The sequence below is a fragment of the Acinonyx jubatus genome, chromosome D3 (genome assembly GCF_027475565.1).
Source record: "Acinonyx jubatus isolate Ajub_Pintada_27869175 chromosome D3, VMU_Ajub_asm_v1.0, whole genome shotgun sequence".
NCBI lineage: Eukaryota > Metazoa > Chordata > Mammalia > Carnivora > Felidae > Acinonyx > Acinonyx jubatus.
Genome location: NC_069392.1, coordinates 38178910 through 38323088, shown reverse-complemented (window position 1 = coordinate 38323088; position 144179 = coordinate 38178910).

The window sequence follows — 144179 nt, the reverse complement described above, 5'->3', positions numbered from 1 at the left end:
ATTAGCCAGAGCCAAAAAATGTCTTTACAATTGTTCATACCCAATGAGCAGCATCCAATCAATACAATTATTCATGCACAATGAGCCACATTCAATCAAACATTACAAGATATACCAGGGAATAAGACCAAATGATCAAAAAAGGGGAGGGAGGAAGAAGGAGGGAGGGAGGGAGGGAGGGAGGGAGGGAGAGAAATAGATCTACGGAAGATCCAGACCTTATAGTTATCAAAAACAGACTTATCATTTTCAGTGACATAAATATCCTAAGTGTAATTAGTATGTGTAATTAGTATATTCAGAAATTAGATAAGATGGGGATTTTAGAAGAGAACAAGAAACCATAAAAAGGAATCAAATGTAATTTTTAGAACTCAAAAAACAAAAATTGGCCATAAAAATTCAGCTATTGTGTTCGGTAGCATATTAGATGCAGTTGAATAAAGAATTAGAAGAATGGAAAATATGCCAGAATAACATATCCAGAGTTTATATGAGAGTTGTGTAACACGACAAAAAGTCCTAATACAGGTGTAGTTGGATTCCACAAAATGAGGCAAAGAATGGAACAGAAGTAGATAATGAAGAGACGACAGGTCAGCATTTCCCAAAACTGATAAAAGGCATCAAGTTGCATCTTAAAAATTTTAAATGTATCCTAAGCATGATAAAAACAAAGAAAATGACACTAACTACAGAGTTATACCATTGAAAACCAAAGATAAAGAAAAATCTTAAAAACAAGAGGTTAAAAATATTTTGCCTTCAAAGGAGCAAAAATTAGACCAATAACTGATCCATCAACTAAAAAAACGGAGACCAGAAAACAACAGAATTCCAGCTTCAAATGCTGAAACACAAATAACAACCTGCCAATTTAAAATTTAACACAGTAAAATCACCATGAAAAATGCAGGAAAAATAAAGACATTTTCAGACAAAGGAAAGCTGCAAGAACGCATTACCTGCAGACCCACTATAAGGAAATATATAGATATTCTTCTTTAAGTTGGAAGGAAAATGACCCCAGATGCAAGTATGGGGATCAAAGAATGAATAAATATCAATGGAAAGAATAACTACATGGATAAATAAAAACAACCGTGTTGGCAAAAACATGGAGAAATTAGAATACTTGTGCAATGTTGGTGGGCATTTAAAATGGTATATCCATTTGCAAAACAGTACGAAGTTTCCTCAGAAATGTAAAATAGAGCATCCACATGATCCAGCAATACCACTTCTGGTTATGTACCCAGAGGAATTGAAATGCGAATCTTAAAGAGGTATCTGTACGCTCATGTTCACTGCAACATTATTCACAATAGCCAAGAGACAGAAACAACCCAAATGTCCATAGAAAGATAAATTAACAAAATGTGTTACATACATAAGATGGAATATTACACAGTCTTTAAAAACAAGGGGATCTTAACATTTGCAATAACGTGGATGAACCTTGAAGATCTTATCCTAAGTGAAGTGAGCCAGTCAATATGATTCCACTTATAAGAGGTACCTATAATATGCTTATAGAAACAGAGAATAGAATGGTAATTTCTATTACCTGAGGAGAGGGGGACCTGAGGAGAGGGGGAAATGGGGAGCTGTTTAGTGGTATAAAGTCTCCATATTTAACATGAATAAGTACTAGAAATCCATTGTACAACACAGTGCCTACAGTTAACAACATAGTATGATATACTTAAAAATTTGTTAGGAGAGGGGATCTTATGTTTAAGTGCTCTTATCTCCTTCCCCACACATACTCATGAAAGAGTGAAAAAACAACTTTTGGAAGTGATGGGTATGTTTATTCCTTTGCTTTTGTGATAGTATCACAAGTGTATTGATATATCTAAACTTAATAAATTGTATACATCAAATGTGTGCAGTTTTTGTATATCATCTATACCTCAGCAAAGCTGTTAAAAGTCATCCCTCACACTCTTTTGAACTCCTACTTTAATGTCTTCTTCAGAAATTGCCACTGAAATGAGATGTTAGTATTGAACTAAACAGCAAAAGAATAAAGCTTCTAGAAGATAACATAGGAGAATATCTTTGCAACCAAGGCATAATCAAAGCTTTCTGTAACAGGACACGAAAATCACTGACTGTAAGAGAAAAGGTTGATAATTTGTACTGATCTAAAATCAGATGTAATCAAAAGAGAACATAAAAATGACAAGCCAAGACGCTGAGTGGGAGAAGATATTTGATATATGTAAAACCTCCAAAAGACTTGTACCTTGAAAACTCAAAGAACTTCTAAAAACCAATAAAATAAATTGAGATGATGAAAAACACTGGGGGAAACCTAAATAGTGATTCACAAAGGAATATATCCAAATAGCCAATAAACATGGAGAGCTCGGAAACTTCATTAGTCATTAGGGAATTGCTAATTTGAGCCACAAGAGCTGACCTGGAAAAGAATGACGACACCAGCACATCCTGGGGCAAAAGAGCTAGCTATAAAACAATATCTTCTATTTGTACAAATTTCCAAGGCTGCATGACATTGGAAGTCAGGTTAGTTGTTACATTTGGGAAGGATATAGGGAGATGTATTTGGAAGAGGACACAAAAGAAACCTCAAAAGAGAGTTGTTCTATTTCTGGACCTGTTGGTGGTTACACTGCTATTTTTACTTTGTTATATAATTCATCAACTTTTACACATACCACTTGGGCTTTTTCGGTGGGCAATATATATTTCAATAAAACTTTTTTGAAGTTTTATTTATTCACTTATTTTGAGAGACGGAGAGAGCACAAGCAAGGGAGGGGCAGAGAGGGGGAGAGAGAGAATCCCAAGCAGGCTCCGCTCTGGCAGCGCAGAGCCTGATGTGGGGCTGGAACCCACAAACTGTGAGATCATGACTTAAGCTGAAACCAAGAGTCAGATGCTCAACTTACTGAGCCACCCAGGCATCCCTTTAATAAAAATGTGTTAAAAAGAAACGATTAGTTTCTATATAAATACAAATTTACTCAGGCTAAGGAACAGAGTACTTGAAAAAAAAAACACAATTTTTATAAGGTGTAGAATGTGTGACTCAACTCTTTCCTAACTGGTAAAATGTAACACTAGCCATTACTAGCTGAATTTAAATCATCTGTATTTCCCTGTCATCAGAGATATGAACATTATTCCATGAAGGGAGAAGATAACCTATATCCTACTTCTCTATCCCCTGAAGATTCAGTGGTATTATCCTTATTATTATTTGCATATTCATAATACTTATATTCCATTATTTTTTTGATGTTTATTAATTTTTGAGAGAGAGAGAGAGAGAGAGAGAGAGAGTGAACAGGAGAGGAGCAGAGAGATAGGGAGACAGAATCAGAAGCAAGCTCCGGGCTCTGAGCTATCAGCACAGAGCCTGATGCGGGGCTCAAACTCACAAGCCAGAGATCATGACCTGAGCTGCAGTCGGACACTTAACCGACTGAGCCATCAGGTGCCCCAATTTATTTCCCATTTTTAATCACACTTTCACAGTTGTTAGCCTTTGTTTCATATGAAAAGGATTCAATGCTAACAATCCATCTCTTTATCATGGCTATGCCAGTCAACTTTCGTGTTGATTGGGACTTATTCTCAACAGGTGTTTTGAAGAAGTATATTCATAGATGCTACAAGTTCTTAATTATTGCATATTTGAAAGTATGTGTCTCTTGATTTCATTCTTGAAGGGCAATGTGCTGGGTAAGACTGTCTTTCGCTAGAATTTTAAGTATCTAATTAATAGCTCATCTTTGGATATGACAGTGAAGAAGTATAGGACCAAGCTAATATTGTGTTCAGGTGCCCATATAATCATTTCTTTATCCTTAAAGTCCAGTAGCTTTATATTTTTGTTATCTATTTATCTGTTTAAGCTCATCTTTGAAGTTCATTACTTTAAAGATGCATAAATTTATCTACTTTAAGTTATCTCTGATGTTCATTACTCTATCGCTGAAACTTTTTTTTCTCTCTTCCTCTTTATCAGGGAAGTTTTGCTCTATGTATTGAAAACATACTTATCTTCCTTTTGTTCTAGAATACCAGATGTCAATTATGCTTTGTGCATGGAACCATTTTTTTTTAACTTTTTTAGCATTATGTTCTTTTCCATTCTATTTTGTTTGAATTTCTCAAGTTGATCCTACAGATTTGTTTCCAATGATGTGTAATCTCTTTTTCATTGCTTTTGATGCATTGTTCTTTTCTATAATAATTAAATTTTATCTTTGTTTCTCTTATAAGAGCTCTGCCAACTCATAAAAAATTTATTGAGCAACACATCATACATAACATAACATTTTAACATATAAATGCATAATATAAATAAAAATAATAATGATAATAAAAACAACTGAGTACCAACCATCTTGCTTGAAAAATAGAACCAAACAAAGCTTTAGAGACCCTTGTGTACCTCTTCTTTCTCGTTCCTTTGGTTAAATAACATTGGTAGTAAAACTGTCATGCTTTTGCATTTCGGTTTTAAAGTTTAATGTTTTAAAATGCATCTATTTATTTATTTATTGTTTTTCAATTATTTATTTATTTATATACATTTTGGAATCTTATTTTAGGGCCCCTCTATTGCTCTGAGGTCAGTTAATGCAGTGAAAAAATGCTGTGGTCTGTGGAATATCCAGATTAGGTTTTCCTCAGTCTTTATTGGGACAGAGAGCTGTACTCAGCGAGGCAAGACATAGCCTTGGAACAAGACAATGAATATATATTGTTGTTTATTTCAAGAGAATACAATTTATGATTCTCTTTCTGGTTAAGCTGAAAACAATGAATTTACCAGGTTACTAGCCATGCATGTGTTTCCGAGTCTGCGCTGACCTGTTAAGACATTATGCCTGTACATCTGTGATTAGGGACCCAACTTTGTTAAACTTCTGGTAGTCCAACATTATCCACTATCCACTCACTGCTTTTTCAGGGGCCAGTCTAGTGAATCATATGGAAAGATTGTTTATTTAGTAAAGCATATGACAAAAAGAAAGTAACATATGCTCTATAATATACACAAATGTTAGTTCACTATACATAATAGAGTATATAGATTGTATAAGCTGTGTGCCTAAAATTTATAGAAATATAAATATGTCAATATAGTCTAAATAAATATTCATTTCTCATTTTAATTTTTTAATTAAAATATTTTCATTTTCTTTGAGATATAATTGACATATAACATTGTGTAAGTTTAAGGCAAACACTGTTGATTTGATACACTTTATTGTAACATGGTTCTCACAATGGTGTTAGCTAATACCTCCATCACATCACATAATTACATTTATTTATTTACATTTATTTTTTGTTGTGAGAACACTTAATATCTACTATCTTAACAAGTTTCAAACATATAATACATTACTGGTAAGGATAATCAAAATGTTGTGCCTTAGATACTCACAACTCATTCATCTTCTTTTTTTTTAATTTTAGTTTTTATGTTTTTATTTTATTTTTGTGAGGGAGAGGCAGAGTGCAAGTGGGGGAGAGGCAGAGACAAAGGAAGACACAGAATCTGAAGCAGGCTCCGGGCTCTGAGCTGTCGGCACAGAGCCTGATGCGGGGCTCAAACTCACGGACTGTGAGATCATGACCTGAGCTGAAGTCAGATGCTTAACTGACTGAGCCATCCAGGTGCCCCTAGAACTCATTCATCTTCTAATTAGAAGCATGTACCCTTTAAAAAAATTTTTCCCTATTTCCCCAATCCCCTAGATCCTGGTAATCACCATTCTATTCTCTGTTTCTATGACTTTGGCTTTTTTAGATTCCATATTAAGTGAGATGATGCAGTCTTTGTCTTTTTCTGTCTATTTCACTTAGCATAATACCTCCAAGGTCTTTTGCTGCAAATGGAGAAATTCTTTCTTGTTATTGCTGAAAAATATTGCATTGTGTGCTTGTGTGTGTGTGTGTATGCATATGGACGTACATACATCCTCTTTATCCATTCATCTATTGATGGACACTTAGGTTGTTTCTATGTCTTGACTATTGTGAATAATGGCACAAAAAACATGGGAGTGCAGAATGTCTCTTTGAGAGACATTTCCATTGGATAAATACCAGAAGTGGGATTGCTGCATCATATGGTAGCTCTATTTTCAGTTATTTTGAGAAACTTTCTATAGTAGCGGTGATGAATGGATAAAGAAATTGTGGTTTATATACACAAGGAATACTACGTGGCAATGAGAAAGAATGAAATCTGGCCTTTTGTAGCAACGTGAATGGAACTGGAGAGTGTTATGCTGAGTGAAATAAGGCATACAGAGAAAGACAGATACCATATGTTTTCACTCTTATGTGGATCCTGAGAAACTTAACAGAAGTCCAAGGGGGAGGGGAAGAAAGAAAAAAAAGAGGTTAGAGAGGGAGAGAGCCAAAGCATAAGAGACACTTAAAAATGGAGAACAAACTGAGGGTTGATGGGGGGTGGGAGGGAGGGGCGGGTGGGTAAGGTGTATTGAGGAGGGCACCTGTTGGGATGAGCACTGGGTGTTGTATGGAAACCAATTTGACAATAAATTTCATATTAAAAAATAAATAAAGTGCTTAGAATTGTATTAAATATATAAATCATGATAGAAATATATACAGGGAACATTTCTTCAACTCAGAACTACACATTTCTTTTCATATGTTAGCTTTTCTGAAATCTAGAAGTGTACATGGACTATGTGAATATTTTTCTTCACATAAAACTGCTACCAAGATGTTGGTGCATCTTTCATTTTGCAAATATGACTAGAAGTGTAAAAACTTTTGTCATATTTATGTTGGCATAGGAGTTTTATTTTAAAATATTTTGTTAATGGGGCCCTTAGGTGGCTCAATTGGTTGTGTCCAGCTCTTGCTTCCAGCTCAGGTCATGATCTCATGGTTCATGGCTTCAAGCCCCATGTTGGGCTCTGTGATGACAATGTAAAGCCTTCTTGGGATTCTCTCTGCCTCTCTCTACACCTCCTTGGCGCTCTCTCTCTCTCTCTCTCTCAAAATAAATACACTTAAAAAAAATAGTAGTTTGGGGATGCCTGGGTGGCTGAGTCAGTTGAGCATCCAACTTCCGCTCAGGGCATGATCTCGCAGTCTGTGAGTTTGAGCCCCGCATCCAGCTCTGTGCTGACAGCTCAGAGCCTGGAGCCTGTTTCGGATTCTGTGTCTCCCTCTCTCTCTGCCCCTCCCCTGCTCATGCTCTCTCTCTCTCTCTCAAAAATAAATAAAAACATTAAAAAATTTTTTAAAAATATTAGTTTGTTAAATAATATGTTGCAAAATGAATTCAGATTTTCCATAACTAGGTCTCTTTTGGTTTACATCTGAATACAATGCCATGAAATTAATAGTATCACAAATTTATGTTCAAATAACCTAGTATGCTCTGATATAAAATTGACAAAATGAAAGTTGCATAAGCTTGAAATTAGGTAATATTCAGTACACTTAATGAAAAATAGATAAAATGAAATAATGAAAACATACGTAATCGTTAATTTGCTTATTTGAATGCAATTCTTTTAAAACTTTGCTCATAATAAAGTTTACTTTTAAAAGCTGTGTGTTTAATACAGGATTTCCACTAAAAGTCTCCTAAAAGATCTACATTTAACTCCTTTAAAATATTTTAATAAATGAGAACCAAAGAAATGTGGTAATTGATTTTAACAGTAACCCAGAACTTATTTTACCCTTTAAAGAACATTATGTTTTTGAGTACTGCTTGTTCATTCCTTATTATGTTAGTATGCTATAAACAATTATGACACAGACTTGCATAAATTATTCCCAAGATACTTCTCATATGTTCATTTTTCTCATTTCAACATCACTCCCTAAAAAGTAGTTTAAGTCATTAATTTAGACTAACAATCAGTATTAGTTTTGGTTATAAGAGGAAATTAATATGTTTTAAGCACATTTTGAGTAGCTTTTACGGCCATCACTTTTATGCCTATCAAAATAAACTCTTCATCAATTTTTACATGCAAGGCACTATTCTAAGCACTATGAAACTCACTAAATCATTCCAACGGCTCAACGAGTTTGACACTATTACTATCCCCATTTCACTGTTAAAGAAACTGGCATACTATGATTTAGGAACTTGCTCGTGGGTCAACACTCAGAGCATCAACAGTTGGTCTGCAGATTGCATGTTCTTTTCCACTATATACAACTACTTCTCAGAAGAGAGCTCTCATTGGTATCATAGTAAAAAAAAATAGAAATAGAATTATCAAGTGATGAGACCTCTCAAGCATCCTGCGTACAATACATGAAGCTATAATTCTATTGGGAAGGAAAGCAATTACTGAATTTGGAAGTGTTTTCTATTAGAAGATGTAAATCGTTAGAAGATACAGTGAAGGAGTTAAAGTTAACCAAAGAAGTAGTGACGGAGCTTCAGTTTTCCAGAAAAATTAGTGGAAGGGCTTGTAATAACTTAAAAATACCAAGAGATGCTACTTCAAATTTGTTATTCTGTAATAAAATATAATGAAGATATAAAATTCTATAGGTGTTCAAGCAATGTCAGAAATACTGGGTATACTTTAGTAACTTAGACTTGTTTTCTGAGTAGTTGTTAAAATTATTTCAAAAAAATGTGAACAGAATAAAAAATTTAGTACTCAATTTTTACTGTGGTGGTTACTGTAATGACTCATTATGACATCTGTTGATGAACTAAGTATTTTAACAGCTTTGTCTCCATATGTCTTACGGTGTTTTTGCTTTGAATTTAAAACTTATTTAGACATTTCAAATGATCCATTTCAGCTCTTTTAGGCAAGGATGTGTATATAACATGCATTTGTACTATAGAATGCTAAATATTTCATCAAGTTTTTATAACATGCAACTTTAAAAATCAGTTGTAAGATGTACAAACTAATATATTTAATTCATCAGCGAATTATCCCTTCTGCTTCAGACACAAAGCAGTAACACATACTATATTCAAAGTTGAAACCGAACGACTTACTGGAATGGAAATATCAAAGAATGAGTGCAGCTAAAGAAAGCCCTGGGTCTTCCAGAAGGGGGCAATACAGCCTGGTATAAACTCTAGAACAGAGTTTAAGAGGGGTTAATTAGAAAACTGTACTGGAAAAATCACCCAGAAATGATTGTAAAACAAAAGAAACAAAAGTGAAAGAAAACAACGAAAAAAAAAAAAAAGAAAGAAAGAAAAAAGAAAGAAAAACCACCTAGAAAAGATGGATAAATAGTGAGGCTTCTACATTCATGCAACCAGAAATTCAACAAGAGCAGAATGGAACAACTGTCAGAACAATGAAATTTGAAGAAATAATTGCTTAAAATTTTCCAGATTGAAAGTGTACTCCAAGTACTCAGAGAATGATTTAAATAAATGCATAGACATATAGTGACAAACTTGTAGAACATTAGAATAATAAGAAAATCTTCAAAGGCGTCAGAGAGAAACAACCTATTACCAATCATGGCGTGACCAATTAAAACAAGAGACATCAGCAGTGATAAATGCTAAAAGACAATAGAACAATAAATTGAAAGTGCTGAAGGGAAATAACCTAAAATTTTATACACAGATAAATTATTATTCATGACTAAATGAAAAATAAAGAAGATTCATGCTAACAATTACCAGAAGAATTTACCACCTACACAGGCTCTCATTAAAAGAACTATGAAATATATACCTAAGCAAGAAGAAAACCAAACAAAGAAGGAAGCTGTGGGATTCAACCAAATCTAGGTTCCAAAACTGATTAAATGTTGGGAAATTTCATTAACTATTCACTAGAAATATTAAGTGAAAACTTATACTTTAAAATAAGGATCTCAAGGTAATAGCATGTACAGTTAAAGGCAAGATCAGAGGTATCTTCATTTAGTCACTAAAGAATTGCACCTTTTCTGAAAGACCTGAATGTGAGACAGGAAATCATCAAATTCCTAGAGAACACATGTAGCAACCTCTTTGACCATGGCCGTAGCAACTTCTTACTAGACATGTGTCAGAGGGCAAGAGCAAAATTGAACTATCGGGATTTCATCAAGATAAAAACCTCTTCACAGAGAAGGAAACAATCAACAAAACTAAAAGGCAACCTACAGAATGGGAGAAGATATTTGCAAATGACGTATTGGATAAAGGGCTAGAATCCAATATTGTTAAAGAGCTTATCAAACTTAACAACAACAAATCCAGTGAGGTAATGGGCAGAAGACATGAATAAGACATTTCTCCAAAGAAGACATACAAATGGCTAACAGACACATGAAACGATGCTCAATGTCACTCAACATCAGGGAACTACAAATCAAAACCACAATGAGATACCACCTCATACCTGTCAGAATGGCTAAAATGAACAACTCAGGAAACAACAGATGTTGGCGAGGATGCGGAGAAAGGGGAACCCTCTTACACTGTTGGTGGGAATGCAAACTGTGCAGCCACTTTGGAAAACAGTATGGAGTTTCCTCAAAAAATTAAAGATAGAGCTACTCTACAACCCAACAGTTGCACTACTAGGAATTTATCCAAAAGATACAACAATAGTCATTCAAAGGGGCACATGCACCTCAATGTTTATGGCAACACTATCAACAATAGCTAAATTATGGAAAGAGCCCAAATACCCATCCACTGGTGAATGGATAAAGAAGATGTGTAGATATGTACGTATGTATTTTATGTATATATATGTAATGAAATATTACTCAGCCATCAAAAAGAATAAAATCTTGTCATTTTCAATGACATGGATGGAACTAGAGTACATTATGCTAAGTGAAATAAGTCAGTCAGAGAAAGGCAAATACCATATGATTTCATTCGTATGTGGAATTTAAGAAGCACTAAGGAGGGCACTTGTTATGATGAGCACTGGGTTATATGTAAGTGTAACAAACCTTACAAAGTGCTACTATTGTTTTTGAGAAAACTCCATTTGCATCAGGGAAACATTTTTTCTTTCCTTTTTTTTTTTTTTTTTGTTAATAAAGGAAGTAAAATGTATACTAATATGTGCCCACTGAGATTAGGAAACAACATACATTGCAAAGAGCCTCTTATGTCAATTTGAATTTTAATGTGCTTTATTTAGAGAAAACTTCCACAGTGTGTGAGGCCATTTTTTTCCGCTCCTAGTACAAAAGATGATCGATCTTATAAACTTTGGGCAATCTTATCAGTGAAATGTAATATTTCAAAGTATTTTACTTTGGTGATACTGACTTGTTACATATGTTTCTTGGAGGAATTTATTTATTTCTCCTAAAATGAGTCTATTAATTAATATCCCTGCTATTTTTGTGTTTTATATTCTTACTTATATGGACTTCTTGTATATAAAGAGTATGTATACGAGCATTACTAGCCTTTTACTACATTACTGTCTTACTACTACTTTAACGTGTTTTATGTATTTTCTTTTCCTGTTTTAATTTTGTATGTGTAGCAATTATGGTAATCTTTATTGGGGTGCCTGGATTTTGTTTCATGGTTTTACAGATCTTCACCCCAATATTTTATTCTACTAATAGTTGCAATATATTTTTTACTTATTTGCTTATTATCTATTTAATCTAATCTAGTCTTAATCATCTATCTATATATCTATCTCTATTTATCATCTATCATGTATCTGATCCATCTATGGCTGGCTGTGATCTGTATCCCTTTGCTAAAATAAAACTGCAGTCATGAGTCTGAAGGTGTCTGAAGTGAGGGCAGTCTTGTGGAGGGCAGTACCCTTATCTGTGAAGTTTGGTTTCATTCTAGGCAGCTGAAGTCAAAAGTCAAAGCAGTTGCCAAAAAAAAAAAAAAAAAAAAAAAAAAGGGATAGGGAGATCTCATGCATACTCACCTAGCTTACCCCAATGGCAACATCTTGCATAACTATAGTATACTATCCACACCAGAAAATTAACGCTGGTACAATCCACAAAGCTGATTCAGATTTAGTATGTCTTACACGGACATAACTACATATATAGGTATACAATTCTATGCAATTTTATCACATATGTAACTTTGTGTAAATACCACCACAATCAAGAAACCAGACTCTTCTGCAAGCCTCCCACATACTATTCTTCATGCCCCTTCTCACTCCCCTCTCAATCCATAAACCAAGGGAATGGGTAAGCTGTTCATCATCTCTACAGATGTGTTATTTCAAGAATGTTATGGAAGGTATACTCATACAGTATGTAAACTTTTGAGATAGACTTTTTTCACTGATAACAACCCTTGTGAAATCGACTAATGCTGTTGCATGAATTACTAGGTCACTTTTTTATTGCTGAGTAGTATTTCATAGTATGGATAAACCAGTTAGTTTAACTGATTAATCACTAACAGAAGGGCATTTGACTAATTTCCAGGGTTTTTTTTTTTTGAAGGTATCATGAATAGAGCTGCTATAAACATTGTGCACAGATTTTGCTTGAGCCTAAGTTTTCATTTTTCTGTGATAAATACCCAAGTGCTATCACCGGGTTGTATGGTAAGTACACATTTTTTTTTCTTTTATAGGTGAAAAAACTAAGCTTCAAAGAAGTGGAGTGCCTTGGCTGAGGTCAAACAGCCTGGAAGACCCTCTCCAGGGAGAGTAGAGGAAGTCAAAGATAAGCTCGGTCTCCACATGGGTTTTTTCTTCGGGCTACCTTGACAGGTCTGTCCGGCTGGGGGCAGAGGATGCAGAAAACATTTCTGAACTACCCTGGAGTGTCACTTTAATGGTCTCCTTGGAGTCCTTGCTGACAGAGTTAAAAGAGAACAGGTATTTTAACAAGGTGCACCTTACTAACCTTACCATATGTGGTAATGAGGCCCCTTGGACACAGTCTAGGAGAACTACCTCCCCTGGTACGAATCAGTGTGTTTTTGAGGACCATGGTCAAAAGGACTGTAATGTGTAGGATCTTACCAGAAATGAGAACATGGAAGACTGATAGAACATTAGCTGTATTCTAAGCAGACTTCTAAGCATTTTTTATATTCATTTATTTCTCTGAAGCAATTCTGCTATTATCACCTATTATAGACAAGGAAACTGAGGCACTAAAGCGCTGAGCTGTTTGCCCAAGGTTACATAGGCAGCAAGGGGTAGAACCAAGATTTAAATCCAGGTACATTAGCTCCAGAGTTAATGCTTTGACGTATTTTTCTCTAGGTGTTGACATGTTTTAATATCTACAATGCGATAGTTGTTGGCAAGTCTCTAGTTTTAAAATATCAAAGTAAAAAATAACCACAGCCCATGAAGGCTACCTTGCCATTCACCATGGAAAGTTATTAGGGGCTCCCTGCTTCCCTCAGTGTGACTTACATGAGGTCCTCCAAGCTCTAACTCCTGCCTTTGTCCCCAGCTTGAGCCCACAACTCCCTCCTCCCTCATATGGCAGCATTTCCCTAGTGTATATTTAATTTTAAAAGAAATTGACAAATGATTTTCCAGAATCGCTGAATCATTTTACAGTCCTACTGGTACTGTATGAGTGACCCAGGCACTTTGCATCTTCAAGAGCATTTGGTGTTGCCATTATATTTCATCGTAGCTATTCAAAATGGATAGCTCATTTTGGTTTTTATTTGTATTTCTCTAATAGCTAATAGGGTTGAATGGATTCTCACGTGTTTATGTGCTCTGTGTACATCTTCTTCAGTCAAGTGTTCATTTCTTTTGTCTATTGTCTAACTGGATATTTTTTAAATGTTGAGTTTTAATGGTTCTTAATATATTAAAGACACCCATCCTCTTTTCACCCATTCAGGCTTCTATAACAACATACCATAGGCTGAATGGCTTATAACCAACAGAAATTTAATTCTTACTGTTCTGATGTCTGGAGGTCTAACATTGGGGTGTCAGCATGGTCTGGTTCTAGTGACAGCCCTCTTCTGAGCTGTAGGCTGCCACCTTCTTGATGTGTCCTCATATGGTGGGAAGAGGACTAGAGAGCTTGGTGGAGGTCTCTTTTCTTAGAGCACTAATCCCATTTATGAGGGCTCTAACCTCTTGAACTAATCACCTGCCAAAGTCCTCACCTCCTGGTACCATCACATGGGGGGGTAGGTTTCAACGTATGAATTTTAGGGGGAAACAAACATTGAGACCATAGGAACTTCTTTGTAGGATATTTAGTTTACAGATATTTTTCTCTCAGTCTGTAGTGTTTTTTTTTTCATTCTGTTACCAGAATCTTTAACTTTGATGCAGTCCAATTTATTGATTTTTCCTTTCATAAATTATGATTTTGATGATAACTCTAATAACTGTTCACCCTAATCCAAGGTCCTGAAAATTTCCTCTGATGATTTTTTACATTTTAAAAATAGTTTTATGTTTTATGTTTAAGTCCACAATCTACTTTTAGTTATTTTTTGGTACAAGATTTGATGGTTAGGTCCAGGCTCTTGTTTCGTTTTGTTTTCCTATGGATATCCAAATGTTTCAGTACTGTTTGTTGAAGAAAATTGGCATATTTTTCTGGATCTATTTTTGGGCCCATTTTCTGTTTCATTGATCCATGAGTCTATCCCTACAGCAATACCACAATGTCTTAATTACTTCGGTTACGGAGTACCATTAGGAAGAATAATCCTCCTACTTATTTCTTTCCCAAAATTGTGTTAGCTATTCTAGGTGCTTTGCCTTTTCAAATAAATTTTACAATAAACTTGTCTCAGTCTACAAAAAAACCATGCTGAGATTTTGATAGGAGTTGCATTAAACCAATAGACCAATTTGGGGAGTATTGATATTTTTACTATGTTGAGTCTTTCAGTTCATATACAGAGAAAACCTCTTCAATTATTTAGACATTGTTTGATATGTTTTATCAGCATCTTATAATTTTCAGCATATAGATTCTGTACCCTTTTTTATATTTATACCTCAGTTTTTCATTTACTGTTGAGTGATAATAGATATTATACCTTTAACTTTTAAAATATAATTTATTGTCAAATTGGTTTCCATACAACACCCAGTGCTCATCCCAAGTGCCCTCCTCAATGCTCATCACCCACTTTCTCCTCTCCCCACCCACCATCAACCCTCAGTTTGTTCTCAGGATTTAAAAGACTCTTATGGTTTGCCTCCCTCCCTCTCTGTAACTTTTTCCCCCCTCCTCCTCCCCCATGGTCTTCTGTTAAGATTCTCAAGCTCCACATATGAGTGAAAATATATGGTATCTGTCTTTCTCTGCCTGACTTACTTCTCTTAGCATAATACCCTCCAGTTCCATCCATGTTGCTACAAATGGCCAGATTTCACTCTTTCTCATTGCCATGTAGTATTCCATTGTGTATATAAACCACATCTTATTTATCCATTTGTCAGTTGATGGACATTTAGGCTCTTTCCATAATTTGGCTATTGTTCAAAGTGCTGTTACAAACACTGGAGTACTTGTGCCCCTATGCCTCAGCACTCCTGTATCCTCTGGGAAAATTCCTAGCAGTGCTATTTCTGGGTCATAGGGTAGATCTATTTTCAATTTTTTGAGGAACCTCCACACTGTTCTCCCGAGCGGCTGCACCAGTTTGCATTCCCACCAACAGTACAAGAGGGTTCCTGTTTCTCCACATCCTCACCAGCATCTATAGTCTCCTGATTTGTTCATTTTGGCCACTCTGACTGGCATGAGGTGATATCTGAGTGCGGTTTTGATTTGTGTTTCCCTGATGAGGAGTGACATTGAGCATCTTTTTATGTGTCTATTGGCCATCTGGATGTCTTCTTTGGAAAAGTGTCTATTCATGTCTTCTGCCCATTTCTTCACTGGATTATTTGTTTTTCAGGTGTGGAGTTTGGTGAGTTCTTTATAGATTTTGGATACTAGCCCTTTGTCTGATATGTCATTTGCAAATATCTTTTCCCCTTCCATCAGTTGCCTTTCAGTTTTGTTGTTTCCTTTGCAGTGCAGAAGCTTTTGATCTTCATGAGGTCCCAATAGTTCATTTTTGCTTTTAATTCCCTTGCCTTTGGGGATATGTCAAGCAAGAAATTCCTGCGGCTGAGGTCAGAGGGGTTTTTTTCCTGCTTTCTCCTCTAGGGTTTTGATGGCTTCCTGTCTCACATTTAGGTCCTTCATCCATTTTGAGTTTATTTTTGTGAATGGTGTAAGAAAGTGGTCTAGTTTCATCCTTCTGCATGTTGCTGTCCAGTTCTCCCAGCACCGTTTGTTAAAGAGACTGTCTTTTTTCCATTGGATATTCTTTCCTGCTTTGTCAAAGATTAGTTGACCATACTTTTGTGGGTCTAGTTCTGGGGTTTCTCTTCTATTCCATTGGTCTATGTGTCTGTTTTTGTGCCAATACCATGCTGTGTTGATGATGACAGCTTTGTAGTAGAGGCTAAAGTCTGGGATTGTGATGCCTCTCACTTTGGTCTTCTTCAAAATGACTTTGGCTCTTTGGGGTCTTTTGTGGTTCCATACAAATTTTAGGATTGCTTGTTCTAGCTTCAGGAAGAATGCTGGTGCAATTTTGATTGGGATTTCATGGAATGTGTAGATAGCTTTGGGTAGTATTGACATTTTAACAATATTCTTCCAATCCATGAGCACGGAATGTTTTTCCATTTCTTTATATCTTCTTCAATTTCCCTCATACGCTTTCTATAGTTTTCAGCATACAGATCTTTTATATCTTTGGTTAGGTTTATTCCTAGGTATTTTATGGTTCTTGGTGCAATTGTGAATGGGACCAGTTTCTTTGTCTTTCTGTTGCTTCATTATTAGTGTATAAGAAGGCAACTGATTTCTGTACATTAATTTTGTATCCTGCAACTTTGCTGAATTCATGTATCAGTTCTAGCAGACTTTTGGTGGATCTTTCGGGGTTTCCATGTATAATATCATGTCATCTGCAAAAAGTGGAAGCTTGACTTCATCATTGCCAATTTGATGCCTTTGATTTCCTTTTGTTGTCTGATTGCTGATGCCAGAACTTCCAACACTGTGTTAAACAACAGCGGTGAGAGTGGACATCCCTGTCGTGTTCCTGATCTCAGGGACAAAGCTCTCAGTTTTTCCCCATTGAGGATGATATTAGCTGTGGGCTTTTCATAAATGGCTTTTATGATGTTTAAGTATGTTCCTTCTATCCTGACTTTCTCGAGGGTTTTTACTAAGAAAGGATGCTGAATTTGTCAGATGCTTTTTCTGCCTCGATTGACAGGATCATATGGTTGTTATCTTTTCTTTTATTAATGTGATGTATCACATTGGTTGATTTGCAAATGTTGAACCAGCCCTACAGCCCAGGAATGAATCCCACTTGATCATGGTGAATAATTCTTTTTATATGCTGTTGAATTCGATTTGCTAGTATCTTACTGAGAATTTTTGCATCCATATTCATCACGGATATTGGCCTGTAGTTCTCTTTTGTTGCTGGGTGTCTGACTGGTTTAGGAATCAAAGTAATGTTGGCTTCATAGAATGAGTCTGGAAGTTTTCCTTCCCTTTCTATTTTTTGGAACAGCTTGAGAAGGATAGGTATTATCTCTGCTTTAAATGTCTGGTAGAATTCCCCAGGGAAGCCATCTGGTCCTGGACTCTTATTTGTTGGGAGATTTTTGATAACCAATTCAATTTCTTCACTGGTTATGGGTCTGTTGAAGTTTTCTATTTCTTCCTGTTTGAGTTTTGGAAGTGCATGCATACTTAGGAATTTGTCCATTTCTTCCAGGTTGTCCAGTTTGTTGGCATGTAATTTTTCATAGCATTCCCTGATAATTGCTTGTATGTCTGAGGGAATGGTTGTAATAATTCCATTTTCATTCATGATATTTTCTATTTGGGTCCTCTCCCTTTTCTTTTTGAGAAGCCTGGTTTATCAATTTTGTTTATTTTTTCAAAAAACCAACTCTTGGTTTCATTGATCTGCTCTACAGTTTTTTCAGATTCTATATTGTTTATTTCTGCTCTGATCTTTATTATTTCTCTTCTTCTGCTGGGCTTGGGGTGTCTTTGTTGTTCTGCTTCTATTTCCTTTAGGTGTGCTGTTAGATTTTGTATTGGGGATTTTTCTTGTTTCTTGAGATAGGCCTGGATTGCAATGTATTTTCCTCTCAGGACTGCCTTCGCTGCATCCCAAAGGGTTTGGATTGTTGTATTTTCATTTTCATTTGTTTCCATATATTTATATTTTGGTGATTTTTAAAGTTATACCTTCTGGGTTTCTAATAGTCAATGTCCTTAACTTGCAACCCATATTCAAATTTATTCACTTGAACGAATTACTTAAATTTATCAGAGTTTATCTATAATATCTCTATGACATAAAAAATACATTAGCATAGCCCTTCCCTAATCCTTATAATTTTCATTTTGAATATTTAAAAAATTCTGGATTGGTATAAATGTATTTTGAAAAACCAATTTATCATTTATCAATGATAGATATGAATTTAAGAATTATTGCTATTATTATTGCTTTTAAAAGGATTTTGTTTTTTTTTAATTTTTTAAGATTTCTTTATTTTTAAGTAATCTCTATACCCCACTTGGGCTTGAACTCACAACCCCGAGATCAAGAATCTCATGTTCTACCAACTGAGCCAGCCACGTGCCCCTAAGGATTATTCTTATAATTTCAAATAATTCTGACACAATTATAGAAATATATATAAATTATCATAGAAAACAAATGTCTCAAATAAATATTATTTCAATATTCCAGGTATTTTAATAATCCCAATAGTGATTTTGCATTATTGAATTGTTAAAGGAGCAAATATCTTTTGTTGGGGATTAAAAAAATGGGATAAGTGTGGTTCTTGTTATGTAGATCTTAGGTTAAATGTCACTGCCTCAGCGATATTTTCCCTAACCATCCATCCAACTCTGGCACATATGTCACATCACTGTATTTTAATTATTTCCATAGCACTATCATTATTTAATGTTCTCCTGTTTACTTATTTTTTTTATGGCCTGTCTCCTACTAGTAGAGTGAGAATATAATCTCTATGAAATCAGAAAGAGGACAATAACTGGAGTTCAATACATGTTGACTGAATTAATAGATACACACTTTTAACTTAATTTTAACAGACATGAGTTAAAATTACAACATTGTTATGAACAGTGATCACATGGCATTTGTTATTGTCATGGCAATTATTTTCAAAGAGGTTTTATTTTCTTCTTTCTAAATTTTCTTTCTTCCTTCTAGGAACAGAGGTAGATAAGACATCAGAATCTTTGGTATGGTTAAGAGTGTATAATCTTTAAATATGAGGTTATTTAGATTTACCTATCATGTTTTTCCAGGAAGCTCAGTCTTTCAGGACCAAAATCCAAGACGGTTCAATATAGCTAAATGTGTGAGAATAAGGTGTTGTTTCAGTCTTTGTATGGAAGTGCCCATTCTCAGCTTGTCTGCTCTAAAATGCACTAGTCTGAGTACCACTGTCTGCTTAGTAAGATAACAGTCTCTTATTATGGTGCCTCATCACTCCGTGTGGAAAGTAATTATTCCTACTCATTCATGTCATTAGAAATAGTTTACTAAAATAATCAACTACTCCACTCTTTTTATTACCAGACACATCCTAAAACTCTCAGAAAGTAACAATCAGATGATAAGAAGAACATAGTGGTGATTTTGTACATTCTAAGAAACAAAGTCTCTTTTACTTTTAGGCTTTTCAAAGGCTGAACCCAAGAAAAGCACCCATAAGGAAAACTGGATGAAATTTAAATTTTCATCATAAAATATCCTAAGCCAAATTAAAAGATAAGGAGTGAATCGCTTGGTTATATTTTATCAAATGTGCAAATAACATATGATAATGAAAGATCTATGAATTAAAAACAAATGAATCAATTTTAGACAAATCAGAAATTCACCTGTGGCATAATCGGTAGGGCGTGAAGATAAACGCAAGAGAAGAAATATAAATGATCCAAGGATACGTATAAAAGTCTTTCTTCCAAAAAAAAGAGGTTAGAGTGGGAGAGAGCCAAAGCATAAGAGACTCTTAAAAACGGAAAACAAACAGGGTTGATGGGGGGGTGGGAGGGAGGGGAGGGTGGGGGATGGGTACTGAGGAGGGCACCTTTTGGGATGAGCACTGGGTGTTGTATGGAAACCAATTTGACAATAAACTTCATATATTGAAAAAAATAAATTAATTTAAAAAGTTTTTCTTCCTAATTATAAACACATATAAATCCCAAGAATAGTAAATTTTAATATTTACCTGGCAAATTTGCAAACATTTACAAGCTATCATACTGATGCTTGGCATGTTAGGAAAATGTAGTCTTCTCTACAAATAGTGGGTGAATACCTTGTTTCAGTCCTTCTGGGAGAGAATTTATAGCCACACTTGCCAAGAGAGCAGGCCACGCTGTGCCACACAGGGTTCTAGCTTCATAGTGTCAACCCAAAAGCTTTATCCCTCAGCAGTCCCTACACTGCCAACAAAACAAGCCATCCCCAGTATTCTAACTAACTCTAACACCAACACCATGCCAGAAAATATGCTGACAAAGCTAATTCTATGTATCTCTTGCTCTCTAAAATTTTCAAATGCCACAATCTAAAAATGTCAACAGTCTGGACATCAATAACAAGAAACGCTTGTTCATAATTTGGGTACCTTCTCTTATGAACCCAGCATTTAATAGTTAACTTCTTTAACAGTATTTTCTGATATTGTAGTTATTGATTCCTGCTTTGGTCTTCATATAAGCCCAGAGGTTGTGTGTTGGGGAATTAGACATCCTTTTCTTACCTGCAATGCTCCTTTTTCTTTTTTTTTTTATTTAGAACCATACATCAGTAACTAAAAAAAGCATTAATGGGTAGCATTTGTTCAGAGACTTATCTGCATACTTGCCATGGGCCACAGTGTATATTAATATCCTCTCTTTATTCACACTGATTTTTTCTTATTTTAGATAGTCAGTACTTTGATAGAGGGATTATTAGAATTATAAAAGATAATGTGTAAAAGGAAGAACTACTTGAACAGTATGTTAATTTGAAGAGAAAAAGAAGTCATGGTTATTATAGTATATCATCCAAATAAGTATGATATAGTCTCTTCCATCTAGACTGCCAAACTGAAGTCAATAGCAGCAAAATGTTGTAAGATTTTTTTAGATCACAGGATCTAGTCTTTGAAGCAGTCATTACTGACAGTTTGACATACCAAAACAGCAAGAACATTGGGCTTTTGAGATGTTCTTCCTTGAGCCTGGGACCAGGAATGATTGCCCAAGATCACTTATAGAAAGTAAATAGATGAGGCACATGCATGCAGATAGCATTCACTGTGACATCAGGAGTAGGTTGTTAATAAGAAGGATGATAGGCTAACAAATGTGCTCTAAGCAAAACCTTGTAGGAAAGTGACTAATGATTTACGCTAAGCAGATGTAAGATGGCAGAAAAAAATGTATTTATATTCAATAATTTAGGATCTTCCCAAATTAAGAATAGGTACTGCTTCAGGTTTGTATCCCTCTTAATGGAAGAGTTTAAGACAGGACTTAAAATCTGAATTTTTCTGTCCATCCATTAAGGTCACCATGGGTATAGACGAGTCCAATGCTTATCACACTGCCATTTGAGGATTCTGGAACACAATAGGCTACTAGTGATGTGTGCCAGATTAAAATTGGCATTGAGTAACAATTCTCACCTACCTAAATAAGTTGAAAGAATATTCTTTATTAATAATTTTAAATGGTCTGAAAGAATATGAAGAAAATGCAATTCCAGATAAATGAAATTCCTATCTGAGGATAGCCTTGACCTAGGTACCAGTCACCTGTCACACTGTGTCTTAGGGATAACTCTCAATGGCTAAGAATGTAACTTCATTCTTTTAGTTCTTCGGTTGAAGGTAAGTGTGATCCCTTATTAGGCAAGTATAGCACTTGCTTTCTGCTATATAGAAGCAACCAGCTCTATATCTGTGAGAATGTGGCAACTGCAACAATAAAGTATAGGACATTAGCTCAGAAATAAGAGTAGTATCCATCAGAAGATACGATTTTGTGGAAGATGGTGGAGTAGGAGGACACTAAGCTCACCTAATCACACAGACACAACTAGAAAACAGAACAAACAACCCGGAAAATGATCTGAAGACTGGCAGAACAAACTCCACAACTGAAAATAGAGAAGAGACCATATCAAAGAAAGTAGGCCGGGTGAAGATTTGATTTGGGACTGAAACAGACCATGGTTATCTGTGGTACAGAGGGAGCCAATGGCACTGAGAAGGCCCCCCCCCCCCCGAAAAAAAAGACTACCACCCTGGGGATCTGGCACATGGAAGATGAATCTCCCTATTTGGCTTGGAAAGTGAGATGGGCCAAATTTCATGAATTATTACAACCAACGGAACTTAAAGCCTAGAATTTTAAAAATCAGGGGGTTTGGCTCTAGGACAGCACAGATGGGGCTAGGAAGATGAGTCTTCACCCTTAAAGAGACAGCACAACAAACAGGCAGTGGAAATAAAGCAGAGAAGAAGCAGTTTGTAAAATACCAGCATACATGGGAGGGGACGTGATTTACTTATCTCAGAGGATGGCCCACAAAAGCAGAGATATTAAGAGACCCCTCCAGGGAAAAAGGAACTGGCAGGCACCATTTTCCTCCTCCTCCCCCCTGCCCCCGCCAGCATAAACACACAACCACCTGATGGAACCATCCTAGTGTGGACACGTGCTACCTAACTTGCTTATACCAAGCCCTGACACTCAGCACATGTATGGATCCACCCTTAGTCATGGTTGCCTCAATCTCTGTGCTATGGGCTTCATTCCCTAGAAGACTGGTGTAAACCTCACCAACACTATCTCCCAACCCATGCCTTTTGTGGGGCCTGAGTTGTGGCGGCAGTGGAAGAAAGTCAGATTTCATAAGCAGATCAGTGCACACCTTGCTAAAATGCCCCCCGCCCAGCCAGGGACAAAAACTGCCCACAGAAGGCACAGAGAGCCTTTGCAGGCAACTGGACTCAAATGAAAAGAGGCCAGGACTCAAGAGCAGGGATAGGCAACACAGACAGAAGACACTTCCTAAAGTACCAGGCCCTCGGGAGCAGGGAACACTGCACTGCAGAGCATCACAGGACCTTTTCTTCATAAAGCCAATACCCTCAAAAGCAAGGGATGTAGCTGACTTTAACACACAGAAACAGACACAGAGAGTGATACAAAATGAAGAGACAGAGGAATATGTCCCAAATTAAAGAATAGAAAAAAACCACAGTAAGACACCTAAGCAAAACAGATATCATAATATGCCAGATAGAGAACTTAAAGCAATGATCATAAGGATATTTAGTAGACCTGAGAAAAGAGTAGCAGACATCAGTGAGACCCTTAACAAAGAGATAAATAAGAACCAATGAGAGATGAATACAACAAATGAAATTGAAAATACACTTGATAGAATAAAGAGGCTAGAGGAAGCAAAGGAATGAATTAATGAGCAGGAAGGCAGAGTAATGAAAAGTAATCAAGCTGAGCAAATGAGGGAAAAAAGTATGCAAAATGAGAATAGATTTATGAAACTCAGCATAATAAAGTGTAATAACATTCACCTAATAGGGATCCAGAAGAAGAGATAGAGAAAAGAGAGCATAAAATTTATTTGAAGAAATAGCAGCTAAAAATCTCCCTAACCTGGGGAAGGAAACAAATATCCAGATCCAGGAGGCACAGAGATACCCCCAAAAAATCAACTAAGGAGTTCCACACCAAGGTGCATAATAATTAAAATGGCAATAAAGAAAACATTTAAAAGCAGCAAGAGAAAAGAAAAACAGTTACGTACAATGGAAACTCCATAAGCCTATCAGAGGATTTTTCAGCAGAAACTTTGCAGACCAGAAGGGAGCAGCAAGACATATTCAAAATGCTGAAAGAGGAAAATCTGCAGCCAAGAATATAGTATCTAGCAAAGCTATTGGTCAGAATAGGAGAGATAGTTTCTCAGACAAATAAAAATGAAAGAAGTTCATGACCACTAAATTACCGTACAAAAAAAAAAAAAAATCAAAGGGGAGACTTTGAGCGGAAAAGAAAGACCAGAAGTGAGAGCATGAAAAATAAAAACATAAGAACATTTAAAATAAACATTCTCCTTTTTAAAAAAATAAATATTTTTGTAAAAATAAGTCAAGATTGATTGAGATTAAAGGATGTAATGTATGACATATGTACCTAAAACAGGGGCAGGAGAGGAGTAAAAAATGGACTCAAACTTAAGCAACAATCAACTCAAAATAGACTACCATAGGCAGATGTTATATATGTACCTAATGGTAACTACAAATCAAAACCAGTAGTAGAAAGCAAAGAATAAAGAATGGAACCCTAGTATATCACTAAAGAAAGCCAACACAACATGAAAGAAAGCAAGAGGAAAAGAATGACCAGAGAAAAATTAAAAGCCAAAAACAGGGGCCACTGGGTGGCTTAGTCGGATAAGCATCTGACTCTTGATTTTGGCTCAGGTCATCATCTCATGGTTTGTGAGTTCACGCCCCACATCAGGCTCTGTGTTGACAGCATGGATCCTGCTTGGGATTCTCTCTATCCCTCTCTCTCTCCCTCCCCTGCTTGTGTCCCCTCTCTCTACCTCCGTCTTTCTTTCAAACAAAATAAACATTTTTAAAAAGTAAAAATAAAGAACTAAAATAAAAAAACATAACACAAGTAACAAAATAGCAATAAATACATATCCACCAATAATTACTTAGACTGTAAATGGACTAAATGCTTCAGTCAAAAGATAAAGGGTGACAGAGTAGATAAAAAAAAAAAAAAACAAGACCCATTTATATGCTGCCTATAAGAGACTCATTACAAACCTAAAATCATCTGCAGATTGAAAGAGAGGAGATATAGGGGCGCCTGGGTGGCGCATTCGGTTAAGCGTCTGACTTCAGCCAGGTCACGATCTCGCGGTCTGTGAGTTCGAGCCCCGCGTCAGGCTCTGGGCTGATGGCTCAGAGCCTGGAGCCTGTTTCCGATTCTGTGTCTCCCTCTCTCTCTGCCCCTCCCCCGTTCATGCTGTCTCTCTCTGTCCCAAAAATAAATAAACGTTGAAAAAAAAATTAAAAAAAAAAAAAAGAAAGTGAGGAGATAGAGAAGCACTTATCATGCAAAAAGTTTCCAAAAGAAACATGGGCAATACTTATAGCAATAGCAATACTTATATTGGACAAAATAGATTTTAAAGCAAAGACTGTAATAAGAGACAAAGAAGGACACCATATAATAATAAAGGGGATAATCCAACAAGAATATATAACAATTGTAAATATTTATGTGCCAACATGACAGCACCTAAATACATAAACAGTCAATAATAAACATAAAGGAAATAATCAATTGTAATACAATAATAGTAGGGGACTTCAACACCTCACATCAGATCATCCAAAGGACAAACCATCCAAACAGAAAATCAATAAGGAAACAGTGGCTTTGAACGACACATTGGATCAAATGGATTTAACAGATATATTCAGAACATTGCATCCTAAAACAACCAAATATACATTCTTTTCAAATGCACATGGAACATTCTCCAGAATAGATCACATATGAGCCCACAAAACATTCAAAAAGAACAAAGTCATACCATGCATCTTTTCCAACCACAACACTATGAAACTAGAAATCAACCACAAGAAAAAAATCTGAACGGAGCATAAATAAATGGAGGTTAAATAACACACTACTACACAATGAATGGGTTGACGAAGACATCAAAGATGAAATAAAAGTTACATGGAAAGAAGTAAAAATAAAAACACAATGATCCAAAATCTTTGGGATGCAGCAAAAGTGGTTCTAAAAGGGAAATTTATAGCAATACAGGACTACATCAAAAAAACAAGAAAAATCTCAACTAAATAAGCTAGCCTTCCTCCTAAAGGAGCTAGAAAAAAAAGAACACACAAAGACCAAAACTGGCATAAGGAAGGAAATAATAAATATTATAACAGAAATAAGTGATACAGGGGCACCTGGGTGGCTCACTCAGTCCAGCATCCAACACTTGATCTTGGCTCAGGCCATCATCCCACGTTTCATGAGATCAAGCCCGGCATCAGGTTCTGCACAGCGCAGAGCCTGCTTGGGATTCTCTCTCTCTCCCTCTATCCCTGCCTCTCCCTGGTTTTCTCTCTCCTCCTCACACACAAAAATAAATAAAAATAAACTTAAAAAAAGAAATTATATAGAAGCTAACAAGAATAAAAGAAAACAGATCAATGAAACCAGGAGCTGGTTATTTGAAAAGATCAAAAAACATGAAAAAATCACTAGCCAGACTCAAGAAAAAAAAAGAATCAATAAGCAAAATAAAAAATGAGAGGGAAGAAATAACAACCAACACCACAGAAACAGAAAACATTATAAGAGAATATTATGAAAAACTATATGCCAAAAAATTTGACAACCTAGAAGAAATAGATAAATTCATAGAAATGTATAGTGTACAAAAACTGAAGCAAGGAGAAGTAGAAAATTTGAATAGACTGATCACCAATAATGAAATTGAATTAGTAAAAAATTGAATTAGTAAAAAACTCCCAACACACCTAAGTCTGGGACCACATGGCTTCACAGGTGAATTCTACCAAACATTTAGGAAGAGTTAATAACTATTCTTCTCAAAGTGTTCCAAAAAATAGAAGATAAAGGAAACCTTCCAAATTCATTCTATGAGGCCAGTAATACACTCATACCAAAACCAGATAACGACACCACAAATTATAGGGGCTACAGGCCAGTATTTCTGATGAACATAGATGCAAAATCCTCAACAAAATTTTGTGGCAAACAAAATCCAAAAATACATTTAAAAATAATTCACCAGGATCAAGTGGGATTTATTCCTGGGATGCAGGAGTGGTCAAATATTCGCCAAATAATCAATGTGATACATCACATTAATAAGACAAAGGATAAAAGCATATAATCATTTCAGTAGATGCAGAAAAAGCATTTGACAAAGTACAGCATACATTCATGATAAAAACCCTCAACAAAGCAGGGTTAGAGGGAATGTACCTCAACATAATAAAAGCCTTACATGAAAAAAAAAAAAAAAAAAACCACAGCTGATATCATCCTAAATGGGGGAAAAATGAGAGCTTTTCCCCTAAGGTCAGGAAGGAGACAAGGATGTGTACTCTCACCATTTTTATTCAGTATAGTATTGGAAATCCTACCTACAAGAAAAAGAAGTAAAAGCATCCAAATTGGTGAGGAAGAAGTAAAATTTTCACTATTTGCGGATGACATGATACTATATCTAGAAAACCCCAGACTCTACCAAAAATCTACTAGATCTAATAAATGAATTCAGTAACATCACAGGATACAAAATCAATGCACAGAAACGTGTTGCATTCCTATACACCAAAATGAAGCAACAGAAACTGAAATTAAGAAAACAATCCCATTTATAATTGCACCAAAAACAATAAGATACCTAGAAATAAACGTAACCAAAAAGATAGAATACCTGTATTCTGAAAACTATAAGACACTGGTGAAAGAAACTGAAGATGACACAAAGAAATGGAAAGATATTTCATGCTTATGGGTTGGAAGAGCAAATATTGTTAAAATGTCTCTACTACCCAAAGCAATCTACACAGTTAATGTAACCCTATCAAAATGCCAGGAGTATTTTTCACAGAAATAGGATAAACAATCCTAAAATTTTTATGGAACCACAAAAGACCCTGAGTAGCCAAAGCAATCTTGAAAATTAAAAGCGAAGCTGGAGGCATCACAATTCCAGACTTTAACTCACATTACAAACAGGTAGTGATCTAAATAGTATGATACTGGCACACAATGGATATATAGATGGATGGAACAGGATGAAAACGAGAAATAAACCCACAGGTATCAATTTTTGAAAAATGGAGGAAGAATATATAACAGGGAAAAAAAGCCTCTTCAAAAAATTGTGTTGGTAAACTCATCAGGTGCATGCAAAGGAAGGAAACTGGATGACTTTCTTACACCATACACAAAAATAAACTCAAAATGGTTTAAAGATCTAAACGTGAGACCTAAAATCATGAAAGTCCTAGAAGAGAACACAGTTTGTAATTTCTCTGGCGTCGCCCACAGCCACATTTTGCTTCTAGATGTCTCTTGAGGCAAGGGAAATAAAAACAAAAATAAATGATTAGGACTACATCAAAATAAAAAGCTTCTGCACAGGGAAAGAAAAAAATCAAGAAAGCTAACAGAATGGGAGAAGATACTTGCAAGCAACATATCTAATAAAGGGTTAGTATAAAAATATATTAAAAAACTGGTACAACTCCAGACCCAAAAATCAAATGTCCTAATTAAAAATGGGCAGAAGACATGAACAGACATTTCTCCAAAGAAGACATCCGGATGGCCAAGAGACATGTGAAAAGATACTCAGCATCACTCATCATCAAGGAAATACAAATCAAAACAACAGTGAGATATCACCTCACATATGTCAGAATGGCTAAAATCGAAATCCTATGAAAAAAGTGTTGGTGAAGGTGTGGAGAAAAAGGAATGCTTGTGCACTGCTGGTAGGAATGCAAACTGGTGCAGCCACTGTGAAAAATCACATGCAGTTTCCTCAAAAGTTAGAAATGGAACTATCCTACAATCCACTGAGCACACTACTCAGTATTTACCCCAACAATACAGATTCAAAAGGAAACACACATCATTATTTTTATAGCAGGATTATTTACAATAGCCAAATTTTGGAAGCAGCCCAAGTGTCCATAGTTAGATGAATGGATAAAGAAGATGTGGTATATATATACAATGGAATATTATTCAGTCATAAAAAAGAATGTAAACTTTTTCCCACTTGTGGAAAAAGTTTCCCACTTTTTCCCACATGGGTGGATCTAGAGATTATAATCCTAAGTAAAATAAATCAGTCAGAGAAAGACAAATACCATATGATTTCCCTCATATGTGGAATTTAATTAACATATGGGCAAAGGGAAAAAGAGAGAGAGAGAAAAAGAGAGGAGCCAAGAAAGAAACTTAGAGAACTAATGGTTACCAGAGGGGAGGATTGTGGGAGATGGATGAAGTAGGTGAGGGGATTAAGAGTACACCTAACATGATCACTGAGTAATGTATAGAACTGTTGAATCACTGTATTATACACCTGAAACAAATACGATATGTTTAACTATACTTGAACTATTTTTTTTTAATCTTTAAAAAAAGACTAGCTACTCCTGAAATCATTGCTTCACTATATACTAACTAATTTGGATGTAAATTTTAAAAAATAAAAAAATCAAGTTAAATTATAAAAAAAAGACTAGCACATGATTGAATTTAAAAAAAAAAAATAGAGTAATATCCAAGCATCTTTAAGATAGGCATTAATTGAAACTCTTCATTGTTTTCTGAATGGCCTTTAGCTAAAGCCAGGAAGCCATTAGCAACCTGGATTGCCATCTAAAACTCTGAATTCCAGAGACATGGGAGTTTATAAAGGATTATCTCAAAGTTTTAGCACGCGTTGTTATAGTTGGCTTGCATGCATATGATAAATGAGTTAGCAGAAACCTACTATATATGTATCTGATAAAAACCACCGTGTGTTATGTGCTCTGTACTTGAAGATAGAAAAAGATTAATTCAAAATGTCATCAAATTATACCACTATAATAAATTAAGCCTCTTAGTTTTATTATGGTATTTTATGCTTAAGTAAGGTTTATATGAGGAAAATTTTCAAATACTAATTACGTGTCCCTAAGTCTCTATTTATCATAAAGTTAACTCCCATTTAAATGGATTAGGCTTGTTTTTTCCAGGAATACCATTATAAATTCATATAAAGCATTAAGTTATGCTTTAAAAATAAAAGATAATGTGGGGTGCCTGGTGGTTCAGTTGGTCAAGCCTCTGACCTCAGCTCAGGTCATGATCTCATGGTTCACAGGAGGGAGCCCCATGGTTGGGCTGTGTACTGACAGCTGAAAGCCTGGACCCTGCTTCATGGATTCTGTGTCTCCCTTTCTCCCTGCCCCTCCCCTGTTTATTCTCTCTCTCTTTTTCGTAAACAAATAAAACATTAAAATTTTTTTTAAAAAGTGGAACATAATCTTTACTTAAGGTTTTGCTAAAATGATGATAAAACTAGGAAATTCCCCCCAAATGCTCTAACGATGTCACCCTTTTAATTTTCTGCAGGGAATATAAATATTATTTTGTTGCTTATTTTCTTCTTAAAATATTTACATTCTCACTGACTAATCTTGACAGTCATTAAGTTAACCCAAGGTCCAAAATGTTTTTAACATACATCAGCAAAATAAATGGATTAGCTTTATATAGACGAGGAAATGTTGATGAGGTTAAACATCACGAGACTAAATATGATGAAGTTAAAGAAGTCACTATTTCAAAATTCCAGATCCTAGTCCCATTTCCAACATGGGACAAATGAAATAAAATAATTTATTTTTTCTATCCTACAACATCTAATTTCACACAAAATGGAAATTAAATAAGTACAAAAAACACCAACTTAAAGAAATGTTGAAAGCAGTTGTTTAAATTCAGCTACAGCATTAAATATCTAATTTTACAGATCTATTACACATTATACTGAAGTTCCTACCAAACATAGTAAGAAAAATAAAATTAAATGCATACACACTGGAGGGAAAGAAATACAACCATTGTTATTATTTTCAGATGATGCAAGTGACTGTATAGAAATTCTTCTCAGGATGTATAGATAATTAGAATCACTAAGAGAGTACAGCAAGCTACTGCATACAAGAATATACAATGGTCAATTGTACTTCCATGCATGCAAACAAAAAAATTTATATAAAACTTGAAAATTGATAGCAATTCTAATAGCATCAAAAATATAAATATCTGAGGATAAATCTAACAAAGGATGACCAAGGACAATATGTAGATATTATAAAACTTTATTAAATGATATTATGGACTAATCCATTTCATTAAAAAGAATATTAATATTGTAAACATGCTACTGTTCTTAATGCTGAGCTGAAGCAAGATCTATATATTCATTGCAACTTCAATAATAATACAAAATGTTTTTTAATTTAAAAAGTTGAGTCTAAATTATATAGGAAAAAAATTGTGTAATAAAGAATAAAGCCTCAAGCTCCATAGAAAATGACACTTAGATTGACAATAGCAGCAGCAATGGAGGGAAAATATTATAAAATACTATCTTCAGTAGGCTAAGAAAAAATAACCATCAACTTAGAATTCAATAGCAAGCAAAAATATCTTTCAATACTGAGAGTAAAAAATAAAGACATTTCAAGAAAGCAAAAACTGAGAGAGTTTAATAGCACAACTTCCAGAAAGAAAATTCTAAAGTATATTCTTTAATTGGAACAAAATCAATTCCAGATGGAACAGCCAAGATTCAAGAAATGATGACTCGAACAGTGAAACTATAAAACATTGTTGAAAGACATTCAAAACTGAAAAATTGAAAAATATCCTGTGTTTGTGGATTGGAAGACTTATTTTTGTTAAGGCAACAATATTATCCAGGTTGATCTAGAGATTCAATGCCATCCCTGTCAAAATTTCAACTTCTTTAATTATAGGGACTAAAATCCCTATGAAAATACAGAGAAACTAGAATAGGAAAAATAATCTTGACAAAGAAGAACAAGATTAGAGAACTCACACTTCCTGATATTGGAATCTACTACAAAGCAACAGTCGCCAAAACAGTGTGGAAATGGCACAAATATAGACGTGTACATCAATGGGATAAAGGTAGATCTAGAGATGAACTCAGACAAGGATGCCAAGACCATTCAAGGAGGGAAGACTACTGTTTTCAACAAATGGTGCTGGGATAACTAGATGGTTACATATTAAAGAGTTACGTTTGATCCCCTACCTCACACCATAAACAAACTAATTCAAAAAAGATAAAACACTTTAAATGTAAGTGATAAAGAATATAAAATCTCTAAGAAAACAAATGTGTAAATCTTCATACTTGGCATTAGACAATAATTTCTTAATATGACATCAAAAAGATAACCAAAGAAAAAAATAGAACTTCATCAAAGTTAACAACTTATTACTCAAAGAACGCTATTTAGAAACTGAAAAAACAACCATAGGATGGAGAAAATTTGCATATTATATGCCTGATAAGGGTCTTGTGTCAAAAATGCATAAAGATCTCTTATATCCCAATAATAAAATGACAGATAACCTAATTTGAAAATAGGCAAAATATCTGAACAGATATTTCTCCAAGAGAGTTATATAAATGGCCAACAAGAGACTGAAAAGATGTTCAACATCATTAGTCATGAGGTATATGCAAATTGAAACCAAAATGCAATATTACTTCACACCCACTAGGATCTCCCTAATCAGAAAGAAAAAAACAAAACAGAAAATAACAAGTGTTGATCCGTGTGTGAAGAAAATGGAACCTTCATAGTTTGCTTGTGGAAATTCAAAACAGTGTAGCCTCTATAAAAATCCCTTCGGCATTCACAACAGCATTATTCAAATGACCAGAAAGTGGAAGTAACAAGCAAAGTGTTCATCAAGAGATAAATAGATAAACCAAATGAAATATATAGATACAGTTGAATGTTTTTCAGCCATAAAAAGGAGTGAGGTACTAATAGATACTACAACATGGAGGAAACTTGGAACATTATGCTAGGTGAAAGCAGTCAAACATAAAAGGCCACATATTGTATGATTTATATTAAGTGTCTAGAACAGGTAAATTCAAGAAGTTGCCAGGACCTTGTGGGGGGGGGGGTAGTGGGAATAGGGACGCTAATCCATATGGGCTATTTGGGGGGGTGATGAAAATATTTTAAGACATTGGTGATGTTGCACAACATTGTGAATATACCAAAGGCCATTGAATTCCACATTTTAAAATGGCGAATTTCATCATATGTGAATTGTATCCCAATTAAAAAAGTGATGAGAAAAATGTTGGTAAAAACAATGGTTAATATAGCAATAATCAACTGAATTTTTTCTAACTTCTTAAAGCAAATATAACAATACTTAATTTTTGGTGAGAAAATAAGCCAGACCTAAAATACTAGAAAATAGTAGCATAATGCCATGGACTGAATGTGCTTTTCCCAAGTTCATATGTTGAAGTTCTAATTCCCAATGTGATGGTATTTAGAAGTAAGGCCTTTGGGAGATAATTAGATTTAGATAAGGTCATGAAGATAGAGCCCCGGGATGGAATTAATGCCCTAAAAATATAAGAGACCAGAGCCCTCTCTCCCATCCATGTGAGATAGAGTAAGAAGGCAGGCATCTGCAAACCAGGAAGAGGGTGCTCTCCAGGCACCAGATCTGCTTGCACTTGATCTTGGACTTTTAGCTTCTAGAACCATGAGAAATAAATATCTGTTGCTTAAGCTACTTAGCATATGGCATTTTGTTATAGCAGCCTAAACTGCTATAGCATTATCAAGTTGGAGGAGACAAGAAGAAACAAAGTGTGAAAACATCCTTGAATTGCTTGGGATGAACATAAAGCTATTGATTATTTAAAAAATCTGTGAGGTCAGCATATATGTCCAAATATCTAGGCTATACATTAAAGGAAAATCATAAAGATTATAACTCTTTATAACTTGTTGGAAGCATGATTTCAAGGTCATAGAGCGAAACGTGTGATTTAAAAAGGAAAAGAAATCCCACCAGTTTAAAAAATGCAGAAGAGTACCAAAAGCATCAGAAAAATAGGACAAAAAATTCATGAAAATGCATTTTGCATGTGGGAAGGATACAAATTATTATGACAAAAGGGGGAGATTGTAGCATGTTATATTTTCCTAAAATAGCCACAGCAGCATTTCTAGTCTGATGTGATCTTCCAGAACTTTGGCAATCCGTTACCCACAAGTGGAATCCACTCCCATTTCTCTGGAAGTTGGGTGAGCCTATATGAGTACTGTGAAAAATAGAATGCAGTGGACATGCTGTTGCATGGCTTTTGATACTGAACTGTAGAAAGTGACACTGCTTATCTGGCTTTCTATCTAGGGACACTCGCCCTTGGATCTGATACCATGTCCTTAGGAAACCACATTGAATGGAGATGCTATGTGCGGGTGTTGTGGCTGACATTTCCAGGTAAGGTCCCAGCCTACAGCCAGTATCGAGAACCAGACGTGTGAGTAAATGAGGATTCCAGCTCTTAGTCTTTGAATGGTTCCAGTAGATACCAGAGTGGGCGAGATAAGCTGTCCTCACTGACGCCTGCCCAAGTTACAGATTCATGAGCAAAATAATGTTGTCATTATTTTAAGTTACTAAGTCTCAAGTAGTTGTGCAGTTTAGTCAACCCAAACTATAACTCTTTAGTAGAACAAACCCTAGCTTTGGGGTAGCTGTTTTCTATTATCCAAGAGAAAATATTAGGCTTCTTTTCAAGTGGCTTTATTTATGTATTCAGTGGTTCTCAGTCTTTTGGAGTTTATGACTTGCTTTGAAATCCTAGAAATGCTGGCAGGCGCTTGAAGAAGGTAAATTATTTAAAACAACGTGAAACATATCAGCAATAACTACTGTCCGGTTACTACCGAGTATCACAGTATCTCACAAAATTTCTAGCAGTCCACAGCTGCATTATTCACTTGGTCTCCCTTCAGGGCTGATTATTTGTGTAGAACTACTTTCCACTGTGACCTCCCCCTTTGACATAGAAATGAGTCAATGTACTTATGGCTCCAGTAAATCCATAACCTTCCTTGGTATTGGCTCCTGTTCCTCTGTACTCTGCAGCCAGTCATACCCTACTCTGAAGCAGATGGTACCATGTAGTCAACCCAACGTTCCTTTCGGCAATTGTTCCAAAAATAACTGAACTTATTGATTGAAAGTGGGTGTCACTATTGGGATCTCACCCGCTACTATGATGAGAAATATCATCAAGTCTTAACTCTGTGAGGGCTGCAAAGGTAGGGAATGATTGTAGCTATAGTATATCACCTCTCTAAGGAAATGCACCAGCCCTACAAGAAGACGAAATAAGGTGGGATGGCAAAAAAAAAAAAAGGAAAAACTGGGTGCAGTTGTATCAATTTTGAAGAGTTTACTGCTATAGAAAGGTTCTTATTGATATTAAAAAGATGGATACTTAGAAGGACAGTTTCCTTGGACTGAAAAAAATGTCATTCCTATTTACCCTCTAAGGCAGCTTTTTTTTTTTTCAAGATGCAGATAGTAGACATTAAGTACAATACAACATGTCACCTCCCTTATACCTACTTACAAATTAAAACTGAAAAGATCTCTGAGAGGAGCCCAGGCAAATTAGTGGAGAGAATGAAATGGGGTTTTGTCATAAAGTTACATTTTCCTGGTTTTCTGAGAGGACCCTATTGATAGCTCGAACTTGTCCAGGTGACATAAATAAAACTTATTATTGCCAAGAAGCACATTTTCCATAGGTTATCCTATTTAAAATGGGATGCATTTCTGGCTGCTTACTCCACATATGTTTTTTAGGCACATATGCTCCTCGGAGATGGATATAAGAATATAACTTATATACACATGTAAGTTCTACACATATATTATGTATATATTATATATTATGTATATATATTATGTATGTGTATCTCTATGTATGCATTATATATGCACACACATCAACACAATTTCTATCCTTATAGTGTTCCTAGTCTGTGTGGAGAGAAGCCCACATCCTTAGAAGCCATGGTCTAGTCTCTTAGAATTACTCAATTCCATTTTCTAGCTCACTCCATGGCCACCCATGATTTGTGGAGTTCTAAGACCTCTGCTTCATGCACATCACATTGAATCAACAGTTACTGGTATTGTCAGGAAAATAGGAGTGTTTAAAACATACCAGAAAGTTTTGAAACTCATGGAGGGATAAATTAAGGTTAATAAGTAGGGGTAACCTTACAACAGAGGCGTCCAGGTGGTGCAAATTTTCATAATCACTGTAATGGGGGGGGGGGAACCAGGGAGGAGTTCAGAAGCTTCTATTTGATTCTATAGCTTCCCCCAGTTTCCTAAATATTTAGAGTATTTCTTGAAATATAATAAGAGACAATGTGACTGATGTTTAATGGATATTGTGGGGAAAAAATGAGAACTTTTCATTTTTTTTCCCACCACAAAGCTAAAATTAACTTTAAAACTGAATTACTTTATGATTTTAAAAACTGTTAAATTTAGCACGAGATGATATGGTACTCTTAGCCTGCCCATTTTCCTTTTTGGTCTCTGTTTTCTATGATATTGCAGGCATTTGTATTTGTATGATGAAGGAAGTATTATGTGATTTCCTAAAATATAGTTTCATATGGAGGCCAACTGTTTTTGGGTGCTTCTATAACTTCAAGCACTACAGGGACATGAAATGTGACTTATACAATTCAATCTGTTGCTCTTATTACCATGTGTATTTTGCTCAATATAGAAATAAACGTTACCCAGACTATTTAGCTAAATACATGTATGTATGTTATTTATGTAATCTCTATGTCGCACATGCGACTTGAACTCGTGACCCCAAGATCAATAGTCGCATGTTGCCTTGACGGAGCCAACCAGACACCCCTAATTTACTTAATTTTAAAGATGAGGGGGCACCTGGGTGGCTCAGTCGGTTAAGCTCCGACTTCAGCTCAGGTCATGATCTCTCGGTCCGTGAGTTCGAGCCCCGCGTCAGGCTCTGTGCTGACCGCTCAGAGCCTGGAGCCTGTTTTGGATTCTGTGTCTCCCTCTCTCTCTGACCCTCCTCCATTCATGCTCTGTCTCTCTCTGTCTCAAAAATAAATAAACATTAAAAAAAATTTAAAAAAAATTTTAAAGATGAGTTTTTATTCTCTGTCATAAGTTACTTGCATTCATGGAGTGCAGAATTTCTTAGATTTTGCTAGTTTCATAACGTTAGGTTAAAAACAAAAATGAGGAAAATCTACTAACATTTTTGTAAAACAAAGAAAGTGACTTTGGGGGGGGGGGACGGCAAAGCTTTTATGTTTATTCTGTTTTGTTGTCATTGTTTTCTTTTAACTTCGGACCATAGCGTGCCATTGTTAAACTGATTTTTTTTAATGCCTTTGGAAATTTAACATTTAAAAATGGTTTTCTATATGCTATAATAGAGGTGAGCATAGGGGGTAAGAAAGCACGAAAGTGTGGCATGGTTAGGGCTGGTTTGGGGACAGTGAGAGACAGGCTTTATGCGGAAGTAACACTTGAGTAGGAGTTAGCCAGGTGTGAAGAGAAAGAACATTTCAGAAAGAGAACGGAAACAAAAGCAAAGAGGAAAAGAGTAATGTCTTTGTGCAATTGCTAGTAATTATGTACTCATTTCTGATGAGAGCAAAGGGTACATGTGGAGTGGCTGGAATTGCAGCCAGAGTTGGGGGACCATGTCTGCTGTGCTGCTAAAACACACAGATGGAAAGTCACAGTCCCCAGAAGTCATGGTTTCCTATGAAGAAGAAAGATGCTACGGTCAATTTTAAATGGCATGAATGAGTGGGGGAAGGTATTTTTGTGAGGTAGGTCACATCAGAAAATAAATATGTTTTGGGATGAAGAGAAATGAGTTACGTTTTTGACAGGATCGATTATAAATGTTGCTATGGTACCCAACTAAAGCGATGTACAAGAAGCCTGAAGATATGGTTGTAGATCTCAAGATAAAGTTCCTGGCTGGAAATAATTGCCTTGGGAATCATCAACATGTGCTAAAAGTGGGAGGTGTTCATTAACACACATTACACCACGTGAAAAGTGACTAAGAGGACCAACTAATACCCTGAGAAAATACGATTTCTCATAGGTTCATTTTCAACGTAACAACTACATGTAGTGTTACTCACTCTGAAAATGAGCTGAGCTTGGCAGAGCAGATCTTCCAGAGCTAGAGGCCTAGGCGTAAAGAGAGGGCCCATCAAGAAGGGCAGGAGGGGGAGAGACATAGTAGGAGACCAAACACTTGGCAGGCAGTGATGCACAAGTGGGAGAGATATCACAAGTGTAGAGACCCTCCCTGAGGAGGAAGGGGATCAGATCTCACATTGGGCACCCCTGTCCCATAGGACAACCATTGGGAAGATGAGTGTGTAAAACATCTAGCTTTGAGAGTCAGCAGAGAGGATGGAGTTAAGATGGCAGAGTAGTATGGGGACCCTGAACTTGTCTCATCCCTGAAACACAGCTAGATCAGCATCAAAGCATTTGAACAGCTAGGAAATCGATCTGAGGATTAACACGACAATCTGCATAATTTGAGGGAGAGCACTTGGCAGGTACATGGTGCAGATAGGTGAAATGGGGGAGAGAAAAACCACGAAACAAGAGAGGGTAGGAACCCTTGGCATGGGGAGAGGTCAAATAAAGAGGGAGAATAGAGAACATCAGGGTTGTTCAAGAAAAGCACTCCCCCCAAAAGTACCTGGAGAGAAAGAGTGAAAATGCTCACGGGGGACTGGACAAGACATCTGTTCCCAAAACCATTGATGGGGAGAAAGGAGAGGGTTTCAATACTGCCAGCATTCTATAAACAGTGGCACTCAGAGTCTGAAGTTTTGGGCTCAGTGTGTGGTGAGGAAGTAGGATGAATCCCCAGGAGGAGGCAGCATGGCCTGAAGAGTACATGTGTCACACGAGGGAAAGCAATTCCCCTGTTGGGAGTGCATTTGGTAAGGGCCATCTGGCCTCCTCCCAGGCAAAAGTCCCAGCAGATCCCAGAGAGTTGCCATGTTTACTGATATTGAAACAAAGATGCCAGAGTGCAGCCAAACCCGGTGCTGGCTGTGTGTTGTGATTTGCTGTAAGCTCTGCGTTTCTGCCACTGTGTGATTGTGCAAACGTTTTCTGAGATAAGCTGGCACGTGGCCGTTGCTCATGGAGACTCTTCCCCAGAGAATCAGCATGGGTCCGAGACACACGGGGCTCTGAAGTGTGGGATTTTGAAACACAGCCCCATCTGACATAAAACTCTGGAGGGAAGCGCATCCTGGCAGGCAGACAGCTTGAACACACACAGGGTAAAGTCAGGGATGAATGGAAGCATGAGACAAAAGAGAGGTGTTTGCTCAAGTGTCTGTGAGGGCACGAAATTCCCATACCAGAAACTAGAGGGCTGGGTGAAGCCATTTTCACCTTTAGTGCATGTGTGCATACGTGCGCACTCACACACACACACACACACACACACACACACACACACACAGATTGACCCAGTGAGATAAGCAGCACTACCAAGTGGAGAAAGGAGCCATTACAAGGCCTGCCCACCTGTGCCCTCCAGGCACATCCCCCAGAAGACGACACAAATCCTGTCCACATGCTTAGTCTATGGACTATAGTGTGCTAAAAAGTTTCCAGTTCTAGGGGAAGCTAGATGTAACTTCATTCAGGTTTCATTCTGTTTGCTTGTTCACTTGTTTTCTTTGTTTCTGTTTTTGCTTCTGTTGTTTTCTTTTTCCTTTCTTCTCTTTCTCTTTCTTGAGCAGAGAAAGAGCAACTTTAATTTTTTAATTTTTTATTCTAGTTTATTTTATATTATTATATTATATTATGTTATTATATTATATATATTATATATTATATATATATAATATATATAATATTATATATATTATATATTATATATATATAATATATATTATATTATATATATTATATTATATTATATTATTTATATTATTTTTTTAAATTTTTAATATTTTTAAATTTTTTTCTTTTCTCTTTTTTCTCTTTTCATCAATCTTCCCTTAACAAGCAGACTGAAACACACCTAAGATCTAGGTTCCCCTACTTGACTTTTGTTTTGTTTTTAATTTTTAAAATTTTTAGTTTTGATTTTATTTTCTTTTCCTCCAAAATGACAAGATGGAGGAATTCACCCCAAAGGAAAGAATAGGTGGAAATAATGGCCAGATATTTAATCAACACAGATATAAATAAGATGTCTGAACTAGAATTTAAAACCACAATTATAAGAATACTAGCTGGGGTTGAAAAGAGCATAGTAGACACCAGAGAATCCCTTTAGGCTGAGATAAAAGAACTAAAATCTAGTCAGACGGCAATTAAAAATGGTATAACCAAGATGCAATCTCAAATAGATGCCGTGATGGCAAGGATGGATGAAGCAAAGCAGCGAAACAGCAATAAAGAAAATAAAATTATGGACAATAATGAAGCAGAATAAAGAGGGAAACAAAAGCAAAAGATCACAATATAGGATTTAGAGAACTCAGTAACTTATTAAAGAGGAATAACATTCGCATCATAGTAGTTCCAGAAGATGAAGAGAGAGAAAAAGGGGCAGAAGGTTTATGTAAGCAAATTATAGTTGAAAACTCCTAATCTAGGGAAGAACACTGACATCAAAACCAAGAAGGACAGAGAACTCCCAAGAGATTCAACAAAACCAACCATTACCAAGGCATATCATAGTCAAATTCACAAAATACACAGACCAGTAAAGATTCATGGAAGCAGCAAGGGGAAAAAAGTCCTTGACCTACAAGGGAAGACAAATCAAGTCTGCAGCAGATCTGTCCACAGAAACTTGGCAGGCCAGAAAGGAGTGACAGGATTTACTCAATGTGTTGAATCAGAAAAATATGCAGCCAAGAATTATTTATCCAGCAAGGCTGTCTTTCAAAATAGGAGAGATAGAATTTCCCAGACAAACAAAAACTAAAGGTGTTTGTGGCCCCTAAACCAGTCCTGAAAGAAATTTTAAGGGGGACTCTTTGAGTAGAGACACAAAACAAACAAACAAAAAAATACCAAAAGCAACAAAGACTAGAAAGGACCAGAGAACAACACCAGAAACACCAACTGTACAGGCAACACAATGGCACTAAATTCATGTATTTCAATCATCACTCTAAATGTAAATGGACTAAATGCTCCAATAAAAAGACATAGGGTATCAGAATGAATAAGAAAACAAGACACATCAATATGCTGTTCGCAAGAGACTCATTTTAGACCTAGGATACCTGCAGATTTAAAGTGAGGGGATGGAGAACCATTTATCATGCTAATGGACTTCAAAAGAAAGCCAGAGTAGCCATACTTATATCAGACAAACTTGATTTTAAAGTGAAGACTGTAATAAGAGATGAAGAAGGGCATTATACCATAATTGAGGGGTCAATCCACCAAGAAGATCTAACAATTATAAATATTTATGCCCCTAATTTGAAAGAAACCAAATATATAAATCAATTAATCACAAACAAAAAAGCTCATTGATAATAATACAATAACAGTAGGGGACTTTAACACCCCACTTATAGTAATAAACATATCATCTAAGCAGAAAATCAAAAAGGAAACAATGGCTTTGAATGACACACTGGACCAGATGGACCTAATAGATATATTCAGAACATTTCATCCTAAAGCAGCAGACTACACATTCTTCTTGAGTACACATGCAACATTCTCCAGAATAGATCACATGCTGGGTCACAAATCAACCCTCAACAGTACAAAAAGATCAATATCATACCATGAATATTTTCAGACTACAACACTCTGAACTTGAAATCAACCACAAGAAAAAATTTGGAAAGACCACAAATACTTGGAGATTAAAGAACATCCTACTATAGAATGAATGGGTTAACCAAGAAATTAAAGATGAAATTAAAAAGTACATGGAGGCCAATGAAAATGAAAACATGGCGGTCCAAAGTCTATGGGATCAATAAAGGCAATCCTAAGCAGGAAGTATATAGCAAATTATATATATTATAATATATATTACATAATATATATTATATATTATAATATATATTATGTAATATATATTATAATATATATTATATATATTATATATTATAATATATATTATGTAATATATATTATAATATATAATATATATATAATATATATTTCTTTCTAAAGAAGGAAAAAAATGTCTCAAATACACAACCTAACCTTACACTTAAAGGAGCTGGAAAAAAAAACAACAACAGCAAATAAAACCTAAAACCAACAGAGGAAGGGAAATAATAAAGATCAGAGCAGAAATCAAATGATACTGAAATTAAAAAAAAAAACCAGATCAATGAAACTAGAAGCATGTTATTTGGAAAAATTAACAAAATTTATAACCCCCTGGCAGAATGTATCAAAAAGAAAAAGGAAAGGACCCAAATAAATAAAATCACGAATGAAAGAGGAGAAATCATAACCAATACTGCAGAAATACAGACAATAATAAAAGAATATTATGAGAAATTATATGCCAACAAATTGGGCAATCTGGAACAAATAGATAAAATCACAGAAACATATAAACTTCCAAAACTGAAACAGAAAGAAATAGATAATTTGAACAGACCCATAACCATTAAAGAAATTGAATCAGTAATCAAAAATCTCCCAAGAAATAAGAGTCCAGGGCCAGATGGCTTTCCAGGGGAATTCTACCAAACATTTAAAGAAGAGTTACTACCTATTCTTTTGAACCTGTTCCAAAAAGTATAAATGGAAGGAAAACTTCCAAACTCATTCTACAAAACCAGCATTACCTTGATTCCAAAACCAGACAAATACCTACTGAAAAGGAAAATTACAGACCAATCTCCCTGATGAACGTGGATGCAAAAATTCTCAACAAGATACTACCAAACTGGATCCAACAATACATTAGAAAAATTATTCACCACGATCCAGTGAGATTTATTCCTGGGATGCAGGGCTGGTTCAGTATCTGCAAATCAATCAACATGATACATCACATTAATAAAAGAAAGGATAAGAACCACATGATTCTGTCAATAGATGCAGGAAAAACATTTGACAAAATAAAGCATCATTTCTTAATAAAAACCCTCGAGAAAATACGGTTATAAGGAACATACCTCATAGTTCACGAACATAGTTCATGAAGGCCATATATAAAAGCGCCAAGCTAATATCCCCAACGGGGGAAAATCTGAGAGCTTTCCCCCTAATGTCAGGAACATGTCAGGAATGTCTACTCTCACCACTGTTGTTCAACACAGTGTTCCTCGCCTCTGCAATCAGTCAACAAAAGGAAATAAAAGCCATCCAGATCAGCAAGGAAGAAGTCAAACTTTCACTCTTCATAGACGACATGACACTCTATGTGGAAAACCCCAAACATTCCACAAAAAATTACCATAACTGATACACAAATTCATCAAAGTCGCAGAACATTAAATGAATATACAGAAATCTGTTGCATTTCTATGCACCAATAATGAAGCAGCAGAAAGAGATATCAAGAATTGATCCCATTTACAATTGCACCAAAAATAAGACACCCTAACCAAAGAGGTAAAAGTTCTGCATGCTGAAAACTATAGAAAGCTTATGAAAGAAATCGAATAAGACATAAAGAAATGGAAAAACATTCCATGTTCATGGGTTGGAAGAACAAATATTGTTAAAAATCTATACTACCCAAAGCAATCTACATATTCAATGCAATCGCTATCAAAATAACACCAGCATTCTTCAAAGAGCTAAAACAAACAATTCTAAAATTTGTATGGAACCGCAAAGAATTCATATAGCCAAAGTAATGTTGGAAAAAAAAAAAACAAAGCTGGAGGCATCACACTTCTGGACTTTAAGCTGTATTAAAAAGCTGTTATATGAAGACAGTATGGTTCTGGCACAAAAGCAGACACATAGATCAATGGAACAGAATAGGGAACCCAAACATGGTCCCACAGATGTATGGCCATCTCATCTTTGAAAAAGCAGGAAAGAATATCCAATGGAAAAAATACAGTCTCTTAAGCAAATGGTGTTGGGAAAACTAGACAGCAACATGCAGAGGAATGAAACTGGACCACTTACATCATCCACAAAAATAAACTCAAAAGGTAAGTCTCACCTAAATGTAAGACAGAAAATCATCAAAATCCTAGAGGAAAAATCAGGCAACAACCTCTTTGGCCTTGGCCGCAGCAAGTTCTTACTAGACATGTCTCCAAAGGCAAGGGAAACAAAAGCAAAAATGAACTATTGGGACCTCATCAAGATAAAAACCTTCTGCACAGCAAAGGAAACAATCAACAAAGCTAAAAGGGAACCAACAGAATGGGAGAAAATATTTGCAAATGAATATCGGATAAAGGGTAGTATCCAAAATCTATAAACAACTTCTCAAACTCAACACCCAAAACACATATCATCCAGGGAAGAAAAGAGAAAAAGACATGAACAGACACTTTTTAAAAGCAGACATCCAGATGGCAAACAGACACATGAAAAGATGCTCAACATCGCTTATCCTTAGGGAAATACAAATCAAAACCACGATGAGATATCATCACACACTTGTCAGAATGGCTAAAATGAACAACTCAGGAAACAAAAGAAGTTGGTGAGGATGCTGAGAAAGGAGAACACTTTTGCATTCTTGGTGGGAATGCAAACTGGTGTAGCCACTCTGGAAAACAGTATGGAGGTTCCTCAAAAAGTTAAAAATAGAGGGATGCCTGGGTGGCTCACTTGGTTAAGTGTCCGACTTCGGCTCAGGTGGTGATCTCATGGTCCATGAGTGCAAGCCCTAAGTCAGGCTCTGTGCTAATGCTCAGAGCCTGGAGATTGCTTCAGATTCTGTGTCTCCCTCTCTCTTTCTCTGCCTCTCCCCCACTTGCACTCTGTCTCTCTCTCAAAAATAAACAATAAAATATTTTCATAAAGTTAAAAATAGAGCTACCCTATGATCCAGCAATTGCACTACTAGGTATTTATCCAAAGCACACAAAAATGCTGATTTGGAGGGACACATGAACACCAGTATTAGTAGCAGCACTATAAATAGAACCAAATTATTGAAAGAGCCCAAATGTCCGACTGATGAATGGATAAAGAAGATATAGTGTGTGTGTGTGTGCGCGCGCGCGCGCACACGTGCACGCACACACGCACATTTGAGTGGGGCAGGGGCAGAGAGAGAGGGAGAGAGGGAGAATCCCAAGCAGGTCCAGTGTTGTTAGCACAGAGCTCCACGTGGGGCTCAATTTCATGAACTGCGAGATCATAACCTGAGCCCAAATCAAGAGTAGTTCACTTAACCAGCTGAGCCACCCAAGTGCCCTGGGAACCAGTTCTGATACTCTCTATCTACCTTGCTAATACCAATTCCCCCATCCTCCAGCATTTCCCTAGGAACCAGCCCCATCCAATCCACCCACCCTGGCAGATGGCCATCCAAAGCAGTTCCTGCCCCGCCACATCCAGCAGGCAGCTTCCGTGGGACCAGCAGTCCCCCAGTGCAACTATCACTATACGATACCTGGCTGGCAGCCCCAGCTGTGACTGGTGCCCCTCTAGAGTGACTCCTGCCTTGGGGAGGGGGGTTTCTAGCCCCACCCACCAATGCACCCACAATAGCTACAGCTGGGCTTCTCAGTCAGCTGCAATAGGGGCCAGCCCCACATACCACTGTGCCATAATAGTTGCAGCTCAGCCACAATATGAGGGTGCCCACAACCCACAGAGGGGACACCCGTTGAGCGTTTGGTTCTGGTTCCCAAGGGGGACTGCCCTATGGGTACGAGAGAATACCTTCCTTCTACACAAGGCCATTACTTTCAAGATCAGGAGATGTAGCTGACCTACCCAATACTAGCAGATAGTAAGATGAAATGAGGAGACAGAGGAATATGACCCAAACAAAGGAACAAAACCCCAGAAAAAGAGTTAAGTAAAATGAAGTTAAGTAATCTACTTGATAAAAGAGTTCAAAGTAATGGTCATAAAAATATTCACTGGACTTAAGCAAAGAGTGGATGAACTTGTGAGAACTTCAACAAAGAGATGGAAAATATAGAAAAGAACCAATCAGAACTGAAGAATACCATAACTAAAATTAAAAATACATGAAAAGGAAACAAACGGAGATTACAGGCTATAGAAGAGTGAATCAGCAATCTGAAAAATAGGATAATGTGAAGAAGCTGAATAGCAAAAAGAAAAAGAAAAAAAGAACTTAAAGAATGAGACTAGGTTAAGGGGCTTTTGTGACATTATCAAGTGTAAGAACGTTTGTATTATAAGAGTCCCAGAGGGAGTAGAGAGAGAGAAAGGGGCAGAAACTCTTTAAAGATACACTGGCTGAAAACTTCCCTAACCTGGTGAATGAAACAGACATGCAGGTCCAGGAACCACAGAGAACCTTGAACAAGATGAGCCCAAGGAGGTCCATACAAAGACATATAATAATTAAAATGGCAAAAGCTAAAGATAAAGAAAGAATCTTAAAAGCAGCAAAACAAAGCACAGTTATACACAAGGGAAATCCCATAAGACTATTAGATGATTTTTCAGCAGGAACTTTGTAGGCCAGGAGGGAATAGTATGTTATAGTCAAAGTGTTAAAAGGAAAATAAAAACCTACAACCAAGAATACTTTAATTGGCAAAAAATATCATTCAAAACTGAAGGAGAGATGGAGTTTCTCAGACAAACAAAAGTTTAAAGGAGTTTATCACCACTCAGCCAAACTTACCAGAAGTGTTAAGGGGACCTCTTTAAATGGAAATGAAAAGGCCATACACAAAGTAAGAAAACTATAAAAAGAAAAAATTTCGATGATAAAAACAAACCTACAGTAAAGGTAGAAGTTTAGTCACTTATAAAGCTAGAATGAAGGTTAAAAACCAAAAGCAGTAACATTTATTATGTCTCCAAAATTAGTCAAGGGATATACAAAATAAAAGGATGAAAAATATGACACCATATACATATGTTTTATATACATAAAACATGGAAGGGTGAGTAAAAATATAGTGTTTGAATGTTTTATAGTTTACAATATGCTTGAAGTTAAGCTATTATCAATGTAATATAGACTTCTGTATACATAGGGTGCTATATATGAATTTCATGACAATCACAAACCAAAAATCTATAATACATAAAAACATAAAGAGAAGGGAATCCAATCATAACACTAAAGAAAGTCATTAAATCGCAAGGGAAGCAAATAAGAGAAGAAAGGAACAAAGAACTCCAAAACAACCAGAAAACAATTAACAAAATGGCATTAAGTACATAATTACTTTAGTGACTAATTCCTTTAAATGGAAATGGACAAAATGCTCCAATAAAAAGACATGATGACAGAACGTATAAAAAATCAAGACCCATCTATATGTTGCCCACAAGAGACTCAGTTCAGACCTAAAGACACATACAGACGGACAATGATGGGAAGGAAAAACATACTTTATGCAACTAGAAGCAAAAATAAAAGTTGGGGTAAGTAAACTTTTCTCAGAAAAAATAGACTTTAAAACAAAGATTGTAGCAAGACATAAAGGACAGTACATAACGTAAAAGGAATCAATCCAACAAGAAGATATAACAAAAATCTATGGAAGAAACCTAAGAGTACCTAGAAATATAAAGCAAATATTAACAGACAAAAGGGAAAAAATTGACACTAATACTATAATACTAGGTGGCTTCAGCAACCCATTTACATCAATGAATAAATCATTCAGACAGAAAATCTTTAAGAAAAGAACAGCTGGGAATGACACATTAGGCCAGATATACTTAAGAGATTTACAGAACATTCTATTTTCAAACAGAAGAATACACGTTATTTTCATACACATGTGAAATATTTTCCATGATAGAACACATGTGGCGACATAAATGTCTGAATAAATTTAAAAAGATTGAAATCATATCAAGCATCTGTTTCAACCACAATAATATGACTAGAAATCATTATAGGAGAGAAAAAAAAACAGAAAAACACAAACACATAGAGACTAAACAACATGTTAACAACCAGTGGGTCAATGAAGAAATCAAATAGTAAATAAAAAAAATATCTGGAGACAAATAAAAATAGAAGCACCATGATTCAAAATCTTTGGGATCTAGCAAAAGCAGTTCTAAGAGGAAAGTTTACAGTCATACAGTCTAACTTCAAAAAAACTAGAAAAATCTCAAACAATCTAACATTACACCTACACAAACTAGGAAAAGAAGATGAAACAAAACCCAGAGTTAGTATGAGGAAGGAACTAATAAAAATCAGAGTTGAAATAAAGTAAACAGGGACTAAGAAAAAAATTAAAAAGGTCAATGAAACTAAGAGCTCTTTCTTTGAAAAGAGAAACAAAATTGATAAACCTTTAGCCAGACTAATCAAGAAAAAAAGACCGTGGACTCAAATCAATAAAATCAGAAATTAAAGGAGAGAAGTTACAACTGACACCACAGAAATACAAAGGATTATAAGAGACTACTATGAAAAATTATACATCAAAAATTGGGCAACCTAGAAGAAATGAATAAATTCCTAGAAACACATTATTTTCCAAAGACGGAATCAGAGACAAATTAAAAAATTGAATAGGCTGATTACTAGGCAGGAAATTGAATTGGTAATAAAAAAAAACTAAAAACTCCCAATAAACAAAAACCCAGGACCAGATGGATTCACAGTTAAATTTTACTAAATTTTTAATATAGAGTTAATTCTTATCTTTATCAAAATATTCCAAAATATAGAATAGGAGGACATGCTTCCAAATTTATTCCACAAGACCAGCATTACCCTGATAACAAAACCAAAGATGCTAGAGAAAGAGAGAGAGAGAGAGAGAAGTAAAAAGAAAACTGCAGATGATTATTCCAGTTGAACATAAATATAAAAATTCTCAACAAAACATTAGCAAACCAAATTCAAAAATGCATTCAAAGAATTATTCACCTTGATCAAGTGACATCTATTACAAGGATGGTTCAATACCTGCAAATCAACATAATACACATTACCAAAATGATGGATAAAAATCACATTATCATCTCAATAGATGCAGAAACATCACTAGACAAAATTTAATATCCAGTCATGATTAAAAAAAACTTTCGGGGCGCCTGGGTGGCGCAGTCGGTTAAGCGTCCGACTTCAGCCAGGTCAAGATCTCACGGTCCGTGAGTTCGAGCCCCACGTCAGGCTCTGGGCTGATGGCTCAGAGCCTGGAGCCTGTTTCCGATTCTGTGTTTCCCTCTCTCTCTGCCCCTCCCCCGTTCGTGCTCTGTCTCTCTCTGTCCCAAAAATAAATAAACGTTGAAAAAAAAAATAAAAAATAAATAAAAAATAAATAAAATAAAAACTTTCAACAAACTGGGTACAGAGAGAACATACCTCAACATAATAAAGGCCATATATGATAAACTCATAGTGAACATTGTACTTGATAGTGAAAATTTTAAAGCTTTTCCTCCAAGTTTAGGAAGAGACAAAGATGACTACTGTCACCACTTTAATTCAACGTGGTGTTGGAAGTTCTAACCATAGCAATTAGACAAGAAAAAGAAATAAATGACATGCAAATTAGTAAGAAAGGAGTAAAACTATCACTATTGGCAGAAGAAATAATACATTATATAGAAAATCCTAAAGACTCCACCAAAAAACTATTAGAACTAATAAACGAATTCAGTAAAGTTGCAGGATCGAAAATCAATATACAAAAATCTGTTGTGTTTCTATATAGTAATAATCAAATAGCAGAAAGAGAATTAATTTAAATCCCATTTACAACTGTATCAAAAGAGTAAAATAACTAGGGATAATTTTAACCAAGGAGGTGAAAGACCTGAACTCTGAAAACTATAAGACACTGATGAAAGAAACAGAAGATAACATAAATAAATGGAAATATATATCATTCTCATGGACTGGAAGAACTAATATTATTAAAATATCTGTACTATCCAAAGCAGTCTATAGATTCAATGTAATGGCTATTAAAATACTAATGGTGTTTCTCACTGGATGAGAAAAAATAACTCTAAGAGTTGTGTGAAACCACGTAAGACGCTGAATAGCCAAAGCAATCTTGAGCAAAAAGAACAAAGCTAGAGGTATCATGTTCTCAGATTTCAAACTCTACTACACAGCTATAGTAATCAAGAGAGTATAATACTGGCACAAAAATATACAGTTAGATCAGTCAAACAGAATAGAGGACCCAGAAATAAATCCACAGATATTATTAATCGATGACAAAGGAGGCAAGAACGTACAATGGGGATAAGACATTCTCTTCAATAAATGGTGCTGGGAAAACTGGACATCTACATGCAAAAGAATGAAACTGGATCACCTTTTATTCCCACTCGCAAAAATAAATTTAAAATGGCCGACATGTAAGACCTGAAACCATAAAACTCCTAAAACACAACATAGGCAGTAAACTCTTGGACATTTGCCTTAGCAATATTTCTCTGGATATGTCTCACCAGACAAGGGAAATAAAAGCAAAAATAAACAATTGGGACTACATTCAACTAAAAAGCTTTTGTGCAGTGAAAGAACACAAAAAGGCAACCTACTGAACGGGAGAAGATATTTGGAATGATATACCTCAAAAGGGGTTAATAACCCCCCCCCAATATTCTGACTTATAAATGGTCAGAAGACTTCAATAGACAATTATACATTGAAGATATATAGACGGCCAACACACACATGAAAAGATGCTCAACATAACTAATCATCATGGAAATGCAAGCCAAAACCATAGTAAGAGATCACCTTATACCTGTCAAAACGGCTGGTATCAGAAAGACAAGAAGTAACAAGTGTTGGTGAGGAGGTGGAGGAAAAGGAACCCTTGTGCACAATTGATGGGATTGCAAATTGGTGCACCCACTATGGAAAACAGTATAACCGTTGTTCAAATAATTAGAAATAGAAATATCACATAATCTAGCAATTTCACTTCTGATTATCTACCCAAAGAAAATGAAAACACTACCCCAGAAAGCTGTATGCACCTTGATGTTTATTGCAGCATCATTTACAATAGCCAATGGTTGGAAAACATCCCAAGTGTCCATTGATAAATGAATGAATAAAGAAGATGTGATATATATGCACAACGGAATACAACTACTCAGCTGTACAAAAGAATGAAATCCTGCCATTTGCAACCATGTGGATGGACCTAGAAGGTGTTATGCTAAGTAAAATAAGTCAGACAGAGAAAGAAAAATGCCATATGATTTTACTTACATGTAGAATCTAAAACACAAAGCAAATGAACAAATGAACATATAAAGAAACCAACAAAAAAACAGAAACAGACTCATAAGTATAGAAAACAGACTGGTAGTTGCCAGAGGGAATAGGGATGGAGGTATATGTGAAATAGGTGAAGAGGACTAAGAAGTATAGACTTTCAGTTATAAAATAAATACATCATGGAGATGAAAAACACAGCATAGGAAATATAGTCAGTTATATTGTAATAACTTTGTATGTTGACAGAGGATAACAATAGTGTGGCGAACATTTCATAATACACATAATTGTTTAATCATTATGTTGTATACCTGAAACTAATTTAATATATAAACTATACTTCAAATAAAAATATAGGTGCCTGGGGGTGCCGGGTGGCTCAGTAGGTTAAGCATCTGACACCGGCTCAGGTCATGATCTTGAGGTTTCAAGTTCTAGTACTGCATCTGTGCTGACAGCTCAGAGCCAGGAGCCTGCTTCAGTTTCTGTGTCTCCCTCTCTCTCTCTGTCCTTCCCCTACCTGCACTCTCACTCAAAAATAAATAAACATTAATTTTTTTTTAAATATAGGCACCTGGATGGCTCAGTCCATTAAGCATCTGACTTTGGCTCAGGTCATGATCTCACAGTTCGTGAGTTCAAGTCCTGCATTGGATGAGCTCAAGCCCCACTTGGAGTGAGCTTGAGCCCCACTTCGGTGAGCCCCTTTCTCTCTCTATCTCTCTCTCCCTCCCTCCCTCTCTCTCTGCCCCTTGCTTACTTGCACCCTCTCCCTCAGAAAGAAAGAAAAAGAAAGAAAGAAAGAAAGAGAAAGAAAGAAGAAGAAGAAAGAAAGAAGAAGAAAGAAAGAAGAAGAAAGAAAGAAGAGGAAAGAAAGAAGAGGAAAAAATATATATAGATACTGTTTTAAGTGCAAGGAATACAAAGTTATTAAGGCATATCTTCTATGCTCAAGGAAGTCATTCTCTTGTAAGGAAGGCACATCAAGAAGCAATAACTGTAAAATAATATGATAAGCAGAAAGTATAGAGGATAATTTAACCGGGAGCACAGCAGGAGAAAAGAAATGAGGACATGGAAAAGCACAGTGTTTGTAGAGAAAAGTATTTTTTCAAGTGCCAGAAGCATGAGGCATTCCAAGTCCTAAACATGCAATATGTTTAGTGTGGCTAAATGCAGTAGCTAATCTCGTGTTTCTGCCTTGCAATTTAGCTGAATACTTTTTATCTATAAATTTATTTTTTTGAAAATACCATTTACATTATCAATCTGAATTGCATTCAACTGCATTTACCGGAGTCTGAAAAAAAAAAAAAGGCAGCTTAAACTAGAAAAATAGTTTACTTTTGTCATGCAACAAGGATTTCAATGTTGAAATTCAGATCTGGGGCACCTAGTCAAGGAACCAGGCTCCTCTGTCTTCCTGCTTTACCATCTTTAGAATGTTGCATTTATTTCCTGGTTCCAAAGTGGTGCCCCACCTCCCACCTCTGGACATTGCTTAAAGTTCCTGGCACGGAAAAGCAGAAAGTTCTTTTCTTTTCTTTTTCTTTCTTTTTTTTTTTTTTTTTTAGGAGAGTGAAGGAAACCTCACCCAGGGGAAATCCATTTACACTTCTTTGTCCTTAATGGCATCATTGTGCCACTATACATAATTTTCATGTATATTTTAAAGAGACGTAAAGACTAGTTAGAAAGTATGGGATTGGACTTCCAGTTGTAACATTATGTCTGACTTGATAACATAAAAGTCATCTTTCTGAAAACACCTAGAAATTACATAAAAATCAAATGACACACATTCTGTTATATACAAAGCTACAATCTTGAAGAAGAAAAATATACACCAGATGCTGAACATGAAAATGGACCCAGAAATTGGAGCAGTTAATGTTGATGCTCAGGGGGATGGGAAGGGCATAGGGTTAGTTCAGTCTTCTTACCCTATGGATTTGTGCTTGAGTACCCAAGTGTGCAGAAACCATAGACCTTGGGCTGCCTAAGGCAACATGTGACCAGTGAGAACCTACATTAAAAAAAGGCCCTCAAGTGGTGGTCCTCCCAATAAAAAGATAGCAGGAAAACATCACCCACCTCAGAGACGTGATAAGAAAGCTGCTGTTTCCTTTTGATCTTTCCATGGAAAAAAAGTTTCTCCTGAGAGTCTGATCTGGGCCTTATAAGCATGTAAGTTCCAAATTCTGGTTCAATAAAATCCAAGCCAAGAAATTAACATGAAAATAAGTCTCTGGATGGTGATACACCTGGGATCACAGACAAAGCAAAAGCAAACTGGTCTGAAGTGATACCCCCACAACTCTGGCCAGTGTGGATTCCCACAGGAAACCAGCCTATCTAAAGATGAACTCACAATCATAAAATTGCATAATGCTGAAGCAAATTATTCACTTTGATTGGAAAAAAATATCCCAAGAATTTAAGGAAAGTGTGTAATAATCTCAAAGAAGGATATAAAAAAATAATTTAAAAATAGTTGCAAACATAAAAAAGAGCTGACATTCTATGAAAAAGGAAGCAAAATACTAATAAGACAAGGTACTAAGAAAGAAACATTTGAAAATAACTAAATTGAAATTCAGATGAAGGAAACATCGTCAATTAGATACAGATGAATAGACAAAGCAAAAGTAGGAAATAGTAGGAAATAGGAAAAAGTCATACAGGGTGTAGTCCAGAGAAATGAAGTGTGGGCAAATAGAGAGGGTGAAGGATATGGAGGATAAAAAAAAAAAAAAGCTTTATGCATAACAAAGAGTTCAGATGAAAGAAGAGAATGAATGGGCAAGAAGGTATATTCAAATAGAAGGATAAGGAAAAAAATAATTTCCTAACTAAATATATTATAGTAAAATTTTAGAAAAGCTAAATGCAGAACATCTTGAAATTAAGGAGACAAAGAAAAAAAACATGTTGCTTACAAAGAGACAGTGATTTGTTAGACAACTGATTTAATATTAACCCTTCATGCTAAATTATGAGACTGGGAAATCAGTAGAATTGGGCATTTTTCTGGGGCCATAATTCTAAACAGAATAGTTCTGCAAATGAAAACTCAGTACAAGGCTTTCCATTTGGGTCAGTTACCTATATTTTTCTGAGCAGAACAAATAAGTATTCCAAAGAAGAATTCCGAAGTATATAATAACTTTTTATATAATATGCCATTTGTACATTTAGGAGAAACAAATGACAGTTCTGTCCTCTGGAACTAATCCCATGCCTTTGCGTTTTACATAGGCATAAATAGAAGGAATTATTTTACATCCCAAATAGTTTTATAGCGAATAGAGATTTCAAAACTAATGGAGTCAGGGGTGCCTGTGCGGCTCGGTCAGTTGTGTCTAACTCTTGATTTCAGCTTAGGTCATGATTTCATGGCACATGAGATCGAGTCCTGACTCAGGTTCATGCTGACAGCATGGAGCCTGCTTGGGATTCTCTCTCTCCCTCTCTCTTTCCCTCCCCAGTGCAGTATCTCCCCCCTCCAAAATTAAATAAACTTAACAAAAACGACTCATTGAGTCAAACATCTACCAATATGGAGAGCAGCAGCACTACAAGTACCTTAACGTATTATCAACAAAACATAAATTTAGCTTGAAAAGCTATATGAAGTTCAGAAACAGTTATGAAAAATTTTAATAATCACTTGCCCCTTTGCTACAAGCTTTGAATCAGGATAGTTCTCCACAAGGCCAAGGCACAGTTCTGATTTTCTGGACCTAAAAAATATCTAGCACACATATCTTGTACAAATTACATGTGCTCTAATATATTCAATCGGAATTCTAAAAATCTGTGAGCCCAGCATGATTCTAAAAGGGGGTGGAGTGGTTAGAGATCTTCCTTATGGAAGAATAACAACTAATACATGCAGAAATAATGGTACAGTTAGAAAAGGCATCATATTAGGACCATTATTACAATAAGTGATTCAGGCTAAGATCACGATTTCAATGGTAAAACCAATAGGTTAAAAGCTGCTGGAGAACAGGACATACCCATTCTCACAGTGTTGTTTCACAGATAATCTTTTAGAAAAGGTACAGAGGAGCCTGCATAGTGATGGAATCTTGTGGACACTCTGAGATCAAACTTAATATTACAAAGAATGAGATGTACCCAAAAGAACACAGCGCCAGCTAAGGTAGTATCTGGCTAAGAATTTGGACCTGAATCTAGGACAGAGGAAATCAGACAAGTTCAAACTGAGGAACAATCTGAGAAACAAGTGAGCTAGAATCTTCCAATTGATGGTCATGAAAGATGAGGAAAAAAATGCGGGGGATTTTCTCGATTAAGGAAAACAAAGGAAGGGTGCCTGGGTGGCTCCGTTGAGGGTTGGACTCTTGATCTGGGCTCAGGTCATGATCTCACGGTTTCATGAGTTTGAGCCCCACATTGGGCTCTGCGCTGACAGTGCGGAACCCGAGTTAGATTCTCCCTCTCTTTCTGCCCCTCCCCTGCTCACACTGTCATATTCTCAAAAATAAATAATAATTAAAAAAAAGAAAAAAAAACCAAAAGAAACAGGACAACAAAAAGCAAATAATGATCTCTGATCCTTGTGTTCTGGATCAAAATAAAACTAAAAGTTAAAAACACTATTATTAGGACAATTGGTAAAATATGAATATAAACTATACATTACATAATAGTATATCAGTGTTAAACTTCTTGAATGTGATCCTTATATTGAAAGTACGTAAGAGAACATCCTTGTTTTTAGGAGATTGAGCATATGTATTATAACACGAAAAAGGATGGGGCGCCTGGGTGGCTCAGTCCGTTGAGCACCCAACTCTTGGTTTCAGCTCAGGTCATGGTCCCACAGTCCGTGGGTTTGAGCCCAACAGCGCCATGGCAGTGAGGAGCCTGCTTGGTATTCTCTCTCATTTCCTGTCTCTCTGCTCCTTCCCCACTCTCTCTCTCTCTGTCTCTCAAAATGAATAAACTTAAAAAAAATAAATAAATAAAAAAGGACAGATAGAGCTAATGTGACAAAAAGTGAAGAGTTGGTGAATCTTGGTAAATATATAGTGTTCATTGTACCACCGTGCAAGCTTTGTATGTGTTTGAAATTTAAAAAAGAAAAGTTAGGAAATGGTGATTTTCTTAAGTCTTTTCTATCATTATGCTTAGAAATTCACGATTCCAATTTTTTGGTAAAATTTTTCAGAAATCAAACAAAACTACTGCTTCATGGTTTGTAAGATTTCACCTGTGCTGCATTAAGAATAGTTATTCTTATAACTTATCACTCACTATGCCAGATACCACAATGAGTCCTTTAAATATATTCTCTCATTTGCCTCTTAAAGCATCTAACTTGTTATGACTTTTACAATTCACATGAGAAAACTGGATTTTAGTGACACTACATCAACCTGCCCTAGAGGCTGAAATAAGACTTAAAGGCATCACTATGTTCCTAGAGTCCAAGTTCTCACTTGTACAACCTCCCTAGGAAATGTCCGTACGTAAAGACTGTGCACCTGAACCAGGAGAGGTGCATGATAATAAGACAAACAGCACTGGATTCAGCCGAACTGTGAACTTCCTGACACAGGCAGTTTTACTCGGGAGAAGTGAAATCAATGAAAATGCAGGGTTAAGTACAATGACACGTACAATCACTTTCAGAAATGTTGAATATTATTTTTATTAAGCTGATACTATTTGTCAAAGTACATAAATACATTTTTGTTCCTTGCATTTGTGATAATCTTTTACTGGTTTAGTGCTTACTATGTCCTATTATGATTCAGTTCTGATTCCTCATCAATGTAGATTAATACATGACATGAGAAGAAATCAGACCATCTTAATAACATGTAAGAAGATGAATTCTCTGAGGATTCTTTATTAGTTGATTCACACATTTTCTTTGATGTCATTATTTTTCTGTTCTATGAGGTAACAAGGCATCTTCACATAATGCTTTACAGTTATTTTAATAATTAAGCTGGATAACCTTTAACTTGTTTTGTTAAGATTGTAGGGAACAATCTGTGAATAATATTTCAGCTATTGTATATGGAATCAGCAGAAACATAGCAAAATTGTAGGTACAGCATAGGGCATACAGAGACATTTTTATACAAAGAGTTGGAGAAAAAGCTTTCAAAACACCTATTATAAAGGAGAACTATACCCAAAATGGCAAAGGTCTATTGGTTGTAGAGAATACTTGTTTTTTCATCCCTCCTTACCTAAAAGAACACCCAACGTAAGTCATTTCTTTCAGTCTAAGAGAACATTGTATACTTTATAGAAAATGAGTCACTCAATACAACATCAAAATGTATAAAGTGTATCCATTCATTGATTTATTCATGTAAAAACTTTTACTTGGCTCATGTTATGTGCCAGAAAGTGTGCTAGTCGCTTGAGGGATAAAATATGATCAAGATATGGTGATGATCCCATTGGGTTTCACAAATTGTGGGCAGAAAATTAATCTATTATCTTCAAAAGGATCGGTTCATCAATGCCATTACCCCGTGAGCTAGTCCTGCAGTGCAAGTTCTACTGCACATTAGAAAATTTTAGCCACTGGCGAGAACTGTAGGTCAGAGCCAAAGGGTGTTAAATTCTCCATAAACAATATAGCTAAGTTAATTAAAATACAAGAATCTCTCTCTTTTTTTTTTTTTAAAGCAAAAGAGTAATCAGCCTGATGACTCAGAATGAAACACTGCCATTTTCTAAAAGGTCAAAAATATATGACTTAGAGCTAATTAGCCAACCGATGAAGGCAGTTAAGACTTGTTCCAAACCCAGCACTATTTTCTAATCATTACATGAAAGGTTAAATCCTACCCTCCTTGTTCTCTCTGAGTATACCAAGGTGAACTAAATAGCCAGTGACATCTACAGATCTACAGTCAATGGAAGAGAAAAAACCACCTGAAAGGTTATTCAAGTGAAGGTCAAAAAAATGTATCAACCTTCACTGAAATTAACATAAGCTCATACGTTAACCTTCAAGACAAGATATTGCCGAAGGCAACATAAAAGCTCTACCGGAAAACAAAACAAAAGAAAAAGACCTCCAACAGTTAATTCTAGGGGGGAAACGAAAGAGAACTTAATTCACCGGTGACCTCAGAGTGCTGCCCCGAGGAAAACTGAAACTTATTTGGGAGCAGGATCTGAGAGTAGGCGGAGGCGCTGATCAAGGCCCTGACTTTGTAACAAAGTAACAGGCGAAAGGCATTGAGTGGGAGGAAGGTGGTGATGGGGTGGGCTCTGTGTTTTTACATTTGGTCATTTTCTTTCCTTGATATTCCTTTAATACTTCAAACGTGCTGCCATTAACCTCGCCCATTACCCCATGCATTATTACTAATGCCTCCCTATATGACAGAATAGAATAGCCCCTGGCATAGCCTTTTTGCATTTCCAGTATATACTTTTGAAGATGAAAGAGAGAAAACTCACGAATACACCTAAAAGTCAGACTGAGGATAGAATATTTTTAGTGTCCTTTCAGTGTCCTTTTCTGTTGCAGTGACAGAAGTGGAACACAAACTAGCTTAACAAAAATGGAATTCATCAGATCATTAAACTGAAAAGCCTAAAGCTGGCACTGCCTTTATATACAGCAGGATTCAGGGCTCAGAGGAGGCCATCAAGGCTCTCTTCTTCCCCGCAACGCTGGGCTGTGCTTGTCATCAGACCGCTTCATTCTGCATCTGGCCCTAAGCACAGGGCAGGCCGTCCACATATTAATCCCACAAAATGATTCTGACAGTCTCAACCTGGCTCTCATTACCCCTCTGTCTCAGGACTAGGGGAAGGTACAGTGACTGGAAACTTCATCCCGTGAGGTGGAGAGGCTGGTTTCCCCAAGGAAAGGTTATTCCCCACAATACCCAGTCATTGTTTCTTTTTTTTTTTTATTTTTTTAATATGAAATTTATTGTCAAATTGGTTTCCATACAATACCCAGTGCTCATCCCAACGGGTGCCCTCCTCAAGACCCATTACCCACCCTCCCCTTCCTCCCACTCCCATCAACCCTCAGTTTGTTCTCAGTTTTTAAGAGTCTCTTATGTTTTTGGCTCCCTCCCTCTCTAACCTCTTTCTTTTTTTTCTTCCCCTCCACCATGGTCTTCTGTTAAGTTTCTCAGGATCCACATAAGAGTGAAAACATATGGTATCCGTCTTTCTCTGTATGACTTATTTCACTTAGCATAACATTCTCCAGTTCCATCCACGTTGCTACAAAAGGCCAGATTTCATTCTTTCTCATTGCCACGTAGTATTCCATTGTGTATATAAACCACAATTTCTTTATCCATTCATCAGTTGATGGACATTTAGGCTCTTTCCATAGTTTGGCTATTGTTGAGAGTGCTGCTATAAACATTGGGGTACAAGTGCCCCTATGCATCAGCACTCCTGTATCCCTTGGGTAAATTCCTAGCCGTGCTATTGCTGGGTCATAGGGTAGATCTATTTTTAGTTTTTGAGGAACCTCCACACTGTTTTCCAGAGCGGCTGCACCAGTTTGCATTCCCACCAACTGTGCAAGAGGGTTCCCGTTTCTCCACATCGTCGCCAGCATCTATAGTCTCCCGATTTGTTCATTGTAGCCACTCTGACTGGCGTGAGGTGATATCTGAGTGTGGTTTTGATTTGTATTTCCCTGATGAGGGGCGACGTTGAGCATCTTTTCATGTGCCTGTTGGCCATCCGGATGTCTTCTTTAGAGAAGTGTCTATTCATGTTTTCTGCCCATTTCTTCACTGGGTTATTTGTTTTTCAGGTGTGGAGTTTGGTGAGCTCTTTATAGATTTTGGATACTAGCCCTTTGTCCCATAGGTCATTTGCAAATATCTTTTCCCATTCCGTTGGTTGCCTTTTAGTTTTGTTGATTGTTTCCTTTGCTGTGCAGAAGCTTTTTATCTTGATGAGGTCCCAATAGTTCATTTTTGCTTTTAATTCCCTTGCCTTTGGGGATGTGTCAAGTAAGAAATTGCTGCGGCTGAGGTTAGAGAGGTTTTTTTTCCTCTCTGACCTCAGTCATTGTTTCTTGAATGAATGAATGGAGTCAGTCCATGAGTAAAATCATTTCTAGAATATTAGACCTTTTTTTGAAGTGGTCAAATTTCTCTAACTCCTGCCCCGTACCACACTTCTGGTATTCATTAAAACACTTATAACAACTAGAAATTAAAATGCTGTGGGTCAGAATAAAAAATAGTGGGACAAGTACCTACTGTAAGTAAAATTCTGCAGGTGGAAGTGAAGACTTTAGCAGTGAGGTAGTAAACCTGGGGAGTCTGGCAAAGGTGACCTGACATTTCATGACATTCCTAAAGACAGGGTTGAGAGGTATGGGGAAGAAAGACAAATGCATGGACGATTGAATAGCTATACAACAAAGTAGTAATTCATTTGTTTTATATTTTTAATAAACCTTGATTGGGGAATAATTTTAGATTTACCGGAAAGTTGCAAAGATAGGACAGAGAGTTCCTGTATAGCCTACGTTCAGTTTCTTTTAATAATGATCTCTTTTTCAGCTCTATTAAGGTGTAATTGAGAAATCAAATATATTAAAAGTATACAACGTAGTGATTCTCAAAGCACAGAATATAACTCAAGTAACCGTGGTATTGTTTTTCAAACCATCATCACCGCCCGAGAAAGATTCTGGTATGCCCCAAAAAAGGATACGTACCCAAGGTCTTAATAAACGAAACTGGTTTGACACGTTCTTATGATGAGTGAAAAAAACTGGTTTTGACATGATCCAAAAAATTTGAAGCGATGAGCCCAAGCTAGCAAATTTAAGTTAAACAGATACAGATGTCAAGTTCCATGAGCAGGTTTAAAATGTATAGAAACAGAGCGGAAAAGCTTACAAGATCATTTGGGAGGGGGAACTCAGGATCAGAAAACTCAATTAGGAAGTCATAGTCGGCATCTGTCATTTTTGACAGCTCAAAGTCATGTAATCACTCTCTGCACATTCTGATATTTTCTTTTATTGTCGTCTTACCTTCTCCATGTAAAATTCAGCAAAACCCACATTTCTTAGCTTCCTTGGTTACTAAAGTGCCGGCATGTACCTTATCTTCCACCTCTGGGGTGCATCCACATAAGTCAGGTCAGAATCCAGCTGCCTGAGCGGAGGGCACTGGTATGGGGGTGCGCTGCTGGAACCGCTTTGAGATGTGGTTCTGGGGGTTGTCCCAGTTGGCTTTATGTCCCTGTCCTTACAGAGTTGACCAAGTTTCCGAACGCTAACATTTTGAAAAACAAACATATCAATAAACAAATACGATTTCCCCACTTAAATGGGATTCAGTTGTTTCTCCTTATGAATGCTGATCACAGAGGCCTCTGCTGTTTCTTTGCAAAGCTGAGATAATCACACTTCTGCAAACCTTACCGGAGAATAAAATGAGGTGATTGATATATATAAAACCGCTTGGAAAGGTATTAAGGAATGATACATAGGTAAGATTTTAATGCGGAATAAACCTATTTTCGGATGCTCCAAATGGCAAACCTAAATCATACTGAAGCCGCTGCAAAGAGAGGAATTCTCAACATATTTTCCAAGAAATTAGGGCTGGCTGGTGTTGGGACAGCAGACCGGTAAAGGAGTGAGCTTCTCATACTGAAGATATCAAAGCATAACTGAGTATTTAACAACTATATGATAAGTGGGACTTTTATTTCTGAAAGAGACTTAGACTAGAAGCTACTAAGACATTATTATAATCCTACTATTCCCCGATTTTACTTTGTCAATTTTACATGAAGGGATATTCTGGGCCATTTTCTATGTTTTTTCCATTGATTGTACATTGATGTATAATCAATGTACGTTGACTGTATCACATTTATTTAATTGTATGATAAAACTAGTATCCCTTTAAATGATAAAAACTAAATCTTTTCCATCACTAAATTTATATATATATATATAATACATCAATATATATATATATATATATATAATACATCAAAACACCAAATATATTGGCATATATCTAAGATTAAAATATGTTGATACATATCAATATATCAAGATATAAGGATAAAATTATCTTATAAGATATAAATTAGTATAATGACATTGATTAGGAACATGTATAAGCATGTACAGGGACAATGTATATATTTACAAAATAATCGTCATGATATGGGTTTTTGCTTTTGTTCTTTTCAATTTTTATGAAGAAAGAAAGATGACTTTTTAATCTATATTTCAGTCTGAAATAAATACTTTTTATCTGGGGTAAATTTAGTGTACAGGCACTTCTAGGGCGCTGGGTTTACAAACTCAATCCCCCAGCGTTATGAGGGCAAACACACACTTACATGAGAGGGTGATAACTTGAGGCCTCTCCACCCTGCCCCAAGGGGGCTTTACTTACTCTTCCACTATCACTTAAGTATGTATTCATTTGCCAGTCTACCTAGTCGGATTAGGAGCTCTTTAATGAAAGGTCTCATTAAAATAGCTTCGTGGGCTGCCTGGGTGGCTCAGTAGCTTAAGGGACTTCAGCTCAGGTCATGATCTCACAGTTCATGACTTCGAGCCCAGCGTTGGGCTCTGTGCTGACAGCTCAGAGCCTGGAGCCTGATTTGGATTCTGTGTCTCCCTCTCTCTCTTCTCCTCCCCTGCTCCTGCTCTGTCTCTCTCTCAAAAAGAAACAAACATAAAATAACAGCTTCATTAAGATACAATTCACACATGATAGGATTCACCCGTGTACAGCACATAGTTCAGTGTTTTCTTAGTATGTTCTCAGAATTGTGCAAACATCACCACGATCGAATTTTGAGTATTTTCATTACACCTAAAAGAAACTCTGTAATGTTAGCCATCTCTCCTCTTTTTCCCAGCTCCCCTCTGCCTAGTCCTAGATAACCACTAATTTACTTTTCTGTCTGTGTAGATTTGCCTACTGTGACCATTTCATATGAATGGAATCTTACATTTGTGGCCTCCCGTGGTTGGCTTCTTTTACTCGGCATGTTTTCAAGTTTCCTTCGTGTTATAGCATGTATCCGTACTTCATTCATTTCTATTGCCAAATATTATGCCATTGTCTGGATATACTATATTTTATTTATCCATTCATCAGTGGGAGAACACTTGAGTTGTTTCTCATTCGGGGTTATTATGAAAAGTGCTGGCATTAATGTTCAAATTTGTGTGTGTGTGTGTGTGTGTATAAGTTTTTAATTTTCACAACTATATACCTAAGAATAAAATACTGGGTCATGCGGTAACTTAATGTGTAACCTTTTTTTTTTTTTTAATTTTTTTTTAACGTTTATTTATTTTCGGGACAGAGAGAGACAGAGCATGAACGGGGGAGGGGCAGAGAGAGAGGGAGACACAGAATCGGAAACAGGCCCCAGGCTCTGAGCTGTCAGCACAGAGCCTGACGCAGGGCTCGAACTCACGGACCGCGAGATCGTGACCTGAGCTGAAGTTGGACGCCCAACCGACTGAGCCACCCAGGCGCCCCAATGTGTAACCTTTTAAGAAAGTGCTATAATGTCTTTTAAGAAACTACTAGAGGGGCGCCTATGTAGCTCACTCGGTTAAGCATCCAACTCTTGATTTCAACTCAGATCATGATCTTACAGTTCATGAGTTTGAGCCCCCCGTAGGGCTCTGCAGAGCCTGCTTGGGATTGTCTCTCTTCCTCTCTTTCTCTCTCTCTCTCTTTGCCCCTCCCCTACTCATGCTTTCTCTCTCTCTCTCTCTCTCTCTCTCTCTCTCTCTCTCTCTCAAAATAAACTTAAAAAAAGAAAGAAAATGCTAGAATGTCTTCCAAAGTGGTGACACCACACAATTTCTCTATGTTCCCCTCTGATACTTCTTATCATCTGTCTTTTTATTCTAGCCATCCTAGTGTGGTATGAAGTGATATCTCATTCTGGTTTTGATTTCCATTTCCCTAATGATGATGTTATTAGTCTATATTGAGCACATTTTCATGTGCTTTCATCTACTCCAAAAGAGTAGATCTCTTTTGGAAAAATGCCTATTCATATCATTTGTCCACCCTTTAATTAGGTTATTTGTGTTTTCACTACTGAGCTGTTAGAGTTCTTCATGTACCATAGATACAAGTCTATTACCAGGCATACGACCTGCAAATATTTTGTCACATTCTGGGGGTTGTCTTTTCACTTTCTTGATGGTGTCCTTTGCATACAGAAGTTTTAAATTTTGCTGGTGACTAATTTATCTATGCTTTCTTTTTTCACTTGTGCTTTTGGTGTCATAGCTAAGAAACCAATTGAAAGCCACAGAGGTTTATAATTGTGTTCTCTTCTATGCATTTTATTTGGTTTTAATGCATCCATTTGGGTCTTTGATCCATTTTGAGTTAATTTTTGATAAGATGTGTGATACGATTCAATTTTATTTTTTGCATGTGGACATTCAATTGACTCAGTACATTTTGTTGAAAGATCTTTCTTGTCCATTGACTTGTCTTGGTACCCTTGTCCAATTTTTAATTGACCATATCTATGAGGACTAATTTTTGGACTCTCTATTCTGTTGATCTATGTATCTATCCATATTCATTTTTGTAACTTCTACAACTAGCAATGTGCATGTCCCCTACTCAGTGCAATATATATACATATTTCTAATGAGTGGTAATAAACCAGGAAGATTAGACTTTCCTGCTTACTGTCTTGAGAAAAAGATCTATTCTGCGGTTTTTGGATGAAGTAGTCTGTAGATGTCAATTATATTTCATTGATTGATGGTGTTGCTGAGTTCAACTCTATCCTTATTGATTTCCTGCTTGCTGTCCATTTCTAAGACAGGGGTGATGAGTGTCCAACTAGGGTAGTGGATTCATCTATTTCTCCTTGTAGTTGCATCAGTTTTTGCCTCCTATAGGTTGATGCTCTGTTGTCAGGTGCTCAGACATTAAGAATTGCTGTGTCTTAGGATAAATGACCTTTAACTATTATGTAAGATATTTCTTTATCCCAGATAGCGTTTTACTTTGAAGTCTGCTCTGTCTGAAATTAATATAGCTGCTCTGGCTTTGTTTAATATTAGCACGGTCTATTTTCTCTATCCATTTACTTTCAGTTTATACAGGTCTTTCTATTTAAGTGTATTTTTGTGGACAACATAGAGTTGGGTTGTGTTTTTTGATCCACTGTGACAATCTCTGTCTTTTAACTGATGCATTTAGACCAGAGGCATTAAGAGTGCTTATTGATATTGTCGAAATAATATTTACCATATTCTTATTTATTTTTCTTCTTTGTTCCTATTTCTGTCTTCCATTGTTTTTTTTGCCTTTTATCATTTTAATTGAGCATTTAACATATTCCTATTTTCTTTCCTATCTTAGCATATCCGTTATACTTTATTTTTTACTTCTTTTAGTGGTTGTGCTAGAATTTGCCAATATCCAAGTTCACTTTCAAATAATACTATGTCATTTTACACTATACCTTATATAACAAAACCCCCTAATTCCTTTCTTCCATTCCTTGTGTCATTACTGTCACTCATTTCACTTATATATAAGCATGAATAAGCAAATATATAATCATAATCAAATACATTATTGGTATAATGATTTTGAACAATTATATATTAAATTTTTAAAAATGAAAGTTTTTTTCTTTACTATTTCTTTCGTGTTCTCCCTTACTTTACATAGATATGAGTTTCTGACCTATATTATTTTTCTTCTCCCTAAATAACTTCTTTTAACACTTTTTGCTGGGCAAATCTGTTGGCAACAAATTCTGTCAATTTTTGTATTTCTGAGAAAGTCTTTGTTTTTCCCTTACTTCTGAAGCATAATTTTAAAGAATTCTAGATTGGTGGATTTTTTTTTCTCTAAACACTGTAAATATTTCATCCCACTCTTTTATTACATGGTTTCTGAGGAGAAGTCAAATGTGATTATCTTTGTTCCTTTACAGGCAAGCTGCTTTTTTTTTCCCCTCTGTGTTCCTTCAGGATTTGTCTCTTACCTTTGATTTTCTGTAGTTTGAAAATGATTTGCCAAGTTATAGATTTGTTTGTTTCTGGCATTTATCCTCCCTGGTGTTCTCTGAGCTTCCTGGATCTGTCGTTTGATGTCTGACATTAATTTGGGGAAATTTTCAGTTGTTACTCTTTCAAAAATTTCTTCTGTTCCTTTATCTCCTTCTAGTATCCCCATCATGCATATGCTACCCCTTCTGTAGTTGTCGCAGAGTTCTTGGATATTTTCATGTTTACTTCACTCTTTGCTTTTTGGTTTTCAAGCATTCCATTGGTCTGTCCTTCAGGTCATTTACTTTTTTCTTCAGCCATGTCCAACCTGTCAAATAAGCCCATTACAAGCATGCTTCATTTCTGTTACTGTGTTTTTTTGGACCTTAGGATTTCCACCTCTCCCTCTCCATCACCCATCTGTTCCTGCATGCTACTTGATCCATTAGGGTCCTTAGCATATTAATCACGTTTTTTGTTTGTTTGTTTGTTTGTTTTTTAAATTCTCTGTATGACCATTCCACCGTCACTGCCATGCCTAGTTCTGGTGCTTTTGCTCCACACAGTGTTGCCATTGTTTCCTGATAGCCAGATATGATATACTGAGTGAAAGGAACTACTATAATTCAGCCTTTAGTCCTGTGATGGTGAGTGCAGGGAGAGCGGAAGTGTTCACTAGTCCTGTGATTAGGTTTCAGTCTTTTCATGGGCCTGTGGCCTCTGGACTGTGAACTTCACAAGTATTTCTTAGTTGTGTTTTTCTTGCCGCTTAGATGGGACAAAATGGCTAGAGTGGGCAGGAGCTGGGTATTTTCCTTCCTAGGTCCGTCAGGCTCTGATCGAACCCCAGTAGTTTAGGCTCTGGTTCACCAGTGTCTCCTGTAGGAAGCTTTTGTTAATAAGAACAGAGTGCTCTGTTCAGAATGGTTTCGAATAGTTCCTTTACAGAAGCCCCAGGGGCCTAATGGATAAGGCACTGGCCTCCTAGAACGGTTGCTTTTCCTCTTCCCCTGCCAGGTGCATGGTGGTATTTTACTGCAATATCTACTGTGCCAACCTAATGGAGGTCCTGAAGCTAAGTCTCATTATCCTGTGAGGCCTCCTATGATGACTGAGTTCCACTAGAGTTTTTAACCCTAATAGTTGTCTACAGTGAGGCCCCAGGAATTCATCGAGTATGGTTTGGGTTTTCCTACCCTGGCACTGGTTCTCACAAAGTTTCTGCTGGTGAGTCTCTACTCTGGTGAAATAGTAGTAACTTATACTCGCCCGTCTCTACGATTTGAGGGTCGGTGGTTCGTCCTATGTCTTCCCCTCTCTTAAGAATCCCACGAGAGTTGTTGATGTTTCAGTTTGTTGTCCGATACCTTCCCTTCCCTTAAGAATCTGACAAGAGATGTTGATTTTTCAGATTGTTCAGTTTTTTACTTGTTAGAATGGGGTAGAAACTTCCGAGCTCCTTACATCTGAAACCAGAAACTACAGGTCCTTGCTTACTGTCTTTGCAATTGCACAGCTGTCTGTGGTAGCTTTCTGTACATTTCCAGAAGCAGAGTAGAAAGAAGCATTTCGGCCCTTTAATTCTGCTATGTGTTTAATACAAGAATGTCTAAACTCATGGTAAAAAGGACCTGACTCAATGTCACACAAAAGAAAATAACTCTGTTTTTTGTTACCTGTTTTTCTGTTACGTAACTATTTCTTGCCTGTAACATTCTTCTACGTCCTCGTCAATTCCATTCTTGTACGTCGGTGAGAAAGTTAAATTCACAACAATTGCGACCCTGATTTTGTTAAGCAGAAAAGAGAGTCCATTTTGGTATTTTAGCTCTTACAGTCTTCTGTATTACATACGTCTAAAATCCAGAAAGGCTAAATGAGAATGCTAGCAAGCCACTTAAAGTATATCAGACGTAACATTGTCTATTTTCACTAGTTGCTAGTTAATATATAACCTCACTTTACCTTTACCTCAGCTTTGGAGGTGGATGCCATTAAACTGATTATTCTAAGAAGAGGAACCCAAAGCACCGACGTGTTAAATAACTTAACCGATATGCGGAACCACGGAACACAGACGTTCAGGTCGTGTCTTGCACAAATGTAGAATTATCAGTTACCATGTCGCCAGAACTGCCATTTTTTCCCATGATAGCCCTGCAAATACTTGCAGATTCCTATCATGTGCTCCTTAAAACTCCATATATCCGCTTTTTATTGTTACTCATGTGGTCAGATTCCGATTTTTGATCTAGTTCTCTTCATTTTCAATACAGTTAGATTTGTCACAGCCCTGGGATCCTGGAGACATTAGCAGAGAGTTTTTAAAACACTTTCACAGAAGCTTTCATACAGCCTTTTGGTTGTAACAAAGACATAGAGCCAAGTATCTACCAAGCCACGGCCATGCAGAGTACTTCCCTCTAGAGTCACCAGTAATCCTGGTTTGCCTGGAAATAAGAGTGATTCCTAGTACACAGGCCTTTTGGTTTCAAGTTGGGACAGTCTTGAGCAAACTAACAGGAATAGTGGGTCCCTCCTTCTATCATCTTAAAATCTCCCCTCTGCGATGATTTCATTCATATGTGGAATTTAAGAAACGAAACAATCGAGCATAGGATGAAAAAAAGAGACAGAGGCAAACCAAGAAACAGACTCTTCACTATAGAGAACCCACTGATGGTTACCAGAGGGGTGGACGGGTTAACTAGGTGATGGGGATTAAAAAGTGCACTTGTCGTGATGAGCACCGGGTGACGTACGGAAGCACTGAGTCACTAAATCGTACAACTGCAACTAACATTACACTGTATGTTAACTAACTGGAATTTAAACAGAAACTTAAAAGAAAATTTCCCTTCTGCAGTCTCTCCGCACCCTTCACCAAACCTCGACCCTTGACAACCACCCATCTGTTTGTCATCTCTAGAGTTTTGCTTTTCAGAGAATGCCACGTAAATGGTATCACACCACGTGTATCCTCTGGAGTCTGGCCCTGCTACCTCCGTTCTCTGATAGGCTTCAGAACATTCATTCCTCTGCAGTGTGTCCAGATTTTCTTTTGTTGTAAAGTGGGAGTGTTGCTCTCCACATTCCTAACCCCAAATCACTCATCCACTTTCTGAATAAAGTGGGGGGGGGAACGTCTCCAACAGCGCAGAAACCAAACGGTGGTCTAAATTTATGAATTGCTTACATGTGATAAACAGAATGAACTATATGATAGTTTCATAGGTGTTTTTCAAAAGGTTATGCCAAAGAAGGAGTATGCCAAAACAAAGGGAGGAAACAAAAATGCTCAAAATCGTAGAGAATACAAAGTGCTATTTAGACTGTAGCAAGACAACGGTCCCTTTATGACCATCTAGGGGAAAAAACATACCTTTAAGCAGTTCTCTGCTAGCTGTTATCACCAATTAAAGACCGATGTTTCAAGGAAAAAAGCGATTGGTATCATAACTCTCTTTCCATGCTGCTATAAGGAATACACAGTTGGCAATCACTGTTTCCTAATAGACTCATCTCCTCACAATGATAAAATTATTACTCAGCAACCTTGCAAATGATTACAAATTACTGCAATAAGCAAAAGGTATTCAACCTCATTCTTGCACAATCAAGGCACTTTAATATTAGTCAAAGAAATTAGTAATGAACAAATGAGGCATTTCTTCTTACAAATAGAACGGTATATTTCCGTTTACCCGTCCCCCCTGAAAATCCATTGCAGGTTTGATAAAGTAAATTATGGTCCTTTTTAAAACACTGCCACTCACTATATGACACCCTTCTGAGAGTCACATGTTTAAGCCTCCTTTATTGAGCACAAGAGTAATAATTTTATCTCAATATTTAAAGAAAGAAATTTCACTCTGGGTAACTGATGAGAAAGGGAGAAGGCAAATATTGGATAATGCAGTCCTTCAAATGATTTTCAGAAATCAGAACTGGCAAAAAAATTTCTATTCAAGCCAATAATATCATCAGAAGCATATCAAAGCCTAAGGTCATACTGGTAAAAGCAAGGCAGGACCACCCCTCTCCTCATCTAACACGGAATCTAAGATACGTGTGAGAGAGAACCATAAAAACAGAAAGAAATGCACACATACAAATTAACTGGATAAAACTGGTCCTATGCTAAGAACTACTTTGGTGAGCAAGACAAAATCCCAGTTGCCAGAATTGGCACAAAGTCAGAGCCAAACTACTAACTTGATACCAATTCCAAACGAGTTGGTCATAGATCCTGAAACTGTTTCCAAAATAAAAGCTTCAAAGTTAAGTTGGGCATTTTGGGTAGAATGGTAGACATTAAAAATGGAAAAGTGGCACGGGGCGCCTGGGTGTCTCACTCCGTTATGTGTCAACTCTGGATTTCAGCTCAGGTCACCATCTCAACAGTCCTGAGATCGAGCCATTCATCAGGCTCCAAGCCGAGCCCGGAGCCTGATTAAGATTCTTTCCCTTCCCCCCTCTGCCCCTCCCTTGCTTGTGCACATGCACATTCTTTCTCTGTCAAAAAATAAAAATAGAAAAAAAAAAAAAAGGAAAGTGGCAGAAGTTGCTAACCTAGCATGGCCCAAAACAGCTAATAAAAAAAACACAAGTATAAATAAAATTAAAAAAAGAAACAAACACAAGTATACTTGGTAAATATGTCTATAATGCCTACTCAACCCACTCTTCAAAATTCATCTTGCCTGGAGCCTGGTTCCGATTCTGTGTCTCCCTCTCTCTCTGCCCCTCCCCCATTCATGCTCTGTCTCTCTCTGTCCCAAAAATAAATAAAAAAATAAACGTTGAAAAAAAAATTAAAAAAAAAATTCGTCTCAAAGAGGCTATACTAATATATCAATGCAAGGCTAAATGTTCTCAAGGATTTTAAAGCTACCTTGTGATACAAAGGATACTTGTTGTGTACTAGACCATCCATTTCCTTTTGCTTCTTGGTCATAGACTCCCAAATTTTAGCCAGGGACACAGTGTGCTGGAACCAGAGACCACATTCCCTACCTTACCTCACAGCAATATGTGGCCACGTGATCAAATCCTGGCCAACGAGGGTTCAGCAGACATGGGAGACTTCCAGGACCCTTTAAAGGAGAGGCAGACAGCCTTCCTCCCTTTTGTCCTTTTTGTTTTTGAGAAAACAGAAATCAAGAATGGAGCTCCAGAAGGCTCCTTGGACGGTGAGTTAACCTTGATAATGGAAGAGACCTACTAAAAAGAGTAAAGTAGGAAGGTACGTGAAAAATGGGACCCTAAATCACTGGTGAGACGCAAGAGCCACCATACCAGTCCTGGGTAGTGTATCTCCAGACTGCTTTTATGTTAAAAAGCAATAAAATATCTTTAAAAAAACAACCTAATCCTAACAAATGTGTGACTGGAGTGTGTGTGTGTGTGTGTGTGTGTGCGTGCGTGTGTGCACATGTGTGTGTGGTTGGTTGGTAAAAACATATCTTGTCTATAGGTTTTCAGAGTCACGCACCATTTTTAAAAATTATGGTACATCTATGAATTCATATGTCCCTGTGATGGCCAATTTTATGTGTTGACCAGATGAGGCTTTTATCCCAGTTGTTCAATCAAACACTAATACAGGTGTTGCTGTAAGATATTTTGAAGATAGAGTTGAAGTCTGTAATCAGTCGACTTTAAGTAAGGGAGATTATTTTAGATCGACTGGATAGGTCTGATTCAACCACTTGAAAGGGCTTAAGGGAGACTCAGGCTTTCTGATATAGTAGAAACTCTACCGGTGGATGGTAGTTTCCACTTCTGTCTGTGAATTCCAGCCTGCCTTTCCTCATGCCTTGATATCCTGCCATACAGACTTGTGTTACACTTGTCCAGTCTCTCAAATCACATAAGCCAACTCCACACAATAAATCTAATGCGTATCTCCAACTGGTTCTGATTCTCTGGTTCAACATTGACTGATACAGCCTGAAATGTAAAAGATAAATAAAAATAGAGCAAGAAACCATTGGGACAAAAAGGGGAAAAATATATGAAGCAATTTATGATTTTTACTCTATCACATGTAAGTTTCACATGTTTCTTCATTTCTTTCTTCTTCCGCCAGGCGTTGGGAAATTTGTGATCTTAAGCAAAGTTACTCTGTGCTTTTTAAAAAATTTCTTTAAATATCCTTTCAGATGATTTTATCTTATGACATTTCACTGAATGAATTTTACCCACATTTCCCTATCAAGACCATAGCCAATGGAAATATCCTATTTTGCCTTAGGAAAGAGCATTTGGGATAGTCTATAGACAACAGCCTTGATTCGGCTACTCCATTGCTTTGATTCAGTTTTCCATTTTTTTTTTTTTTAATTTTTTTAACGTTTATTTATTTTTGAGACAGAGAGAGACAGAGCATGAACGGGGGAGGAGCAGAGAGAGAGGGAGACACAGAATCGGAACCAGGCTCCAGGCTCTGGGCCATCAGCCCAGAGCCCGCCGCAGGGCTCGAACTCAAGGACCGTGAGATCGTGACCTGAGCTGAAGTCGGACGCTTAACTGACTGAGCCACCCAGGTGCCCCTCCATTTCTCTTTTAAGGTAGGGTCTGGAAATGGTTTCTAACATTCACAGGTTGGCTCACGGATGGATGATTTTTCATGACTTCCTGCCATCTTTCGAGAAATAATGTCGGGGTCTCTGCTTATGTTCTTTCTTCTAATAGATAAGAGAACAGGATGTGTATTTTGAGCCTTGACAATTGAGACTCTGCATTTTTGTGTATACTAATTAACTCTTGGGTCAGCTGTGGGAGATCACCTATCACAACACTGTACTGGATCCTGAATCACTGTGTTATTTTTAAGTATTTTAATGATGGTACTTAGTCAGTGTCAAGACAATTTGACTTTCTAATCGGGGCCTTTCCCTTGATCTGATTTCTTGAAAGAATGTTTTTAAGAATACATACTGATGGAAGTGATAGTGTGTTTTATACGGAAAAAAAAAAACCCAGAAAGATGTCATAGTTGTTATGGACTGAATGTATGTGTCCCCCCAAACTCATTATGTTGAAATCTAATCCTCAATATGATGGTATTTGGAGGTGGGGTCTTTGGGAGGGAATTCAGTCATAAGGAAGGGTGGAGTCCTCATGAATGGCATTAGTGTTCTAGCTCACAGTCCTGTCTCCACCACGTGAAGATACAACAGAAAATCGGCAGCGTGCAACCTGGAAGAAGGTCCTCCTCAGCACGTGACCCTGCGGGCACCCTGACCTCAGACTTTCAGCCTCCAGAACTGTGAGAAATACATGTCTGATGTTTATAAACCACCCAGTCTCTGGCATGTTGTTCTAGAAGCCAGAACTGATTAAAACAAGAGTCAAGTAATCTCGGGAAACAGTGAGGTAAGCAGAGTTAAAAGATGTATCTACTACAGGATTTTTTTTTAAAGCTTATTTATTGATTTTGAAAGGAGGGAGGGGCAGAGAGAGAAGGGAGACAGAGAATCCCGACCAGGCTCCACACTGCCAATGCAGAGCCCGACATGGGGCTCGAACCCATGAACCGTGAGATCATGACCTGAGCCGACACCAAGAGTCGGATGCTTAACAGACCGAGCCACGCAAGCGTCCCTCTACTGTAGGATTTTTGAAAGCCACTGACGTGCGAATGTGCATCTTCAATTACCCAAAATTGTAATCAGCATATAGCATTTCCTATTCTACAGAATCCAGATTTGAGCCACCTGCCCCAGATACTCTATTTGGTGGATTACATTGCCAAGTGGAATAAGTTTTTTTCTACGAGCTCCTACTAATACCTGAAATATGAGGCAAATTATCTTCTTATAGAGTTACTCCAGGTAACATAATGTAAAATACTATACATTCATTCTTCCACCTAACACTGAGCGCTACACAGTATACAATTTAGAGTTTGACACTGAAAATTCCAGAACCATCACGGATAATAGGTAACTTTTGCCTCATCTACAAAATGAGGTTGAAGAGATCTTGTGACTTCTCCATAGTTTCACTCCTGCTTCCAAACTCCACTGAATTTTTAATTTCAGTCCCCTCCAATACATACTATATATAGGAATTGTCATCGATTTTTTTTACTACCTCCTTCTTGCACAAAGCATTTGTGAAGTCTTTGCAAATGGGCAGAAACCCTGCAGGTTTTAAAATAATGATTCTGCTGGTCTAGTCTGTGTGAGGCTAACATTCATACAGAGATTTGTTTCTGACTTTTAAAATATGATGTTTTGGCATAGCTCCTAAGCAAGCTGGAATTTTTGCCAGATTTCCTTTAGTAGGCCTTAGAAAAATCTGCCTACTTAAAAAATTTGGAAGGGTATTACTGCTCATAGAATTGGATATAGTCTTCGCTCATCTACATGAACTAATGATAAATTGCCCGAATTTAACACGCCTATAGCTTTTGTGTATCTAGTACACATTCCATTTCTTTTCTGTGTTCTATTTTGTGTTCTTAGGCAGCATCTTTAATAATCATCCCTACTTGCTCCGAGGACTAAAAGCCAGAAACCTACATGGAGAACATTATTGGTACACAGACCTTCAAGCATACCAGGACTAGAACAGACACCGTCAACGTCAACGTCTATGTGCTATTACTTTTTCATTGTTGATGTCTGACGTAATGCTGTGGGGAGAGTGAAAAGACATCTAGTTATAGTGAAAAGGGTTTATATTGACTTAGAAAATATTAAGGCAGAACTCAATAACATATAGAAACCTGCCTATGAAAATATGTCCCTTTTCCCCTTCAGTCTTTTCAAAGGTTTCAATATTTGTCAACATTCTTATTTAAAAACATACAAACTTCAACTTGTTTTTAATATCCTAAAGCTAAAATAAATGGGATGTGAATCATACAGATTAATCATTACTGTTAGGAAAATATTAAATTTATTTTAAAACCCTGTAAGTTGACCTTCCATTATTTGGACGTTTCTGTTGTCCTAAAAATAACTCCTTTAAAAAACACACTAAGGCAATGCCACCCTTAAAAATGGTAGAGCCCACCTGTAAAATGTCTTAAATTTTCTACTTTTTAAATATGTTTTCGAGGAAAGAATAACAAGAAATAAATGTATCATTTCTAAAATATAGGAGAAACACCAAAAGAAAAAAACATCGGTTATCATACATCCATCCAGAAATAACAAACAGCATTTGGTCCTTCCCTCCCTCGCTCCTTTTGGAGGGCATCAAATCTTTACAAAGACACTCATTCCAGGTCTATCAGATTTTGTATAAATCCTATAAGGCTGTGACCCACACAGTTTATTCCAAGAGCCCTGCAAAAAAGAACTGAGTGTAGGAAGCCAATGGAAAATATAAATAAATTCCCTAGTGGTTTCCGGCAAATCTTTAATAATACGTTAGAAAATTCACTTTTCCCCTCCTTTCTGTCATGTATCACAATTGCTTCTGAGTCTGTCTCCTCCACAAACTAGAAAGAAACAACCCAAATCTTTCTCCAGGCCATGTTCTCCTCCTTCCCCTTTTCCTTTTCACTTTCTAGCACATTGTTGAGAGGATCTAAGAGGGGAGGATAGTAGTAGACCTAGATTTATTTGAGCAGACACACAAGAGAAATGCCTGGGAAAATCTGAATTGGTGTTATTTTCAACATGCTCTTGTCCAATGCACATGTTCTTGTATATTTATGAAACCTTTGTGAATTGTTTCTACAGTAGCCTCATCTATTGGTCAATCTGGGTGCTTACTCTTTATCTTACTGATTTTTATATGCATTCTAATTTTTAATCAGTTAGATGTATTGTAAAAAATAATTTCCCCCAAGTTTATAATTCACATTTGTGAACTGTCTATATATTTGCTTCATCTGTTCCTCTACTTGGGTCTTAGTTATTTATGTATTTTTTCATTTTAAATGTTTATTTTTTGAGAGAGAGAGAGGGAGAACACTGGTGGGAAAGGAGCAGAGAGAGAGAAAGAGAGAGAGAGAGAGAGAGAGAGAGTATCCCAAGCAGGTTCTGCAACGCAGAACCTGAAACAGGGCTCGATCTCATGAACCATGAGATCATGACCTGAAGTGAAATTAACAGTCAGGCACTAAATGACTAAGCCACTCAAGCACCCCTTTATGTATTTTTTAATGCATTTTCAGTTATATAAATTGTAGTCGTTTTCCCAGCTTCTATTTTCAGGTCATTTATGACGATGTGTCCATACAGAAATATAAACTGTCATGTATTCAAGTCTATTGCCTATTTCTTCTTTGTTAATTATTTTGGGGTATAGGTCCACATCCCACATTTATAACAACATTGCTGTGTATTTCTCCTAGTACTTTTAAGGCATTTAAAAGATTTTGAAACCATTTATTCACTTGAGGTTTATCTCGGTATAGTGTGAGCTAAAGACACCAACTTTAATACCTCTATTTGGTGTATTTCGTCATTAATAAATAAGTTGAGAAGCTTTACTTGGGTTGCTAGGGATTTAAAAATCCTCAATAACTTAAGTACCTTTGCTTAAGTGTTCCAATACATTTACATGTAAGTCAGTTTGGGTTGAGGCCCTGACATTATTTGGGAAAAAATAATTTTATGACTTTCCTCCATGTTTTTGCTCATTGTGGTTTTCTGCACCCCACCCCTTTGACCCTGAGCCTATTATGTATTTTAAAACTGGAAAGGCTTAAATAATCTCAGAAAAGGGAATAATGTTGACATCACAGATGAGTTTTCAAATATATTCTCTAACACTGATGAAGTGTTGAGGTGATGGTGGGGTGGTCCAGAGCCAATGGCCAAGAAAGAATTCTTGAATATGTCTTTAGTGCAAAAAGGTGATTTATTAAAGCACGGACAGGACCCGTGGGCAGGAAGGTTCTTTTTTTTCCTTCTTTACCCATTTGTTTGAGATGTTTGCCTGACCTGGAGTGACCCTTATGATATCACAGGCTGACTTGCTCTCACTCACTGCTCACTCACTCACTGCTTTCTGTCTTCCCTGGCACCGTTCTGCGTATGATCAATCAAGATCTGGCTTTTGCCTTAGGAGATAAGGAGGCCAATGAATTCACTAGCCCAGTCGACGCATATTCTAGCTCAGTGAACCAGAGTTCGGATGAGATTGGGGCCCAAACCTACATGAGTGCCATAATTTTTGTGTGTGTTCCAGTGTCATTATTCTGTTAGGTAACTCCCTTGAGAGCATTTTGAAAAAGAGCTTCTGCTGGATTTGTTTCTAGGTTTCTGGCCCTAATGCCATTCAATACAAATGCAAATTCACCATGTGTTCTCAGAAGCTTTATGTGTAAGGGCTTTAATTGTGAAAGAGCTTCTTGCATTCGAATATGATTTGGATGAAGGCTAAGAGGGATGGAATTGAGAGAATTCGAGAAGAATCTGGTGAAAATGAGGCATAAGGGGCCAAGTGGGTCCAGATTGTGCAGGGCTTCCTTCTAACACCTTGTGAAATACTGGCAATTTTCTCCTAAGGGCAATGGGAAGGCTTTTGAGGGTTTTAAATAGGAAGCAAAATTATTGTAATAATCTTTTAGAAAGATTCTTGATGAAAAGACCCATTCTTGACTTTTCATTGCTTGACAACTAGCTTCTGATTGTTTATCAATTCTATTGTATTCTTATGATTTTATTCAGATCGCTATCATTTTTTAAATTTTCATTTTGCTTATTATTCAAAACTTAAAATGGTATGTTTGAGTCTCTCATTACTGTTGGTTTTGTCTATTCTCCTATTTTTTTACTCCTCTATACCGATGTAATTTATTCAGCACATAAAAGTTCCATGAGAAATACATCTTTATAGTAAAGGAGAATCCTTGTTAAAATGCCAAATGCACACAAATCACAACACAATTAACGTTTACCCATGATTAAATTAACTTTGCAAGGTTTGTGAAATAGATTTCTTTGGTCTGAATCCAGAACATAAAAAGCAAAATTTGAAAGTGACCATGAAAAATACATTAGAATTGGAAGAAGGCGAAAGAAAACCACTAAAATTTTGTCCTCACTTTAGAAGCTTACCTAGCTCTCCAACTCACTGTCATTCTCTTTTAGCTGGTCCCCTAGGGGCCAATAAAAGATGTTCTGGTTGGAAAACTCTAACTACTAGTGCAGAAAAGAATTGTGTTAGGTTTATTTAGTCATGTCATGGAGCCTTAAGGAAGGCAATAAAAATCTCTGATGCTCTCCAGAAAAGGACAAGTTTACCACATGGAAATAAATGTTCTAAAAAGACTCCAGCCTTTGAAGAAAACACTTCAACTCCTTTTTGGTGAAAAGAACGAGAAGCTGTGTATCCACGGAGTATGTAATATTAGATGGAATTAAAAGAACTCTATGGTAAATACAAAGCCAAATCACCCAGCTGAAAAATGGACAAGGGATCTGACGGGACACTTTTCCAAGGAATGAATACAAATGACCAACAAGCACATGGAAAGATCCTCAACATTATTAGTCATTGGGGAAATAGTCACTGCTATTTCATAGCAGCATTATTCATGGTAGTCAAAAATTGGAAAGAACTAAGTGCCTGTCAATTGGTCAAGAAATACACAGAATGTGATCATCCATGTGATGGAACATTTTTTTTTCATAAAAAGGAATAAGGTTTCATAATAAGGAATAAATGCTACAACATGGATGACTCTTGAAAACATGCCAAGCAAAAGAAATCAGCCACAAAAGCCATTCACATGAACTGCCCTGAATAGGGAAGTCTATACAGGTAGACCCTACAGGCATGAAGTTTCTTTTAGAAGGGATGAGATAGTCTAAAATTGATGGTGGTGATGATTGCACATATCTGGAAATATACCAAAAATCACTGAATTTTATACTTTAAGTGGTGAGTTGTATGGGTATGTGAATTGGTCTAAATAATGTGTTTTTTTTAAAACAAGAACTCAAGAAGTTGTGTCATTAGCCAAACTGTAACCCCTGATTGTATTTATCATAGATTTTAATACGGATTCAAAAGCCAAAATGCACCAGTGTAGAATCATACTACAGTCATATTTCATATTATTGTGACACCTAAAAGAGGTAAATACCTTGAGGTATTGCAAAATTCACTGTTCTGAAATATATGCTCCTTTTGGCACAATATTAAGAACCTTAGCAGCGGGCAGATAGTATGTGGGTTACGCTAGCATTCCAAAGACTATTTATTTGGCAGAGAACATAGATCTTATTGAAATAATAAACCACTTGTCCTTATAAATTATGATTCTTTAAAATATACATGAGGTTGAATTCCAACTTTAAAAACAAAGTGATGAGTAACACTTGTATTAATTATAAATCCAGAGCAACTATCTTATCCTTATCTGGGTTTTATGTGGATAGTAGCTTGATACTAGTATAAAAACATGGTAATACCAATTATATACACAGATTTTTCTGGGCCTTCCTCTATTTAAAATTCCAGGAAGAGGGGCGCCTGGGTGGCTCAGTCCGTTAAGCGTCCGACTTCGGCTCAGGTCATGATCTCGCAGTTTGTGAGTTCGAGCCCCGCGTCGGGCTCTGTGCTGACCGCTCGGAGCCTGGAGCCTGTTTCCGATTCTCTCTTCCGATTTCCCTCTCTCTCTCTGACCCTCCCCCGTTCATGCTCTGTCTCTCTCTGTCTCAAGAATAAATAAACGTTAAAAAATAAAATAAAATAAAATAAAATTCCAGTTTTACAGCCCCCACATATTCATGTGTATCAGCTAGCATGTCCAAATTTACCACTTGACAATATAATCATTTTATTTTCATAGAGTCATTGGACGACAGACTTCAGAAATGCAAACTATCACTAACCTACACATGTACATGCATACACACACATAATTGTTTTATATATATATATATATTTATAATTATTATCTATATTTCATACATACATGTGAAATAATCGAGGGAGATTGATAAATTCAAATCGTTTATTTCATTTTAGAAATGTCTCTGAGAAACTCAAATCAAGCGTATTAGGGGTACGTGCCATAATGATATCAAAACGCCATATGCTGGGCTATCACTATGAAACAGAAGTACCATTACTGTGCAAGACAAATAAACCTTTCTCTAAAGTGGAATTCTACCAGCTGGTTTCCTGGAATTCTCCCCCTAATATTCCCTTTGACTCCAGGATGAAGGTGGAAAGCATGCATTCCTAAGCGCCTGCCTAACTGCCATTGTTCTCTGTATTCCACAAAACCTCCTAGTTACTTTAGGCCTTGGCAACCAACTCTTTCCCGAAAGTCTCCATTTCTTAATCTTTTCCCAGGAGATAACTGCTCTCATCCCGTCGAGTGAAATGTACTATGTCAGTGCTATATGCATTTTGGTTATTCAATTCATGCTTGCTAGATTGAACAACCAATTGCCTTTGAACTCCTTCGCTGTTCTCCTCCAAATAGCTGGATGTTATAAAACTACTATCAAAATCTTAAAAGTACTAGTTTGTAATGAGCCAGGTCCTTCCAGGACTCCAACTTTGAGCAGGCTTGGTTAGCTACTTTTAGAAGCTATATTAACTCTTTAAAACCACAAGGGACCTATTTAGTAAATTGCCAGTTCTGGGCTAATTTGCATGGCTGACTTGCTCTAAATTTTAGTTGGGATGGGAACTTGGTAGGGCACAGTGAACGAGCAGTTATTGTGAATGACTTTATGTGAATGAGCCAAACTATATTATAAGTGAACATTAGACATTGGTAAGTTTACAAAATGTTTCCAATAGTTAATAGATAGGATAAGGTGGTGTAACAAAGGCACTCTGAATTATACTGATTCAAAGAAATTTAATAGAAATATTTCTTCGCCACATAATAGTCTACAGGTTATAGGAGAACATGATAGAAAGGTAACATCATATTTTCTCTATCAGCGACCCAAATTGGTGGCAAACTGGTGATGTAACGGTGTTGAGAACAATTCTGCTTCTTGAGATCATCCAGAGACTAAGGATCCTTATATCCTGCTGCCTGGTTGTGTTTTCAGGTGTTGTCTTTGCAGAATGGTTCCGTGGATGGAACCATTGAAACAGTGACAGTGACAGGGCTCATTTGAGCCTCACGGTGATCTAGAGGTTCAATGCTTACTGTTTTCTTACCTTTTACAGAGGATGAAATTAAACCTGAGAAGATGGAAATGGATTTAAATTTGTATCAATTATAACTGAAGCCAACAGATAATTTCTAAAAGAGACAAGTGAAAAATAAATATTAGAAGAATGCCAGAAGAAATGGCCAAAAGAATTAAAAGGGAATATCTCCAGGGAATAGGGCTTGAGGTTTGTGGAAAATGGAAGGAGATGCTTGTTTTCACTTGGTTTAATCTGATTTGCTAAAATCAGATTGCTTTGATGAGAGCTGAAAATTTGAAGAACAAATTTTTAGGGTATATATCCCTAAGTAGAACCACCAGCTATAATTGTAGCAGATTGCCTCCAGTTATCTCTAATGGCCCCTGATAATATCAATTCTATCTCCAAATGTTCTCTAGGAAATGTTAAATTCTAAGTCATAATATTCTTTTGAAAATAGATATGTCAAAAAATTCATCTCATCATACGGATGTCAGTCCTCACCACCTCCACATCAGAAATTCACCCCAGATTTGGGTAGATGGGAAAAAAAAAACCACAGCTGTTATGCTTCATTTGGCTGAACATTTTCCAACACCTCCAATCTCAGTGGGTAATGACCTTCCCCCAGTTCAAGTCCACTTGGCCAACCTAGGCAGTAAGGATTCGAGAAGCAACAGTATCCTTTAGATTACTGCAGGATTAGTCAATACATGCCCTTATATATAACACCTTTGTTACTGAATAGTCATTCAGCATCTTCTGAAACCTTCCAGTGATGGGAGAGCCCACTGGCAGAAAAGTCATTCATCCTATATTTGAAGTATAGTCTATGCTTCTCCTCCACCTCTGTCTATGCCCATGTACTCAGTCTGTATCACTCCTTTACTTGTGCCACACTTTCTTCTTCATAAAACAGATATGTAATTTTTTTTTTGAGAGAGAGAGAGGGAGAGTGAGAGTGAACAGGAGAGGCACAGAGAAAGAAAGAAAGAGAGAATCTTAAGCAGGCTCCGTGCTCAGCATGGAGCCCAGTGCAGGGCTTGATCTCATAATCATGAGATCGTGACCTGAGCTGAAATCAAGAGTCGGATGCTTAACCTACTGAGCCACTCAGGTGCCCCCATGGTGTAATCTTTTTAAAATCACGTATCTTCTCGTATGCCCTAGGCTGGGTTACACACTCTACTACAGGGGTTCAGTAAGATCCTTGTACTTTCCCTAACATGGTGCTCATGACAAGTGTTGTGATTACCTGTTTGTTATTCCTTCTGAAGAGCAAACTTCACGAGGGAGGCAACATTCTGGGCATGATCACTGTTGTATCTTTAGTAACTTACACTGGGACTGGCTCTTGGTAGATTCTGGAATGAATACTTTTGCCCCTGCTTTAATTGCTAGAAACGTTTTTTTCTCTATTTAGTAAAAATATGTTTCCCTCTGAGGCTACACAGAATAAGCCCTGTTCTAAAAGACAACGCTTCACATGTTTAAAAACCACTATTATTCTTTACCTTCATATCACCTATATGCTTGGCTAAATATTAATATATTTAAGTTGTTTTATATTACATGTTTATATGAGTCTAAGGGAGCACAATAGATAATAATGCCCGTGTAACTTTAGACAAATTGAAAAATTTTGTCACGGAAAAAAGTCACATGATGGAAATGCATTAAATATACAGCCTGAATTAGAGTATGTCGCTTGAGTCTGGGATACAAGGGCTTGCTACTGCTTGTACCCAGCCCTTGTGAACCTGGGCATTGGGACAGGTAATCATGAAGAATTTGGTTTTGTAGAGTAGATGCACTTACCCTTAATTGCTATCTTGCAATGACCTACGATGGAGAAGTCATAATGACTTTTCGCACTTAGACATTTATAGAAGTTCGCAGCTCCCCCCCAATTCATGAATTAATGATTGTCACTTACCAGCAAGTTAGGTCATGGGTTAAGAGACAAGTAATGTCACCATGTTGGAGGTCTCTCTTGATACGGAAATATGAAGAAGAAAGGCATTTCCCCTCTGAGCCTGTAGTTAAACCAGACTTTCTCATACTATTTCATGCCATAATTTGCATAACAGGGGCCTTTATTTTTTAACTGTCTAATTTTATTATTTATTTCAGATTATAATTCCAAATTGTCAACTTTGTTCTGTCCACCTGCCACTTAATGTACAGCTGTTTACAGCTTTGTATAAACTATGTCTTTTATAAGTACTTCTATCTTGATTAAAATCATTGGCTATACTTCTCAACAGAATGAGATGAAGTCCTGAAATAGGGCGGTTGAAACTTCTGGCCAGTGTAAAATTGCAGTACGGAAGATTTTGAACCTGGATCTGCTGCTGGTCCCACAACCACTATATGCCCTTGTGTTATTGTATATGGTGGCCTAAAGCAGAAACCATCATTTAAGATGCAAAAAAAAAAAAAAAAAAAAAATCAGCGAATGTTATCTCTCTGCACTCTCACTTTTTGGTCTTATCTGTAAATCAATTTACTTGACTTAGATTTAGTAAATCGAGTTTTCATAGATTGCTTTCAGTGTACAGATAGCCTCTTGGGTGCAGGACTACACAGGAAACAAGGTCAAGTTGAATACTCTTGATTTTCCTATTATGAATAATTTCCTATCACCACGGCAAGCTTATTCTTTCAAGAAAAGTTTGCATTGCGTACTTTACAGTTGCTGGATACATTATACTTGTGGAACTAGTTCAGTTTCTCTCTTCCCTCTCTTTCTTACAGATTTGGCAGCGAGGCAAAGAAATTACCACGTGATTCACTCAAGGTTCATCGCACTTCACGCATCTCACAAGTGAGACTGTCCCACCATAGCTACACAGGTATGGTATGGTATCTACAGCTTTCGTATTTTTGTTACTGAAAAAAACACCCAAACCTTTTGTTTTTGAAAAACAAACATATCGGTCTTGGATTTTCTGTTCATAATATCAAAAAATTGGTTAGCACTTAACAATATGACATTTCAGTAAAATTAATCTATAGAGGTAGGATCTCTTATTAAGTCTGCTTTTGGAAAAAATTATTCAGCCTTCTATATTCATTCCAAGTTAATTTATATGTTTATCACAGATTTCAATTTTGTATTGTGTGTTTAAAATTCATAAAGACCCACTGCCTTATTTTTATTATCTGAGTTACAAAAGGGAATTCTAAGCTCTTTCAAAATAGCCTTTATCCCTGTGATCTATTTTGTGTGTGTGTGTGTGTGTGTGTGTGTGTGTGTGTGTGTGTAGGGAGCTAAAGTACTGAGGACCCAGAGTAAGATGTGGTTCCTGTCCAGCTTGGTGACATCCTACTCAAGTGACCTCAGCCTAATTTATTCATGTCCTACGCTCAGGTTTTTCATCGTGTGGCATGAGAATCGTAAACGCTACCTCACAGTATTGAGAAGGGGATCATATATGAAAATATTCCTGAAAGGTTTTGTAAACTATAAAGTATGTACAACTATTAGATGTGATTTTTAATCCTAAATCATTTTCAGATTGGAGAACATAATATGGGTTAACTTTGCTTCTTGGAAAGAGCCTATAAACATAGAAAATGGTCCTTGTGAACAAATACAGAGGCTCTATCTAAGAATATAAAAATCAACCTCTGAATTGTTTGCTTATGCTTTGGACCAGTGTTCTGGGAGTAAAGAAGAAACTGTTCTGTTCTTTGGCTTTGAGCACAATATCCAGCATATTCTATTATAGTTACTGCAAACAAGACAATTTTGTCGGTGTGAAAGGATGCTTCTACTCAGGTGGTTTTGTGAAAGCAGTATTTCTATAAAGTAAAAATGCCATCTCGTTCATCTGCTGCTAAACACAAAACCCAACAGTTCGCCAACTCCGAGAGGGAAGCCCTAATAAGCATAGGTGTGGTCTGCACAACCGCTGGACTGGTCTTAGGCTGCAGCATCTACCGGGGTGGCCAGGGGAGGACAGCCACCAGCCATCACACCTCTTCACCCCTGAACTGCACGCTGTGTTGGTGTTGTCTCCCCAATTCTGGTCCCACCAGGGCACCCCACTGTTGCCTAGGGGAGTCCCAATTCCCCATTCAAGCTCTGGCTCCAGTTTGCTGAGAAAGCTGTGCCCAGGGTGGCCTGGCCTCTGAGTGGTGCTGGGATCACAGAAACTCAACCCAGAGGTAAGCTCCAATCCCCTGGAATTCTTCAACTGCTTTCGCTTGAACTCCTTTTGGATCTCTCCTCCACGTACGGACACCTTTCACCTGCTTCCGTACTTCTAACAAATTATTCATCTCTGATTCTATACAATACTCTTTTCTATGCCTGCTTCCACAGTCTTTCCTCAAGATTCTACATTGCACGTGTGCGTGCGTGTACACACACACAGACACACATAATCGGTCTGGTCGGGCAGCTCCGTTCCACAAGTGCAGAGAGGGGAAGACACTGAGAGAATCAAGGGGGAAGTCCTCTTTGATGGGACGAAGGAAGGCAGCATTTAAAAGCCTTCTTTAGTTTTTATCCCTTGATGGATCTTTCTAGAGTTACTCTCAGAATAGCCAAGGTAAACTGTAATACTCAGGGAGAATTTATGAAACACCAAGGGGACATATGAAAATAAACACAAAATTCATAAGGAATCACCTTCCTCCTGTAACTCAGGAACACTGCACTGCGTACAAAGGCTGGTAAGAAAAGAGAACCTCATGCTAGATCCAAACCTAATGTGTGGCCTCAAACACTGAGTCCCCTGCTCTTGTCTGTTTCCTTTTTTTTTTTTTTCTTTTTAACCGCAGAATCCCAGAAGCAGTTTTTACTTGCTCCTAAACTCCTTTTTTTGGGTCCAGGAGATACGGTCACCTTTCCCACCCACCCACCCACCCTTTTTTTTAACGATCAAAATAATTTTCTTTCCTGGAATAGAGAGAAAGATCTATGATCGTCAGAGAGGATGGGTTCTTGGTCAGTTCCTCTTGAGGAAAGGTAAGTATGATTTAGTGCAATCGCTTTAAACCTCACTGTGACTCAGCCACCCCTGAAACTTGATAAATGCGCATTCATGGATCCAACATACAAGATTCTGATCCAGTTAGTTTTGTATGAAATTCTGTAAGGTGCAGTTTTCATAAGGACCTCTGTTTTTTTTTTTCTTATGTGGTCCATGAAAAGTAATTTTAGAACCAATGCTATATTGGAAAAGGCATCTGCCTGGAAGCAGGCAAGATGGTGATCAAATTCCAGCCTTGTCGTCTACCGGTTTGGTCACCCGGAAGGAACTGTCTGATTTTCTGAGCCTCAGTTTGTATTGTTCATTTTAAAAATATGAGAAACAACCAGAAGAGTACACAAAAGGCAAATTTTCAGCTTGGCAAGTGATTATAAAACAACAGGTCTGCACCAGAACGTCTGGCCTGAGATGTAAAATAACCATCTCCTCCAGGTGAGGTGGCAACCATCACTCCTTCCTGCCCACAAGCAACAGCCACTCTTCAGAATTTTAAGCGACCCTCCTCCTTGTTTTTCTTCACAGCTGTGTTACGTATGTATTTCTAACATGTAGAGTTGATGTCTACCTTCTTTTTTTTTTAATGTTTATTTTTGAGAGAGAGAGACAGAGAGCAGCAGGGGAGGCACAGAGAGAGAGAGAGAATCCAAAGCAGGCTCCAGGCTCCGAGCTGTCAGCACAGAGCCCGACGCGGGGCTCGAACCCATGAACCGTGAGACCGTGACCTGAGCCGAAGTCGGAGGCTCAACCGACTGAGCCACCCAGGTGCCCCGATGTCTACCTTCTGTTTGAAATTTATACAAATGGGATGATGCAGTGTTCATTCCAATGTGTCTGACTTCTTTTACTCAACATTATGTTTTCAAGATTCGTCCATGCTATTGTGTTTCTGTAGTTCATTTCCAATGCTGTGCAATACCCCATAATTTGAATATACCACACTGTGTTTATCTCTTACATTCTGGATGGGCATTTGCTTCCTGTTTGGGCCTTTTTTGAATATTCCACTCTATATTCTTTTGCATGTATCCTGGTGCATATAAACATACATTTCCCTTTTTTAGGTTTATTTAGTTATTTGGGGGGATGGAGGGAGGGAGGAAGCGAGAGAGAGAGAGAGAGAGAGAGAAAGAGAAACAGAAACAGAGAAGGGGCGGGGAGAGAGAGAGAGAGAGACACGCACGCCCACGTGCTGTCAGCGTGGATTCAGATCCACAGCTCAATCCCACGGACCGGGAGATCATGACCTGAGCTAAAATCGAGTTGGACACTTAACCCACCGAGCCACCCAGAAGCCCCTAAACACACATTTCCAGAGACTGTGAAGCCAGGAACAGAAAAGGGGAGATGTATCCTCAGCTGTAGTCAGGGCTGCCAAATTGTGTTCCAACTGGTTTTATAAACCTACAGTCCCATTAACTGTGAGAATTCTAGTTGCTTCACTTCCTCACCAACATTTGCTGTTGTCAAACATTTCAATTGTTGCCAATCTTGTAGACTCATACTCGTATTATGATAGTTTTAAAATTCATTTTGGTTTTAATTTGTATTTCCCTATAATTAATGAGGTTGAGAGCCTCCTTCTAGGCCTATTAGTCCTGTTGAAACGCTCTTTTGTGAAGTACCTGTTCATATCCCATGCCATTTTTTAAAAATTTGATTCCTTTCCTTTCTCTTATTAATTTTGAAGATATTTACACATTTTGGTGCAAGCCCTTTGTTAATTAATGATGTGCCAAAAAATAGATTTTCACAACGTGGCTTTCCTCTTTATTTTGCCATTCATGGATTTCAAACGTTTTTGTCTTCCTGACTAATGCTGAGTCTTGTTGTTTTAAAAAAATGTTTTTTTTTAATCTGGAGATAATGAAGGTATCCTATATTATATTACTGTCAATATGAACTGATTTTTTTGACAATGAAGTGAGACAGAGTTCTTCTTTTTTTTTCCCTTAAGGATGGATAGCCAAGTGTTCCGGCATCGTTTCTTGAAAAGACCACCTTGCTCTCCCTGTTCCACTGTCTGCTTTCATCATCAATCAAGTGTTCATAGACACCTAGGTCTGTTTCTGTTCTGCTGCACTTGGTGTTTCTATCTCTGACACAGGACCATATAGTTTGGGCTAATTCTTGACTCTTGATGGAGCAGGTCCTCTCCCCTCTGCTTTTCTAGAGTCCTCTGCCATTTTCTGTTCATCATAGTTTCCTCTAAGTTTTCGAGTCAGGCTTTTTTAAGATTCACCAAAAACAAAACAGAAACTTGTTTTAAAGTATTCAGATTGTTATTAGGATTGTATTGAATCTATAAATCATTTAGGGAAGAATTGACCACTCTTGAAATATGGAGACTTCCAATCCGTGAACATGATTTGTATCTCCCTCATCCCCATATTTCTTTCGATGTTTCTCTCATTACAAGTTTATAGTTTTCTTTGTTGCATCTTGCATATCCCTTGGGGGATATGTTTCTAAGTATTTAACAAAGCATCTCTAGAATATTTTGCATTCTCTGTATATCAAGCACAGTAACATCATAACATTTTAATTTCTTCTTTCAAGTTTTAAAGCTTTGTTGCTCTATGTTCTTACTGCCTTGGCCAACACCTCCAGTATAATGATGGACAGAAAAAGACATAGCACATATCTGTTTTTTACTCAATCGCAAGAAAAAACACGTGGATCGAATTATGATGTTTGCTGTAGATTATTTTATAACGTTAAGTAGTAAATAATAAAATTCAACAAGAAAGTTACTAAGATTCCTGTCAATCTCTTACTTCCTCTATCTTTCCTGCCAGCGCCGCTCATCGACTCCAGGTATGAGTATCAGGTACCAAACCATCATTATCTCTTGTCCGAGTTATTTCAAAAGGCTCTAAGAGCTTCACCTGACTGTATCCTTGCCTGCTTTCTCCACGTAACCCTCAGATGGCACATTAGAAGTGAGATTGCGCCTTTGTTCTGCTCATCCACCTTTAGTGACTTCCCATCTTACTTGTGGAGAGCCAAACCCTTATCTGGCCCATGAGACCATCAGTCTGGGCCTGAAATACCCAGATGTCATTCTTTCATGCAGCATGCTCTAGGCACTGCCCCCTCCATGCTGGTGCTCAGTCCAGACTGCTCTTGCCTGAGGCCTTGACCTCAAAGTCCTCACCCTTCTATATCTGCAGGGTTCACCTCCTTGCTTTCTTCAGGTCTCGTCAAAAATATCATATACACCCTGAGAGTGAAGCCTAAGCTATTACTTTGACAATGAGCCCTAAGCATTTATACTCCTTGTTTCGAGGGCCTTATCTTTATCCAAAGACCTTATCGCTGTATTTATTTTACTTATTTTCAGTTTGTAGTCTCCCTCCACTGCAATGCAAGGTAACGACAGCAGGGGTTTTGTTTTTTGCTTTTGGTTTTGTTTTTGTCCACTAATGTATCCACGGCACGCAGAGTAGTGCCTGACAATGACTAGACCCTTCAGTCGTTTTCAAATATTTCAGATGTGTGAAAATAACTTAAGGAATAGCAAACACATAGGTTACATTCTCAAATTTTACAATTTATTTACAGTTTAGAGTTTTGTTCCTAAAGGACCTAGATTTAGAAAAAAAAAAGACAATTTCTATTTTTTCAATTTCAACAATAAAGAGTAACTATATAAACCCTAAGTTGTATATAAAAGTTTTAAAAAGTTGACAGGATACACACACACACACACACACCCAGTGTCTGTGCCACTGGCTTTCTGGACAGATTTGATCCCTTAGTCCACTCTCTGACCAAGGTGTTGGACATTAAGAACAACTCCATACCCACTCCCCATCTCCAAGTTATTCCCAAAGACATAATCCATTAATCAAATGAGTAATGAAAATGTCATAAAATACACCCTGAGTTAAAGACGTTTTATAAAATACAGTACAAGGACAGCTTAAATGATGTCACTAATATTCTCTATTTTGAATTGAGGGCTCATTTTACTAAAACCACTGATGAAAAAGACTACCAGTAGGTTGCAGGTTACTTACTGGGCTCAAAGTAAATGTGTGTTGAATTAATCATTGAACGAATCATCTTGCAACATCTTGGCATACGGTTAACAAGATTTAGAAATAGTAGGAAAACGCTTTTCCTGACTTAGTGAGGAAATTCTAATTATCACCAAAATCATACGAATGCTGGAGGCAGAAGATTGGAGAAATTACCCTATTCTATAAACTATAGCTATTGCCTATTTTACTTTCATATTATGGTGATGTTTACAGTGGCAGATACGAGGAAAAAATCTTACTTACCCTAAAATTGATACTATATCTAGACGATGAGCTGTGAGCTAAGAATTGTACATTTTTGAAATGGTATGAGAAAAGGAAGAAAAAGCCACAAGAGCAGCAGGCGAAGCATCAGTAGAGGCCTTATGTGGTCTGTGAAGCCCAAAACAGTTGCCCCCTTGTCCTTTAAAGAAGAAATTTGTCCATCCCTGGTTAGAAAATGGAATACTAGGTAGTCATTAGTCATGATAATATAAACATTACTTTTAAAATAAACTAATACCATTGTGGGTTGAGCTCAAAAAGCAAGTTAAGGGATTTGGGGAAGATGACCTAGTAGGAAGTACCCAGAATCTGTCTCCTCACTTAGACAAAAATTACTCTGGCACAATCTGTCTGCTGTAACTCTTTTGGAACCCTGGCATCTACTGAATGCTTATAACACCAGGATAGTTTTGGACTGTGAATTATTGATGTTAATTTTGGTCAATTTTAGTTTTTAGCATAGTAGAAACTATCCATTTGTCCCACCCCCAAGATGTGTCAGGCAGCTATGTACATATTCCAAGAGCAACCTGCCCACAGACTGCATGAGCCAGAATTGGCCAAAAGAGACCCTGCCTTCCAAATATCAAGGATCTGTGCTTTGGTCACATTGAAATGCAAAGACGCAAGTGGTGATTGTTGTTGAGCCTCTTCTCATTGTTGCAAGCCTCTGATCCTCTGGTTGAAGTGATTTCCAAGGGACCTAAAGGGCTGGTGTCTATCCCTCTCTCCTTCAGTTTTCTCTTTTTTTCTCTTATGGGGGCAGATATTAATAACTGGACATTGAAAAGCAATTGTATATATGAGGACAACAAGAAAGTGTTTGAAAACAAGAAAACAAGAAACTGTGGATATCTGGGGAAAGCACAGGCTCAACAAGACCTGAGAAGATCTTAGGTTTATACTGTAGGCTGATTCTTAGCACAGAGACAGCCCACAACAACCAAGATCAAAAACAGAAAACAAAACAAACGAAAAACAGCAAGCCCTGGAAGAAAAAGAGAATCTGACTTCCAGAGTTACCATAATATAAGGTTCAAATATCCAGTTTTTCAACAACAAAACAGAAACACACACCCACCCCCCACCCACCCCCACACAAGGCATGTAAACAAAGAGGAAAGTGTGGTCCATTTAAAATGTAAAAAGTTAATCAACAGAAATTATTCCTGAAAAACCCTGATGGTAGATCTACTAGACGAAGAATTTAAAACAACTATCTTACAGATACTCAAAAAAGTAAAGGAAGAGGTAGAGAAAGTCAAGAAAACAATGTCTGAACAAAATAGAAATATCAATAAAGAGATAAATGACCTAAAAAGAAATTATAGAGCTCCTGAATACAACTGAAATGAAAACTTCAAAGTCAGATTTCAGCAGGCAAAAGGGAGAATCAGTGAACTGGAGCTAGAGTAATGGAAATTACTGAGTTTGAGAAAAAAAGATTGAAGAAACATGAACAGAGCCTAAGGGACCTATGAGACATCATTAAATGGATCAATATACACACTGTGGAAGTCCTAGTAGGAGAAGGAAAAGAGAGAAAAAGAGAGAATATGTGAAGAAATATTGTCTGAATACTTACCAAATTTGATGATATAGATGAATATAAACATTCGAGCTCAATGAATTCCAAGTAAGATGAACTCAAAGGGACCCACAATGAGAAACATAGTCAAACTTTTGGAATCCAAAAGCAGCAAGAGAGAAGTAATTTGTCACATATAAAGATCCTCAATAAAATTATCCTCAATAAAAATTATCAGCAGATTCTCATCAGAAGTTTTGGGACCAGAAGTCATGAGCTGTATTCAAACTTCTAAAAGGACAAAAAGCTGTCAACAAAGAATCTTCTATCTGGTTGTCCTTCAAAAATGAAAGGGAAATTAAGACACTCACAAATAAATAAAAGCTGAGTGAATTTATTACCACTAGACCTACCATGCAAGAAATGTTCAAGGATGTCCAGCAGGGTGAGGTGAAAGAACACTAAATATTAACTGGAAATGGAGAAATAAAGATCCTAATAAATGTAAATATATGTGCAATTATAAAGCTAGTATTATTATAACAATTGTTTCCAACTCTACTTTTTGTTTTCTACGTGATTTTAGAGGCTAATGCATTTCTCAAAAAAAAAAAAGATTAGTCTAAAAGCTAGAATTATTGTAACTTTATTTATAACTCAACATTTTGTTTTCTCCATGATTTCAGAGATTAATGTATTTGAAATAGTTATCAGTTTATGTTTTTTTTGGTACACAATGTAGAAAGATGTAGGTTTGTGGCATCAATAATAAAAACAGGTGGGGATAGAGCTGTTAAATAGAGTTTTAGTATTTTATAAACTCAAATTAGAGTGTTATAACTTTAGGATGTTAAATTGAAACCCCATAGCAACCACACACACATACACACACACACACACACACACACACACACACACACGTAACTATAGAATATATACACAAGGAAGTGAGAAACAAATTTAAACATTTTACTACAAAAAATCAACTAAAAAAATTAAGATTGTAATATATGAAATGAGGGTCAAAATCTGTAAGGTATGTAGAAAACAAATAGCAAAATGACAGAAATAAGTCCTTTCTTATCAGTAATTACTTTAAATGTAAATGACCTAAAGTCTCCAATCAAAATGCACAGATTGGCAAAATGGATAAAAACAAATGATCCCAGGGCACTTGAGTGGCTCAGTTTGTTAAGCATCCAACTCTTGACTTTGACTCAGGTCATGATCTCACATTTCATGACCTTGAGGTCCACATTGGGCTCTGTGCTGATAGTACAAAGTCTGCTTGTGATTCTCTCTCTCTTTCTGCCCTGCCCCTCCCCTCCTTTCCCTCCCTCTCTCTCTCTATCAAAATAAACTTTAAACAATACAACTATATACTCGTTTTATACACAAATGGACTGAAAATGAAAAGATGGAAAAAGATATTCCATGAAAACAGTTAACAAAAAAAGGAGTGCCTCTATTAAGATTAGTAAAATAGACTTTAGATAAAAAATGTTTACAAGAGACAAAAGCACATTACATGTGAATACAAGTTTCAGAATAAGAAGATACAACAATCATAGTCATTTGCATACCTAATAACAGACCACCAAAATATATGAAGCAAAAACAGAACTGAAGGGAGAAATAGTCTATAATAATAGTTGAAGATTTCAATACTCCACTCTCAATAATGGACAGAAAAACCAGATAGAAGATAAGTAAGGAAATAGAGATCTTAAACACCACAAAAAAAGAACTAAATCTAACAGACACATATACAACACTCTACCTAACAATAACAACATTCTTCAATAACATTCTTCTGAAGTGCATGTGGGCATTTTCAGGATAGACCATATATTGGAACATGAATTAAGTCTCAGTGGATTTAAATAGATAAATATCATGCAAAGTATCTTTTTCAACCATAAAAGGATAAAGTTTTATCAATATATAACAAAATATCAATCAATAACAGAAGTAAAACTAGAAAACAACCAAAGGATCAAAGAAGAAAAATCACAGAGGAAATCTAAAAGTACTTAGAGACAATTGGAAATGACAGCATAACATACTAAAACTTATAGAATGAAGTGAGTGGGGTGTAAGAAGAAATTTTTAGGTATAAATGCTTACATTAAAACAAGAAAGTCCTCAAATCAACAAACTTGCTGTATAACTTAAATAACAAGCAAAACAAAAGAAAACTAAACTAAACCAAAACCTAGCAGAAGGAAGGAAATAATAAAGATCAGAGCAGAGATAAATGAAGGAGAGAATAAAGATCAGCAAAACTGACAGAACTTTAGCTAGATGGATTATAAAAAAAAAAAATAAGACAAATTGCTAAAATCAGAAATGAAAGTGGGAACATTACTACTGATTACACAGCAATAAAAAAGATTATAAAAGAATACCATGAGCAATTTTATACTTAAAATTGGATAACCTAGGTGAAATGCACAAATTTCTGGAATAACAAAACGTATTAAGACTAAATTGCCACACACGAAAAAAATCAGTAACTAGTAAGGAGATTGAATCAGTAATCAAAAAAAAAAATCTTTATTAAAAAAATCCCTGGACCTGATGACTTTACTGATGAATTCTAACAAACATTACAAAAGAACTAACTTCAATCCTTCTCAAACTTTTCCAAAATAATAAAGAATTGGAAACTCATTTTTCAGGCCAGTATTACTATTAAATGAAAGACATACAAAGACACTACAAAAAAATAAAACTACAGACCAATATCCTTATGGACATTCATGCAAAAATCCTCAAGAAATTACTGGCAAACAATATTCAGAAGCATATTAAAAGTGGGATTTTTTTCCCGGAATGCAAGGATGGTTCAATATACTAAACCCAACCAGTATAACATGCCACATCAACATAATAAGGGGGGAAAAACACATGATTATCTCAACTGATGCAGAACAAGCAACTGACAAAATTCAATAATACCTTTTTAAGATAAAAATACTCAACAAACTAAAAATGGAAGGAAACTGCCCTAACATAATAAAAGCCATTATGAAAAGCCTAGAGCACACATCATGCTCAATGGTGAAATACTGATAGCTTTCCTTCTAAGATGATAAACAAGGCAAAGATGCCAAGTTTTTCCACTTCTATTCAACATAGCATTTGGAGTTGTAGCCAGAGCATTAAGTCAAGAAAAAGAAATAAAAAGTAACCTAACTGGAAAAGAAGAAATAAAATTATCTCTGTTTGCAGATTATTTTCTCATATATAGAATGAGATTCCAGAAAAAAAAACTGTTAGAAATAACAAATGAGTTCAGCAAATAGCAGGATATAAAGTCAACATGCAAAAAATAAGTTGCATTTCTATAAAATAAATGAACACTCTGAAAAGGAAATTATGAAGACAATTCCATTTACAATATCAAAAAGAATACAATACTTAGGCATTAAGTTAGCCAAGGAGGTGGAAGATTTGTACAATGAAAACTATAAAACATTGCTGAAAGAAATGAAAGAAGATGTAAATAAATAGAAACACATCCCATGTTCATGGATTGAATGCCTTAATTATTGAGATGTTAGCACTACTCAAAGCAATCTACAGATGCAACGTAATCCCTATTCAAACCTCAATGACTTTTTTTTCCTACAGAAATTGCAAAAATCCATCCTAAAAATTATGGAATCTCAAGGGACCCTGAATAACCAAAATAGTCTTGAAAAATTAGAATAAATATAGAGGACTCACGTCTGATTTTCAATACTTATTACGAATTATAGTAATCAAAACAGTGTGCCACTGGTATAAAGACAGACAGGAAATAGAGACAGAGAGTCCGGAAATCGACTCTCACATATATGGTCAAATGATTTTTGTTAAGGGTTCAGAGATAATTGAATAGGAAAAGGACAGTCTTTTCAACACATGTTGCTGGGGAAAGTTGCTATCAGTATGAAAAAGTTGGATCATTATTACCATATACAAAAATTAACTCAAAATGACCAAAGACATAAATGTAAGATGTGAAACTATAAAACTCTTAGTAGAAAACATAGGGAAAAACTCAACATTGGATTTGGCATTGATTCTTTGGCTATGACACTAAAAGTTCAGGTAACAACATAAAAAACAGACAAATTGAACTTCTAGTGAAGAATATGAAAAAAAATTATGCATCAAAAGAGACTTGAGCAAACTGGCACCCACAGAATGGGAGAAAATATTTGCAAATCATATATGGGAATATCTCATTTTACTGTGCTTTGCTTTATTGTGCTTCACAGATACTGTTTTACAAAGTGAAGGTCTGTGGCAACCCTGCATGATAGGCCATTTTTCCAGCAGCATTTGCTCATTTGTGTCTTTGTATCCCATTTTGTTAATTTTCACAGTATTATAAACTTTTCCAATATTATTACATTTGTTACAGTGATCTGTGATCTCGGATAGAACTATTGTAATTATTTTGGGGTAGCACCAGTGACACTCATATAAGATGATAAAGTCAACAGATAAATGTCATGAGCGTTCTGTCTGCTTCACTGACCAACTGGCCATTCCCCAGTTTCTCTCCCATTCTTCAGGCCTCCCATCCCCGAGACACAACAATGTTGAAATTAGACCACCTGATAACTCTATGATGGTCCGTAAGTGTGTATGTGAAAGAAAGAGTTGCCCATCTTTCACTTTACATTGAAAGCTAGAAGTGATTAAGCTTAGTGAGGAAGGTATGTTGAAAGCCGAGACAGGCCAAAAGCAAGGCCTCTTGCACCCAACAGTTGGCCATGTTGTGAATGGAAAGCAAAAGTCCTTGATGGAATTAAAAGGGCTATTCCAGGGAGTAGGCAAATCATAAGAGAAACAGCCTTGTTGCCGAGATGGAAAAAGTTTTAGTCGTCTGGATAGAAGATCAAACCGACTACAACATTCCTTTAGGTCAAAGTCTAACTGTAACTCTCTTCAATTCTATGAAGGCTGAGAGAGGTAAGAAAGCTGCAGAAGAAAACCTTGAAACCAGTAGAGGTTGGTTCATAAGGTTGAAGGAAACAATGCATTTACAGAACATAAAACTTCAAGGGGAACCAGCAAGTGCTGTCGTAGAAGCTGCAGCAAGTCATCCAGAAAATGTAGCCGGGATGATTCATGAGGGTAGCTACGCTAAACGGCAGGTCTTCAGTGTAGACAAAACAGCCTTATGTTGGAAAAAGATGCCATATAGAACTTTTATAGCTAGAAAGACATCAAAGCCTCAAAGGACAGGCTGGTTTTCTTGGTTAGGGGCTACTGCAGCTGGTGACTTTAAGTGAAAGCCAGCACTCATTTCCCATTCCTGAAACCCTAAGGCACTTAAAAATTATGCTAAATCCACTCTGCCTGTGGTCTGTCAATGGAACAGCAAAGCCTAGATGACACCCCATCTGTTTACAATGTGGATTATTGAATATTTTAAGCCAATTGTTGAGATCTGCTCAGAAAAAAAAATCATTGCAAAATATTACTGCCCATTAGCGATGTACCCGGTCACCCAAGAGCTCTGATGCAAATGTACAATGAGATGAAATTGGTTTTCATGCCTCCTAACACAACATCCATTCTGCAGCCCATGCCTCGAGAATTAATGTCAACATTCAAGTTTTATTGTTTTAGAAATACAATTCATTATGCTATAGCTGCCATTGGTAGCTTTTGGCGATTCTTCTGATGCATTTGTGCAAAGTCAATTGAAAACCTTCAGCCTGTATGTTAATTAATGAAATAAAAAAAAAGAAAAGAAAGGAAAGGAAAGGGAGGGAAGGAAGGGATGAAAGAAAGGAAAAGGAAAGAAATAAATGAAAGAAAAGAAAGAAAGGAAACCTTAGGAAAGAATTCACCATTCTAAATGCCATTAAAAAACATTCATGATACCATATGTTTTCACTCTTAGGTGGATCCTGAGAAACTTAACAGAAACCCACGGGGGAGGGGAAGGGAAAAAAAAAAGGAGGTTAGAGTGGGAGAGAACCAAAGCATAAGAGACTCTTAAAAACTGAGAACAGGGGCGCCTGGGTGGCTCAGTCGGTTAAGCGTCCGACTTCGGCTCAGGTCATGATCTCACGGTCTGTGAGTTCGAGCCCCGCGTCGGGCTCTGTGCTGACAGCTCAGAGCCTGGAGCCCATTTCAGATTCTGTGTCTCGCTCTCTCTCTGCCCCTCCCCTGTTCATGCTCTGTCTCTCTCTGTCTCAAAAATAAATAAACATTAAAAAAAAAAACTGAGAACAAACTGAGGGTTGATGGGGGGTGGGAGGGAGGGGAAAGTGGGTGATGGGCATTGAGGAGGGCACCTGTTGGGATGAGCACTGGGTGTTGTATGGAAACCAATTTGACAATAAACTTCATATATTGAAAAAAAACATTCATGAATTGGGGCTTCTGGGTAGCTCAGTTAAGTGTCCAACTGTTGATATCAGCTCAGCTCATGGTTGTGGGATTGAGCCCTGCATCAGGCTCCGCACTGAGTGTGGAGCCTGCTTGGGATTTTCTCTCTCCCTCTCTTCTCCCCCTCCCCTACTTGCACTTTCTCTCTCAAAATCAATCAATAAACTTTTTAAAAAAGAGAATAACATTCGTGATTCATAGGAGATGAAACATTCACATTAACAGGAGTTTGGAAGAAGTTATTTTAACCCTCATGGAAGACTTTGAGGGTTCAAAGCTTCAGCAGAGGAACTAACTACAGATGTGGTGGAAATAGCAAGAGAACTAGAACTAGAAGTGGAGCCTGCATGTGCTTCAATCTCATAATAAAACTTGAATGGATGACGAAAGAAAGTGTCTTTTTGGGATGGAGTCTACGTTTGGTGAATATACGGTGAAGATTGTTGAAATGAAGACAAAAAATTTAGAATAGTCCATAAACGTAGCCAACAAAGCAGCAGCAGAGTCTGAGTGGATTAAACGAAATTCTACCATAACCACAATGGTATTAAACAGCATTATGTGCAACACAGAAACTGTTCATGAAAGGAAGAGTCAATTAATGTGGCAAAATTTATTGTTGTCTTAGCCACCCCAACCTTCAGCGACCACCACCCTGATCAGTCAGCAGCCATCAACACCGAGGCAAGATCCTCCACCAGCAAAAAGATTATGACTTTCTGAGAGCTCAAATGATGGTTTGGATTTTTTAGTAATAAAGTATTTTTTAAAATTCAAGTATGTATATTATTTTACAAGACGTAATGCTAGTGCACAGTTAATAAAGTACCACATAGGGCAAACATAACCTTTATATATGCTAGGAAACCAAAAATCCCTTTCACTTGCTTTTTTGCATATTCACTTTATTGCCATGGTCTAGAACTGAAACATCTCCTAGATAGGCCTGTATCTGATGAGAGATTAATACCTAGAATATAGAGAGAACATCTAACCTCAACAACATATAGCCAAACAACCTGATTCAAAATGGGTTTAGGACTTGAATAGCCATTTCTCCAAAGGAGATATACAAATGTTCAATAAACATATGAAAATATTCTCAGCATTATTAATCAGTAGGGAAATGAAACAAAACCGTATCACACCAATTTACATCCATTAGGACGGCTACTATGAAAACAAACAAACAAAATAGCATGTGTTGGTGAAGATGTGGAGAAACTGGAACCCTGTGCGCTACTGGTAGGAACATAAAATGTCGCGATTTGCTGTCGAAAATAATATGTTATTTCTCAGAAAGTTAAAAATAGAACTACCACATCCTCTGGCAGTTCTACTTAGGTATATCTTCAAAAAAGTTGAACGCAGGGTCTCCAAGAGAGAGGTATTTATACACCAGTGTTTGTTTATAGCGGCATTATTTACAATAGCTAAAATAGGGAAGCAATTCAAGAGCCCTTGAATGTATGAATGGATAAGCAAGATGTAATAAATACTACAATGGCATATTATTCAGTCTTAAAAAGGAAAGGACTTTTGATATATGCTACAATGTGGATGAACTTTGAGTATGTTATGCTAAATGAAATAAGCCAGTCACACGCATTGACACACACACACACACACACACACACACACACACACATCCCTGAAAGCAAATATTGTAGGATTCCACTTACATGAGGTGTTTAGAGTACTTAAAATCATAGAGACAGAGAATAGAATCAGAGGGTAGAATGATGGTTGCTGGGGACAGGAGGAGGGGAGAATGGGTAGTTAATATTTTAATGGGTTTCAGATTTATAAGATGAAAAGCATTAGGGAGATGGATGAGGGAGATCGTTGCATACATATAAATGCCATTAATCCCACTTAACCATATACTTAAAATGGTTAAGATAGTCATTTTATGTTATGTGTATTTTACCACAAAAAATTGGAAAAAAGTATGTTAATTATATTTGTAAAGAAAATGTTTATGCACGTGCACGATATACACAGATTATATAGGCACACACACTATATATGGAAAAACCATAATATAGAAAAAGAGTTGTTCAAAATAATTTCCTTTGAATGGTGGAACTATAAAGAATATTAATTTCTTTGCTGATCAAATCTTTAATTTTCGTTTAGTATTTGAAGAATAAGAGATGTTTTTATTGCTACACGAGGTGATGGCTGATAATGTATACAGCTATCACATACATCTCAATAGGGGGAGTGATATTTGAAAAGAAAGGAGGAAAAACTGGTCAGGTAGGCAGTTAAATGCTGTCTACATTGATTTTAAGAATCTGGGGATATCAGGGTCATTGAGTCTCACTGGGACCTTGGTTTGACAGCTGCTCCTGTGCAAAGATGCACAGCTCTCCTCTCCTAAACTCCCTTAACTGCACTGGGCGTTTTTCTAGTGGGTAGAGCCACCCTTATAATTTTGGCTGGACACTGTCTAATAGCAGCAGGAAGCCCAGAAACAAAAGGCTATGATGCAGATGGCCACAGGGTTAAGAGATAGGGTCTGGGCAGTCAACACACCTCCCTTCTAGACCTCCATTCATGCAGTAGAAGTGATGCAAAACCAGCAGCTACTCAATCAGGAGCTCCAAGCATACCAAAGCTTTCTGGAAATCGCAGAATACTGTTGGTGGGGAGTGAATTGCACCAGCAGGTCCTTCATTTTCTGCAACATTGAACCAATGTTCTAAGAGCTTGGTGGCTTGGTGGCTGTCAAAACAATAGGCTGCTCAACAGCATGCTCGGGACAGTGAACCAGAGCACCAAGGGTTAGCATGGCATTTGGGCACAGCCTGGTATGGCTGTCAGAGGAATTGGTGTCACTAGTTACCTACATGTTAGAGAATTCTTTCAAATATAGGCTTCCGATCTCTCATTATTTATTTTATTCTACCTTTCATCAAAAATCAAAGCTGCCATGCCTTCTTGTAGGCACAGTTATGAACTTGACCTTCTTTAAATGTCTCTAGCTCCAGACAGTTATTTTCATCTACTGCCACATGCTTCAACAATGGAAGGATTTAACTTACTATTGTAATTTCTCTTCCCCTTTCTCAATCCTCACTGAAAGCATTGACTTTGTTTCACGGGTTTGCTTCTGAATATGTGAACACAATGGGGAAAAAAAAAGAGATTCCAAGTTTTATCTCTTAAAAAAAAGAGTTGTCTGTTCTATAGCTCCGAGGCTGGTTCCTTAAATGACCCTGGCTCCTGACAGTGCAGAAATCATGTTCTTCAGGCTTCTCTAGCCCTTGAACGTCTGTGAACTTCTAAAGTCATCACAAGGAGAATCAACAAATCACTAATGGATTAAAAAGATGGGATCTCTGGACCATGTTTACAGACAGTTCTGTGTTTTCATACACTTAAATTTGCATGCACCTAAAATTTGTGTAATTCTTAAGTGTTTTATATATAAGGACTTTACGTGATGACCTTTAAAGAGCCACTGTTATATTCTCACAAGAAGGAGGAGGAGGAGGAGAAGAAGGAGAAGGAAAAGAAGAAAAATAAAACAAACTCCCAAACCTAAGCCAAACCCTCAATTTCTGCAGAGCAGCAGCAGACCAACACATTGCTTTTCTTTTCCCCACAGAGTATGACGGAATTATCTTAATCGCACACTGTTGATACAGTTTATCTGCTTAGATCTTATTTGCAAGCTACAGAAATCACTGTTCAACTTGGGATAAGGAAACTTATTGGAAAAATCAGTTAGCCTTGCAGAACTGGCAGAGGAATAGCAGAATCAAAAGGAAATTGGAGGGACTTCTGCTTCCAACCAAGATGGAAGAGTAACAGGGACGAGATTTACTCTCCCACTAGAAATTCTCACATATCAGTAAAAACATAGGAAATCATGGCTTTTAAGACTCTGGACATGAGAAAATGAACAGCGATCCCTGAAAGACAGGAAACAAATGAGGTGAGTCCTATGATTGTTCCAGCTTACAGACTAGAGAGAGTTGCCAGGCAATAGTGCAAGTAACGGGGAACCCAGGCAGACTCTAGCGTAAAGCAAGCCATTGAGGAGGACTCCATAACTCAGACTCTACAACAAGGCAGCTAGAGTTCATAGGACAAAATGGCGGAGAAGAGAGAGATGCCCAGAGACAGAACCTCAGATATCAGATAACTGCAGAGGGTCCTCCTGAGTATCCGAATGGGTAATGATCATGGCCTGCATATAAGGAGACTTTCCAAGGCTGGAAAGATCCATCAGAAGGGATTAGAGATAATAGTACTGAGCCAGGAACGGTACCTCTTCTGACTGAGTGAAACCCATTAGTAGAATCCATACAAGGATTTTGCCTCTGTAGTGGAGAATAATAAGCCCTCGACTGGATTCTGCTCTGGTCCTGCCTGAAAACTCACAAAAGTAAGACTCAAAAGCAGTTATCAGTGAGCTATGGCCTGTGGACCAAATGCAGTTTGTAGCCTATTTTTACATGGTCTGTAAGCTAAGATTTTTTTAATTTTTTAAATTTATTTTTTATACTATTCAACATTATACAAAAAATATATAAATAATATTCAACAAAGATCATGTATGGCTCACAAAGCCTAAAATATATACTATTTGGCTCTTTACAGAAAAAGTTGGCCAACATCTGCTCAAAAGGATCAATCTTTCCAAATAACTTAATACCTCATAGAATGAAGCTCGAGAGGAGTAAATAAATAAATATAAATATTTATAGGAATAAACAAATATAAAAATGAATATCCACACAAACTGTTAAAACATGAAAGGCATTTTTTTAAAAGACTCAAATTGAACTTCTAGATAGAAAAGATAACTGAACATGTTAGATAAAACAAAGTAGTGGGGCGCCTGGATGGCTTAGTTGGTTAAGCATCCCACCTTGGCTCAGGTCATGATCTCACAGTTCAGGAGTTTGAGCCCCACATCAGGTTTTCTGCTGTCAGCACAGAGCTCACTTCAGATACTCTGACTCCCTCTCTCTGCCCCTCTCCTGCTCTCTCTCTTTCTCTCAAAAATAAATAAACATTTAAAAAAACACACAAAGGAACAAGATGATGGATTTAATCCATAATTGTATCAATAATCACATTAAATGTAAAATGGGTTTATCCTAATCATAGCAATAATCACATTAAATATAAATGGGCTAGATATACCAATTAAAAGAAGATATTGTAGGTCTGGAGAAAACAAATAAGACAATATAAAGACACATAAAAGTTTAAAGTAAAAGGATGGAAGAAGATATGACATGTCAAAACTAGTTAAAAGAGAGTTGAATTAGTAATATTAATATCAGACAAAGTAGATTTCAGGCAAAATGTATTACAAAGAATAAAGCAAGCTATTTCATAACGATAGAGGGGTTAATTAATCAAAACTATATAACAACCCTCAATGGTTATATACCTAATAATAGTTTATAAATACATGAAACAAAAATTAAAAATAGATACAAATTAACTTCAAAATAGATCATAGATCCAAACAGAAAACCTAAAAGATACAACTTATAAAGAAATTACAGGACTAAATGTTGGGTTAGGCACAGAGTTGTTGTTGTTTTTTTTAACATTTCATTTATTTTTGAAACAGGGAGAGACAGAGCATGAACAGGGGAGGGTCAGAGAGAGGGAGACACAGAATCTGAAACAGGCTCCAGGCTCTGAGCTGTCAGCACAGAGCCCCACGCGGGGCTCGAACTCATGGACCGGGAGATCATGACCTGAGCCGAAGTTGGCTGCTTAACCGACTGAGCCACCTAGGCGCCCCAAGGCACAGAGTTTTTAAATGTGACACCAAAACCACAAAGTATTATGAGAATATTTGCTAAACTGGGGTTTATCAAAAGTAAAATACTTCCCAATTATATACCTGATTTAAAAAATACTTGTATCCAAAATATACACAGAACTCTCAGAACTATTTTTTTTAGAGGCATAAACAACACAAACGTTGTCTTGCAGCTCTGCAGGTCAAATGTTCAACACAGTTTTTAACTGGGTTAAAAATGAACTGTCAACAAGGCTACAGAAGAACCCTCAGAACTTAATTAGAGAAGAACACAACTCAATAAATAAATAGGTAAATGATTTGAACAGGTACTTCCTGGAGGACGATATATAGAATGAAAGTAAGCACATGAAAGACAATGCGTTATCATTAGTCATGAGGGGCATTCAAATTAAAACCATAACAAGGTAACACTACACATTTAGATTACCTAAAATTAGCGAAGATTGACCATACCAAGTGTTAGTTAACATGTGGAGAGCCTAGAACTCTCACGTATTTCTGGCAGGAATATAAACTGGGAGAATCATTTTGGAATTTATTTTTTTAAACATACATCTATCAAAACCGAAAATAATCTACATTTCCACCAACGGGTGAATAAACAAATCATTGTGTATCTATACAATGGCATGCTACTCAGCAGTAAAAATGAACAAACTATTGATGTGTGCTACAACAATAGATGAATCTCAAAATACTTGTGCTGAGCCAAAGAGGACAATAAAAAAAAATTCATTGATTCTATGAATGCAACATTTCATAAGATGCAAACTAACCAAAAGTGGCAGAGAACGTGTCAAAACTTGTCAAATGCCTAAAGTGTGTACTAAATTGTATGCTTACTATCCTCCAATAAAGATATTAATAAAATGAAAGAAGCTGGCAGAGATTTGGCTTGAAAATGGACAAAAGGAGAAAAAACAGAAAGCAGAGAGAGGTTTCAAAGTCAGCAGACAGGACAAGCCACTGCTGACACAGTTGCGGCTACAGAGCCAGGATCCTAGGAGAGAGAATCTGATTGGCTCAGCTTGTGTCACAGGCCAGGCCTCATTTCCGCCATGGGGGGGGGGGGGGTGCACACCCGTAATGAGCCTCTCTTCCAAACTCACAAACGGAAGGCAAAGGTAACGCCTCACACATAAACTGGGGGGGGGAGGGGGGGAACGTTTGGAGAGAAAATGCCTGCAGAAAAGAAAAACAAATGAAGAAACAATCCCGCTAGGCACGCAGGACTTTGAGGGGTTCTGTTCCTGTTGTTCTAAGTGTGAAGTCCCCACATTATTTGTTTAATAAGATTTTATAGAGAATTTCTGCTACAGTGCAGCACACTTCTATTTGTGTGTGCATGGGCGTGTGTTCACCAGTATCTATCCCCTAAATGAGCTAATATGGATGTTAGAACCAGGTGCTTTGTTGTTCACTGCTTCTTCATAAAGTAAAAACGTTTGTATGTTTGTTCATCCTTTAACTCACCAGCGCTCCCTATTCACCTGGCTTTAATAACAATTTATTGGCACTCACTTTGTACCTGACATTACAACATCTCCATTATCACACCACAAGCTAAAAATGTTTGAGCGCCACACGTTGATGGCACTATGTTACGCTGTTTTTCTTTGTCTCTAAAACAAAGGGACATAATACTCCTGTCTTAGGAATGGTCACCCATAAACTTCCAGTTTTCCGCCAAGAGTACAATGTAGGGCAACTTGTAAGAGGGTGCATAGTTAGCACACTGGATGGGAAGGCACTTCTCGTGGCTTTATTTCTGCTTTTCACGGTTCATTTCACAGAAAATTTACTTTTCTGTGTCTTAATTTCCCCAGCTACAAAGAAAGAAGAAACTATTTTGTGAATATAGGAGTAAAGTTTCAATGACTAGGTTTAATGGGTTAATTTAATTTCCTACCTAGATCTGTTACTAAATACGCTGTAATTTGCCAAAAAAAAAAAGGTGCATAATTTCAAGGATGCCAACCTACATAAATTTGTCTATTAGAACCAACCAGATTGTGCACATTGTCATGACTACAGAAATTCTTATGCATATAATTTGAGAAACATTTTATGGTGCTATGGAAAAGCGGATGAAAATGACCTTAAGTTGACTTTAGCCAGTTATGTTTAAAAGTCACTAGTAAGCAAAAGAGAATATAAATAGAGTTTGTAAGGAACCAACTCAACAATTAACTCATCGAATTCCTCTCTAAAATAATAAATACAGAAAATCAAGTAAATAATTTTCTACTTATCGCCTCTGGATATTGCTGCCGTATAGACATTTGGTAAGATTTTCTCTCCATTTGAAAACTGCTCATATATCTTTGTTTGAAAATCATTGCTTTTCAATCTTCTTGAATTTGTTGAGGCTTGTTTTGTGGGCTAATATTCTTGCTGTTTGCCACGACATGGATAGAGCTAGAGAGTATAATGCCGAGTGAAATAAGTCAGAGAAAGACAAACACCACATGATTTCCCTCATATGTGGAGTTTAAGAAACGAAACATACAAGCAAAGGGAAAAAAATAGGAGAGAGACGTTGAGACCCAAAGCAAGAAACAGACTCGTAATTATTGAGGACTAATGGTTGCCAGAGTGGAGGGGGTGATATAGGGGATGGGGATTAGGGACTGCATCTGTTGTGATGAGCACCGGGTGATGTATGGAACTGTTGAATCACTATATTGCACACCTGAAACAAATATAACACTGTAATGTGCACTCAATGGAATTAAAATAAAAAGTTTAAGAAACACAAAACAAAAGGAAAGAAAACAAAGCATTTCTTTACACATGATAAATGATTTGCAGGGCTAAGAAAATTAGCATAGAGGCATGAGTTGCAATGCTTTGTTCCTAACTGGGTGTCTGCCCTTAGTTCTATGTCTTACCCTTTCTGTGTTGTAACTTCTTTAGCCGCAAAGGAAGGCAAAGAGCAGGCAAGATCTAAGCGTTCTCATGCTCATTGCAAGTGTTGCTCGACAGGCATAAAAAACTCTTTGCTGTTGATCTCACGTATGGCTTTGGAATCCTTTCCCTCACAGGATATTCCCAGATGAGATTTTACCTGTTTATTGAATGCTTTCACTATGCCAGGCACTATTTCCAATGCTTACCTGTGCTAACTGAGTTCATTATGGCACAACTACACAAGGTATGCACAATTCATATCCCTATCTTGGAGATGAGAAAAACGAGGCCCGAAACCTGGCCTCTAGTGAGTGCCAGAGCTTCAAGTCAAGCAGCCTATGTGTTTCCACGCTTCGCTACTTCCCCTTTGGGTTCTCTGGCGTCCATTGAAACACAAACGCCCTGGTTAGGACTGAAAGCAGGCCACAAAACATTTGACGGTGATAAGCATTCCCTGCTCTTCGGGGAATTCGTTCGCAGCTTTATTCCCAGCAGGGAGCACAATGCCTGGCACAATGTCTTGCCTAAAGTGGGCACTTAGTAAGTAATGATTGAATGAATGAATGCTGACCTCTCCCTAGAAGGCATTACAGCACTCTTTTAAATTGCTTAAAAATTATCTTCTTTGGGGCGCCTGGGTGGCTCGGTCGGTTAAACGTCCGACTTCGGCTCAGGTCACGATCTCGCGGTCCGTGAGTTTGAGCCCCGCGTCGGGCTCTGGGCTGATGGCTCGGAGCCTGGTGCCTGCTTCCGATTCTGTGTCTCCCTCTCTCTCTGCCCCTCCCGCGTTCATGCTCTGTCTCTCTCTGTCTCAAAAATAAATAAATGTTAAAAATAAAAAAATAAATAAAGTTATCTTCTTTGTCCGTTATTCGGCAAAGTTTCTATCGATTTTTCAGGCAGAATCCTATTTGGTTTCCTAAGCAAAGCTCTATCGTAGTTCTTCGCCAGTTGAGGGTTTATTCTCATTTTAACAACTTATTTGGACCCCATAAGTAAGAGGTCAGTCGCAGGCCATCCTTAATTGTTGGGACAGGGATGATGCTTTGCACGAGCTGCCTTTTTCCATGCGGGAGAAGCAGCCTGAAAGGAAGGGTGATCGGTGGCCAAATTGGGGAAAGCCTTGACTGACTACAGAACAGACGCTCTTGAGTGTAATTAGTAGAGACTCGCAGTGGCCTAGGTGGTTATTTGCCTAAAAAGGGAAACATAAATGAAACCAAAGTTGGATCATTTTGAGGGGATTTCATGGTGAGTCACCGAACAGAACGTGGTGACATAAAAAGAACAAATTGGTAAGCCAGTGTTTATAATAAAGTACATGGAATTAGAGTCAAGACAACTTAAAACCAATGACATATTTTTTTCTTAATTATTATCCACCAACAGAAGAAACCAGTACCTAATTTACCTGAATTATAAATAACATAAAAGCTACAGATACCCAGGAAGGCACACAAGTGTCGAGCGTGCTTACCAGTGATATTTTCCACCAAGCACTACAAGTACATTCAGGGAGAACACGATCTTACAAAGTTCCTGATGTGTAATGTCTCACAACCATGACGTTTGAGGTCATTCTGTTTCTCCCAAACACCATCTCAAGTCCAGAGATGAAGGCTTTGGGCAACTTCAAACAATAGGAACAAGAGTGTGCTGACATCTACTGCAGGGTATATGAAAAGAACTAGAACAGAACGAGAACAAAGAGCCCCAAAAAGCTGCTGGCAGGAGCTCTAAGAGGATTAAAGGGCAGAGGAGAGCCCAAGGGGAACTCCTAGCTGCTGCTAATTGGGCTGTAGCCACCAGCTGCCTCACTGAGTTCCTTTCTGGCTGGTACAACTCCTCCCAAAGCACAGAGTACCGGTCGCTGTCCTCCAGGGAGAATTCTGCACAGCTCCGAGAGGAAAGCATTCTATGTATGCGCTGAGTGGAGAAAAAGGTGACCACAATAAGATGGAGGCACTGTCATTACAGTTGAAGGGAGAAAGTAGTTATTTTAATTAAACATAACCAACATTGGGAGACAGAGCAGGGTGGAGAAAGAAATTGCCGTGCATCTGCCACTGAAAAGTTGCGACCACAGGCAGGCGTCAGCATAAACAGACAGCGGCAGTTCATACGACATGATGTTCCACGTTAAGAGAAACAGTGGTTTCTAGTCGGTCTAAAATCAAATGGTGAATTTTGCCTACATACTGTCACGCTGCTTTGGCTACTTTCCACCCCCCCCCCTTTTTTTTTTTTTTTTGAAAGAGACAGAAAGAGCATGAATGGGAGAGGGGCAGAGAGAGAGAGAGAAACAGAGAATCCTAAGCTGGCTCCGTTCGGTCGATGCACAAGCCTGATGTGGGCTGCAAACTCAAGAAACTGTGAGATTGTGACCTGAGTGGAAACCAAAAGTCAGACGCTTAACTGGCTGAGCCACCCAAGCGCCCCTACTTTTCCACCCTTTTGGCAGCCCCTGACCCAACTAGCAAACTCACTCCCCTTTGTAATAGTCCAAAGAGCCTCCTTCTCAAGTCTGTCCATTTCTAAAGAGGCCCATTTTCCAAAACTGTTCCTCCCTCCCTGTTATGGATTGAATTATTCCCGCCCAAATTTCACATGTTGAAACTCTAACCTCCCATGGAGGATATTCTGAGTAAGGGTCGTTGGGAGATAATTTGGCTTAAATGAGGTCACGGCAGTGGAGCACTCATGATGGGATCAGTGCCACGTAAGAAGAGACACCAAAACAGCATGGCTTTCACTCTCCTTCTTGCACAGAGAAAAGGCCAAGTGAGGACATAGCAAGATGGCACCATCTGCAACCTAAGGTAAGAACCTCACCCTACCGGCATCGTGAACTCGAACTTCCGTCTCCAGAGCTGTAAGAACTACTTTTCCTTTGTTTTAGCCACCCAGCCTATGTTATTTTGTTACAACAGCACCAGGTGACTAAGAAGTCCCATCTTGCCCATGTCATCCAAAATCACGTTAAAGCATACGCAATGCATGGTGTAAAATGTGGTTTTTTCTCACTTATGGAGTCAAGTGACCCAGGTTCTGCTAAGAGTAAATCACGTAGACCTGGCCAAAATATTCATCTGCCCTTGATGTCACCCACAAAACTGGATGATTCAAAAGACTAGTGTTACCAGCTAGAGCCCAAAACCTGACCTTTACGGCCCATCTGCTTATACTCACCAACCTTTGTCCCACATTTTTCCTTCAACACCTCTTTCCAGCTTCTCTCTTAACTCAGGCAAATGGGAAGCAAAATTGCCCTTCTAGCAATACCAACCACCCTGACAAGACCTCCGGCCAGCCCAGACCCCCCGGGCCAGCTCAACTTTAACCCCTGCCTGGCTTGCTCCTGCATCAATGGACCATGGAGTGACCTCTACAATGACCAACAACTACCTTTACCTCATTATAATACTAAAATCTCCACCCAAGGAGGAGCGCGAGCCTCATTTACATAATATACAATGTGTGGATAGGCATGTTTCCTTAAGACCCATGCACCATACAATGCCAAGACTTTCCTATCTAAATAAGCATCCTAACCCTAAATAAAAGAAACCCATCCACCCTAGCTGAGGAAGTCATGGCTCTGGAAGCCATTCCCCGTGATCTCCTCATTGGCAACAAATAAAGTTTTCTTTGGGCTACATACAGCTCAACCTGGGGCAGCTTCTGACTCACTAAGCAGCAAACTCACAGTGGTTCAGTTGCACTGGTTCTGATCTTTCCCTCCAAGGGCTGCTTATTTGTCAAATGCATGTATTGGGATCGGGTCCACAGGAGGTATCTTGAGAAGGGGAGTTCCCCGTGCTCATTTTTAGGACATGACATTTATCTCCACCATCATGATAGAAAAACAAGGGTTAGCCAATTGACCCTCTGCTTCTGGAGCTGCTGACCCCCAGTAAAGAATGTTAGAACAGACGTAAGCTAGCCCTGGAGACTTGGACTGACGCCGGCAGCAATAACTACAACTTGCTTTGCGGCTGTCACACTATCTTAAGGGCTGCATGGTCTAAGGAAGCCACCATTTCACGTTGTTGCACTCTGAGTCTCCCTTTCTGCTGAGCTGAAGTTCGCAGCGCATCTGCACAGGAAGAGTCAAGAGTCAAGCCCTCCAGTACATACCATGTCCTGTCATTGGGCGCTGCATCTGGTTATGGTTATTATCAGGATGATGCCTTCTGAGGGCTTTCCTTAGGCAAGCAAGTCAATGTTGCCAAACCTGAAAGGCAAGCATCTTTATCTGGTTCCTGTCATCCCAGACTTCCAATGTATCCATAAAGTCCTGTTCCAGGGCATTATGAAAATTACTCCAAGGCATTTCAAAAAAACTGGTTCACACTATTCTGGGATCTCTGCACTCTGTTATTTCAGTCCCTGACTAAAATGCAAATGGTGTATAATAGCAACATTGTACTCAAAGAAAGGAGACTTTTCCTGAGCAGTCGGAAAAGGAAGGCAATTTAGACGTCAATCTTTTTAACTTTTCCTCACCTTTGCCTGTGCAACCTTGCCCTTGTTCATCTAAATTCCAACAGAATGGAGCTAATATTAAAGGAATTCTGAAATAGAAAAATGTGAATGGCTGGGACAGATGAAAGATGTCTTTAAGAGTTATTTGGACTCAAAATAACTTCAGTAATGCTTATAGCTTTCCCAGGAAGCAATGAAAAATTATGTACTCACAATAAGAATAGGACTTTTGCTTTTGAAAAGGACAGCCCTAAAGTACTGGGAATGGGGAAAGTATTCAAAGTGACATCATGTAACAAAGAACACAGTTGGATCTCAGAATATGTCTCACTGTTAAATTTATAAAATCGTTGCTGCACCCATGTACATATTTGATGTGAGGAAAGAAAGGGCAAAGTCTATCCAGAAAATGACCCTTTAAATATTAATTTTTATGTTCCTTAGAAGTCAATCTTAAATGTGTGATACAACCCTGTGTCATACAGAGGTAAGGCAGTGTTTCTCAATTAACATTTGAAAATGTTGTTAGTGTTTTATTTATTTTTTTAAAAGCTTTAATGCTTATTTTTGAGAGAGAGAAAGCGAGAGAGAGAATGAGCAAGCGAGGGGCAGAGAGAGGGAAACACAGAATCCAAAGCAGGTTCCAGGCTCTGAGCGGTCAGCACAGAGCCTGACACGGGGCTCGAACTCACGAACTGTGAGATCATGACCTGAGTCGAAGTCGGAGGCTTAACTGACTAAGCTACGCAAGTGCCCCCAAAATGTTGTTAGCGTTGTTAGTGTTTGCTAGGTGCGCATGCACACAAACAGAACCGCCAAGTAGGAACTTTTTTTCTATTTGCCCAATTGACCGCCACTCAGATGGAGCAGACTTACCCAGAGCCTGAAGACTCGAGGGGAACTAGATAGCACTGTGCTCTAGAATGTGCGGGCCCCCCAAGGAGGGCTCTCTGAGGAGGAGTAGATCTCATCAGATTTAGAAATCATTTTCACTCACAGGGTAGCGAAATAAAGAAGGATGGCTTCTATGTCTATTTTGTGGAAATTCCAAGTGACAATGGGTATTAATCCTCTAGGCAGCAAACCGATGTGAAAGGAGCCCAAAGTGAATATGGCAAAGGGAGGTTTAAGGAAACCAGATATTTCATTGTCAGAATTTTAAAATATAGTATGTTAGGCACGCCTGGGTGGCTCAGTCCTTTGAGCCTCCGACTTCGGCTCAGGTCATGATCTCACAGTTTGTGAGTTGGAGCCCTGCGTCGGGCTCTGTGCTAACAGCTCAGAGCCTGGAGCCTGCTTCAGATTCTGTGTCTCCCTCTCTCTCTGCCCCTACCCCGCTCATGACCTGTCTCTCTCTGTCTCTCAAAAATGAATAAACGTTTAAAAAATAATAAAATAAAATAAAATATAGTATGTTACTCTTTTACAGCAGGTCGGAATTACTGAAATCAGCTTCTCTGCTTCACGTGACAATGTCCAAACATCAGCTGAGGAACAATTATTTTTATACCCCTATATAATACAAACTCTTTGGTAAATAAAGGTCCTACAGTTTGAATATGAGAAAGAGAAAGTGTAATTTTTTTCATATTCAGTAAGAAAGGGAAATAATATTGAAGGGGCAAAGACATATGGTATTTTCATTTCAGAGAAGGAGGACATAACAAAAAAAAAACAAACCCAACTTAGACTCCCCTATAGAATATGACTATGTTAAACATTTATGAAATAACTCTAAAAAGACACCACAAACATTATCCTGTTTAAATGTCAAAACAGCCTACGAATCAATTTCTGTCACGCTTATCTTCTTTCAGCAGATTAGGAAACAAGCTCGGAGGGGCCACAAAGCTAACAACTGGCAAACCTCGCTGGATGACTGGAGATAGAAAGTATCCATTACTCATGCTCTCGTCGGTGTGACATTGGTTACAGGACCAAGAAGCATAGAGGGATTAGTGCAGCTCTTGTACACTTGGCAGGCTCCCCTACACAAAGTAAATGCTACGAAGTTCTGCGATAGAAGTCCAATATGGAGCCCAATGGAAGCTCCAAAGGAAGAGCTTTCATTTCTGTCCCGGTGAAGAGTTGGGGGTGGGGCAGGTGGGGACAGGGAGCCAGAGTTCATAGGACAGGAAGGTTCTGAGGAGGAGAAGCTCACTCTTCAGGCCCGAGCAGTTGGGCACAGGGAAGGAGGAGACGACTGGAGCCCATGAGGGGAAGCAGAGCGGTAAGAGGCAGTGTGGCATCATCAGAAATGTTTGTGGTTCAGTGTAGCTATCTATATGGGAGGCAGAAGAGGCAGATCTAGGGGATGGCACAGGAAGCTGAGAAATGATGCATCTAGAAAGGAGGAAAAAAGGGGGCGTTGGGTGGCTCAGTAGGTTAAGCGTCTGACTTCGGCTCAGGTCATGATCTCAAGGTGCATGTGTTCGAGCCCTGCATTGGGCTCTGTGCTGACAGCTCAGAGCCTGGAGCCTGCTTCAAACTCTGTGTCGTCCTCTCTCTCTGCCACTCCTTTGCTGGCTTGCTCGCTCTCTCTCTCTCTCTCAAAAATAATGAAAACAAAACAAAACAAAACAAAAAACTAGAAAGGAGGAAAAAAAGTCATAAAAGGTTATGTGTCTTTTGCTAAGAACTTTAGGCTATTTTTTTGTCCACCACTGAAAAACATGAAAAAATGTAAGCATGTTTCAAATTTCACTCTAGCATCTCATTCTTTTTTAGGAGAGAGCCCAGGTGATGAGAAACAAAATAAAAGGGAAAAGGAACAATTGGGAGGGTGTTCAGTTATGCAGACCAGAAATGATGATGGCCCTGGGCAGCTGCTTGGCTTGCTTTTTCATGTTTAATACCTTGTGTGTGTTTAAATTTACATGTAAATTTACAAAGGTATTATATAAAGCAGTTTAGCCATATGTAGCTAGAGTAATAAAATTGTTCCTATTGAGGTAAAAAAAATAATATATTCAATAGATCAGAGTGTCTGTATACTAGCAAGAATAGAATAATAGGCACAGAAAATTTCACAGAATAACTTCAAGTGAGAAATGTCCCTATTAACTAATAATTCAAGACATGGATTTAAAACGTTAGATCCATCATTAAAAAAAAAGTCCATAGTTGGCAAGGTAGAGTGACATCTCCAAATACTCTAGGTGAGATGGTAAGTCGATCCAAACACTCTGGAAGTAAGTTGAATAGGTACGAGGAAGAGTTTTAAATTTTCACATTCTTTAATTCAATAATTAAACTTCTGGGAATTAATTCAAATAAATAACAAGCAGCTTACTGTACTGGTTAAGAGCATGAATGCTGGAGCCCTGGATTGCCAGGGTTTAAATCTAACTGCTATATGATCTTAGGCAAGTTATTTAATATCTTTGTTTCTCAGTTTCTTCAACTGTAAAACGTGGATCATTTTGAGTCTGAAATGGTTGATTGTTAAGCACTTAAAACATATACATAGTAAATATTAAATGAGCATTGGTTAAATATATTGAGAGATATGTGTATAAACATATTCATCACATTATTACAGTACAATATAAGAAGCAACTTACACAGCCAACAGTAAAGGAATAAACCACATATTTAGTAACTGTAATCATAAATGAGACAAAAACCCCCAAATCAGAAATACCAGAATAGGTAGTCTAACATTAGAAATATGATAAATAGATCAATCTATTTATAGATGAATATCTATAAATAGATAAATACGATCAATAGATCTTCACTATTGATCTCCATAACTTTATTTTGCCAAACTTAAACTCTGTACACATTGAACAACTCCCCGCTCCTCCTCCTCCCAGTCTCTGGAAACCACCATTGTACTTTTGCTTTCTATGCATGTAAGTACTTTAGATATCTCATGTAAGTAGAATCATATAGTATTTGTCCTTTTGTATCTGGTTTATTTCACTTAGCATATTATCTTCAAGGTTCATACATGTTGTAACATGTATCAGAATTCCGTTCCTTTTCAGTGCTGAATAATATTCCATTTTATGCATATACCACATTTTGTTTATCCATTTACTGTTGCTTCTGCTTTTTGGCTATTGTGAATAATACTGCTGCAAACATGGGTGTACAAATATTTGTTGGGATCTCTGTTTTCAAGTCTTTGGGATGAATACCCAGGAATGGAATTGTTAGATCATATGGTAATTCTATTTTTCAATTTGGGGCGGGGGGGACTTTCCTACTTTTTTCCACAGAGCCATTACATTTCTACTGGCAACACAAAGGGTCCAAACATCTCCAAATCCTTACCACCATCTTTTTTGGTTGTTGGTGGTGGTGTTTTGATAACAGCCAACCTAAAGGGTATGAATTTGTATCTCATTATGGTTTTGATTTAAATTTCCCTAATTGTTAGGAATATTGAACATCTTTCATGTGCTTACTGGTCATTTGTATCTTTTTCGGAGAAATGTCTATTCAGATCCTTTGCCCATTTTGAAATTTGGTTGCTTGTTGTTTTGTTGTTTCTGTTGTTGAGTTGTAGAAGTTCTTTATATATCCTGAATATTAATATCTAAATAGATCTATGACTTGCAAATATTTTATTCCCTTTCTGTGGATTGCCTGTCTACCCTGGATAGTGTCCTTTGATGCATAAAAGTGTTTAATTTTGATCATGTTTATCTATGTTTTGTTCTTGTCCACTCTTTCAGGGTCATATCCAAGAAATCATTGCCAAATTCAGTGTCGTGAGGATTTTGCCCTATGTTTTCTTCTACAAGTTGATTTTTTTGCTTTGATGAAATACAGATTTTTAAAACGGAAATATAATTAACGTATGATATATCAGTTTCAAGTGTACATCATGCCAATTAGACAATTCTATATAATACTCACTGCTCACCACGGTAAGTGTAGTCACCATCTGTCACCAGACAATAATTATTGACCATATTCCCTATGCTATACTTTTCTAACAGTTGAATTACTTTCTAATTGGTTTGTTTTTTAGTGATCCTTTCATTTACCTATTGATCCAAGGACTACAATTCCTCAAGGAATACAGTTTTTAATTTGTATTCTAATATCTATTTTCAGTGATGCCAAAAAGATATTTATTCAGCCCAGTGGTAATTTAAAAAACAACAAATGGATTTATTTGGAGAAGGGTCATATATACAGTGGCCAAAAGATTCTGAAGAAAACAAATGGATACACTGGACGATAGTCCATAATATTTCTCATAGTCATGGGTAAGTCTTTTTGCAAATAGACGTGTTGCATTTGTAGCACATGAACAATTTGCGAACTATGTCAAGTCACTGGGGATTAACTAGTTGTGAGAAATAAATCCCATCTGTTAAAGCAGACTATCTGGAAGTCATTTGTCATATTTATTACATATTCAGTTGATGTGGACATAGTGGAACTAAATTATAGAGATAACATTAAAGAGTCAAACACTTAAGTGCTTATACATGGACTACTGGACAAACTGCTAAATGAGAGATTGCCTACATTTTGGATTCAAGACCAAAGAGAAAATTTAAAAGACCAATAAAGTTTTTGGTTTTGTATAGCTTCATTCCACAAAGTATTAATAAAGCAACTCGCATTATGGTCTTGAAGGTCCTAGTTTCATAGTGGTAATAACGGGAAAGAGAAAGGCATTAGGGGCCTAATGTCACCATTCAGGCCAAGAATACTTGTTCGCTGGTTTTAATGAATATATTCTGCGTTTATTAAAATTATATTGGTGTGCCAAGACAGTTCAACTGAAAGGAAATTCAGCTCTGGTCAACAAATGGTGGTGGAAGAATTGCATATCCACATGGGAAAGAATAACGTTGATACTAGAAACTATAAACAGAAATTGATTCCAAATGGATCAAAGTTTATTAGACAATCTTACTCTTAGGAATAAATCTTCATGATTCTGTTTTGGGCAAAGCCTTCTTAAAAACACCACCCTAGGGGCGCCTGGGTGGCGCAGTCGGTTAAGCGTCCGACTTCAGCCAGGTCACAATCTCGCGGTCCGTGAGTTCGAGCCCCGCATCGGGCTCTGGGCTGATGGCTCAGAGCCTGGAGCCTGTTTCCGATTCTGTGTCTCCCTCTCTCTCTGCCCCTCCCCCGTTCATGCTCTGTCTCTCTCTGTCCCAAAAATAAATAAACGTTGAAAAAAAAATTTAAAAAAAAAAACCACCACCCTAATGACAGTGATAACAGAAAAAACAAAAACAGGTACATTGAACTTCTTCAAAATTAGACACTTCTGTGCTACAAAGGACACCATCAGAAAAGCAAAAATGCAAAACACAAAATGAGAGAAAATATTTACAGATTATGTATCTGATAAATGACTTGTACTCAGAACGCATAAAGAATGTTTATATCACAATGATAAAAAGGCAAATAATCCCATTAAAAAATGGGCAAAAGATCTGAATAACATTTCTCCAATGAAGATATGGAAATATGTAATAAGCACATGAAAAGATCCACAACATCATTAGCCATTAGGAAAATACAAACCCAAAACCTATGGGGATACCACTTTATTCTTACTACTATGCCTAGAATCAGCAAGTCGGATACAAAAAAGGGTAGGGAGGATGTAGAGAAATTAGGACCCTCATATATTGCTGGTGAGAATATAAAATGGGGCAGCTGCCACAGAAAACAAATTTAATGGTTTCTGCAGTGAGTTAAACACAGAGTTACTGTAGGATTCATCAATTCCACTTTTAGGTGTGTACCCAAGAAATAAACACATGTTCGCAAAAAATGTGCATATGAATGTTTAGAGTAGCATTATTCATAGCAGCCAAGAAGTGGTAACAACGCCAAGGTCCATCAATTGATAATGGATAAACCAAATGTAGTATACCTAGACAGACCATAGAAGTATTACCCATGGAAAAAAAGGAATGAATTATTGATGCAAACTACATGGAAGGACATGTAGGACCCTGAATGGAAAGACCCTGAAAACATTATGCTGAGGGACAGAAGCCAGACACAAAGGACCACACGTGTATGATTACATTTATAGGAGATGCTCAGAACTGGCAAATCCATATAGAGAGAAGGTGTACTAATAATTGTCCAGGGCTGGAATAGGAGCAAGGTGAGAGTAACAGAGAGTGTTAGCTTTGTTTTTTTTTTTTAAGGTGATGAAAATGTTCTAAAATTAGATTGTGTTAATGGTTGCACAACTGTAAATATATTTTAAAAAAACAATGAATTCTACACTTTAAATGGATTAATCATATGCAATGTAAATTATATCTCAATAAAATTGTTAAATATATATTGGCACTAGAAATTTTACTTGGGAATCTCTCTGAAATTGCAAGTAGAGAAGAGAAAAATTAGGCCTTGAAGTTTGCAACTTAGGGAAAAATCATACAATTTAAATGGTTTTCATTTTTCATTTAGTTTGACAAGTAATTGGCAGGTTGTTCCTCTTCAAGGCTTTCATTTATTCATTTATGCCTGGTTACTGATATATCCCAGGCATTGGAGATAGAAACATGAAAAAGAAAATGTTTGATCTCAAGTTTAGCAAATAATAGGAGAAGGAAAAATTACATACAGTTAGTATGATAGAAATATGGACTCAATGCAGTGGGAACACAGTGTAGAGGAACTGTCCGTATTTATACTTGGGAGTTGGGCATAAAGACAGAAGAGATTAAGAGGAACTTCCTTGAAGGGTGAACTGAAGTTTATCAAGTGGTCAAAGAGGATGGACACAACAGAGTGAAGATGATGCAGAAGAGGGAAAAGTCAAGGACGATTTTTCTTCCTTCAATTCTTGGGGATTTCATGGACCATTGACCTCAGATTGATCCTTAGGAAGGACAAAACAACCTAGTTAACTAGAGAAGAATGATTTTGCTAACCATGTTCACAAAGTCCACTTTTGGTCAGAAAATGGGAGGCTTTTATCTTCTGCCCTACCTTTACTGATAATGTTTGACTTCACTGAAACATCACAATAATTGTTTTCTAGCTCCCTAAATTTTATGTAGCATATGCTTGACACGGAAGAGAAATCCGAGTTGGAATTCTTCCCTAATTACTTACTAGCTATATACCTAGTGTGAATTTTTAGTTCTCTGTAAATTGCACCACAATGACAACAATAACTGATGTGGTTCTGGAAAGATGAAAGGAAATAAACCATACAAAGTACTTCCTATATAGAGTTTTCATGCATGGAGCTAGTATCCTTATATATGTTATGATTCTATTTTCTTATATTGAATATATAAAAATGTTTTAATTTCTACAGAATATTTTCATCTCATAGCGTTTTCATTTTAGTAAGCAGGATCTAGATTGTTCAACAAATCTATTTGCTGACAAATGTATTTAAGGCATTAAGAGACAAAATTGGTCTTCTGTTACAATAAAAATGTCAGAGCTCAGATGCGCAGGAACAAAAAGCTAAGGAAATGAAAACCAAATGGGCAAGGGAATCAGGCCATATATAAATAAGAAGGGACAAGGCAAAGGCTGCTTATGCAATAGGCAGAGATAATCTAGTAAAGGTAGAAAGCAGGCTGGGCTCAGAGGTCAAGCAGAGCAGCAGACTGTCAGGCAGCAGTTAGGAGCCAGGAAATTATCGGGGACTCAACCCTATTAGCTGATATTTGTTTCTTAAGACAGAACAAGCACATATTTTAGGGGTCTGATCTCCCAAGAAAGAAAGTGAATTGTCCTCACTACGTTCCTACGCTGCTTAGCAGACCAACTCCGTCTGATTTGCAAAGTGAGAAGGATTTCTGTTGTACCAATGAGATAGAACATATGTGTATCTGCGTGTGTCTACATCCATTCATATGCATATTTGTACACATATATACATACATATATACGCATACATATATACACACACGTGTATATATATGTATGCGTATATATGTATGTATATACATATACACATGTATATACACGTGTGTGTATATATGTATGCGTATATATATGTATATATGTATGTGTATACATATGTATACACATGCATACACGTGTGTGTGTGTGTGTATATATGCATATGTGACATTTCCACTATGTACATTATAAATTTCTTTCAGAGTTAAACAACCCAATTGCCATTTCCTTCCAGGTGTGGCTGCTTTTTGTGAGACCACTCCTACATGTTCTGTAACATCAGTGGAAAGCCAGTTTCTTTCATGTTTCTTGAATGTTGGGTTTTGGTGAATGCTGAAATATCTACACTGAAAAATGGAGAATAAAAAAGGTCAGTTCCTACACTGGGGCTTTCATTAAGCTTTGAATGGCTTTTCAAAACTCCTATTCCACAGAAGCAGGTAAAATGCTTTACAAAATATCTAGATGTGCAGAGTAGAAGGCACCATTATTTCCTCTCGTACAAGATCCTGCCCATCGAAAGAATTATCTTCATTCACAGATCCTCCTTTGTCTAGAAGCTTTCTTTCTAAAATAAATGGAATGATCCTTCCATGTCCCTCTGCTGAATAAAGGTTATTATGTCCTCACAGTATGATTCTTCGGGACCTACTTTTAAATTTGCTTCTGAAAAGAAAATTCACTAATCACTTTGGTTATTATTGTCATAATTAATAAGCATTTGGCATGCCATTTGAAAAATGAGCAGACTATATAGCTCCACTTCATAAGGATTCCCCGAACTTAATGCCAGAGATTGTAACTTATTCATTGTTGCCACCCAGTGAATTTAGACTAATAATTACAGGACTGGTTATTAGACATCAGGGAGAAATATCATATTAGAAGTAATCAAGAAGTTTTTGGATACTCATTTTAAGTCTACTTTTCTTTCCCGTGCAGAGTAGTCATTTACTGTAATTATTTTTATAAACATGTATAATAATGATTAATTTTTGAAAAACAGAATTATATTAGTTTCATTATGGTCATATGCAATATAGTTTCACATGTGTCTCTGACACTAATCACACTAATGAAGTATTTTAGTCTCGCTGCCAAAAAGTCAGCAGCTGGGGCAATTTCTTTTTAATGGAACAAAAGCTTCTATTTTCCAAGTGACAGACTTATTATGCAAACTTCTAGCATTACTGGGTCTCATTGTGCTATTCTTTAGGTGTGCTACATCTTTAATTACCATTTTCAAAACATGTAGCTGGATTAAATTTCAAAAATCTTATTTCTTTGGTGCTTCCTAGATATGGACACTTTGGAGAATACAGAAGAAATAGCCACTTTCAAGGAGTATACATACATTCTTCACGGAGAGAGAATGTAGATTTTAATCTTTATTCCTAGCTAGTGGCAATCATTGGAAACTCTCTGCTCTTTGCTAATAGAAAAATATCTTCAGGAAAAAATGAGAGGACAAAGCCCATTTTGTCCTTTAACTAAGTAATTTCAGGTGCAGTGTATTCGATTCTAATTTCTATCCCTGTCAGCTGGTATTTCCTGTTACTCTTTCTTGACTCTGATATGAAAAGTCCTTGAGCTGAAACTGCTCATTTCCCTTAAAGTTTAGAAACTCCTTCCAAGGGCAAGACTACTATGGTATCTGTTATTCAGCATACATGTGTGATGAATTTCCCAAATACTTTATCTAATTGATAAAGAACGACTCTAGGGGGTATAATCGCCCCATTTAATAGATGTGGTAAATGAGTCTTAGTGACTTGTCCAAGACTTTAGAGCCCCTGAGTAATGTACCCAACACCACAGGCACCAGAAGCATCTAACTTTGCCTCTGACCAACCCCATGGCCTGTAATCTTCAATGCCTCATTCTACCTCTTTAAGAATCTGTATATAAAATAATATGCTAAAATTAAAAACACAAAAAGCATCTCATGTATTCTGTATGCTATTCGCATGTTTGGCAGTTTGAGTGGAAAGAAATCCCTTTTCACTCAAGTGGCTGGATTGGCTTTATAGAGAAGAGTCTATACAACTAGGAGGATTTGAGATGGAAAAAGGAAGGAGTTACTTTCCTTCCTACTGACTTTTTTGCCAAATATTTTTTTATCATGCTTTATTTATTTATCTATCATTTAACTATCATGCTTGCTTGCTTTATTTATTTATTTATTTATTTATTTATTTATTTATTTATTTTAGCAAAAGAAAGAGCCCAAGCGGAGACCTGGAGGGACAGAGAGAAAGAGAAAGAATCTTAAATAGACTCCATGCTCAGCGTGGGGCATGACGCAGGACTCCATCCCACGACCCTGCGATCATGACCTGAGCCAAATTCCAAAGTTGGATGCTCAACTGACTGAGCCACCCAGAGGCCCCAAGTTTGAGTTCTTACTTGAAAGTCGGTACAAAAAACAAACCAAACCTCCACAATAAAAACATTATGAAAACAACTGTAGTGTAAGACAGCCTATTGTCCTTTAAATAAAAGCAGCTGAAACCATGTTTATATTTTTCTGTTCAAAATATGTTGTTGATCTTTCCCTGCAGGTAAACTTGTGTATCTCGTTAACAAAATATACATGTTAGTTCACAAATGTATGTTAAACAAAGAGTTTATACAAAGAGCTGTTGTCATGAATACATTCTTCCTATACTTGTCATGAGAATTCCTTTCAGAAAAGTACTAACGTAAAGTGCTACCTTTACATGATTTGAGCGTAAATTTTCAGTATAATTCAAGGTGCTTTGCTAATTTTTTAAAATATCACATTTCTATCATCGACGTAACTTTTCTTAGTGTTTTCAAAAATTATGCCTGATTTACTAACGGATATTACATTGAAGATATTGAAAAGTACTATCAGATTATATAAAAGGTAGAATTTCATTTAGAAAGATGTTTTCAATCTTTTTAAAATATTTATGTATTTTTGGGTCACCGGGGTGGCTCAGTCGGTTGAGCATCCGACTTCGGCTTAGGTCATGATCTCACAGTTTGTGGGTTCGAGCCCCGCATCGGGCTCTGGGCTGACTGCTTGCTCAGAGCCTGGAGTCTGCTTTGGATTCTGTGTCTCCATCTCTCTCTGCCCCAACCCTGCTCACGCTTTGTCTCACTCTGTTTCTCAAAAATAAAATAAATGTAAAAAAAACCCTAAAAACATATATATAGATATATATGTATATATTTAGTTTTGAGAGAGAGAGCAGGGAAGGGGCAGAGAGAAAGGGAGATAGAGGATAAAGCTGTCTGCACTGACAGCTAAGACCCCCATGTGGGGCTCAAACCTACGAACTATGAGATCATGACCTGAGCCAAAGTCAGATGGTTTCTGACTGAGGCACCCAGGTGCTCTTAGAAAGATATTTTAAACAGCATTTGTTGGTATTTTCCCTCATATACCAACAAGTGGGTCTTTTATTTAACTCCTTCCTCAAATAAAAGACCACAGAGACTGGGTGGCTCAGTCGGTTAAGTATCTGACTCTGGATTTCAGTTCAGGTCATTATCTCACGTTTGGTGAGATTGAGCCCCACAGCTGGCTCCACGCTGACAGCTCAGAGCCTGCTTGGGATTCTCTCTCTCTCTCTCTCTCTCTCTCTCTGCCCCTTCCCCACATGTGTGCTCACGCTCGCTCTCTCTCTCTCTCTCTCTCTCAAAATAAATAAAGAAACATTAAAAAAAAAGGTTAAACACAATTTCACAAGAACCAACAATTCCACTCTTGGGTATTTTACTCAAACGTGATGAAAACATATACCCATACAAAGACTTACACACAAATGTTCTTAGCTGCATTAATCATAATCACCAAAAATGAAAAATCTAAATCCCTATCAACTAGTAGATAGCCAGATGTGGCATATACATATAATGGAACACTACTCAACAATATAAAGGAGCCAACTACTGATACGTGCTAAAACATCAATGGACCTCAAGAACATATTACAAGTGAACAAAGTACCCGGAAATGGGTAGGATATATGATATGTAAAATATACCCAGCAGATATTTTTTTGCTTGTTTGAAGTGATCCAGCAGTAAACATGCTCCATTGTTCTAACTCCTATGAAGCTGAGAGGAGATTTGCCTTTGCCTTGGGCAGAATTAACAGGGTAAAAATATCATTGACAGTTACAGCCGTAAGCAGGTCCTCATGTGGATATTAGCCCAAATTATGCCTGCAATAAATAACTAAATAAATAATTATTCTAACCTGTATTTTCCCAGTCACCCGAAAGAAGCAAAATATAAATGAACCATCATCTGATACTCCAAAAAATCCTGAAAAGCACTTTTCATGGAAAATAAATATCTCACAATCAAAAATCATCAGGCACACAAGGAAACAAGTCACTGTGTGGGACAGCAAACAGACAAAAGAAAGCAAGCCATGAAAGTTTGAGATTTTGAATAATCAGACACAGATTATAAAATTACTGTGCATATTATAAAAAAGAGACACACAGAGAAGAAAATTATCAAGAATCACCAAGCTTATCTGAAAATTAAACGTTTTAAATAAACAAACTTAAAATTGTCCATGGAGAATTTGAATAGCACATTAGAGCTGAAGATGTACCTCGCAAACTTGAAATATATCAAAAGAAATAACATAGACTCTTTTACATAGAGAAAAAGAGATTCAAAAGAGGGAAAAGTTATAGGACATGGGAAAAATTTATTAGAGTTTCAGAAGGAAAGAAAATAAGAACGGAGTAGATGCAATATTTCAAAGGATAAACCTCTGTGGTAGACTCAATGCAAGGTTGCTGCAATATACATGCATTTTGTAACGTGACCTTGGAGAGACTCCCATCAAAAGATGGAATTCTTTCACCCATCCCTTGAAAACAGGCTGACCTCTTGTCTCACATTGGCCAAAAGCATGTGGTGAAAAGTGACAGCACGCCTGTATGACAGGACTGCACAAGCTTCGAGATGTCTTACGTGATTCCCCGCTTTCTTTCGGAAACTTGCCACAGTCAGATGGAAAAGCTTGCCTGATGGAGGATGAGTTCAGGTGGAGGAAAACCAAGTTGTCCCAACTGAGGCCATCCTAGACCAGCCTAGAGGCAAATGAAGCCCAAGATGTGAGACAGTCCAGTCAAGATCATCAGATTACCTGTCCCATACACGACCAAGGGTCCACGAATGAGCCCAGACAAAACGGAACAGAAGACTTGGAAGCAGATCATTGTAGCCTCCAAAGCTAGAAGGAGTACGCTGCGAGCTTTGAAATTGGTCAGAATGGTATCTGGGCAGAACACCGAAAGCATCAGCTGACTGTTCTTAGCTGTGAGTGATGCAGAACCGAAACGAGATGAGCTGGTAGAGAATTCACTATAGCGCAAGTATAATGTGAAAGATATATAGGGGGTTCCTGTAGACTGTGGACTTGGAAAAAAGATGTTTTTCACCTCCAGTCTCCTAGTTAGTAAATATTCTCAACATAAAATGAATCCCGAGGATTCTAAGATCAAGTGTCTTATACTCATAATACCCTTTTGAAGAACCCTCAAAAAATTTGTTTTTCCTGCTAGGCCTTCTCAGCTGGACAAAAGGGGTTCTAGGAAATTTGAGGGCATAGTCCCATAGAAGCCTAATACCAAAAGAGGAGTCATTAGGTCTGGGTTAAAAAGGACTGAGTATTCAAATTGCAGTAAGGCCTCTGGGCTCCCAACTTGCTATGAGCAACAAGTTGAGAAAGCGACTTGGCTGACAAAATTAGTCATTCTTTAGAGACGGTCAAAAAGGTTAATCCAAAAGGATGGATGTTGCAGAGAGAGGATACAAGAGATCCCATTTAAACAGTAATCTTATAGTTTAGACAGTAATCTTATAGCATTTTTAATGAAGACATGTAGACACAGGAATAAACAATTCATGGTTTGGGTCATTCATATGATTATTGCTGGATAAGTCAACAAGTCCACTGTGAAAGTCTTTACTAAAAAAAGAGAAAAATCATTTATCACTCTGATGGATAACTATTGATAGAAATAGGATCAAAAACCTCTCAATCAAGAGTTTATGTCCACTATAGCACAAATTGCCTTTATTGCACCGCAAAGTGGTGTAAACACAGAAAAAGCTCTAATTCTCTTCATGTGAACACAAGAGGAAGAAATGGTGTTCTATTATTTGCAGCACAAGGCTTTTCGATTTCCTATAAAAGATAAATATTGCTGGACAAAATGCCACCCAGAAAATAGTATTACCTCTTCCTTAATATATACAGTAAATTATAAAATTTAAAGTTCACTCATTAACAGTAAAGAAAAAATAATCAATGGCACAGAATTCATTCATCTTACAATTCATTCTGTGCCCTGCTTTATAATGTAGCCTTGGTGTTAAGAATATAACTTATATACAATAATGGCTTTTATTTTCTCTCTCGCTGCAAACCTTTGTAATGATATTATACAAAAGCACAATCGATAGATCGAAGGTGAAGGCCAGTTACAGGATTTGTTTCCAAATGAAGATTATACTATAAAATCAGTAGCAAAACAATTCCATCTGGTCTGTTGCGCTATTGTTATTGTAAGTATACAGAACAATCATCTTTATCTGCAGAGACCAAAAGTGTGATAATACCCTGAATAATGATGACTCCCGGGGCTGCGTATTTTTACCGTTTGCTGAGTGCCTAAGTGTTTTACAGTTTATGATGATGAGAGTGACTTTAACAAATTTTGTTTCTTCTTTTTTTAGAAGGCTACAAATTACAACAGACAGTGTTAACAAATCTGTATTAATTTTTGAGCTCTTTCCCCAACTAACTTTTACAATTCAGCCACAGAGCTATGATCCTCTTTCATAAAGGGCAGAGGGTCTAGGGAGAAAAGCTCACAGGTGGGGGCAAAATGGTGCCCCTGTAGGCTTTGTTACTTACTAGCTGTGTTTCAATTCTAAAAGCTGTAACTTCAGATAGGAGCAACATCCTCCTGGTCCAACAGGGGTGATTGAATGTGATCATGTACGTAAAAGGTAATCATTTTGTAAGTTGCGATGGAGGAGTACAATGGCAAAAATCCAAGGCGGTAAGTCAACTGTTTGTGTACGTATGTTAGTTGTAACTGATAATGACTTGGACTTCAGTGGGGAGAAGAACAGCAGGAGAGGAGGAAGTTTAGCGGGACATTAGGGGAAGCAGTAGGAAAAGTCAAGCTCATAGAGAGCTTCTGGAGATAACCTTGGAGGCAAACATTTTTAAGTTAATTGAAACACACATAAAAAAGTAACTGTTGGAAGCTCCTTAAGGTTAGTAACTAAGTCTGATCACATGGTTTTATTTCTTGTACTTCCTACCATAGTATTTTGCTATTTCACCTGGTATGTTGTAAGTGTCCATTTTTAAGTAATCTAGAAAACAAAGCTCATGTTTTATTTGGGATATACAAATTTCAGGCTTCAGTTGGGTCTTAAAGCTTTATTTTATCTTCAAAAAGGGAAGATAAAGGAAATCTACTTCCTACACATACAACAGTGTCCCAGTGCACCGCTGATCATCAGTGTTCTGATTGGACTTTTAATTCCACCACCCCACCAAGGCCACGAAACAATAATTGCTCCCACAGGATTCAGGTGGTAGCATTCCATTGTTTAAATTGTCCTTATATCTCCCAAATGTCTGCATGATTTTGTCTTCTCTGGACCAATTTACTTCCTACTGGCCGTGGTGCCTCTGTTTCTGAAAACTACATCTGCTACCTCACTCAATTCACTCAATTAATTAATGAAAGTTTTTATGTTCTTAAAGCAAAGAAGTATGTGTGTGTGTGTGTGTGTGTGTGTGTGTGTGTGTGTGTGTGTGTATACATATATACATATACACACATATATAATTTATGGTCAATTGGTTTCCATACAACACCCGGTGCTCATCCCAACAAGTGCCCTCCTCAATGCCCATCACCCCCTTTTCCCTCTCCCTCACCCCCCCATCAACCCTCAGTTTGTTCTCAGTATTTAAGAGTCTCTTATGGTTTGCCTCCTTCTCTGTAACTTTTTGTTCCCCCTTCCCCTCCCCCCTAGCAAAGAAGTTTTGATTAGCACGGAGAGATTTCGTTTGTATGTAGGGGAAAAGAAGATAATGTTTTGTGGTTTTTTTTGCCAATAGTGTTGCTATGCAACCACTATAATATGACAACCAGCACTAAAATAAAATGTAATTTCATAAGTGGGGAATGTTTTAAAAAGAATATGGTTAGAGACTGCCCATCAAAGTCGGCACCTGCTGAAGCCTCCTCAAAGGAATGAGCTGGAGAGGAAGTGAAGGGCTCTATAATAGTTTATAATAGATTTTTTGAAAAAGGAAGTCCAAGTGTAGATCTATGGGGTTTTTCCTTAAATTCTATTATTATCTCAGGCAGTGCATCTAGAACGCACAACTAATTATGATTAAAGTTGTAATGGGCCACCTACACCAGTTATGATGCAAAAGAGACACATCACCATTGAGACTTTTTAAACATTTAAACTATAACTGAAATAGAATGTTCAGTTTTGTAATGCAGAGAGCATGATCACAAAGATGACTGGAAACATGAACTCTACAGCACCCCTGGGAAACCAAGTTTAAAACCCAGTCACTTTAGTATTTGCTGCACATTTAAAAAAATGTGTTATTTTAAGAAATTTAAGAAAATCTAATAAAGGCATTAGGTATTACAGAAAATACTTCTTAGGGGTATTTTCTCAGTATGAGACAAAGTGTTCTCTATCACTCTTATTATTTGTTTTTTCATTTTCTGTGGGGTGCCAAAGCGTAGCCTCAGAATTCAAATGTGAACGAAGACCTACACCTCCTTCCTCTAGGAAGAAGAAAGTAATTATAGGGTATTAGCCAGGGTTCTCTAGAGAAAGACAACCAATCAGATATATAAATACATGGAGAGAAAGAGATTTATTTTAGGGAGTTGATTGGCTCATGCAGTTATAGAGGTTGGCAACTCTCACTATCTGCAGGGTGAGTGGGCAAGCTGGAGACCCAGGAGAGTGGATGGTGTCGTTTCAGTCTGAAGGCTGGCAGACTTGAGACCCAAGAAGAGCTAATGTTTCAGTCCAAGTCCAAAGGCCACGAAAGAGCAGTTGATGTCTTAGCTCAATCGTCAGGCAGGGCAGGTTGTCTCTCGCTGAGCCCTTTTGTTTTATGGAGGCCTTCAACTGACTTGATGAGGCTCACCCACATTAGGAAGGGCAATCTGCTTTACTTAGTCTACTGATTCCAATATTCATTTCATCTACAAATAACCTCACAGAAACATCCACCATAATCTTTGACCAAATATCTGAGCATCCTGTGGCCCAGTCAGGTTGACACATAAAATTAACCATCACAGGGGCCCTCTCTGCCATGTTTCCCCCTGTAGTTCAAGGTTCCCACAGTCTGGTCCCCGCTTAATTTATTTTTTGTTCAACATTGAATGTTGGTCCACATGGGCCTCCTTGTTTCAGATTATCTGGAGCTAACTGTCAAATATTTCTGTGAACACGATCATCTTACCATGACTTTGATAAATGTAGCCTCTGTACGAAGAAAGCCTTCCCTTCCTTTGTCTAACCACATTGTATTCAAGTTCAGGACCTTGGCTCCACCCAGTCCCCAGGAGGCTTTCTTGCACATGTCTCTTTTCCCCCTGAACTCTGATAGGATAGAATCTGTGCTAAGTTTACAGTCTTTTATAGAGTATCTTTTATTGTTTGCTTTTATTCTATGTCTTTTTATTCTCAACAGAATGCAATTTTAAGAGTAGGGACATCTGCGATATTCATTTATACATTCAATCTGTAGCTCAAAAACATACTTCTTGCTTTCAACGTATTTACCATCTGATAGAGAAATTAATTAACAGGCAATTTAATAATGTAATACGTAGCCCCATACAGGTAAGCGCAGGGTGTTAGGAGAGCAGAGATAAGAAGAAAAAAGGACAGCATAGATAAGGTCAAGAAATTGCTCCAAAAGTTAGCAGTGGAAGCTGATAAATAATACAACAAGCCTGGTTTCTGTGGGTCAGGAATCAATCTGGAAGCAGCTTAGATGTGTGGTTCTGGCATAAGGCCTCTCATGAGGTTGTAGTCAAGCTGTTGGCTGGAGGTATAACCTCATCTGAAATCTCAACCTGGGGAGGAGCAGCTTCCAAGTTCACTTACACAGTTGTCAGATGGCCCCAGTTCCTGATTGGCTACTGGCCTTACTTCAGCCTGCCCCAGTGTTCTCATGATAGAGCAGTTGGCTTCCCACAGAAGAAGTTAGTTGAGACAGAGATAATGCAACCAAGAAGGAAGCCACAGTCTTTCTGAACCTACTCTTGGAAGTGATCCACCGTCATTTCTGCCCATTGTATTTGTTAGAAGCAAGTCCCCACTCCAGTCCACACTCACTGGAAGATAAGTAGCTTCCCCTCTCAGAGGGAGAGGTACCAAAGAATCTGTGAACATATTTTCAAAACCAGAAGTGAGGGCGTGGTTCTTAGAGGAGGTGAAAACTAAACCGAATTTTAAAAGATCTGTTAGGTAGAAAGGATAGAAGAAAAGCATTTTGGGGAAAGAGAGAAGACTATAAAAAAAAAAAGAAATATGAGAGAGCATGAGACCTCTGCATAATAGGAAGTCTTCACATTATCTGGCTTAAGATAGTGTGGCTGTAAGGGGAGAACGCCAGACAATGATGTGGCCATAGGTTCCATCTAAAGCGTCAGTCAGCTACCATTAGGCAATCTTAAGTGGAAAAGGGACTTGGTCATATTAAAACCCAACACAGAATTAAGAAAATTTGGGGAAATTATGGGAGGGGGGCAGAAAGCACCAAAAATGTTATGGTGGTACCTCAGGTGACCTAAGTTGTGAGTCTTAACTGAGGTAACAGCAATGGTGAGAGCACGGAAAGGAAAGAAGAAAAAGGTGTGAAGCCTGGATCAGCAAGGTTTTTTTAACTGACTGTTATAAATAAGGGATAGGAGGCAATTGAGGCTCCACTTGATTTTCAGCCAGGCACGTACATAAACTGGGGGCAAAGAGTCTAAGTCAAGAGAGACAACGAATCATTTTGGACATACAAATGGAGCGGGTTTGGTAGGTGACCTGATATTTAGCTGCTGAGCTAAGGATAGAACGCTATGAGGACTCAAGCTGGCTATTTCAGAAGCCATCTCTGTGTTGGTGGAGTTTGCCAGAGGCACAGGAGAGTGTAGAGTGAGAAGAGAAGGACCAAGGATGGACCCAGAAGGAAGACTCACGTTTCAAGTATGGTCAAAGGAAACCGAACCTGACAAAGAGGAGGGTGTTCTTAGCATCGACAGGCTGAACACCAGGGGAGATTTTCTATAATCTCCTCGAATATAGGGTAGTACTAAACCCAGAAGAGACACTTAGTACAAGCTTGCTGAATGAATGACTGGCTGGCCTCTCCACTGACGTTTACAAAAGCTAACCTCAAATCTACTTTTTTTTTTAAATAGTGCATCCCTTTTTATTTTTGAGTTATATTTTATGGAATGGATATACCACCACTTGTTTATTCATATTTTGAAGCTTATCCAAGTTTCCAGTTTTTGGCTATTGAAAGAGAACCGCTATAAACATTTATGTACAGGTTTTTGTGCACAAAAGTTTGTATTTCTCGGAGTAAATGCCCAGGCATGCACTTGTTGGCTTATATGGCAGTTGCAGATGTATTTTTGATACTAAATATAATTTATTGTCAAATTGGTTTCCATACAACACCCAGTGCTCATCCCAACAGATGCCCTCCTCAACGCCCATCACCCACTTTCCCCTCTCCCCCGTCCCCATCAGCCCTCAATTTGTTCTAAGTGTTTCAGAGTCTCTTATGGTTTGCCTCCCTCCCTCTCTGTAACTCCCCGCCCCCCCCGACTTGGTCTTCTTATCCTATGAGCCAGCAAAAGCACTAGGGATTTACCCAAGGGATACAAGAGTGCTGATGCAGAGGGGCACTTGTACCCCAATGTTTATAGCATCGCTTTCAACAATAGTCAAATTATGGAAAGAGCCTAAATGTCCATCAATGACGAATGGATAAAGAAGATGTGGTTTATATATACAATGGAATACTACTTGGCAATGAGAAAGAATGAAATCTGGCCGTTTGCAGCAATGTGGATGGAACTGGAGGCTATCATGCTAAGTGAAATAAGACAGGCAAAGATAGATACCATATGTTTTCACTCATATGTGGATCCTGAGAAACTTATCAAATCTATTTTTGGAATACATCTTAAAAAACAGTAAGCCCCCCCCTTAAGTAAAGAAAGCTAAGAGTCATTTTCAAAGATTCCTCCCACTTTTACCTCATATGTCGTAAAGCAAACCACCACTATCTTTATACTCTTTTATAATACTCATCATAGAAGTTCTAACAATTTATTTAAATGAAGTTCTACTGGCCATAAAAGATGAAAATTTACTTCAGGCCACTAAAAAGCACAATCATTTCGTTTATTGGTTCTTGGACAGAATCTGAATGCTAGTGACACCAAAATATGTTCTTAAGAAACAAAATTCTAAGGGCACATGGATGGCTCAGTCAGTTAAGCACCTGGCTCTTGATTTTGACTCATGTTATGATCTCACACTTTGTAAGTTCGAGGCCCACGTCAGGTTCTGTGCCGATGGCACAGAGCCTCCTTGATATTCTCTCCCTCCCTCTCTCTGCCCTTCCCCTACTCTAACTAAATAAAATAAACATTAAAAAACAGCTAAAAAAAAAAGAAACAAAATTCCAGTTTTTAAAAAAAAGGCAGCCAAATTAAATATAACTAAAATTTCAATTTTCCACCCGATACAATCTATAAATATTATACATGACTTTTTTCTAGCTATAATTTACAGTAATAAACATAACCACAACACAGAACACTAACAATGATAATTTACCAAAGATGCCAAAATATGCAAAAAAAAAAAAAACGCTCAGTAAATTAACGGAGATAAATTATTGCTATTTGTAGAACATATAATTATGTGTCTTTAAAATCTAAAACAAAAAAATCAATTTAAAAACTTTAAGGGACGCCTGGGTGGCTCAGTCAGTTAAGTGTCTGACCTCAGCTCAAGTCATGATCTCGCAGTTCGTGAGTTCAAACCCTGTCAAACCCCGTGTCAGGCTCTGTGCTGACAGCTCAGGGCCTGGAGCCTGCTTCTGGGTTCTGTGTCTCTCCCTCTCTCTCTGCCCCTCCCCTACTCACTCTCTCTTTCTCAAAAATAAAATAAACATTGAAAAACACCCTTCAGAACTAGTTTAGTAAGTTGTCATATATAATGTAGTAATTACTAGATTTTTTCTCTATCAGCAATGATTGGAAGATTAAAAAAAAGAAAAATATTTCTCATTCATAGAAGAAAAAAATGCATGAGATATCTAGAATTATCAAGAAAAGTTTGCAACTCCTATGGAAAAAACCTATAGAATTTCATTTGAAGATGGAAAACGAAAGGTGAAATGAAATGGGGTCACTTATGTCAAGAGGTTTTAAAATGGAGCCGTAGGCCATCAAGGAGGCCTCACATCCTCACCAAGTAGAACCATGAACTTTTGAACTCGGCCAAACCGAGAAAAACTCCAAGGATTCAGCCTGAACACCTGCAATTTGCCTGCAACAAGGAAATTTGCTTAGTGGTAGCCTTAGTAACCAATTATATTCAGCCAAGATTAATTTTCTGCTCCCAACGCCAATCAAAATTTTTTGCAAACAACATATGTAAGTGTTCCATTTTGTCTTTAAAAACCCTTGACTTTTATTCTCTGAAGGTGGGGGACAGGATGTAGGTTGCTGCCCAAATCTGTGTTCCCCACATCGCAACTCTGACACCCCAAACAAATGCTTTTATTTTAGCTCAGCCTCTTTTCTTGGTTGACAAAAGTGAGCTCAAGTATATTAAGTCACACATGCTTTCCTAGAACAATTCAGTATTATTTAAAAATAACACCAAATTAACATACTGCTTAATAGAAACAATCCTGATGATATTTTTGCGATTTTGACAAAAACTATTCTAAAGTCTGTTAGGAAGAACAACAGTAATTTTCTTCAAAAGTCTCAAACAGAAATGTTATCATAGTAAATCACCCACAAAATATGAAACATCTAAAACTACCCACAGGTGAAATAGTATGGAATTGCTGCAAATCTGTCATGAGTGACATGGGAAAGATACCCTGAAACACAGCCTAACTCCGTAATAAAATGTAAGTCAGAACGGACCTTCACAAACAAATGGGGCTAGATTATCCAAAAATAACTTGGAGAATTTGGCCCTTGGGGAGAATAATAAATCCACGTCTCACTTTATACTCTAACATAAAGGATTAAATGAAAAACACAAGTGAGAAAAATTATGTATTTAACCGATCTTGGCATAGGCAAAGAGTCCCTATGCATATAGGAAATGAACGAAAACAAAGAATAATAAATTCATCGAGGTAAAAATGTAAAGGGTACCTTGCAAATTAAAGGCTCTCTTCCCAAAGTCTCCCTAGTCGTCTCACTGAGGCTCTTCTGTGTCTGACTTCCCTCATCTCCAGCACTTCATGATCCTTCTGACATTTTGACTCCCAGGTCTGTGTGTCGGCCATGTTTGCTGAGCTTCCGTGGGTCCCAGTGCTGTGTCTGTCTCCTTCACTTCTGTAGTTACTGTCACAAAGGCAAGAACCCAGAAGGGCCCTCAAGTTAGCGGTAGAGTCCCGGTTCGCCCCCTAATGTTGGGCCACCAATTATTTTGACACTAACTGGATTCAGGCTTTACTGATTTGTCAAGAAAGAGTGTGCTGCATCTTGCTGGATGATGTGCTTCAACAATCCTGAGGCAACTGTGAGTGGAACGGTTCCCTTTCTTCTCTTGACATTCGGTTTTGAACTGGAATTTGAATCCCCCAGCGTTAAACACTGTCTTATGTTCCTTCCGGACACTTCCAACAACCTTGACGTCCCTTAACTCCCGGCCACCACCAGCTCTTCTGCGAAGCAGGCCACTCCTGCAGCAACTTAGGGGCCTAATCAAAGCACGCTCTACATCCTTCTCTCTCCTACTGAGACAGGATAACCCATTCAACCTTCTCCATCTGCAGTTCACATGACTACCTAATCACCTGTCTCTCATTGGCAGCTTAAACTCCTGGAAGTTTAGCTACAGCTGGGGGGCGAGGGGAATGTGAAGTTACAGAAGGTTCTCCACTTGTTGACAATTCAATCCAGGTGCTATTAATTTCTGCATCTAAGGTCTAAACACAAAAGGCATTTCTACAAATCGAAACTAGGGAATTAGCTCATGATCTTTTACCCACAAGGTAGACGTATGGCTCTTTTCTGGAGCAGGGGAAGGGGTATCAATGTCTCTTTTTCTCTATCCACTTTAACGTCCTGAATCAATCCCTTGCTGTCTTTACCACATACCATGATTTTACTTTGGTACCTGTGGCCACATACCATGATTTTACTTTGGTACCTGGGCCTTTGTTTTTCTTTTTTTTTTTTTTTTAATGTTTATTTATTTTTGACAGAGAGAGAGAGAGAGAGACAGAGCATGAGTGGGGGAGGGGCAGAGAGAGAGGGAGACACAGAATCCGAAGCAGGCTCCAGGCTCTGAGCTGTCAGCACAGAGCCCCACGCCGGGCTGGAACTCACAGACCGCAGCGAGATCATGACCTGAGCCCAAGTCGGGCGCTCAACCGACTGAGCCACCCAGGCGCCCCGGCCTGGGCCTTCCTTATGCCAGTTGTAGGATCGGCCACCATTCTGGGCTAAGGGATACACAGCTCGACCCAAAGACATTTTGAATAGCTCTTAACTCAAAAAACTTCCCCCAGTATGACTATATACAGTTATATACTGTATTCTTAGACCCTCAGAACATCTTCATGTGGACATTTCTGCGCCAATGTAGTGGGTTGTGCGTGAGTCCCCTCTGTTCTTCCAATCTTTCCTTCCTCCTGTATGTCTCTGCACCTATTTATATGGCAACTTACTTATTCATGAATTCAGAAACTGTCATCTTCAGCTGTGTATCTGCTGAATAGTCCCTGGCACATAGCAAACATTCAGGAAATACTAGCTGAATGAATGAATGAATGAATGAATGAATGAATGAATCATATAACTCCATTTGTGAAAAGCTTTTCTGCCATCAATTACAAACATGTGGACTGGAAATTGTCTAGTTAGCATGTATAAGAGGAAGGGCTAGCATGGATTTGTGAAAGAAGTAGCATTAAGAGGGCAGAGAGATGACTACAGAGAAACTATTTTCAGACACAATTAGAATGTCTCTTAGAGGAGAAAGGGGGAAAGTAGGAACAGATTGGTTTGATTCAATTAATTCTCAGGATGCCGAGGTCATCTATTTTTACCTCCATTGTCCTAAGAGGTAAAATTATTCTACTGTTCAGAATATGTGAATCTTTTGGCCTCCACCAGCCTTTGCCCTGATTTGTTATATTAGTGTCTTCACATAACTTTTGATTGTGTATAAACGGGAATAATGGTAAAATGCACAGAGCCATTTAAAAAGGCTTCCTTCCTCCGATGACAGTAATTTAAAATGTTTTAAAGTCCATTTTTCTTTTTGCTTAAAAGTATATGAACATTCTGTTTGTTTGAGTCCATAGGTGTTATATTTTAATTTGTATCTTTATTATATACGTTCTCATCTTTTGCACCTTTTTCCTGTGGATATGCCTGCAGAGTTGGGCCAGAGTACTTTAAAGTAAACAATTTTTCTCTCATTTCTTAAGTTAAAATTGTGCTGGATCTTGGGTACTTTATTTTCTTTGAAACAGAGTCCTAAAATTTAAATTTTGAAAACCAATCACAATGTAAAATTACTATGCTTCCTTGCTAGATAAAGAGACTCTCCAGGAAATTCTTGCATAAAGTAATGAAAACAGTATAAACTTAGAATCTATAAAATGGCTTCATATGAAAATTAGTCTTTGTAATAACTATAATATTTTGGTCATATCCACTGTAATGTAACTTAACTGTTTTTGTAAGTTGATTTTGCCAAATGTGCATTTCTGATTTATTTATTCCTTTTTGATATGTCAATATCCACTTACCTTCACTGAAAAAAATCTTAAGGGTGAAGATAACCTAGGTCCTGTTCTCAAAGGATTTATCTATTTCTTCTCAATCTCCTAAAAAAGACTTCTTCAAATTAAAACCCCCCCCAAAAAAAGGTTAGTGTAACAGAAATACTTTTTTATTATTTAAATCCAAGTCAGTTGCCATATAGCGTAATAATGATTTCAGGAGTAGATTAGTGATTCATTACTTACGTACAATACCTAGTGCTCATCTCAACAAGTCCCCTCCTTTTTTTTTTTTTATTTTTTTTAATGTTTATTTATTTTTGAGACAGAGAGAGACAGAGCATGAGCAGGGAAGGGGCAGAGAGAGAGGGAGACTCAGAATCTGAAGAAGGCTCCAGGCTCGGAGCTGTCAGCACAGAGCCCGACACGGGGCTTGAACTCATCAACTGAGAGATCATGACCTGAGCTGAAGTCAGACGCTCAACCGACTGAGCCACCCAGGCACCCCAACAAGTTCCCTCCTTAATGCCCATCACCCATTTAGTCCATCCCCCCACAACCCAAAATCCCTCCAGCAACCCTCAGTTTTTTATTTGTATTTGAGAATATTTTGTTTCAGGTAACATTGAAATGTCGGTACCAAACTATCAAAAGTTTCTACTAAAAATATTTATGTAATATCTCAGAATCTTTTCTTTGTTAAAAAATGTTATTTATTTTTTTTTAATGTTTATTTATTTATTTAGGGAATGTGCACGTGAGCAGAGAGGGCGAGAGAGGGAGGGAGAGAGAATCCCAAGCAGGCTCCACGCTATCAACGCAGAGCCTGACATGAGGCTTGATCCCACGAACCATGATATCATGACCTGAGCTGAAATCAAGACTTGGACACTTAACGACTGAGCCACCCAGGTGCCCCAAGATTTTATTTTTGAGTAATCTCTATACCCAACATGGGCCTGGAACTCAACAACCCTGAGATCAAGAGTTGCATGTTCTACTGACTGAGTTAGGTACCCCTAGGGATCCTTTTCAATGAAAGCTAGTAACCTTTAATCATTTCCAATAAGAATGAATTTTCAAACCCATTAGTTTTTCTCCATTTATCAAATGGAGAAAAAGTGTTTCTAAAAAAAAAAATCTTTCTAAAATATTGGTTGCTTGTATTGTATACTGTGGTTATGTCGATAATATCCTGATAAATTTTTCAATGAAAAGAATACATATTAACTCACAAAAACGAAAGTTGAAAACAGATGTTTAAGATTTTCAACCATTTAGTGGATATAGATTAGATATTGGATACATTTTGGAGACTGAATTTCTTAACACAAAGCTTTAAATCACAACAGGAAAACAGCACATCATTGCTTTTGACTAGGGTCTTCAAAACTGAACTATAATCAACAATTTGCAAGGTCTATTCAGGTCTGAGAATGGTTTTTGGACTTCCCCTGCTTTATGGACACGATGCATTCAAAGTCCACAGTCGATTTCAGGAAATGGTGTGTGTTTGGGGGAATTCTGAGCTGTTTCATACTCCAGATGCGATGTAAGTAGCTTGAAAATAGGCTGAAGGAAGAGGGACACTATAATTCAATATTTTTACTCTAGGCTTGCCTAGTTTTTGAGAGGTTCCATTGTATTTCTTCTGTGAAATTCTGTAATTTCTTGAAGCAACATTTTAGAATATATTCCTAACCAAGGACTTTTGATACTTTAAAATTTAAATTGAGATAGTAAAAATGAAAGGGGTATGTTTAGGGGCGCTTGGGTGGCTCAGTCGGTTGAGCATCCGACTTTGGCTCAGGTCATGATCTCACGGTCTGTGAGTTCGAGCCCCGCGTCGGGCTCTGTGCTGACAGCTCAGAGCATGGAGCTTGCTTCAGATTCTGTGTCTCCCTCTCTCTGACCCTCCCCCGTTCATGCTCTCTCTCTGTCTCAAAAATAAATAAACACTAAAGAAAAGGGGGGTATGTTTGCCAGAAGCCTACTAGTTGTTCCTTTGTCACATGGAAAACTATAAGTTGTTCTATAAGAAATTACTTTATGCCTTTTAAAAGTAGGATAATTGTAATTTAAGAAGGTTGGGATCTAGTCTTGGGTAAATGTCTTTAAATGACTCCAGGAATAGTGTTAATCTCTCTGAACCTCAGCCAATTCATCAACAAACGGGGCATATACTATCCCTACCTTGTTTCTCAGAGTCATTAAAAAAGTTAGATGAGTTACACTGTACATGATGTGCATTGGAGGATGTCAGCGTCATTGGAAGTGAACTCGAGTATAATAGTATGTAGTTCAAGCCAGCAGCTTAAGAGAAGTTCCCCCAAAGGCAGAGACTTTTAGCTCTAATCTCAGATGGGCAGACTGAAGATGGACAGAAAGAAGTAGAGAATGTAAAGAGACCTAGGATAGAGATTCAGCTGTATCATGTAGGTAAATGTGGACCATGGATGAGTTAAAATCTTGGGCCTTCCTCTCTTCATAATGAAAATGTGGGCAACTTCTATTATATGTGTTTTTAATGTATTTTTTCTAAACATTTTGCAATGGGCAGAATTTGATTTTACAATGAGGCAAAAACCCTCATTTTATGTAAAAATATAAGAGAAGGGTCAACCCTTATGGGATTGTTATAAAAATTAAATAAGATGCTATAATAAAGCACCATCGATATGTGACCTTATATTCTTTATGAGAAAGCTGAAAACACCTAGTGATAATTTTAGCATTTCTCAAATTTCTTCAGTTGAGAGATGAGCAATCTGAGGTCTGAAAGATAAAGTTATTTAGTCAAATGCTTGCAACAGTACAACCTCCTGATTCATACTGCTTTCATTATGCCATACTATTAAGAGTATAGAACATGGAGAATAAAATTAGAAAAGGAACTTGTGTGAGCAAAAAGGAAGGGAACACAGCCTGTAGGTTCAAACGAGTGAGCCCTTGACTTTGCTCCTCTTGAACCCACTAGGTAGTATATGCCCGACAGCCAATGGTAACAGGGAGTCTAGAGAGAAACAAACAAACAAAAACTCTGATGATTAGGGACAGAAAGAAGGTTGGAAGTTAAAAAAAAGTAAAAGAAAAGAAGAAGAAAAGAAAAGAAAAGAAAAATGAAAAGAAAGAAATGAAAAGAAAAGAAAAGAAAAGAAAAGAAAAGAAAAGAAAAGAAAAGAAAAGAAAAGAAAGGAAAAGAAAAATGAAAAGAAATGAAAGAAGGAAGTGGGAAAACACAAAAATTAGATGCCATGTGCTGGTATGTCTCTTCTGTTATCTAACAGATATTTGTGTAGTATAGCAGAAAAAACAGACTAAAAAATGGAGCTCCACCAAATACAAGATGTCACTTGAGGAACTTAACACCATTATTAAGCAGCACCATTTTCTCTGTTGGTAAATTACTTTTGCTTTCACCAGATAAATATGGAGTATGTGCTATGTGTTAGGCATGGTACTCATTATTTGCTTAACTCTGGCCCCTCCCCCGCCACCACCACCAAATTTTGCAAAGCTGCTCTATGTATCACTAATTTGCAGAAGAAAACTCTACGACTTAGAAAGTTCAGGAAATTTGTCCAAGGTCACAAAGCCAGTAAGGACTGAAGTTTGGATTGAAAGCCCTGTCAACCATACTCTTTTGGCTCATGATTTTTACCATATCATGTTGCTTATCATATTTCAGAGCAACATGAAAATTAAATAGTATTAGCTATCAGTCCCACAAATACCCAACCTCCAGCTTTCATGAAAATATCAACGAAAGTACAGAAAAGTTGTCTGGAATACTGTATATCAACTGCCTAGCACTTACATACTCAATAAATACTTATTGACTGGTCGATTCTGACTGCTCTTTCCCTTCTTTCCTCCTTGTCTCTCTCTTTTCCTCCTTCCTTCCTGTCTCTTCCCTCCTTCCCTTATTTCTTGCCTTGCCTGATAATTTTTCCACTGTGTAATATTTGTCTTTTTTTAACTGCATGTATATCCTTTTAAATGTGACAATTGGATACTTTAAACATGATTTCATTTGCTCATAGTGAGCAATTGTAGTAACTTATAATTTGCCTATTTCGATTTTATCATTTTTTTGCTTTTGTTTTTATGCTTATTGGTAATTTCCTTTTTTCCTACAATTTGTTCTATATTGGTTTGACTGCTTCAGTCTTCTCTTGATTTAAAAAGCATACATCCTTTAAATATTATTTACTAAATTACTTTGTTTTTCAAAAACACTTTCAGAATTATATTCTTTAATTACTAAGAATAAGAACTGAGTGGGGCGCCTGGGTGGCCCAGTCGGTTGAGCGTCCGGCTTCCGCTCAGGTCATGATCTAACGGTTCGTGAGTTCGAGCCCCGCATCGGGCTCTGTGCTGACAGCTCGGAGCCTGGAGCCTGCTTTGGATTCTGTGTCTCCCTCTCTCTACCCCTTTCCTGCTCATGCTCTGTCTCTCTCTGTCTCTCAAAGATCAATAAACGTTAAAAAAAAATTAAAAAAAAAAAAAGAATAAGAACTGAGAAAGCTTTCACTACACTGTTTCCCACCACCCCCTTTTTACGACTTCTGTTTAGACTTTCTACCAGGATGTAAAATTGTAAAGAACTTAGGGTGCCTGGGTGGCTCAGTCGGTTAAGCTTCTGACTTGGGCTCAGGGCATGATCTTACAGTTCATGGGTCCAAGTCTCGTATCAGGCTCTGTGCTGACTGCTCAGAGCCTGGAACTGTTTCAGATTCTGTGTCTCCCTCTCTCTCTGCCCCTCCCCTGCTCATGCTTGCTCTCTCTCTCTCTCTCTGTTTATTTATTTTTGAGATAAAAATAAATATCTCAATAAGTATTTTGAGAGAGAGATCTCTCTCTCTCAAAAATAAATAAACATTTTAAAAAAACTTTTTAAATATTGTAGAGAACTTGATTACTAAAATTAATCTAGATATAAAGATCACACTTGTGGTTAAAAATATGCATACACACACACACAAACATAGGTTGTAGGAAGAGTAAAATTGGATTTTCTATTCTTCTATTTTTAAGTTTATTTATTCTGAGAAAGAGAGAGAGAGAGAGAGAGAGAGAGAGAGAATTCCAAGCAGGCTCCGTGCTGTCAGCGTGGAGCCTGACACAGGGCTTGATATTAGAAACTGTGAGATCATGACCTGAGCTGAAATCAAGGGTCATATGCTTAACCAATTAAGCCACCCTGGAGCCCCTGGATTTTCTATTCTTAATACAACAGCCAGAGTGATCTTTTCAAACCTATGTCAGAACATGTCATTGTTTTTCCTCAGCACCCTACAGCAGCCATCGTTCACTCTGAGTAAAGCCCCATGTCCTCACGGGTCCACAAAACACCACACCATCAATTTCACATCACCTATCTGATCTCCTCTGTTAACTGTCCCCATCACTCAATCCACTCTGGCTGCACTGGCCTCCTTCCTTGTCCTTTAACACATTAACCATACCTTCACCTTTGGACTTTTCCATTAACTAGTTCCTCCATATGAGCCATCCCTCCACCAGATACGTCCATATATATCTCCCTCAACCCCTTCAAATCTTGGTCAGATGTCACTTTATGACAGTCTTATTCAACATTCTAGCCCCATAACCCCCCATAACTCTTATCTTGCTCACTTGTTTCCACGATAGTAACGTGCATATTTGTGTGCATATACGGCATAATTTAGCACATTTGCTGCTTATTCCTTCCCTCCTCTTCCACTTGAATATAAGACCTATGGAAGCAGGGGTTTTGTTTGGTTTTCTGCTGATCCCTAAAATATTCATGCACTAAACAAACTTTAAATTCTCTGCCATAAGTGAAAAAGAACCAGAAGAAGTTACTAGTGTTGATTTCAAGGACGGGACGGTGTTAAGGACTCTGCTCCATAGCTTCAGAATTGAGGTGGTGACTGTAGGGAATACTGTGCCCTCAACTCCATCGTGATAAATGATCAGTTCCAGTTAGATTTTGAACAGGTCCACTGAAAGTTTAAAATAGAACTAGAGAACTTGAAGTATTGGCTTTAGCCGCATAATAGATCACCTTCAATTGGGATGAAAGAAAACTTGGGATTCACAATCAGTATAAAATCTACGCCAGACATGACTAACTCGATATTTTCTGGGTAAGATCTAGTCATGAAAGGGGCCCCCCGGGTGGCTCAGTCGGTTAAGCATCCAACTTCGGCTCAGGTCATGATGTCACGGTTTGCAAATCCAAGCCCCACGTTGGGCTTTCTACTGTCACCAGAGCCCGCTTCGGATCCTTTGTCCCTCTTTCTTTGCCTCTCCTCTGTCTCATGCAAACACGCACGTGTGCTCTCTCTCAAAAATAAATAAATATTTTTTTAAAAAAATCTAGTCATGAAAAGCATTCTAGTGTGGAGAAAAGGGATACTATATTGCCTTCAAAAGAAAAAAAAAGGAAACACATTTTTTAGACCACAAATGTATAATAGTACAAATGGCATTGTTGCAAGGTACCATAGAAACAGCTCGGAAGTTCACGAATAAAAGGGAAGAAGGTAACGTCGAGGAAATTAAGCTATTGTTATTTA